The sequence below is a fragment of the Lotus japonicus genome, chromosome 5 (assembly GCF_012489685.1).
Source record: "Lotus japonicus ecotype B-129 chromosome 5, LjGifu_v1.2".
In the NCBI taxonomy this organism is placed as follows: domain Eukaryota; kingdom Viridiplantae; phylum Streptophyta; class Magnoliopsida; order Fabales; family Fabaceae; genus Lotus; species Lotus japonicus.
Window position 1 is genome coordinate 6,805,371 of NC_080045.1, and position 125,247 is coordinate 6,930,617.

The 125,247-nt window shown below is 35.5% G+C and overlaps 12 protein-coding genes across 16 annotated transcripts; 4 read left to right on the forward strand and 8 right to left on the reverse strand.

Moving 5' to 3' along the window:
- Window positions 1-241: 241 nt before the first annotated feature.
- Window positions 242-6,827, reverse strand: LOC130717754 (probable protein phosphatase 2C 72). Its single transcript, XM_057568110.1, has 5 exons — window positions 6,599-6,827; window positions 5,901-6,230; window positions 5,706-5,820; window positions 1,020-1,243; window positions 242-590 (listed from the first exon to the last, which is right to left on the reverse strand). The coding sequence occupies exons 1-5, from the start codon at window positions 6,776-6,778 to the stop codon at window positions 378-380; spliced, it is 1,062 nt and encodes a 353-aa protein (XP_057424093.1). The 5' UTR covers window positions 6,779-6,827; the 3' UTR covers window positions 242-377.
- Window positions 6,828-14,002: 7,175 nt separating this feature from the next.
- Window positions 14,003-18,817, reverse strand: LOC130720716 (uncharacterized). Its single transcript, XM_057571402.1, has 6 exons — window positions 18,449-18,817; window positions 18,094-18,368; window positions 17,831-17,920; window positions 17,665-17,736; window positions 17,370-17,489; window positions 14,003-15,306 (listed from the first exon to the last, which is right to left on the reverse strand). The coding sequence occupies exons 1-6, from the start codon at window positions 18,726-18,728 to the stop codon at window positions 14,224-14,226; spliced, it is 1,920 nt and encodes a 639-aa protein (XP_057427385.1). The 5' UTR covers window positions 18,729-18,817; the 3' UTR covers window positions 14,003-14,223.
- A 1,656-nt stretch (window positions 18,818-20,473) lies between these two features.
- On the forward strand, window positions 20,474-24,275 carry LOC130717614 (conserved oligomeric Golgi complex subunit 4). The gene is made up of 2 exons (XM_057567916.1): window positions 20,474-22,306; window positions 23,341-24,275. Exons 1-2 carry the CDS (start codon window positions 20,684-20,686, stop codon window positions 23,968-23,970), a joined length of 2,253 nt encoding a protein of 750 aa, XP_057423899.1. The 5' UTR covers window positions 20,474-20,683; the 3' UTR covers window positions 23,971-24,275.
- Window positions 24,276-25,343: 1,068 nt separating this feature from the next.
- LOC130720769 (uncharacterized) lies at window positions 25,344-29,219 on the forward strand. The gene is made up of 5 exons (XM_057571465.1): window positions 25,344-26,256; window positions 26,880-26,932; window positions 27,688-27,854; window positions 27,944-28,095; window positions 28,436-29,219. Exons 1-5 carry the CDS (start codon window positions 25,500-25,502, stop codon window positions 28,831-28,833), a joined length of 1,527 nt encoding a protein of 508 aa, XP_057427448.1. The 5' UTR covers window positions 25,344-25,499; the 3' UTR covers window positions 28,834-29,219.
- Window positions 29,220-32,544: 3,325 nt separating this feature from the next.
- On the forward strand, window positions 32,545-37,427 carry LOC130720175 (protein NDL2-like). Its single transcript, XM_057570796.1, has 11 exons — window positions 32,545-32,785; window positions 33,751-33,850; window positions 34,435-34,532; window positions 34,645-34,733; window positions 34,997-35,057; window positions 35,143-35,229; window positions 35,312-35,389; window positions 35,471-35,527; window positions 35,633-35,688; window positions 36,360-36,495; window positions 36,626-37,427. The coding sequence occupies exons 1-11, from the start codon at window positions 32,720-32,722 to the stop codon at window positions 36,845-36,847; spliced, it is 1,050 nt and encodes a 349-aa protein (XP_057426779.1). The 5' UTR covers window positions 32,545-32,719; the 3' UTR covers window positions 36,848-37,427.
- An 859-nt stretch (window positions 37,428-38,286) lies between these two features.
- On the reverse strand, window positions 38,287-39,568 carry LOC130718994 (putative F-box protein At3g25750). Its single transcript, XM_057569647.1, has one exon. It carries the CDS (start codon window positions 39,424-39,426, stop codon window positions 38,287-38,289), a length of 1,140 nt encoding a protein of 379 aa, XP_057425630.1. The 5' UTR covers window positions 39,427-39,568.
- Window positions 39,569-40,661: 1,093 nt separating this feature from the next.
- Window positions 40,662-46,121, reverse strand: LOC130721489 (homeobox protein ATH1-like). The gene is made up of 5 exons (XM_057572289.1): window positions 45,505-46,121; window positions 43,429-44,583; window positions 42,233-42,588; window positions 41,938-41,998; window positions 40,662-41,028 (listed from the first exon to the last, which is right to left on the reverse strand). The coding sequence occupies exons 2-5, from the start codon at window positions 44,473-44,475 to the stop codon at window positions 40,864-40,866; spliced, it is 1,629 nt and encodes a 542-aa protein (XP_057428272.1). The 5' UTR covers window positions 44,476-44,583; window positions 45,505-46,121; the 3' UTR covers window positions 40,662-40,863.
- Window positions 46,122-58,742: 12,621 nt separating this feature from the next.
- LOC130718995 (uncharacterized) lies at window positions 58,743-59,789 on the reverse strand. Its single transcript, XM_057569648.1, has one exon. It carries the CDS (start codon window positions 59,787-59,789, stop codon window positions 58,743-58,745), a length of 1,047 nt encoding a protein of 348 aa, XP_057425631.1.
- A 3,244-nt stretch (window positions 59,790-63,033) lies between these two features.
- On the reverse strand, window positions 63,034-64,054 carry LOC130721482 (abscisic acid receptor PYL2). The gene is made up of 2 exons (XM_057572284.1): window positions 63,319-64,054; window positions 63,034-63,239 (listed from the first exon to the last, which is right to left on the reverse strand). The coding sequence occupies exon 1, from the start codon at window positions 63,911-63,913 to the stop codon at window positions 63,353-63,355; it is 561 nt and encodes a 186-aa protein (XP_057428267.1). The 5' UTR covers window positions 63,914-64,054; the 3' UTR covers window positions 63,034-63,239; window positions 63,319-63,352.
- A 19,590-nt stretch (window positions 64,055-83,644) lies between these two features.
- LOC130717726 (K(+) efflux antiporter 6) lies at window positions 83,645-92,966 on the reverse strand. 4 transcript variants are annotated; one of them, XM_057568068.1, is made up of 20 exons: window positions 92,568-92,966; window positions 92,055-92,101; window positions 91,752-91,810; window positions 91,581-91,614; window positions 91,427-91,488; window positions 91,261-91,336; window positions 91,102-91,176; window positions 90,094-90,165; window positions 89,905-89,988; window positions 89,335-89,403; window positions 89,152-89,229; window positions 88,914-89,002; window positions 87,137-87,233; window positions 86,881-86,934; window positions 86,107-86,202; window positions 85,381-85,569; window positions 85,205-85,282; window positions 84,587-84,631; window positions 84,408-84,497; window positions 83,645-84,244 (listed from the first exon to the last, which is right to left on the reverse strand). In XM_057568068.1, the coding sequence occupies exons 1-20, from the start codon at window positions 92,800-92,802 to the stop codon at window positions 84,161-84,163; spliced, it is 1,713 nt and encodes a 570-aa protein (XP_057424051.1). In that variant the 5' UTR covers window positions 92,803-92,966; the 3' UTR covers window positions 83,645-84,160. The 4 variants fall into 4 exon arrangements, with proteins under 4 accessions (XP_057424051.1, XP_057424052.1, XP_057424050.1 ...); XM_057568069.1 differs by having other exon boundaries at window positions 92,055-92,098; window positions 92,568-92,965; XM_057568067.1 differs by having other exon boundaries at window positions 91,581-91,638; window positions 92,055-92,098; window positions 92,568-92,965.
- An 11,067-nt stretch (window positions 92,967-104,033) lies between these two features.
- LOC130718818 (rRNA 2'-O-methyltransferase fibrillarin 1-like) lies at window positions 104,034-106,740 on the forward strand. Its single transcript, XM_057569444.1, has 8 exons — window positions 104,034-104,084; window positions 104,615-104,643; window positions 104,813-104,937; window positions 105,021-105,116; window positions 105,222-105,299; window positions 105,397-105,573; window positions 105,760-105,828; window positions 106,282-106,740. Exons 2-8 carry the CDS (start codon window positions 104,625-104,627, stop codon window positions 106,495-106,497), a joined length of 780 nt encoding a protein of 259 aa, XP_057425427.1. The 5' UTR covers window positions 104,034-104,084; window positions 104,615-104,624; the 3' UTR covers window positions 106,498-106,740.
- A 5,081-nt stretch (window positions 106,741-111,821) lies between these two features.
- On the reverse strand, window positions 111,822-118,323 carry LOC130718545 (beta-glucosidase 12-like). Of its 2 annotated transcripts, none has more exons than XM_057569145.1 (13): window positions 118,108-118,323; window positions 117,315-117,384; window positions 115,982-116,040; window positions 115,757-115,832; window positions 115,568-115,645; window positions 115,387-115,474; window positions 114,189-114,444; window positions 113,731-113,846; window positions 113,177-113,388; window positions 113,046-113,077; window positions 112,683-112,785; window positions 112,441-112,549; window positions 111,822-112,359 (listed from the first exon to the last, which is right to left on the reverse strand). In XM_057569145.1, the coding sequence occupies exons 1-13, from the start codon at window positions 118,279-118,281 to the stop codon at window positions 112,188-112,190; spliced, it is 1,545 nt and encodes a 514-aa protein (XP_057425128.1). In that variant the 5' UTR covers window positions 118,282-118,323; the 3' UTR covers window positions 111,822-112,187. The 2 variants fall into 2 exon arrangements, with proteins under 2 accessions (XP_057425128.1, XP_057425129.1); XM_057569146.1 differs by having other exon boundaries at window positions 115,982-116,093; window positions 118,108-118,249.
- Window positions 118,324-125,247: the final 6,924 nt, after the last annotated feature.

The window sequence follows — 125,247 nt, forward strand, 5'->3', positions numbered from 1 at the left end:
GTGGATAGTTAGAATTACTTGAGGGGTAAATAAATATAGATATATTTTGTATGTCTCACACTTCGAATGAATTTCTCATAATGAAAAAGTAAAATTCTCACTTAAAATAAATGTAAATTCAATGCGTTTAAATATCCGATGAGTGCAACGTAAATAGAATTTTATCTTAATTCATAAGAAAAGTTTATTTATTTTTATGTCGAAGTGTGTGTTAACATATGTTTGCACCGGTGTCAACATATATCCCAATATGGCTAAGTTATTTGTATAAGTACTTTCATCCAAGGGAAAAAACTGCCCGAACATAATTGACATGGAAATGTAAATGTTTTTTTACTGTAAATGGTAAAACAAAGAGCCTATTTTGTCACTGGGCATTAACCTAACTTTTCACTTTTCATATGCCCAGAGTATTGTGGTTTCTTCTGCAGGAAGAGGCAAACCACTGTACAGTCATCTACCTTAGAGGAAGGATACTTCTTCTCCCATGCAGCAGTGGCTGCTTCCACAACTGCCTTTGCTGCTTCCTCTTCAGTGTCTACCATCCACACAATTGATGCAACCTCACTATTACTTAGCACATCCCACACCTACAAGCAGGAAAAACAAGTCTATAAAGAATGCTTGTGCCAAAATGATGCTTTGTACATGTTTATAAATCTTATTGGGCAAATGTTTCTGAAGTCAAAATTAATCATGGGGATAATAAGCCTTTATAACTAGCTTATTGGTGAATAATTAATTTCGAAGAAATAGAAGCGGATTCAAACATGTTAGAATTATTTCCACGATAGTAGGAACAATTTTTCTTTTTTTGAATCTTAACAAAACTAGGGTTCTAGGTTTTGGTATGTAATGTAACTGCAACGTAAATGAGTTTTAAGTTCCCACATGGGCATCGCGATTGCAATTGTCATTGTATCAACCCACATTTGTCCGCAATTCCACAACACAACCGCAACGACTATTCAAAACCCTGGTATAAACATAAGTGTTTGTTGTATGCAAATAACACTCACCCCATCACTTGCAAGAACAATGAATTGGTCCCTTGATGTTACATGGTGATACCAAATATCTGGGATGGCAATAACACCATGGTCTTTGAGCATGAAATCTCCAAAAGCTCGAGACATGGCTAGGCCAGGGAAGTTCTCATTAGGCAACCACACTCGCTGGATATGTGGTTCTTCTTTAAGAGCATACACACAACCGTTGCACCTCCTTATTCTTTCTGCTTCACCTGCATTCCAATTTAGACGCACAAAATTATTTCTTGTTCACAAATGATCTTCATGGTTTTAGTAATATCTCGAAAGGAAGTAGAAAGAAAAATGTTTAACTGCAATTTTGGTTCCAATCGTTTTATAAAGAGATAATTTTGGTCCTCGTAGTTTCAATTGCTCAAATTAAGATATTCAACTTTCCAATAGGGGTGAGCAAAATATCCGACCCGACCCAAACCCGGAAAACCCGACTTTTAAAAGCACTGATGGGTCGGGTCGGGTCGGTTTACGGGTATTAAAAACTGGACAGATGGTTCTATGCGGGTAATCACGGTCGGGTTCGGGTGGGTTCAATAAATCCGTCGGTACCCGACCCAACCCGATTAAAAATAAAAGATTTTTCCTTGTTACAAGCCCACAAATTGGTGAGGCCCAATGTTTATACGGTACATGTAGTGGCTTTGCAACCACAAGTTGAATGTCTGATTAATTGAACCCCAACCCTAGATATAAATTCAAAACTCACAATTTTCATTCATTCAGTGGCTGTAGTTGAACTTGAACCCTAGGAAAGAAACCAAAATGGCAAAACCCTAGAACTTGAACCCTGCACCGCCGCCCATTCCCTCATTTCCCTTGGTATTCCCCTCCATTCTTCACCCTCCTTAAGCTTGAACAGTGAAACGAAAGCTGTTTGAAGGAAGAAAAGGTAAGGTTTCAGATCCTCTAAGGTCTTGACCAGTTTCTGGTTTCATAAATCATTGAAATGAAAACTTGTTTTTTAGCTTCCCTTCCAATCTCTGTTACGTTGTCTTGTTCTATATTTTCTGTTTTCTTGATCTCTGTTCTTATTATCTTCTTTTTGTCTGATGCCATTAGGAGGCCAGGAGACCATATTGGAGCAACAACTTAATCTTCAAACTTTTTTTCACTTGTGAATCTCGTTTGGTAAGTTTCTAACCCCATTTTTATTTTTTAATTTTGTCTAAACCTTGCGAGCTTGCTAATTATATATCTGTTGCCCTGTCTTTGCACCTTTTCTGCAATGATTTACCTTTGTAGTTTTTTCCTCCTTGTCTGGCTTGGATAAATGGATAACTATCTTGTACATGTAAATGTTATGTTCCATTTCGTTAATGATATTGAAAAGTTAAAAAAAGAAAAGAAAAGTAAAGGTTTGTCATCTGCAAGAAATTTTTATTATAAAAAAGATGCAACCCAGATTAAAAATCAATGCTTTTTCTAACCAAATGTCAAAAGAGAGGTTGTAGTTGTTTGGAAAGGCCTTAGTAATTCAAAAATACCATGAACATGTCATCCTTTGATCGTATGAACTAGAGTGGCCCCATTGTTTCAATTTTCCAAAAGCTCTTTACATGAACAATGAAGAATATGTGATGGGCCACTTACCGAGGGAATTCTTTTGACTGCTGCAATTTTAAGTTATAGGAACTTTCTATCTCGTCCTTGTTATTAATAGAAATTAGTAAAAAGTTTTTGTCTAGCACTTGGTTTTAGTAAAAGTAAGTTTCCTTTTTGGTCTTGATCTCTAAGTTGGCTATAATTTTTTCCTTTATGCTTTATTCTTTATTTATCATTGGTTCTGTTTTGGAAAGACACTTGAAAGTTAATTAATACTGGCTGAAATTTACACTTAACATGCTTATTCATTCACTTGAAACTTGGGCTTCTGTTTTGACAATTCCATAGTCTTGATATCTAAGTTGGTTATGATTTTTTTTTCATTATGTTTTTTTCTTATTTATCATTGTTTCTATTTTGGATTGACTCTTGAAAGTTAAACTAGCTGAACTTCACACTTAACATGCTTATTCATTGACACAGTGATGGAGCAACCTAATCAACACTTGTCTTCGACACCATCTCCAATAGACACCCAAGCAGCTGGACCATCCAATGTAACTCAACCAGCAGGTGCTTCTATTGGTGGAAGTCAACCCACTCAAGGTGCTGAGACTGAGATTTCTATGGCTGATCCTGCTGTGCTTCCCCCACCCCCTGAAGTTCAAGGGGCTAATCCTAAGAAAAAGCGTAAGCCAAATGCTAGCGGTCCGCGTACAACAACTTCTATATGGAAGCACTTTACCAGATTACCTGAAAATGAAGTTCAAGACCCCACTGCTGCTTGCAACTACTGTGGTAAGAGGTATTTGTGTGATAGCAAGACTCATGGCACCACAAACTTGAACACCCACTTGAAAATTTGCACTGGTGGTAGAGTCTTGGACACTTACAGGAGCTCTCTAAACCCTGAAGTTGCAGAAGAACTGAATTGTACTCAAAACTGGATGAGACAATCTTCCAATCAGCCCAAAGAACTTGATGTTGTTGATGTATTTGACCAATCTGAAAAAGTTATAACAGGTAGAAGTTTCTTTTCATAACTGTGATTTTATTTATCTGTTTTCTTTCCTAATGGATGTGTTTTCTTTCCTTGTTCTGTAGAATTTCGAGGCTTGATAATTTCTGGAAGGGCTAGAAGATCTGCTGCTGGTGCTGGATCTTCTCAGTCACAGCCAATGTCTATTGGCTGAAGTTCAATGGTTTGCAATATTTTATGAATAAGTTTTCTTATTGCTGCCTCCTACAATTTATTTTTTAAATTGACTAATTTTTCAACTAAATGTTTATTTTATGGCTAATTTTCAGTTGAGAAAGACTTTTTTGGAGTCATTGTGTGCAATGACTCATATTTTGGTAAGTCAAGCTATTTCTTAGAATTATTGTTTCTTTCTTTTTAGTTTGGACAAATATCTTAATTTTTTTGTGATCTTCATTGTTGGCAGCTAGTATGTCGATAGCTTCTTGCAGTTGTCGAATTGTGTTGCAATGTGGATATATTTTGGCTGAGTTTGGGGCATTCTTTGGACTTATTTTGGCTTTCTCAAGATGGGCATGCTACTACTCTGTTCTGGTTGTCTTTGGTAATTTTATTGATATTGATTTTTACTCTATGTTTGGTGTTAGCTAGATTTGACTGAATTTGTGTTTTGATCAATTCATTTCTATTGCAGCCAAAATGTGGTGTTGATCACCATTGAAGGAATATTAATTGGAGCTCTACTATTGAAAAGTATGTGTATTTATGTATTTGTTATTGTTTGTGCTTCCGATTTTATTATTATGTTGTGAATATAACTGAGTTGTGCTTCAATCCCTCCCTTTGTAGAATTGTTGGCTAATGGAGAGTGCTCCTAAAAGATTTCCAGGGAATACAATTACTGGTTATTCCCTTGAAGCTCATATGCTAGTAGTGTACATGAATTAGGTAATATTAGTAACTCTTTGATTTTGTTTTTATTTTATTTTGTGCTGCATTACATTTCCAGCAAAGGAAAATGTTTAACTCTTGTAATTTAAATGCTAGATGTCACTTGAGGGCTGGAAGAGTTTGATAGAGTGCCCCAAGATTCATGCAAGTTTGATGGTGAAGATTGAAGAATGGTGAATGACTGCTTAAGAAGCAAAGCTTTAATGACATATGCATACTTTTCTACCTAGTTATTTAGGCTATGATTGGTCTGTAACTATAACATACTTATCTACTTTTTAGCAATTTAAGCTATGACTATGGGTCTGTAACTTGATTCACGCATGACCATTGATGTTGTGCTTATGCTTCCTATGCCTAATTTTTAATTAAGTTTACCTATGACTACTTTTTAATTAAGTTCAAAAATTTATTAGTTTGATCTCTAGTGACTCTAGTTTGGAATGTGCTGTATGAAATATTAATTTGGTGCAGGTTTTTATCAATGAGCCAGACTCATTGTTAGCAAAAATATGATTTTAGTCATGGGCTAAGGCCTTAGTTTACCAAAATTAGTACAGCCCAAGAAAAAATTAATTTTGGAGTTTTTATTAATTTTTTTTGCAAGTCTGTTTTACTAAAAAAAAAACCTTGATTTTTTTACCAGGTCCAAAAAAAAAACGTAGCCCATTATTTGGGCCCAACCCGACCAAACCCACCCGAAACTAGGTTGGACCCAACTTTACCCGAACCGACCAACCCGAAAGTAGCAGCGGTCGGTAGCGGGCCTAATAAATTATTGTTCGGTTTTTTTCGGGTGGGCTGAAATTGGCCCGAACCCGACCGAACCCGCCCGAAGCTCACCCCTACTTTCCAAATTGAACAAATATGGCTTAAATATTAACTTGTCATTCAATAACTAATGAAAAAGTTCAAGTAGATTATTATTTTTAGGTGAAGACAATTTGTCATTTTCCACATAAAAAATTGATATATGTTGTCTTTTTCCGTTAGTTAGTTATTAGTTAACACGTTAACATATGGACTAAAAGTTTGTTTAATTTTGATTTTTGAAAGTAGAATGACTTGATTGAGCAATTAAAACTATAGAGATCAAAATTACATTTTTCTGAAACTTTAATGACAAAAAATGTAACTAAACCAAAGAAAAAAAAAAGCTGCATACTAGTTTATAAGAAGAGACTTACTAGGTAATCCAGGTTTCAAATCAGTGGTCAATTGAATGGCTGTGAGTTTCTCATCATGGATTGTTCCCAAGACAGCTCTTGAGTCACCCAAATTAGCTATGATAAGACCTTCACCCTGTATATTGTTTTTGTTATAGATGTTCTCATAACAAAGATGAAAATGAATAATGAAATCTGAGTGTTTATTTTATTTACCTGTCTAATGACAACTACTGCAGTAGTTCCACTGCAAGAGCAGTCTAGATTCTCTTGTAGCTTAACCTGCTTGTCCATCACCATGAAAGCACTAACAATGGCTCTCTTCCACTTCTGAAAGTTCTTTGGAGCCAAGTCATCTTCCACTGTGTTAAAATTGCTTGGGGTGTTGTCATCACCATTTTCTATTTTATTAATCTCTACAGGAGCATTCCCTTGGCTCAGAATGAGTGAAGGCAAATGACTGTTTACCATTTTGCTCACTATGTGTCCATATCTTCCATGTCCATCATAAACGCCACAAAATGCTCCATCTTCCATCCCGTAACCCTTTTGAGGAACAGCAAGGAGAAAAGAAAAAAAAGTTAGGGGAGGGAGTTTCACTGCATGTTTGGATACCCGGATGAAAATCATGGTGGACAATAACAAAAGGTAAGAAAAGTTATTTTTGCCCATCATGATTTTGTCTGCACCGTGATTTTCTACTGTATATCTGAATATGTACTCCGTAATTTTATATGCTTTATTAATCTTAGGCACAGAAGAAAGACTCCAATTTATAATATATTTGGATCAACTTTTTATCAGAATCAATTTATGGAACCCAGAAGCTACCCACAGAAACTTATTGCTAAAACTGATTCTGACTTTAGAATCAATTGTATAAGAATTTCAAAACATGGTATAAACAAACAAACCTGGTAAAGTGAGGCAGCATCTTGGTTTAGTCCTTTTGTTCCCTGTTTAGAATAAACAGAGCAAAGTCTCTTATTCCCATTTAGGACCTTGTTTGATTCAAATATTGTCACATTCTCATCATGAACTTCTTCAGGGACCCCATGAATCTCTGAAGATGCAAGGGATATGCAGATACCCATTCTAGTTGTTCTGTAATTAATTTAATACAGTTTAGTGAGTCTATTCCTTAAGAATTTGAGGACCTAAATATATAGCAAGTCATGCATAATATTTAATGATATATATATAAGGTCCAGATGTGATTACAAGTGGGCGGTACCTGAAAGCTTAGTTGAACCCAATAATTTCATGTTTTTTAGTTGTTACTTATTCAACTAGGCTGTCCCAACACTCTCTTTAAGGGACATTAAGGGTGGAATTTTTCAAACCAATCCACTAAGGGGTATGACTTTCTATTATAAAACTATGGTTCAAAGTTATTATATTAATAACCTTTATCTTTTCAAAAAAGAAATTATTAACAACCTTTATTCATGAATAGTTATGTATATTAAATTAGAGTTATAGAGCATGGTGGAACATGGATTGCGTAACGTTTGCTTTTTGCCCAAACCTTGCTTCCTCTTGTCATTGTATACTCTCTGTCCTGTCCTGTTTTCACTTTTTGTAAATAATTGTAAGAGTTAACCTCAAACTTTTTTCACTATTGCATGTCTATTATGAAGAAGTAATAAAAGACAAATTAGTCCCGGATAATCTTGAAGCATACAGTTACATGGCTACCTAGTCAATGGTGGATTATGAGTTTTATTGGGTGTCTTTATACCTGATAGCAAGCTATCTTTATACCGGATAGCAAGCTAATGCTGATCTTCAACTCTATTGGAGTTGTTGTTTTCATGGTGGCGTATGTATTGATATATTACCTTTACTCTGAAATTGATGCACAGGTGCGTTATTATGTACTTAGCAATTTTGTTTTGTAATATTTTACTTCCTTAGTAAACTGAGGTTTAACTGTAATATAATTCCAGAAAAAAGAAATTGTACTGCATGAACTGCTTTCTTTGTTGGTTCCTGTGCTCTCATGGTTAATCAATCTGGTATTGGTTCTCAGCAGTGTATCGGTTTTCACAAATATATTGATGTATATGTGCCCACTTGCAATTTTGGTAAGTATGTAATAATTCATATTATTAACGAAGAGTTTTGTGAATCCAATATTAATGTGAATTTTTTTTTGCAGCCATAAGTTATTTTAACAAATAGAAACAATTCGTTCAATTTACTATTTTCCATTGCACTCACTTTAAATGCAATGACTTGGATAATATTTAGTGTCATCGATCATGTAGATATTTTTTATGGAGTAATACTTGTCCCGGAATTTTTTCTTGTAGTTAATCAGCGTATTAAATTGTCTTTAGCTTATTGGTATGTTATATTATTTAGATTGAGAACTCTAACTATAAAAGTATCCCAAAATAGCTCTCAATTTACCTAACATAACATACTAACTAAACACAATTTAATAGGATAACTAACTACCAAAAAAAAAAGTACAAGTATTAGCCCATGAAAATATCAACAGAATCGATGACACCGAATATTGTCCAAGTCATTGCATTTAAGGTCAGTGCTATTGAAAATAGTAAATTCAACGAATTGTTTCTATTCGTTGAAATCACTTCTGGCTAAAAAAAAAAATTCACATTAATATTGGATACACTGAACTCTTTGTTAATAATATGAATTATTACATACTTACCAAAACTGCAAGTGGGACATCAATATATTTGTGAAAACCGATAACTAAAACCAACCCCTTCAATGCAGATTGGTAAACCAGGAGAGCACACAACAGGAAACTAACAAAAAAAAAAAGTAGTTCAACTCAACAGGCAGTACAATATCTTTTTCTGAAATTATATTAGAGTTAAGTCTCAATTTACTATAAAGACGCCCAATAAAACTCCTAATCCATTGTTGACTTGGGTAGCATGTACTGTCTGCTCCAACAATATCCTAGACTAATTTGTCTTTTATTACTCATAATTTGCTTGCAACAGTGAAAAAAGTTTGAGGTTAACAATAACACTTACAATTATTAAAAAAAAGTGAAAACGGGATAGCACAGAGTATACAACAATGAAAGGAAGTGACAGAAGCAAGACTTAAAGCCGGTAGAATCATTATAGACAATAAATAGAGTTAATCTAAAATTGTGTTGGCTGACATTGGCGTTGTGAAGCAAGTGACAAGTCAATCATGAACTATATGAAGAAAGTGGAAGAAAATGAAAATGGATGATTAAAAAGAAAAAAATACTAAAAAATTCAAAACTTAAACAAGAAAAGAGCACATTAAATTAGAAGAAAAGCTGAATTGAGTGAGGTTTTCTTAAATAATAAGGAGAATGGTAGTTAACCCCTTTTAACTCGTGAAATTGTCCAAAATAGAGAAGAAAACATAAACTCAATTTTCACCAAAATGTTAGGAAATAACACAGTTGAGGAAGTAAAATAAACTAGAAGTGTAATCAACAACACAAGAATATAACGTGGAAACTCCAAAACCCGGAGAAATAACCATCACCGTTGTCAAAACCGACCATGACCCTAGTACACCCACACTCTCCAAAGTGAATATTTAAAAGAAAACACAAGTATAAACTTAAAGGGTTCTCAAACTTAAAAGAAAACACAAGTATAAACACATAGACTTTGGTGTGTTGAAACAAGGAGCTTGAGATCTATATATGTAGCATTGGACTCTCCCACCCCTCACTAATCTAAGCAATGTAAGACTTCTCCACTAGCTTTTCTTAATCTTTTTTTCTCCTTCATTAGCAATGTGAGACTTACATTGCAATTAACTCCAACACAAAATGAGGTCATTTTATGACACAATATGTGTAGTAGTACTTTTATTCTCCAAAATTCCCTCTTACTTGTGTCCATTTTCCTCTCTGATATTTTTTTTGGCTTAATTCCACTTTGAGCCCCTGATGTTTTCAAAATGTGCGATTGACACCCCCCGTGTTTAAAATGTGCGGTCAGGGCCCCTAACGTTACAGAAACGTTAACTTTGGACCCTTCCGTCCACTTCCATTAGTTGACCAAACGGAAATGCTGACGAGGCACCCTTTAATTAATAAAAAAATTCATTTTCTAATTAAAAATACATAATAATTAAATTTAATTAATCAAAAATAAAAGACTTAATTCCACTTTGAAACTTTTTCCATAATTCATATCATAATCTTTGTCCAGAACTCATTATCATCATTTTTTTCAGCATTCATCACATTCATCACATCATCATTTCCAGAATTATTTTTTTGTTTTCCAAATCATGAAGCTTTGAAACCACCATCTCCTGAAGCTTTGAAACCACCATCTCCTACTCCTTCATCTTCATCATAAAGCTTTTCCAGAATATAATTTTTCTCTTCCAATTTTTTTTTGAACATTATCAAAATCATCTGATTTTTTATAATTTGATTATTTTTAGTTTACATCAAGAAAGTTATGGCTTCAAAATACATTTATATCTGCATCTCTATCATCATAAATTTATATAATCCGCGTTGCAAAGGCCACATAGCTGCAAGTAATTACAAAAACTGAGATCTGTCATATGTGTCATCTTAGTTTCAACCCCTGGTATGACCTTTTCTTCATGTTGAGATGTCCCTGCTCTTGGCTTTCAATGGCCTCAGCACTCAAGAATGCATTATCTGCTTTCTTGGGTCTAAATCACTCTTCTAATATACCATTAAGATGAAGGAGATTTCAACTTCTATTCCAAAAACATTATCTATACTCAGTCCAAAGATAGATTGCCAGTTCGAATGTCTCGCTGCTGACGGCTAATCCTCCTACCCAGTCGAGACGGGGATGAGTTCCAGTTATCTGGTTTTCCACTGAATGCATATGATTCAAGTTTCGGCTGAAACCATTTTCTCTTCCAAATTAACACAGCAAATCAATACCCCAATCCAACCAGAACCACCACCCCCACCCCAATCCCGAACCCCATCGCTTCGATCTGTGAACCCAGATCCAGAGCCACCCACCCACACCCAGCAAACCCGACAATCCATAAGCCCTCACCCACACCCAGTGAACCAATTGACCAAAACAGGAGAAAGAGAGAAGATAGAGTGGGAAGGGAGAAGAAGATCAGAACCAAACCCAAGGTTTGACCCAAAAATTGCAGAACTCTTGCTCTTTCTCTCGCTCACTCTTGCTCTCACTCGATCTTCTTCATCCCTTTCTCCCTCGCTCTTGCTCTCGCTGCTTGGCTTTGATCTTCCTCGATCTTCTTCAGGGTCGTGATGGGGTTTGGTCGCATGGGGAGAGAATGGTGGCATCAATGAAAATATTGTTGAAGATGAAGATTGTGCATTTGTTGAAGAAGAAGAAGCAATTGATATGAAATTGGGAATGGGTCAGATTGGATTAGGGTTCTTCAAATTGGGGTTAAATTAAGGTTGAAAGGGATTTAGGGTTAATTTACCAAAATTAAAAAAATTTATCATTATGTTTTAATATTTTTTATTAGAAAATGAATTTTTTTATTAATTAAAGGGTCCCACGTCAGCATTTCCGTTTGGTCAACTAACGGAAGTGGACGGAAGGGCCCAAAGTTAATGTTTCTGTAACGTTAGGGTCCCTGACCGCACATTTTAAACGCGGGGGGTGTCAATCGCACATTTTAAAAACATCAGGGGCTCAAAGTGGAATTAAGCCTATTTTTTTTCTGGTTGAGGACAAGAGGGAGCTGCTGCAGTATTGTAAAATTTGTCTACAAACCTCAATTTTAAATCTTTATGTCATAGAAATTATTCTTAAGTACAAACGTTAATTTTACTCTTGTTAGAAGATCATGACTTATTTTCTCTTGTTTGAAGTATTTTTTTATCTTTTACCTTAGGAACTAGTGTTAATTTTTTCATATGATCTTATATATAGTCATTTTATTTATGATTTTAACATGTTTGTATAAGTTTGACCTTCTAGGATTTAGCCATTTAAGTATATTTAATTCAATTAGTGATTTTCATAATTATTGTGGTTTTATGAATCTTATTTATATATGAGATAAACTTTTACAAGTTCACAAATTAAGTTTATGAGCATTCCATGAATTTACATAAGTCCCAACCATGAAATTATTCTATCTGAAGAAATGAGTTGGTGAAAAAATGAAAGGCGAGAAAGTAGAAACCGAAACGAGCTGTAAAAATTCTATTTTGCTCATGATGTTAGTTCTCCATTTTTATTTTGCTCGTGATGTTAGTTCTCTATTTTAACTTGTATTGTTTTCATATTTGCTTAGCTGCTAGTATGGTGCACTTGATTGAGAGTATCTTGTTATCTTAATTATTTGTTACAAATCATATCAAGAACTAATTGTAGTTATTTTGTATAGTGTTCCAAATCAGATCCCAAGTAAACGAACCAATTGTACTTTTAAATCAATCTAAATTCCCAGAACAAATGAGAAGATGTTCATAGCACCCATAGGCTATGTGTGGCACATGAGAGAGCCAAATATAATGTAACTTTTAAGATATGTAACCAATGAACCATTATGAAGTTTCATATGCAAATAACTAGAAAAAAATTAATTTTTTTTAACAAGTAATGGAGAGTTCAGAAAAAAAAAAGATGAAATATAGCTACTTAAAATTTGAAGGAAACCAGAAATTTGGGTGTTCCTCCAATCGTGAACAGTAGCCAATTAACATATAGGCACCGTGCAAAAGGTAGAATGTTTTGAGGTGAACAAACACCCGTGTCTGACTTTTGTGCCAATCATCATTCACAAATCAAAACATCAAAAATAATAATAAACTTGAAATGAAAAAAATTTGACCAAGAGATTGTGTCTTGAAACAATTGGAATTTGATTTCAAGGGTCTTGAACTGGTGTTTTCATATTGGCTCCAAGCGGCAGTCAGGTGGCTATTGAAAATAAGCCCCTGCTGCTGACTCGATTATGGAGCCTTTAAAGATGAGTATGTATGGATCTGATGAAATAAAATTATGAACCAACTTGCACAGAAACAAATAAAGCAGAAAATGAAGAGAAAATAAAATGAATAAGCTTTGGTGATGTGTGACCAGATACACAGCCTCTGTTTCCGAGTGAGTGCCAAGGCCAGCTTGATAAGATGGTGTTATATATATTTGCAGGGGAGAGGGTAAACCCTAATGTTGTTTTGGTGAGCAAATTACGAAAACACCATTCTACTATTCCAAATGGATTTGGGCCTGCTGCTTTTTGGCCCATCACTAGACTATTTATTTACTGCCTTGCTTTCCTTTTTTTCTAAACAAAAAATTTAAATGGTGTGAAAAGGATTATATATATTTTTTACAGAATATAAAAAAAATTCATTTTACATTTCTCTTTTCTCTTATTTTTCATACTACTAGTTTTTTACTAAATAATAACAAAATTCCTTTTGTAGTTTCGAGGTTCTTTTTTTTAATTGAAAATTGTTAGATTGATATCACTATGCGATCAAATAGCATTTACATCAATTAGAAAACTCTATGTGAGTTGTGAGGAGTACAGCGCGACAATAACATAATGCTATAGCAAAATCAACCCGACAACGATAAAATGAAACATTACAACATAAAGTATGTTTACTCACAAAATCAACCCAACAACATAAATAGAACAGAAAGAACATACACATAAAAAAATTCACTTCCATTAGATTTGATGTCAAAACTAAACCTTTGATTGTTTTTTCTTCATATATCTTTTTTTTTGCCAAAACCTTTGATTGTTTTTCCTTCATATATCTATTCATTCGTTTTTTTCCATAGTGCCTAATTTTTAGGAATGTCATTGATAGTGCAAGTGGCTCAGCTCTACCGAACTTGAGTGTGATGGAAATCAAAATCCAGGAGAATAGACAAGGGCAAAATGTAGTGGAAAGCTAGATGAGCCAAGAACGAAAATAAGTGATGGCGAAGAGAAAAAGGGTGAAAGATGGTGTGTGGAAAAAGAAACTAAAAGAAAAATAAAAACAGCTTATGGCAAGCCTGAAAGACATTTTTAGACGCTAGAGGTGCATGCACTCGTTCTATTCATATGTAGAAAGCAGGTTTTGATTGAAAAAAGAAAAATAAGCTTATAGCGATATTTTCATACTCCAATTTTTTTGCAAAAGAGATAACTATGGACATTATCATAGAATGAAGTATATGACACTTGTTTTGTGTCAAACTTAAAAACCAGCTTTTCACTCTTCCTTCAAATAAAGTAGAATAAAAAGTATGCCTAACAAAAAATGCCTCCATGATAGTTGGTGATCAACAACCGTTTTGTATACTTTCATAGTTTGCTTCAATTGCGCACGAAAACAGGAGTCCGGTATCTTAAGTCTTAACATATAGTTTGCTTCAATTGCGCACAAAAACAGGAGTCAGGAATCTTAACACTTAAATTCAACACATCTCAGCATGCAAACCTACATAGTAACATAGACCCCGAAGAAGAGAAGAAAAAACAAATAAAAACGCTGCAAAGCCATAAAGATGTCACTAAATCAGAAAATACTGCAGAACAGTCCATTCAGCACCCATAACAGCCTACAAAATTAACTAGGGGGTGATGATTTAGCAACACTACCCTGCTGAACAGCCTGTGCAGGTGCCCCATCATTGCTTCCACGAGTATTCCCACCTTCACCTGCATTACCATCACCAGAATATGCTGAGGGCGGAGGATAACCAGCACCATAGGCACTGCTGCCGTATGTTGGAGGAGCCTGAGCATAACCAGATTGACCACCTGGAGCACCATATGGCGGGGCACCATACCCTGGTTGCACAGCACCACCATAAGGTGGATGGGAAGGTGGATACCCACCAGTTTGACCATAGCCTCCTGTTGTGTTAGGTGACTGTGATTGTCCGTATACCGGTGGAGTACCACTTGGCTTCTGAGCCTGAGGGGGTCCATATCCAGCTCCATAACCAGACTGTACTTGAGGTGGATTGCCATAAGCTGCTTGGGAGGTTGGGGGCACCCCATAGCCTGACTGAGGAGCACCTTGTGGTGGATAATTAGCAGCATTTGGGCTAGGCTGTTGGCTGCTACCATAACCTTGCTGAGGTTGGACAGGCGGAACTTGGGCTGAATCCCCCTGGGATCCGTAGTTTGCAGTGTTGGCATCTGGTGCTGGGTTGCTTCCATAGGAGGGGGCTGAGCTATAACCTTGCTGCTGATCATATGATGGTGGTTGACCATACCCTGAATGTGGTGGCGCTTGATATGCACCATAGCCATCTTGAGCATAGCCCTGTCCAGGTTGGCTATAACCAGAGGAAGGTGGTTGACTGTAATTGTAAGCAGTTCCATCAGCTGGAGGTGCAGGAGCACCAGGATTTTGCTGTTGCTGTTGACCATAGTAATCATACCCAGCATGAGTAGACTGCTGGGGAGGTGCAGTGGAGTGGTCCCAATTGGTGGGATATCCACCGGACTGAGAAGGGTAGCCTGCATATGGTTGTTGAGGCATGTTATACTGAGGTGATGGACCAGAGTACGCTCCAGGCTGCACATAGCCATAACCAGGTTGTTGAGTCGGAGCTGCAGGAGGAGCCCAGCTAGAAGGTGTCCGAGCTTGGTAACCTTGCTGAGAATAACCACCAGACATGGATGGATTCCTAAGGCGATTCTGCAAAAAGAAAGATTGTAACCACAAATGAAAACAAGTGAACTCACCCAAGATGTGACAGTACATACAGCAACAGTGGCACAAACAAAGACAAAACATACATCACTTAAAAGATCAACATATAAATAACACAAGATGAAGGGCATATTTTACATTATCAGATACCATATAGGATCAGAAAGGTATTTAAAGGCCCACATACCGTACTGGTTCGAGATATAACTGAGTTACTCCAGCAGAAGCACACCCTTTTCCTATTTGAAATGAATTGGTAGAAAAGGAAAGCACAAACCATACAAGCAGACAAGTATATGATCTTTTTATTGCCTCAGCTATATAGTATCTCAAAATATGGGGTGCTTTATTCTAAGTTATATATTATAAATCATTCACAGTAATTCAACAAGCTAATAATTGAGAATAACATTAACACCATAAGTAGGAGCAATCATAAATCCAAAATAACAAAACGTCGAGCCAGCTTGTCTTTGCTCTAAATAGAAAAATGTCCTCCCAACCTTCCCTCCACCCGATCTAATAGATAAACCTTAAAGAAACATTGGATACAACAATATATAACCAACAACTACATGAACAAAAAGGAAATCCAGGGGTGGAAAGAGATGATGATAAAGATTTACATTTAAAAAAAAAGATCAAACAACATATCATAATAGTTGTTAAACGACGACCAGACTGAAGAGGCCATAAATAACAGGCAAGGGGAAAAATTTAGAGCTTCAATGGACTAAGTCTCAGGTTATTATAATAAATGTAAGTCCAGCATAAGACACAAGAACAAGATACTACTGTTTGAATACTGACCTGAAACAAGGTAAGCAGCATTGTCTAAAAGGAGGTCAACATGATTATTTATATACAGGCCAGTTATGACAAGGTATAGGCATTAATATGAGACTTCCCTCGAATAAATATCAAAACTGAGATTTAGAACCATACCATTGCATGCGGATGGAACACCAACAAAGTGATTCGATGTTAGTGTCACTAATGGTCCGATACAAACTAAGCCCTACAATAGTCTCAATAACAAGATCAGTCATAGGATACAACAGATAATAAGACTATGTTCTGAACAGTCTAATATCCCAATGAGTATCCACTTTGACTAAAAAACAATGGCATAAATAAGGTAACTTTGATATCCCCAAGAACCTAAAGCACAGCACAAGTCTAGGAGCAAAACTTAACCCTAGTTAAAAACACTCTGACCATAAGATTGGTATCTTTGATAACAGATTAATCCATCAAATTGTAAAATTAAAATACTGATCATCCTCCACATGTCAATTTTATAAAAACGTAAATACAGAGATACTCACCACAGCCTACAGATGTATTTAAATGTTAAGTAGGAGACTACAGACACACACAATATAGACTTGGCAATTAAGAAATAGGAAGGCCCTGGGAGTTTAAGTTAATTCTCATAAACTTAAAGATTACCCAAAATACTGATCAATGCATGGTCATTACTATATCCAGGTTGTGTAAACTAGATGCAGCAGAGAAAGGATACCAAACTATGCATTCTTCTGCATCTGATAAGAATAGAATAACAAAAAACTCAAAATAGATACCACTTGTTAGAGACAACAGCATCTTCTTAACAACAAAATTGGTATGTTCAAAGACCTAAAACCATCTTAACCAAAGTGAAAATTATGTTTTTAAACCTGCAATCAATTAACAATAACAATTATCACAGAAAAAATTAGACCTGAATTCAATATCATAATTACAGGAATAGTCAGGTTTTGTTTTAATTTTTAAAATTGCAACAAACTAATAAATACTGGGCAATCATTAGAGAATGGTATACATCTATCAATCAGCAAGAGAACACATTAATCTCATATCATAGATTCATACAGTTCAATCAAACTCAACCACCTAGCATAACAATTACAGGCATACTATAGAAACTACAAAGTGTACTTGAAAATCAAACTTTTAAACCAAACTAAACTTGGCACATGGCAAGCAAATACTGCTATAACCAAGACCAAATCCAGCAAGAAAGAGAAGGGTACTGAACATACATCACCGTTGATGACTGAATTAACCAATTGTTTTGCAGACTCAATTTGTTCAGAGTTCCCTTCAATTTTTAATGTTCTTTCCGTGGATGTGTCACCCGGTGGAAGATGAAGAGGAATCACCTGACGAAATATACCACACATCAGAAAGAATAATAACACATGGATATTTCACATGTCAATTAGAAGCAACCATAAAAATACCGTAAATTCACAAGAGAAATAACAACAAAAAGAGTTTAGCATTCATTATTCAAAGCACAAAGTAATGAAGACAACAATATTTAAGAGGAAAAACCTGAATTCTTGCTCCAGTCGACTGTTGCATACTCTTAATTGTTTCTCCTCCTTTACCAATAACAAGGCCAACCTAGAGACACAAGGGACAAACCGTCCCACCGAAAACAGATAAGAAAAACGATCATACATAAATGTCTTCGTAAACAACAACTCCTTCTGCCCACCTTGTTATTCGGGACCTTCATCACAAACTCATCAGCCCCAGCTTGTCCAGGGATTCTTCTAGTAACAATGCCAGAACCTCCAGATTCAGCCTGCCAAGAAAACATCACCACATTGACATAGCAAAATCATTCATTCAAAAAATACATAACACTAACCCACTACATACTACAATATTACATAACACACAAAAATTAAACCCTAAATAGACACACGCATCAGTATTGAAAATCCAAATAATTCACTGGGTCGGTGTAGCGGGTACCTCGGTGAGAACTTCATTAATGAGCTTCTCAGCATGGGCAATAGCCTCAGGAGTACCCATAAGCTCAACAGCCCTAGTTGAAGAATTCGGATCAGCATCCATGTCGCGAGTGACTTGGATTTTGGCACCAGACTGCGTCTGAAGGTACTTGATGGTTTCTCCACTTTTCCCAATGATAACACCCACCCTCCCATTCGGTATATCAATCTTCTTGCTCCCACCTTGATGCCCGTACGAAGGTGCAAACGAAGGCGCAGAGTACTGACTCTTCACATCTGCAACCACAACCAAACAATTCAATATATAAAGAAACAGTGAAGGTGGAGAGTGAAGAAAGAAAGAGTGAAACCCTAACCGTAGGAATCGTAGGGGCTTGGAGCGGCGCCGTTGTTGTCGACCTTAGGGCGTTTGGCGTCGAGGGGAGGAGCACCGCCGAGGAGGCGAGCGGCGACTTCTTGGGCTTTCTGTTTGGCGAGTTCGAAGTCGGAGATGGCGGGGGGAGGGACGTTGTTGTAGGAGGTAGGCGGGTCGGGTCCGTCGGAGAAGCCGGTGGTACGGGGCTTGTCGTCGTACTTGCGCTTCAAGGAGGGTGGGGTGGTGTCGCTGGCGACGGAGTATTGAGACTCGTCGGCCATGGTGGGGAAATTGGGAGTGAGAGGAAGAGGAGGAGGAAACCCTAGGTTGGATTACAGACACTGGATGAAGCGATTAGCTGAGGCTGCGTCACGTGTCTTGAGGGGTTTATATACTGGAAAAATAATAATCGATGAGATAATTCGGCCCACCATAAAGGGTGTGTTTGATTGTGAAAGGAATATTAATATTAAAGAAAAGAAAATGAGAGATCATAGGAGAAAGGAAAAAAAATGTAGTGAAAAGTAAGATGATTTTTTGTCACTTTCAAAAAAAAAATGATTTTTTGTTTTTTTTTTCTGTTAAATTGTTATCTCAATTTTGACTTAGGTGTGATGAAAGTCAAAAGTCTTATCTTTTTTTTTTTGAAGCTAATCAAAAGTCTTATTAAGATCGCAATTCCTAAGTGATGAACGCTTGACCTAATGGTTCAAACGGTCACTTTTAATCACTACGAAGTTGGCCTGTCATAGGACCGCGACCTGACTTTTCAAAGGTTTGTCATAGCCTGAACCGTTTGTTAAAAAGGCAAGGCTTTTTAAAATGCTTGATAAACTAAAAAACTATAAGTCTAGACTGTCAAAAAAATTCGTTTAACTTTTCTATTCTGACATGCTTACATAATATTTTGTTACAACTCCGAATATATTTTCTTTTGTGTAAAAACATATACCTTCTCTCTTTGAAAAAATGCCTATTAGCTTGCTGACCTATTAGTCAACGACTTATTAGTCCACTACACTGCTGACTTCTTTAAGAGGATATTTTCGATTAAATTGGCTTGTAAGTGTCCTAATAGATTAGGTCTGACCGTCTAAAATATCAAGTCGTAAAATTTAGTCTATGACGGGTCATAAACCAAACTTGAGCCGCAGAACTAAGCCTCGTTTGGAAAAACAGCTTCATTAAGCACTTATGGTCATAAGCGCTTATGACATAAACACTTATTCATAAGCTATTTTTGAAAATTTATTGAAATAAATTAAAAATAAGCTGTATATAAGCATAAGCTGTTTTTCACAAGCTATCCTAAGTTGCTTATGGAAATAAGCTGAAAATAGCTTATAGCAGGTCATAGGCCCAGTTTGAAAGAGCTTATTTGAGCTTATCTGACAGCATAAGCTCTTATGTCAGTGTTTGGGAGAGCTTATGCAAACAGCTTATGGTTTGCCATAAGCTATTTTCAGCTTATTTTCATAAGCTACTCAGAATAGCTTATGAAAAACAGCTTATGCTTATATACAACTTATTTTTAATTTATTTCAATAAATTTTTAAAAATAGCTTATGAATAAGCGCTTATGATATAAGCGTTTATGACCATAAACACTTAATTAAGATGTTTTTCCAAACGGGGTCATAAGCTGTTTGCATAAGCCCTCTCAAACACTAGCATAAGAGTTTATGTTGTCAGATAAGTTTAAATAAGCTCTTCCAAACTGGACAAGACAGATTTGGGTCGCGCTCACGATACCCTATATTCCAAGCTAGTGTGAGGCCACTATCAACAACAACCAACTTTGTATGGAAAACCCTCCTTTAGGCTATGTTTGGTTGGAGGGAGAGGAAAGGAAAGGGAAGGAAAACACGGAAGTTCACTCCTCGATTTCCGTGTTTTCCTTCCCTTTCCTTTCCTCTCCCTCCAACCAAACATAGCTTTAATCTCAACCATCAAATCCTTTTAATCTCAACCATCAAATACATATCTCACACTATGTAAAGGAACTAAGGAAGTGTTATGGTACCACCACCCATGATATAAGCCATCTTGTCTTCTACTCTCATTTCACCTTTTTCTTCCACGACCAAACGGGGACTATTGTGTCCAAAGAGAGTTAAGACCCTTCGAACCTTATTTAATCTGGGCCGTTGGTTACTACACTAAAACATATCCTACGGCCCACACACTTTCCTCCCTCTTCATTTGCTCTCTCACTCTCGTGCCAGATCTCATCTGAATGCAGAGAAAAATGGGGTCCACTCCCCGCGGCAATGGATCGGAGGAAGATATCACCGGCAACGGCGGCGCCGTCACGTCGTCAATAGATTTCGGCAAAGCAGAGGCGGTGGAGTACGTGCGTTCATTAACTGACGTCGGAGCAATGACGCGCCTCCTCCACGAGTGCATTGCTCACCAGCGAGCCCTCGACACGCAACTCGATGACCTCCTCTCCCAGCGCGCCGACCTCGACCGCCACCTCGTCCAGCTCCAGCGCTCCTCCGACGTCCTCGATATCGTCAAATCCGACTCCGATCACATGCTCTCCAATGTCTCCTCCACCTCCGACCTCGCCGACAGCGTCAGCCGCAAGGTTCGCGAACTCGACCTCGCACAATCGCGCGTCAGGTCCACGCTCCACCGCATCGACGCCGTCGTTGAGCGCGGAAACTGCCTCGACGGCGTCCTGCGAGCCCTCGACGAGGAGGATTACGAGTCCGCTGCTAGATACGTCCAGACGTTTCTCCAGATCGACGCGCAGTTCAAGGATTCCGGCTCCGATCAGATTCAGCGTGAGCGGTTGATGACTGCGAAGAAGCAGCTCGAAGGGATCGTGCGGAAGAAGCTCTCCTCCGCCGTGGATCAGCGCGATCACAACGCGATTCTGAGGTTTGTTCGTCTTTACACGCCTTTAGGTTTGGAAGAAGAGGGTTTGCAGGTTTATGTTGGGTATTTGAAGAAGGTGATTGGGATGAGGTCTAGGATGGAGTTTGAGCAATTGGTTGAGTCCATGGAGCATAGTAATAGTAATGTGAATTTCGTTTCGTGTTTAACCTCTTTGTTTAAGGACATTGTGTTGGCGATTGAAGAGAATAGTGAGATTTTGAGTGGTCTTTGTGGTGAGGATGGGATTGTGTATGCGATTTGCGAACTTCAGGAGGAGTGTGACTCGCGGGGTTCTGTGATCTTGAACAAGTACATGGAGTATAGGAAGTTGTCTAAGTTGTCATCTGAGATAAACGCGCGCAACAACACCATGCTCGCTGTTGGAGGAGGAACTGAAGGGCCTGACCCGAGAGAGGTTGAGATGTATTTGGAAGAGATACTTCAGCTTATGCAGCTCGGTGAGGACTACACTGAGTTCATGGTTTCGAAGATTAGAGGGCTTGCTTCTGTTGATCCTGAGTTGCTTCCTCGCGCAACCAAGGCCTTCAGGAGTGGTAGCTTTAGCAAGGTTGTGCAGGATGTGACTGGGTTTTACGTCATTCTTGAGGGATTTTTCATGGTGGAGAATGTGAGGAAGGCTATAGGGATTGACGAGCTCGTGCCTGACAGCCTTACCACTTCTATGGTGGATGATGTGTTCTATGTCTTGCAGAGTTGCTTGCGAAGGGCAATATCTACTTCGAATATCAATTCTGTTGTGGCGGTTTTGGGTGGTGCTAGCAGTTTGTTGGGCAATGAGTATCAAGAAGCCTTGCAACAGAAAATAAGAGAGCCAAACCTTGGTGCAAAGTTGTTTTTTGGTGGTGTCGGTGTGCAGAAGACTGGGACAGAAATTGCAACTGCTTTAAATAATATGGATGTTAGCAGTGAATATGCTCTGAAGCTAAAACATGAAATTGAGGAACAATGTGCTGAGGTAAGTGCTATAATATCTTAATAATACCACCTTACAGTTATTATACTTGACAATTATATTCATTAGATAGGCACGTGTGGTTGGTACGTCATCATTGCCTTATCCATGCTGTGTTCAGTGTTCTACTACAGGTTGATTTGAAATTCCTTGGGTTAGCATTAACCATAAAACAATGATTTTTAATTTTTATCAAAAATCATGATGAAATCAATAGAGCAAACAATTTTGGTAATCAATTGTATAGAGTTTCTGTGTCATTTAATATCTATAGGATTTAGTTTGAATCTGTACTTTGTAGTAACATGTGTTGGAGTATGATAATAATCTTGTCATTCTAGCCCGTATGTCCAAAAGTAAAATTTGTTGTCTGATATGTACAGATAAGGCTTTGATAAATCTAGAAAGACAGCAGTATAGAACATAACACAATTTCAAGATTCACATTTTGGCAACTTCAAAATTACAGATCAAAGATGCACCCCCCCCCCCCCCCTAATGTGTGATAAATATGGTCGAATTTGTATCAATTCTTTTCTGATATTATATAAATCTGTACACGGTTGATGATGGAAATGCCCTCATAGTATGCTCTAGAAATGGTGTATATACTTACCTGTTTGGTATACCTAGAAATGTCCCCATATTATTTAAAGTGTCAATTTTGAAAAACATTGGTAGTGATAATTATAAAATAAGTAGTTCTACATGTACTTACAGAAAACAAAGAACTGTGTTTTTTCAGTACCAATAGAGAATAATCACTGATAATCTTGAAGTCTTGATGGGAAGGATTATTTTTATTAGACGGTGGACGTATCTTTAATGCTGCAAGTCTGCAATAGACTTACATTAGCAAGTGTGTAGGTGGAACAGACTTGCAATTTTTTTGAATTCTTAATTTACATTTACATAGCTTTCTGTCTTTATGAGTCATAAACTGTACCTCATACTCTTATTGATGGTAGTTTAGTTTGGCTATTTAATATGTTTCATTTTAAAATTGCAGCAATAGCTGACTGAATTTCTTTGTACAGGTGTTTCCTGCACCAGCTGATCGAGAAAAGGTCAAATCTTGTTTGTCTGAGATGGGAGATTGCAGCATTGCTTTCAAGCAGGCTTTGAATGCTGGAATAGAACAACTTGTGGCTACCATTACACCACGAATACGGCCAGTATTAGACAGTGTAGGAACAATCAGTTATGAGCTTTCAGAGGCTGAGTATGCCGATAATGAGGTGAATGACCCTTGGGTTCAGAGACTTCTCCATGCTGTGGAGACAAATGTGGCTTGGCTGCAGCCACTAATGACTGTTAACAATTATGATACTTTTGTTCATTTGATTATCGACTTCATTGTGAAGAGACTTGAAGTCATCATGATGCAGAAAAGATTTAGCCAGCTTGGCGGTCTTCAGCTTGACAGAGATGCTCGAGCTCTGGTGAGCCATTTCAGTATCATGACGCAGAGAACTGTTAGAGACAAGTTTGCACGTCTTACTCAAATGGCAACAATTCTAAATTTAGAAAAGGTGTCTGAGATTCTAGATTTCTGGGGTGAGAACTCAGGTCCTATGACCTGGAGATTAACTCCAGCAGAGGTCAGGCGCGTATTGGGTCTGCGAGTTGATTTTAAACCAGAAGCAATTTCTGCTCTGAAGTTGTAATATCAGCTGCATGGTCTTCACATTCTTTTGTTTTATTCTATTTTTTAGTTTTTATCTTATATGTATCACATCTTCATTCTTATTGTCATTAGTTTTAGTGTTTGGGGTTAACATAAAGTTGTATTATGCTATTTTTGTTATACTAGCTTCAAAAGCAAAAGAATTCAGTGTAATCAGATTTGCCACCAAGATAGTCATTGAAGATCTTTATATGCATGGACCATCTTGTGTGAAACAATCATTGAAGATCTTTCTTGAGACTTACAATACACATTTCAAATCAATGAAGATCATTGTTTAATGAAGTTCATCCATAGCCTTTTACCTCCAAATCCTACTGCCACGCATTTTGTTGAAGAATATACCAATGTTGCACCTGATATTTAGTAAATACAATGGCAGAAAAGCTCCTGCATTCTTTAGCGGATGACGACACCGATCTGCGAAAGCAGATAGGATGCATATCTTTGGTCGTCAACATATTCTCCTGGCTTGCTGCATTATCCAAAAGAGGCTTCATTCTAGTACCCCCAAGTGGGGATGTGTTTATTTTCACTTATTCAGTTTGCAGAAGCTTGTCTTTTATGTCTTCCCTTTTGTTTAATTTTACTCAATCTCTGAAATGATTTATGATTTATCATTCAAGCTTTTGTTTAGGGTTGAGAGCGTATGGGTCATGATGAGTCAATGACATAAGTGCCATGATGAGTCAATGACATAAGTGCTTCGTGAATAATGGAGAAGAAGAAACCACTATACACCTTTTGTTCTCTTATATATATTGATCAGGGTCAGACTTCTCAAGTTAAAAATCCCTAAATTTGATCCTTGAGCCGACGACTTAATTGTGTTCTCCTTTCTCAAAGCTGACATAACTTGTGTATTTGTTAAGTTGATCCAACCCAACTTGTTTACTTCAAGTCAAAAGTTTATCTTTTAAGGGATGAGAAGAGTGTAGGTTTTAAAATAAGATGAGAGAAAACTGTAATTTAAGTTTTTCTCATAGGAGAAGAGTGTGTGTTTCAAAATAAATGGGGAAACAAGTTTAATTTAAGCTTCTCCAAAGGGGTGAGAGAATAATTTACTCAAGTTTTTATTACAACTAACAATTAATTCACTTCTCCTACCAATACTGGTAAATATAATATAGAAAGATTATATAAATTTTTTAAAATTAATACATTAATCATATCATTAATATTTTCTTAACAAATGTAACTGTCTTACCTTACCTGTGCCTTATAAATAGGAAATTAGGAATAGATGAGAAGTATATATTAAAAAAAGTAAACACATTTTCAAAAGAAGTAGAAAAAATATCCAAATTCAAAAAACGTTGCCCGTTATAAGAAAAACTGGAAAAGTGCATATTCCCTCCCTTTTTCTTTTCTTTTCTGCTTCTTCATTCATTCACCACCACTCACAGAAAAACCTAGGGTTTCCCTTCCTCACTGAACCCATTCATACAACTTCCGGTGCTTCCTCCGCCACCATCTCCACGCACCACCACCGATTTCACAGTTCCCAAGATGAACCCAAACCCTTCACATCAACCTCCACCTTCTTCCACCTACCAGCCCATGCTCAAGGAATCGATCAACCGCTTCTTAGCCGAGTATCGTCGAGGCGCTACTGATTTCGGCGATTTCAGCTCCATCTTCTCCAGAATCCTCCACAGCACCCCTGACCCGCCGATTCAGCTTGTTTGGTTCTACTCCGCCCTGGAATTTCACACCAACAAGCTGGGACCTGCTGCAGATGAATCTTCTAGAAGAGTTTCCGTGGCTAAGGGTTTGTTCCAGTTGCTGGTTTCGTGTTCGGGGTGCTGCGGGTCCATGAAGAGGATCGGTGTTCTTGCGCCGTTGGTGTTCGAGCTGTGCCGGTTGGTTGTTCACCGCGAGAGGGAGGTGGAGGGGTTGGTGGAAGGGCTTGTTAGTTATTGCAGTATTTTGTGTGGGGACGTGGTTCATGGTGATGACGGGGTGGCGATTTTGGAGCCGGATTTTGTGGATTTGATGCCGGTGTGGATGGTTGATCGTGATGGTTCATGTGGGGTGGTTGGGGATTGCGTGAAGGGGTTTTTCCCTCTCGCGAGCGATGGGATTCGGAAGGGGATTGAGATGGGTTGTGATGTTGGGTCCTTGGCTGGGATTGTCATGTGTGAAGCTCTGTTGTTGAAAATGTGCTTCGCGTTTGATTCGGGGATGGCTAGAGAGGAGCTGGAGAAGAAGTTGCACGCTTCCGCGGTTCAGACCATAACAGGGTTTCGGAATTCTTACTTCCTAGGTAAGATCTTTGGTTGCTCATATGGAAAATTGATGCTTCTCTTATTAATCAGGACTTAGAAGTGTTTAATAAAAATTATCACCACTATATTCCAAAAAGAATGTTGTTTGAAGTATGCACATAGATTAAGAAATCTTTAATTATGGTATAATATTATGATATATTGACTAAAATATCCCATTAGTGTTACTCCTACTTAATTTATGTTAAGAGAAAAGGGGAAATAGAATTAATAAAAGAGAATGATGATAGGTGAAAAGATGACATGATAAGGGAGAGATATAATTATGGTAGTTACTTAAAATAATTACAAAATCATTAGATGAGGGTATGGCTGCAAAAAAAAAGTTAACAAGTTTTTAATTCCTATAACAACAAAAGTTTTAGAATAGAAGAGTTTCGGAATGGAGGGAGTAATGTTAAACTCTACTTTGGAGTCCATCCCCAAATTTCTATAACAACAAAAGTTTTAGATAACAGTGTGTTTTAATTTTCTTAGTTCAAGCTTTACCCTTATTTGTTTATTTCTCAGCTTGACATTGATCGAATGCTTGTGCTTTCTGGGGTGACCTCATTACAGTTTTCGTGTTTCTACTTCCTGATTGCTTATTGGTGCATATCAGATACCCTTTTCAGGATGATGTTGGAGCCAGTTTTGCCAGTGGTCTCCCTACTGGTCAGTACCGTGTCCTCTTTTATTTATTTTTCCTTAATTATGATTTGGAATTCGGGGCTTTTAGGCTAAATACCTTTTTTTACTGGAAAGCTATGTTTGTATCACAAAACTTTAGAGACAAAGCTTACATAATTTCAAGCTCTCTTAGTCCTCATAGCACGGTTTGGTAGAGGCCAGTCATGTCATGAGGTCACTGTCATCTGTAGAAAGGTTAATCAGGTCAGATTGCAATAAGATCCAACGGTACTTATTGTTGGCATGCAAAACATGTTTTATAGAATATAGATGGGGTAAGCTGTTGTATCATATGAAGTTCAATAAGTTAACAACTTAACGCTCAAGCTTTATTCTTTATAGGATAATAACTTAGGTAAGACCGGGAGTTCAAGTATTGATTGATTTGATTCTATTGAGCGATGTTGGAAAATTATGATTTTGTTTGGACTATTAACCTTTCTAGTAAAATTATACAGCTCACCAATTATTCATGAATAGTTTCTCAGTTGCAATTTTCAGTATATATTGTCTTTGAAAAGGGTTACTGCTTGGTTTGCTGCATTAATTAGTCATTTCCATATTCTTCATGACTTCACGGACATTGAGTCCAATACCGGGCAACCTTCATCTGTTGGTAATTTCACTTCTTTAGTTTTATAGAATGACTTATTAAGTTTCTCTTCAAGAAGTATTATGATGCATAGCTTATTTTTTCACTGTTATGTTTAACAACTAATTAACTGCTTGTTTTACTATAGGGTTCTGAAAATGAAGTTCTTCTAAAAGAAGTCTTGTACCGTTCTGTGATGATGATGGATTATTCATTCATTAATCCCCAAGCCAGAGTTTCACTGTATGCCAACAGCTTGAAAGATTTGGCTATAAATTGGTTGTTTGTTGCTGAATTAGCTGTACAGTCTGCTAGGTATGAGAAACGATTTTTGTAGCTGTGAGGGATGAAAGGGCTTTCTAGAATGTTTCAGCTGATAAATCTCAGAATCTGCTTGCTAACAGGGAAAAAGGTGATCAGGGGAAAGCTATTTCTTATGTAAGTGCCTTCTGTAGGTCCTGCATACCCATTCAATTGATCAACTGGGTTATTAGTCAAAGTGGCGTAGGCAGAAAGATCACCAGACCCAATGTTTCCACTCCCATAGCTCTCATAAGTGAGTGCCTCCAATTTCCTCTTCAAAGTTCTTTTTTTTTATACTTCGTACCCTGATGAGGCCATTGTAATACTTTAAATAAATTCAGTATGAGGCCTCCAATTTCCTCTTCAAAGTTCTTTTTTTTATACTTCGTACCCTGGTGAGGCCATTGTAATACTTTCAATAAATTCAGTAAGCTGTATTTCTTAATGTGGCTGCACCGAATTTCAAATGTTATTACTGTAATTGGGGATGGAATTCAGATTGCTGTTAACCTCATTTTGCTTATTCTCTTCCCTTTTGTTTTGTTTCCTCGTGCATCGTGCATCGATTAATTAGTGATTTATTTCATATTCAGAGTGGCTTCTAGTTGTTGAGGAGCAAGGATTGGCAGCATTTGGTGATGAAACCGCCAAGCATGGTGCAAAAGCTAACATTTTCACTTCAAGAACAAAGTGCCTGCTGCCAGTGATCAAACATAACTTTAACACTCTGGATAAAAATCTCTTTTCGAATTCTCTACATGGAGGCACGGAGGCAGGTAAAATTGATGGTGATATAGAGATGCATGATACCGCGGACACTGCGGTAAGTTTGTCTTCTGATGGTAGAATGAACACAGCAGCCAGCACTGATGGAACAAGGAAACGCAAAGAAGGGATCGAAGATGATACTAAAGCACAGCTAAAGTTCATGAGATGCCAGTTTCATGAGAATTCAGTGAGAGAAAACTCATTTATATTTGGGCAACAGTGATGCTTTGGATAATGGGAGCACTGCAGATATTTTTGGCTTCATGAAGCTTCAAAAGTAATGAAGCAATATGGTATATATGATTGAAACTGTATGAGGATGCTGGGCTAGCAATTTTTTATGTGATAGAGACTTTCAGCTAAAGGTGCATATGTGGAAATTTGTTCAACCCAGTTTTTAGTTTCATTTAGTTGGCATAATGGCATTATGTTCATTGAAGTCTCAAATTACCTATAACCATGTATCAGTTGACTTGGGCTAATGGCATAATTTCATTGTGTCTTGAAGCCAGTAGTACTAATACTCTGCTCCATCTTCCCTGCAATTTGTTAGTATTGCAATATGCATGTATGTGGAAATTTGTTCAACCCAGTTTTTAGTTTCATTTAGTTGGCATAATGCCATTATGTTAATTGAAGTCTCAAATTACCTATACCATGTACTTATTAGGCATCAGTTGACTTGGACTAATGGCATAATGCCATTATGTCTTGAAGCCAGTAGTACTAATACTCTGCTCCATCTTCCCTGTAATTTGTTAGTATTGCAATATGCAATTATGCATGTATTTGTGAAAACTAGATAACACTTCATCAGTATTTGTATGACATGCAAAAAAGTTAAACTTAAAAATATTTTTAAAGGTTAGTTTAATTGATGAAAAATCATTTAATATTAGCATTACTAAATGTTTAGTTTTTTAAAAAGAAATCTCTAAAGAACAACAAGTTGCATATTAAGTCTATGAAAACATATATAACTCAAAAAAATTAGAAAGTGACTGTATTTCTCTATAACTGCTAGTCAACCAAAATACTAGCTACCACACAATGAAGTCCTACAAAAAATTATATAACTCATTGGTAGATCATCAAGGCTCAAGAACCTACTATTCTGTAACTTATTAATATGAATGATAGAAAAAGAAAGTAGTAATGAGTGAGACATAATAGACAAAGTGAGCAGAGGGGTAAGCAGTTATCACATGATAGATTACTTTTATCAAACTAATTTGTTTTAGGTCACCATCCCTGAAAATTAAAATAAATCTCTCTCGATTAATAATTTCATATATAATTTCTTTTAATAACTTCTTGAAAAGTTAATTACAACTATCCAGACATCACTTTTAAACACACAACAAGTGATTCTTCCAACAGAGAAGCTCTAATAAATGCAAAGTGATTCTTTCAATAAAGAAGCTCTAGTAAATGCTTCTGTATCCAAACGAGATCTAAATCAATTGGTGATCCACATTTCATTGTAATGTTTGGACGTTTTGGTTAACATGGACTCCAATATGATGGGACCAGCTAAAAAAAAGAAAACAAGTTAAAATTCCCAATGTCGACGATGGACTACAATATAGTATTATATATAGCTTCTTGTATGAGGAAAGCCTTCTGGTGAGAGAGAAAGAAAAGAAAAAACGTGACAGCTACCAATTAATTTTACAAAATCACAAGCTGATTTAGGCCTTTTAGTTTCTTCCTGCATGCATACGGAATTGTTGCATAGTTGATACGTACAATGGTAATAAAATTGTAGGGGACAAAGGATGCCAATTTTAATTGAAAGTGATATTTCTGATTAATGCATTATATTACATATATGTAGTGGAGCCCATCTTCTCTTGTAAAGCCACACACCAAAAAAAAAAAAAGCCACACACGTCTCAAACTGTGTATGCATGGTTTGTTCAAAGCTGACTTTGGACCTTTACTTTACCATTTTTTTTTAACTAGATTGCTCTGAAAATACCTACCCGAATTTGTGGCGAAGGTCAAATGTTCTAAAGAGTGTGACTGATCTTATTATAGTAAAGAGTTACCGAACCCTAGTTAGGATGTGTGATGTGACGTCATGGAAGAAGTGCTTTGTTGGACTGCTCCTCCGTGAAAATGACTCATGCTTCTAGTATATGGAATCAAGTGGATATAGAGGTCGGTCCTTGTAAGACACTTTGACACTCAAGTCAGCAGAGATGAGAGATAAATAATGATTAGGGTTAGAAGATAGTGTATACATGAGTTGTGCACCCTTAACATATTTATACAATAACAAACATGGAGGGAGCCATGTGAAGATATGATGATACATATTAAGTACTATCCAATAATAGTAGATATTATCTTGATTAAGAATCTTTATTCTCATATGCCCAAGTATATCATTTTATTCTAGAACAATTATTAAGAATTGAACTTTCGACCAAACAAATCAAACAACTCGTTTTAGCCATTGTAATTGGTATTCATTGTTATTCACGTATCTTTATTATGCCAGTGTAAAGCTTATTTACCCTTGGCATTCAATTGTTATTTGTCACGTTAGAAACTAAATTTTAAATTTAATTAAAATAATAAATCATATAACTTTTTAATATTAAGTGTCATGAAACGAATGAATATTGGTATAAAGAAATTTTACATTTCTTTCTTACTATTTAATTTGTCCATATTATTTACTTTATATTTTGATTAGAAGAATCTAATCAGTCACTCAAGTCAAGTGTAAATTTCTTTGATAGGAGGATGATGAAGGTGAATGGTGATAAATGGGTTATGCTTCTGTCTAGGATGACTCTGCATTGTGGTGTGAACTCTCACCGGTTATACATACGAGGACACTATGACACGTGTCACTAAGGGTAGAAGATGAGGACGATGAAGGTGGGTGATGGTGATAAATGGGTTATGCTTTTGTCTAGGATGACTCTGCATCGTGGCGTGAACCCCCGCCGGTCATACCTATGAGGACACTGTGACACTTGTCACTAAGTGTAAAAGATGAGTGAAGAGACAAATGAGATGGGAACATACTTGGTAGATTTCTCTTGACTCTCCTTTAAATAGGAAAAGGTTGACGAAGCTAAGGTTGTGTTCAATGCTCGCCTCGCACTTCGCAATTGGCCCTTAGATCTTGTTGACATGTTGCTAAACGATGAAGACTGGTTTTGCTTGTGCCAAGGTTAAGGATGGTCAGGAGATGTTAATGTTACTCTCTGTGTTAAGTGTCGTGGTCGAGGATGCCAAAGACATGTCAATGTTGCCCTCTCTACCAAGGTGTGAAGGTCGATAATTCTCATCATACGTCAATGTCACCCTTCCTCCTATGTGAAGCTTAGCTTGCTATATGATTGACCCTCAAATCCTTTATACCTGTCCCAGTGTCAGAAGAATAAACAATGAGAATTGGCTTGATTTGTGGTCATCTTGTCCTTTTGGTTTTATCAACTTGGTGACCATTGGGTGTGGCTTAGAAGACAACCGTGATGTGTTAAACCGCTAAGATTTTCTATATGGTGATGGAGTACTTAACTCGTTCCATTAAGTCAGCTCGGGTTGTGTATCTCATGGATCATCGATACGTCATCCTTAGGCAAAATAATTTAGGATAGTCGAATCGAGGCTAACAGTTCGAAACGTACTGAAAAATGTCGACTTGCTATCGATACATCGTCAGATGATATGCTTATGTCGGTTTGACTTAAATGACTCAGACTATTTCAAAATAGGTCGTCTCGACACTCATAACTCAACATGTGCCGAGGCTTCCAATTGACCAAGGTGTTCGAGATGACATAATTCAAATTTGTTTTACAATTTACATACTTGGATTTTTTTTTAAATATTTTTCAAGTGAACAAAAAAGAAGAAAAAAAAAATTGTCGGCCTAGGCAAAAGTATGGTGAGTGGAAGCGGAGAGTGAGTTTCCAAGTGTGGATGCAGACCGCTCGTGATGAGACCCCAACAATTGCCACGCGATTTAAAATTGATACAAACAAACCCAGCGTCGGTGACTCGTTCTTCACTCGCTCGAGTTCATTCAACTCACTCTCTTCTTATAAATCCAACACTCACTGGCACTGCAACTTCACATTTCATTCATGGCTGATTCAACGTCAAGCGATTCTGTCTCGGTAGACATGGATTCCCTCTCTCCTTCACCCAAGGTATTCACATCATCACCTTCTATCAATCAATCACCAACTGTTTTCTCTTCAATTTTGCTTTCACATTTTAATCTTCTGAGCTTAATCTGCATTGTTTTGTTGGATCCTGAAATTGGGACTGTATGGCTGAATAATGTGAACTTGTAGCCAACTGGATTGACGTAGTGGTTCCGCACTTTTTCTTTTAAGCAAGTGGTCGAGGGTTCGATTTTCAACTTTTGTGAATAGAAAAAAAAGTAAAAAACTCATTCGCCAGTCTCTTACCGCTTAGTGCGTTGACAGTGAGGCGAGGATTAGTTTCACGACTATCGGTTGTGAGGATACCTTAGTTAAGATCGAAAAAAGAATAATGTGAATGAACTTGGGATTTTGAAAGTGGATTTAGTTAGTTACTATAGTTCACTTTTGGATATAGTTAATTAGTGTTTCTAAGTGCTTACAAGGTTTGAAGAGTCAGTGAAGTTTTTTAGGGGTTGTGTTTTTTAGGCTTTTTTTTCTGTGTAACTTTTTATCAGTGGCAGTATTCTGAGACCAGAGTAAAATAATGTTCTTTTGAAAAGGGATCTCTGATTCTCTTCACATGAATTGTACCTTGAAAGATTTGTACCTTCATGTTATGAATTGTTTCTTTACCATGTGACTTCCCTTTTGTGAATGTATGCGCCTGGTTATAGTTTCTTTTAGCCGAAGCGATTCCACTTTTTGTTGTTGTCACACATGCTAAATGCTCACTCATGAATAGCGGCTTGAACGTCAAAATGAAAAAAAATAATGATTCCTTCATGGAGATGCTTGAAAGGAGTTTCAGACATGATTTTCTTCATTGCCAATCATAAATCAAACATGCTGTTATTACTTATTACTTATCACTTATCACTTATCACTTAGCATAAGAAATTTATTGTCTTTTCTGGTTAACTTTACGTGCTGTTATGGATTAATATGCTATTGATATCTCTCTGCAGGAGCACATCATCAGAACACGTCATGGTTCTGTCTCTGTTGCAGTGTATGGAGACCAGGACAAACCAGCTCTTATCACTTATCCTGATCTGGCTTTAAATTGTAAGTTTAATGGATTTTAGAATTTGTATATATTCACTTGATTTCTTCTTGTTGATTTCATTAGAGAATTGCATTTTGTTTTGTCTTGTAATTGCAGTTTTTATAGTTATTCTAAGTTCTAACCATCATGGTGAAAATTTAATAATCTGGTTTTTGCTGGTATTAAATATGTATCACAATCGTCTTAAAACAAATTAAACATTTGATTTTTTATCTCCTCAAAACTGCAGTTCTGCTCCATATGGAGATATTTATTTTCTGAAAAGTCGAGGTTTGCTCTTTAAAGTTCTTTTGCAGAGAAAGTCAAATAAAAATTGGTGTAGCCTGACTTTTAACAACAATAAAATAACTCTTATCCCAGTAGTGAGTCGCTATATGGTTCACCCGACACCATTGCGCTCGATCAAAAACCAAATTTTGTGGAATATTGTTGACCATGAGGTTGCTTTTAACAATATCTTCCAATGTCATTTTTGGCCTCCCTCTACCCCTCTTCACAAACATTGATTTATTTCTTAACGTCGTTTATTTAATTGACATACTGACAATCTTTCCTTTTGTTTTCATGTATGTGGTTTCATCAGATGTCTCCTGCTTTCAGGGTTTATTATTTTGTCCTGAAGCATATTGCCTGCTGCTTCACAATTTTTGTATATATCACATTAGTCCACCTGGGCATGAGGTTTGTAGCTTTACATCTTAAAGCTGCACTACAGTGTTGCTTGATTCTTATCTCCACACTGTTAATTTATCTGGTTCCTTCTCATTTTTGCTTTCTTCAAGAGCTATTGCAGTTGGGAGCTGCTTCAATTGATCCAGAGTGTCCTATTCTTTCTGTAGATGACTTAGCTGATCAAATAGCTGAGGTTCTTAATATTTTTGGGTGAGTGTCTTCTAATTTAATCAGCAATTGCTTTCCATTTAGTGGCAAGAAAAAACATTGCTTGGAAGCAAATTCCATTTGGCTTAAAATATTGGCAGTTGTGTTTTAATTTACAAAATATTGGCAATTTTAAACTCCTTATAGAGAGTGGACATATATAAAGTGATTGGTTAATGATTTATGTAGCTCATTCTAGAAGATAATTCATCCTGTCCTTCATCTTGGAAAACTTAGTCTGACCCTGCTGCTCTTTTTGTTTGCAGTCTTAGTTCTGTCATGTGTATGGGAGTAACTGCTGGGGCTTATATTCTTACCTTATTTGCTGTAAGTTTTCATGTGTACTATCCCTTAAAAGGCTTTACGATAAAGATACTTAGTACTTACAGGGCTTTCTAATTCTTGACAACAGATGAAGTATAGACAACGTGTTCTTGGATTGATACTTGTTTCTCCTCTTTGTAAAGAACCATCGTGGTCTGAATGGCTGTATAGCAAGGTTCTTTTTTTCCATGCCTAAGAGATTGTATCTTGTAAAAAATATAAAAAACTTCTCTGAAGATTTCTTGTCATATTTGCAGGTCATGTCAAATTTATTATACTTTTATGGCATGTGTGGGGTGGTGAAGGAAATATTGCTGAAGCGATATTTTAGCAAGGTATATTTATATTTACCCTTCCAAAAGCATTCATTGTTCTACTTCCAGTGCTGAGTAATATAATTTCATTTGTTGTGATAGGAAATTCGAGGTGGTACTCATTTACCAGAATCAGATGTAGTTAAAGCATGCCGAAGGGTTAGTTAATATGTAGTTTTCATGTACGGATTGGGTTATAACTGGTAATTTGTTTTATGAAGCTGAAAACTACTTGTCTGAGTCAGTTTTAATGCTTTCTGGCAGTCATTGGATGAGAGGCAGAGTCAGAATGTGTGGCGGTTCCTTGAAGCTATTAATGGGTATTATTGCACTCTTCTGATATTGTGATTTTTTTTTGAATATTTTGAGGGCCAGGTGGGTTTTAGCAATGGTGATTTTAATTCTCTGTAAGATGTTTATCATTGCTAAAGGTTGTAACATCGCTCACGAATATATATATATATACATTCATGATTCGTCAACACCCGCACGACATCTACCTCACACCTAAAAAATTACATTTTGGAAACTAATTTCCTAAATACAAACTTTGAATTGCATTCCAAAATGTAAAATTTTACATGCGAGTTCTACCAGTTTCCGGAAATTAGTTTCCAAAATGTATTCACATTCTAGAAACTAGTTTTCGGATTGTAATTTTTTTAAAAGTTCCAGAGATTATTCCAGAATGTATTTTTTTTTATTCTGGAAATTTCCAGAATTATTATATAGCCAATTACATTCTGAAAACTAGTTTCGGGAATGTAACTTTTTAGGATGTTTGCTTGGTGTCCGCAGTGTGAGCAGGTGTCCACGGTCACTGTTGTTACTTGTTAATCATATGCTTGTACTCATGGCTCTGATAAATTATCTGTTTTGATGCACATATTGATAGTGCAACAGTTAAGTTCACAGATTCTTCTGGGACAGCAATGTTCTTGGTGCTTAGGTATACTTCATTTTCATTTAACTTTACATTGTTATCTTGCAGGAGACATGACATAAGTGAAGGCCTGAGAAAATTACATTGCCGTTCACTAATTTTTGTTGGGGATACTTCTCCATTTCACTCGGAGGCTCTCCATATCACTTCAAAGTTAGACAGAAGATTCAGTGCCCTAGTTGAGGTGTGTGCAATAGTTCAATTTCCTATTTAATTGTGTCACAAGAATGTTTATGTATTTTTTTGATAAGCATAAGAATGTGTATATATCACTGAAATGAGGTTAGGTTTAATAGATGTTGGGGAAACTGCAGGTTCAAGAATGTGGGTCAATGGTAACAGAGGAGCAACCCCATGCTATGTTAATACCAATAGAGTACTTTCTCATGGGATATGGCTTGTACAGGTCATCCAAGATGAGTGTCAGCCCTAGAAGCCCCTTGAGTCCGTCTTGCATTTCCCCTGAGCTTTATTCACCAGAGAGTATGGGTTTGAAATTGAAACCAATAAAGACAAGAATTTCTATGGAAATTTAGTAGTAGATGAATAAAGGGAATTTGCTGTTCCACCTTATCTTAGCATGTTTGGATCAGCTTCAAATTATTCCTGCAAGCTAAAAGTTACTCACTGAAGCTCCTCCTCAGAGTTTACTATGGGTTTAGAATCAAATGTAGAAAGATTTCCAAACACGCACCTGATGAATGGGGGATGGTAGATCATTGTAGATAAGAAAATAAGAAATCAACCAAAAGGGAAGAAACATCAAGAGTTTAGTAGACATGAAAAGATAGTCATTCTTTCACTTGTAATTATAGATTTTAGTCAATGAGTCTGAAGCCTGAAGTTGGTGAAGCTTCGGAACTTTTGTTTTTGTACTTTTTTTAAAAGGAAAGCTCTGATTATAATTGTAAAGCAAACACGGAGGGCATGAATCATAGCCGTGCTATCTCCTGCAGTGCTTGAAGTCAATGAGTCTGAAGCCTGAAGTTTGTGAAGCTTCGGAACTTTTGTTTTTGTGCTTTGTTATCATGATTATGGAAAAGTTTTAAGAAGAAAAAAAAAGATCATCTCCAAGAGAGCAGAAATAAAATGAAGATTGGGTAGTTCATTGGTAAAGATAGGCAGTGTTTTTACCTTTTATACTATTAGTTCACATTCCAGCATGCAGATAATTAATGTCATAAATATATTTTTTTTTGCAAGATAAATAAATACAATAACATAAGTCTTTCTGTTCTATTTGAAAAGATGGCTAAATGCGTTTTTGGTCCCTATAAATGTAGTGTTATTAAGTTTCGTCTCTCGATTGCAAAAACGTCCGTGCCTCGAGAGAAATACTCCACTTTAGTCTCGTTTCATATTGGGCTAAGATGCTAAGAGCACATGTGATTTGAACATTATACACATATTTTTACCACAAAATCATAAGGTAATGTGTGCGTGTATTTTTTCATTTATATATTGCTCAATCCTTATTTTTCTATCAAATATGTGAGATATTTTTATTGACACGTATAGTTATATACTCTAACATCACATGAAGCATTAGTTTGTACAGTGATATATAATTCATATCCCTCATGTGACTTTTACTGTAGTTTCAAATGCACATATTCAAATTAAATAAGTGAAAATCAAGAGCTAGCGCCTAGCAGAAGCTAAAAGGACATACATTGTGTTTCTACAACCCTTTCTGGCTGAAGCTTTAAATTCCAAATGTTAGTTCAAACAGTAAACAAGGAATTGCATATGGTGAAAGAAAGAGCACATGATAATGATGACTAACAAAAAATGGTTGCTAGAATCTTGAGAAGAGTTTTAACAGAGAATAAAAATATTTTTGTAAAGTAATATTCATTTAGCAAGCATAAAGGGTACAATCAATGGCATTGACAATACCAATACCAACATGATGAAACAAGAAAAATCAATAAATCAAAAATAGAAGACTCCAAAGTTGCATTGATCAATCCCATTAGAATTGGAATGGTGGTAGAATCCAAAACGTAGGTGACAAGGGATTGAAAGGGCAATGTTGAATAAATCTTCCCTCCTTTACCCTTAAATCAAATGGGTCATGAAGATAAGTACTTGGTAAGCCATCATCATAATCATTCGTGTAGTAAATTGAATCCTTTTGCAAACAATTAGAGAAGTAAGAAGATGACACAGCTGTTGAATCACAATCACCTACAAACAAAACATTATCTCCCAAATTCTCCAGTTTCAATGTTTGCAAAACCTCCCCATTTTGAGCATCTAGTTCCAACTTATATACGTCAAACCTCTCAATAACAATGTCCCTAACATCACTGTTGAGTTGAATATCCAAAATTCTTCTCACAATCCATAAGTCTCCTTCTAATGATTTCACAAGATAGCCTCGATCAGACACATGATTTGTTAGATGATAATTATCTTCATAGAAAATATTTGGAACTATCCTTTCTCTTCCAGAAGGGTCATCCAAATAATGGAGATTGAATGACACAATGTCATCCATTCTACATGCAACATATGCTAGACCTTTATAAAATGTAATATCTGTGTAGTAGCAGTCCAAATCATCATCATCATCCTCTACATGAGTCCAATTTTTTTGACCTGCTCTTATGATTGCAAAACAAGAATGATCATTGCGAATTGCAGCAACCATATAATCATTCGGGTCTGTTAAGGGGTCAACAGACAAAACAACCTTATTTACATTGTTTTCATAGAATTCCGCTAGAGGATTTAAGGGTGGCAGAACAATGGGAGCTACGTTCTTAAAAGGATTGATTAGAGTTATGTCATATTTACCATCTTCCATGAGTGCTAGCCAACCATGGCTAGAGCCACAAATCTTCTTATTGGAAATCAATGGCAATGGCAATGATAATGACGATGGCAGGTACACTTTATTACCTGGAATACCATATAAACTTCTTTTTGTGGGAATCATTAGCATGGGCAACACATTAGTTCTGAATTGCTGATTTTGATGGTTAAGCTTTGCAACTGAGCACCAATTCCTGCACACCACACTGAACGACACATGATTTATTCGTTCTTTCAACTTGTTTAGAATCAAATCAAGAGCGGCCGCTTCTAAATATGCCCAATCTCGCTTCATATTGGAGCGAGGTGAAGGAAGAAGTGAAAAAACAATGACTTTGGAGAGACTGTGCAAGTCTCTTATTTTGCAGCGCGTATTTAAATTAATCTTTTTTTTAGGTTTAACAACGCATGTGAGGTAACCTGTTTAATCGGGTGTGGTAAATGCCAACAGTTTCTTGAAGAAAAATTAGAGAAATTATATTTAATATGGTATTTAATAAATGTCATTATTTCGTCTAAAATTTCAAGAAAATTTGATTACTACATGATCAAATGCAATCTTTTTATTAGAATATTTAGTTACAAGAAATTAAAAAAAATCCATTATTTGAATTATAATCATTGATTCTCGTAAAATCACATTATACGTTCTTTTTATGAAGGTCTATCCTTTTATATTGTCACATTTGGCTTTTGTGTTTTTGGTAAACAGCTAAAAGAAAACCAAAAAGCAGGAACCACCAACTAACATCTCAGGAACTAAGTGTCGCAGTAGTCCTCAGTCAACGCCCCTGCCACAGACGCAGGAGGGTGATCCACCACCACTAGCCCTGCAGTGCCTCTCGCCCCGCCCTTCGCAAGGACGTCCACCACGGAATTCTCCTCACTAAGAATATGGTTCAGCACCACCTCCCAATCCTTCCGAAGAAGCCTCTGAATAAAGCTCAAGACAGATGCATGTCAATGAAACATCCCCTCTCGCTTCTGCAGCAACGAGAGAGCAAGCATGGAGTCTGTGTGAACACGCACGCGACAGCCACGCTCCCAGCAAAGATGTAAACCATGAAGAATGGCAACAAGCTCCGCCTTCACAATCTCTGCCGTACCAATATAGCCACAATTATGGTTGTTTCGTTGGTGAAGGAATCTTAACATCCTCGCACAACAATTGATCATAGTCCAGACAAACATTCACTACACAACTCTCGACCAACATATCCAATACGTAGAGAGAAGGAAACTCATTCACAATTATATCAAAACTTTAAGTATTTCTATCGTACAAATCTTCAAACTATATTGAAATAATTCATTTTAACTTCAAACTATATTGAACTTTTATCTTGGTTGGAAATTCTGCTTTACTTCTTCCATATTTCAAACAATCTAGCTTTTAACTCATTTGATTCAACATGATCAACTATAGATCTTTCAAAAGCAGCCCCCCAAACATGTCTCACTGGTCACTTCTAGTCTTAAATTTCCAGTCAATTCTCTATAACTAAACACACCAAAAAATACGTGTTACCCTTGTATGAAAAGCATACTTTTAAGAGCTGCAACTCCAATAATCATTGTATACCCATAGTATACCCAACAACTAAACAGGGCATTATGCACAATTCTTAGTTCAGCTTAGTCGTGTTTCTTACTTGATCCGATAATGATAATCATTAATCACAGATAAAAATAATGCTACATCAAATTGATATATATGTGACTTTCTTGACCTTCAATTGATGTTAAACATTTGATTATTCAAGCTTATCCTGCTTTTATGACTGGTCTCCTTTCCTTCTTCATTTCGACAAGCTTTCCTTCTACTCATTTCAGCATACATTTCCTCTATCATTGGTTTCCATAGCCGAACACGGGCATTTATAAACCAGTTCGATACCTAGTCCACCAACATGAAGATAGCTCAAAGCAATATCAATCAATCAAGAATAACAAGATGTTTAACAACTTTTTTTTCCCTAAAAATCTTCATAGCATATTGTTCATCTCCAAACTGATAAAAGGATCAATGTATGTACGTATAATCGCTTAAATAAGTTTGTGGTCACTCAATTTACATATACTGGCTTAAATAATTTTCACTAATTTTTACAGTTCTAATCCTTCCTTTTAAGGATAATTTTGATTTTGGTTCCCACAGTTAATATCTTGTTAACAAACACATGTAAATCTCCACTTCCACGTGCACTAGTCTATGCAATTCAACTTTAGGAACTTCGGATTAGGTGTAACTCTACCCTAAGAACTAGTTCAGGAGTTAGTATTGTTCTACCAATAATGTGAGACTTCTCAACACCCCCTCATGCCTAAGACTTGATATTGGGAGAGCAAAATTTGCAAGACTAAATACCTGCGGGTGACCAATGTTTGGGTAGCTGAATCTACGGATCCATGAGTCTATCATACCATCTTAGAATTCGAATTAAGTCTACCTCTACCACAAAAGCTTGCCCAAGGATGAGGATTGCTCTACTCCATACAAGAACTTATTTGGCCATATACCTAATCAATGTGTGACTTCTATCAACACTTTGTCTGGAAGTGTGAATTTTATTTATATAACTTGATTGCAAAATAGGTCATATAGAATTATTTTGAACATGAGACAATGGTGATACGACCTTTTGTTAGCTACATCATATTGAAATATTACCAAAACTGAAATTATCAGTAAAGGTAGACTAAAGCCATAAAATTTAAATAGTGGAGATTAAAAGTAAAACTAAATCTGAATATAAAATGAGGACTTATTAAAGCCATAAATATTTGAAATCAGAGTAATATGTACCTGACTCCTTGTCAACCCACTTTTTACAGCAAGCAAATGCTTCTCTGCTTCTTTGGGATACCTGAAATCCATCACATCAAATTTAAAAACATAAGCATATGAGGCTATCTCCATTCACAACTTCTATCATTGTCTTAAATTATGTGCATGTTTGGATTCAAGGAGGAAAACCATGGTGAAGCCAAAAATCAAGGTCGACAAAAGCGACTTCCCTTAGCTTTCGAGAATGTTCACTATGATTTTGGCCATTTCCACCGTGTATCCAATATATTGTACAAAGAGTGCAGAAACTCACGGATGAAGGAAATTCTGAAACATCCAAGCACGTAGAACTGAGACAGATCTTTCTGGCAAGCCCCTTTGGGGCCTCCATAACTGATCTTTTCTTTTCAACTGTTGGAGAGCCCATTGCTTCTGAACAAATGAAGTTTCCATAGACCATTCCTTCTCCTCTTCAGAGCATGACATGTTGAAATTGGACCCCATGGCAAGAATTTGAGTGCTAATCCTCTCTCTCAAGTCCTTGTATAGGAGAGAGATTGTTTGAAGAGCAAAATGTGCATGTATGTGTGGGTCCAGCTCAGTAGCAGCATGGAATGCAGATACAACGGTATGTACCTCATCCAAACACTGACTATATCTATTGTCCACCTGGGTAAAGAAACGGATTATTATCAGCATGTTAGGATTAAAACTTCAATGTAAGATAGCATGTTTGGACAATTTTTTTTTTCATCAGAATCTACTCACATAACTTCTCACCATAATTGATTTTCGTTTCATAATCAATAGAAGGATTTCCAAAAATACACTTAATTCAACATCTCCAACTCCAAATTTGATTTCTAGACTATCAATAATATCCCTCATAATTTGGTTTTAGTTCGGGCTCAATGGTGTAGCGTAATCCATAGCAGACCTTACTTAATAGAAAAGACTTTTGTTGTAGTTGTTGTTTCCTAAACAAGTAGTAGATTTTTTCCTGTCCATAAATTTTATTTGGAGAATTGAAACTGCAAAGTGAATAATATTAGGATGAAAACTATGAGTGAATAATATTAGGATATAAGCTTACATATATTTCATCGTGGATGTTTGGAAATACTTATATAGTTTATTCTAAAGTTAAAATCAATTCTGGCGAGAAATTAAGTGATTCCAAGAAAAGTCGATTCAAACATGCTATTGAATTAACTTCTCTTTTCTCAGAGTCAATTCTAGCATCCAAAAACTACTCACAAAAGCTTCAACCTGATATAGATTGTCTTCATAATCAATTATAAAGGGATTCCAAACATGCACAATTCAACTTCTCCAAATTTGTGATCTAGACTGTTGTGCTAAACATGTGCTAATAATTTTTTACATCTATAAATTTTATTTGAACTGAAAACTAGTAGAATATAGCACATTTCATCTCTAATTCTACCAGGATGATAATTAATAACTGATTTTACTAAAGCCAAATGAGTGTAAGAGGCAGCACTTCACCAGTTGTAGAAGCATCAGCAGTTGAGATTTGATTGATTCAGCAGCTTGTCCTTGCAATGGAGAATCTGCATTGTGATTTGTTGCTATCCTTCTCTTGGGTGTGAACGCTGAAGTTGATTTATTACCTCCTCTAACACCAGCAGCTGAATAATTTACCTCTTCTAAATTTTCAAATGAATATGTTGCAATCTGAACAAGTATCTCCTGAATTCCAGAAAGGTATCTTGATCCAAGAATTGCCGGTGAAAACTGAAATCTTCCATTAGAATCCATACTCATACTAACTTCCATACTGTTGCCTGATGATGTTCCATTCATACTATGAGTCAAGTCAGAGCACTGACCTGTGGTTGGAGACGATGAAGCAAGGCTTAATGATAGCTCATTACTACAATTAGACGAGTTATAAGCATGATTAGCCAAGTTTGCAACATTTGATGATGACCATCCATTCGGTTCTATGTTTCCTATGGATGAATAAGGCAGTAACCCAGTAAGATCAGCCTCTGAAGCTTTCAGAAACTTGTTAAAAATCCATCTACCATTACTGGGTGCTTCATCATAGCCACTACTACAAAAATTTGCAGACAAAGGGTTTGAGGAATCTTGCCAATTATTGAAAACCAATGGTCCTGATACCTCCAAAGATGCAGAATTTTCTAAGTTTTCTTGAAGACCAATTCTAGCAGGAACTGAAGCACAAGAAATTGGCCTTCCTCCAGCTAAATGATCCTCAAAGTCACTGTTACCAGTGGGATTTGAGGCATCTAGCATAAAAGTCATCCCTTGTGATGTAGCAAATGAATTGGAATTAGCAATAGTAACTGGATTTATGAAGCTACCATCTAATTGGGCATTACTTATATGTTCAGTTTGCTCTCCAGAAAGTATTGGAATCCCATTTATGATGTGGCTTTGGCTATTGAGGTCAAATGAACAGCAATAGATGAGTGGCTTTGGGATGAGGTGCTGTGTGATATTATCTTCAATGCAAGTAGAATTTTGGTCAGCCATGTCCAATGGATCACTAAACATAGCATTCTCCATTGATATAACAATTAGTAAACGTAACAAGAGGCTCTTGGTACTTCAATGGCCTCTAAGAACAGCACTCTTCAAGAATGGCATGATCACTCTGTTTGAATTCCTGGTAACCTGGACCAGTAGAATCTAGTTAACCCCTTTCTAAGAATAAGTATCTATATCTCTTAAAGAAAATAGACAAATCAAGACAGTTAACTGCTACAACCAAGGGAAAAAATAAGGCAGTGCATATTTGAGAATCATTCTACCATTGATTCTGAAACAAAAATCAATTCTAGGAACAAACTTATGTGAGTAGTTTCTTGACACAGAATTAATTGTGAGGAAATAGAATACAATCCAAAGATGCTAATAGTAGATAGTAATGTGACATGTAAATAAATTGAGCATCATTTCAAAGTTATGTAGACCACCATATGGGACATTACTTTAAACAACAGAAATCTTCCAAATATTTGATAACTTCTTAGCAGGATATGCAGTATCTCTCAAAGAACCAAGAATAACAAAAAGGAACAACGAAAAAGCAACATTGCCTGTTTCAAGTTCAAAAGATTATATGATCATCATCAAATTTGACATTGTCACAATAACCAAAAGTATAAGCACAATAGAAAAAATCACAGCTACTAATTTATTTGAAAACAAGAATAAGAAGAATCAGAACTCACTCATTCCGAGATTGTGCAAAGCATACTAAAAAACAAAGATTAACAATGAAAAAGTAGCATTCTTGTTTTAAGCTCCAATGTTTAAGCATTCTTGTTTTAACCAAAAGAAGGAAAAACTTATGTTCACACTTCAATCTCACATCCGCTTATGAGATAAAAAAGAAATGAAATAAATGATAACTGATATGATAAGAAAATAAGAGAGTTATAGGAAGAGAGAGTGAGAGGAAGCCGAAACTAGATAGAAAACAAATATGAGTAAAATGAATCAAAATGAAGAAGCACAATGGTAAAGATCATAGTCATAGCTACTAATTTGTTTGAAAACAAGAATAAGAAGCAAATCAAAATCAGAACTCACTAATTGCCATCTTGTGCAAAGCATGCTAAACAAGGGTATTGTCAAAAGCTTGCATTGACCCCCTTTTGCATGAACAGCAGGAATACTTTTAGTCAAGTATCCAATACCCAAAACTGATTAACTTCCATTTTTGCAGATCCCATCAAGATTCATTGTATAGCCTTCCTCTCTCAACTCCTAAACTCACACAAAACTCAACATTTAACTGTCTTCACTTGACACTTGTAAATAAAAAACCACCTTCTCAAGTAGTTAAACAGGGAAAATGAGTTACACTAAAAAGAAGGAACTAAGCTTAAGCAAAGCTATGCTATGCACCTACCAATGGCTATGCATGAGGAGTGTTGAGAGATAAATGAAAAAGTAGGCTTTAAATTGAGATAGATGAAGGTAGAAGAGCCACAACAGAGTAAAAACAAACAAAAAGAGAGAAAAGTGAGAGTAGTATTTGATGGTGCAGTGCAGTGCCACTCATTTCTGTTTCAGGCATTGCCGGGCCCATCAGTTTTTGCTTTCTCTCTGATCTCTTTTGTCCTCCTACTATCATCTGCATCACTGCAATCACTGCAACCAAAATATCTGGACTCTGCTCTGTTCAAACTTCTGTTCATGGCAGTCTGAGACTCAATGACATTTATCACAGAAAAAGTCCCTTGCTTTTTTAGCTATTTTGAAACAAGTTGCTATTGCTGAATAGAAACAAAAGAGTTTAATTCTTGAATTTCTGTGTTGTACTCAATCTGAATATACATTTAATTCGACAACATGAAATTTTATTTTTTTATTCATGCTAAATTTTACATGCAAAGTTGTAAAATCTTTTTATTTTTTATAAAAAAAGGTTTGTGTAAATTTAAATTCCGTTACCATTACAAACAAGAGGCGTATCCAGGATTTTCTTGTTGGGCGGCGAAATATAAGATTAAAAAAATCTTCATTGAATATTATATAAACTTTAAATTATAAAAGATTATTTAAATACAACTATTCGTTCTTTTATAGTACTAAATTTAGCTATTATTATATCAACATAAAATGTTTCACCCATTTCTTTTTCGATATATACAACTAATAAATTTATAAGAAGATCATCTTCAATTTTGTTACAAAACTAAAGTCTTAACAACTTTCATTGCATAAAAATATCGCTTTGTAGATGTTGTTGAAATAGGGAATGTCAAAAAAGACGTAGCAATCTATCAACAAGTGGAAATATTGTTGTTTTTCCAGTTTCAACTAACTTCTGATAATACTCGGATAAATTGGAATTTTTTCCTAAATTACGATCTCGGGAAACATCTAAATGATAATGTCTTAGTTGGAACGACAAAATTCTCTTTTCTAACTCGAAAAAATCATCTGCATAAAACTTCTCAACAAGCTTACATATTTTCTAATTACCAAATGATTTAAAATTTTCCTTAGGATCTAAAGCTGAACTAAGTATGAGAAGTTTCACTACCTCTACATTAAATCTTCCATTTAATTCATATAGTTGTAAATCAATTGTAGAATTAAATACATCTATCCTATAAGGATGTTCCATATCTCCACCTTATTTCTTATAACGACTATTACTCATAAAATAAGGGGTTTTCATGTCAGGAACTTTAACTTGATGAGTATCACAAAATGTTATAACATTTTCTATATAAAAATACCTATAGTAAGTGAACATTTCAAAATTCTTGGGGGGCGATGACCCTTGCCTGCCCCTACATAGATACGCCCCTGATTACAAACTATAGAAAGATTAGCAGGAACACACAACCTTTTAATGTGTAATAGTCCATCATGACCAATTGAACCAATAAGTTATGAGATTAATTTCTATGCACTGACGTCATTCAATTGTATCCTTTCATTTCCTATTTTACATAACATTAAATTTAAAATTAATTATGATCTAATAAAATGGAGGGATGTGATTGCATGATAGTGTAAAACTTATTTACATTGTCAGTGCATAGAAATTAATCACATAAATTATATGTGTTTAGATTCTCATTAAGCTCAACATAAATCAACTTTAAAATTAACGTGTTAAAATTATATTTATTTAATTCACATTTAATCATCATGACAAACTCTAATTTTTTTTGAAACATGTGAAATCATATTGATGTCAGCTCGACCGTTAAAACAAACATGCAATTAGTGAATAAGAATAACTCATAGATCATTAAATAGTATAGACATTTCATGACAACTTTTTTTACTTATATCAATTTGTATCTCTCTAAAGCTCTGCACCATTTAAGTGCACATTAATCTTTACTCATTAGGAAATTCTAACATCTGTATTGATATTATAAAATGTGTGAGATTGCAAATTGTGTTGGTATAAAGCCAAGCCAAACATACAATCAGAAGGAGTAAAGAAATGTCAAGCTTTCTCTTCAGAATGTAACTAGTAAAAGAACAAGGAAATTGACGTGTGAAGTAGATAGAGAGAGAAAGGAACACTGTGACTGTGATGGCTAATAAGATTATGTAGTTATAGGCTTTGTAGCTGTGTACTTTATTATTTATCTTGAGGGTAGCCAGACAGAGAGATTTAAAAGGATGATGTAAGCAACAAGGAAAAAATGACGAAGAATAGTTGTATGAAAGGTCCCACATCGATCCATCAGGATTTTGTTGCAGCAAATCGAGTGCACTCGATCATCAGGGCGTGCTTGCATGGCCAGTCTAACCCTATCGATCTATGGCTATGAGATAATCATGGCGGATAATTATGATAACTAGAACTAGAAGCTCCTCTTGTGTTCGTTGTGGAAAGTGAAAACAGTAGTAACAGTTACCTTGGATTTTGGTTTGTGTTCTAGATCATAGATTGCCATCTCTCATCATGTTGTTGTTAAGGAAAATGTTGGCTACAAACTCCCCCACCTCTTCATATCTTAAAATTTAAGAGGGAAGGAAAGTGAAACTTGTGATATGATAAGGTAAAAATAAATTATAAGAGAGGATGTGTGAATCTATCATAACTCATATTGTTAGTGTTCTTAGACCTTTGTTAAGTAAGGCAATAAATTGTGATATTCAACATACATAAGAGGAGTTTTTAACACTTTTTACGATATTTTCTCTTTAATTATTTAAAATTCATACATGATTCATTAAATTACATGATCCTCATTCTCAATTTAGTAAGATTTATATGAATTTTAATTAGTGGATTATGATTCTTTCAATTAAAAAAAACTTTACCATATCAAATGTCATCATTTCACTATCAATTTATGTGTTTAAGAATTAAAATAATATTAAATTAATAGTGAGATGATAGATGAGACTTGACAAAATTAATTTTTCTTACAATATACAATCTCGATTTGTAGACTACAAAATAATATTTGTACCTACTAATACCACTTTTTTAGTTTAATTGTTCTCACAATTTTAACCCAAATGGAAGGTCAAAAGCACTACACCGAAAAATATTTTACAGTGTTTATTTTTTGCATTTTTAAAATGCTTATAGAGTATTGTAGCATTGTAGCATGAGTCTTTTTAGTACTGTCCAACACTATTCTTAAAGTGTTGTAGAACAATAAATAATTATTCACACGTGGAAAGAAGTGGAGGAGGAAAAAGATGAGAAGAAAAGAAAAAGTAAGAGGGAAAAATATAAAATGTAATAGATGATAAGAGGAGAGATATAAAAATAAAAATAGGTGAAAATGAAGTGTATAAAAAATAAAGTGTGTATATATCATTATCGGTTGCAGAACATAAGACATCCTACGGTGTTTATTCTTATGAAGTGCATGTGGAAGTACAAAAATATACTACAACATATTTTTGGAAGAAGCGTGGTAGAATATAACATGCTAAAGTTAATTCAGTGAAAACATTTTAAAATAATTGTATGTATGTTTTTAAAGCGTTTCAATTAATAAGTGTTTAATAGAGATGTCGTATAAATTTTTTTGGCATGTGAGGTATGCCAAGAGTGTGCTCTTATTAATCAAATTCTTGATCTAGATGGTTAAAGAATCACTTTTTACTATTGTGATCGGCACTTACTCAGGTACCAATAACACCTTTTGACTTTATCTTTTTTCCACATATCATCATATATTACATTAGTTATCTATCCATCTTTTATTCTTCATCTTCAAAGACGGCAGAAAAAAACACCTTCAGATAGGCGAGACGCTAATGACATGTTTGGTAGACTAGCGAAGACTCACTCTTAAAAATGAGTCTCAATAAATCTCTAAAAAAAGGATTACCCACCAACTCAGATTTTACTCGATATAAAGTGATTCAAACCCTCTACTTATGACGAGGTGAAAAATAAACTCGAAACCTATAACCAATTTATCCATCTTTTCTAGCTTGATCTCTATATTTAAGTGTTTATGCTCTACACCATAATGGTGTATACCAAACATTGTTGAATTACATAGTACCACAGGCATATTTCTATATAAATAAATTTAATAACCTAATAATAACATTTATGATAAATTGTGAAGTTTTTAACAATATTGTGATGGGTAGGATGTGGCAGTTGGTTGATAATTCACTTGGAGTTGTTGATCAATGCATGATTTATGCACATTATTCGTGATGTGCTGAGGTTGATTAGGTTACCTTTGTGTATCATTTTGATGACTTACTTGAGTTCTAACCTCTTACACTTGTTTGAATTTTTAGTGGAATAGTGCTTAATTCTTCATTTTTACCTTCTATAACCTTTTGCACTATAATATGTTGAATCTAGAGGTATAATAGTCGGAGTGAGGGAAATAATATGTCATTGGAAAGCTAGAAGAGTATTTCACAAAGTTTATGTTGATCTTGCTCCACGGTTGAATCACTCTCAAACTTGTTCAAAATCTAGTTGCAAGTTTGTTGCCCTGAAACTTGTGAGTTGAACAGTCTGAACTAAAATAATCATATCTTGAGCTACATAACTCAAATTGGACACGGTTTGAAGCCATGCAAAGCTAACTTAAAGGGCTTAAACTTTCATGAAGATCATAAGAGAAGAATAGATTATTTAATGGATCCCGTAAAAGTCTGAAACTGACTAACGTTGTAGCACGCGCATTATTAGGCCAACTGAATATTGGATTGCTTACTTCTATTGGGCTCGGACCTGTGTGTTTAAGAAGGGCAGAAGATGCCTAATTTGGAGCTAGTTTTTCATATAAATATTAGTGTTTTAGTCTGGGGTAAACACTAACAGAAATCTCAACCTAGCTTTCAGAGGAAGCTCAAGGAAGAAGAAGAAGCTCAAATTGTATTGAATCTATTGAAAATGAATATTCATAATACAAAGTGTTTATGCTAAACTCTATTTATATAGTAAACTATTAACTAACAGTAGTTATAACTATCCTAACAAACTTTGACAGCTGGAATGAACTAACTACTAACTATTACAAATGAGTCCTTGCACTTTTGCTTCTATGCTATACTGGTCCTTGATCTCTAGTATTTTCACACCCTCCCACAAGCTGGAGGTCGAAAGATATCCACCATAGCAAGTTTGGCTACAAACCCTTGAAAAACCCGTGGCTGGAGTGCCTTCGTAAAAACATCTGCTACTTGCAGAGCTGTAGGAATAGGCTTGAGAACTTCAGCTTGTAATTTCTCTCGAACCACATGGCAATCAATGTCCAGATGCTTTGTTCTCTCATGAAAAACAGGATTGGCTGCAATGTGAAGGGCACTTTGATTATCACAAAATAAAATTGGTTTTTGATCACAAGTGATTTTGAGATCCTGCAGAAGATATAACAACTACTGAAGCTCACAGGTAGCATAAGCTAGTGCTCTATATTCTGCTTCACTAGAGGATCTATGTAACGCCCCAATTTCTCAACTGAGGAATCACATTAGTAACCTAACAAAGTCTAAGGACTATTCTGCAATCCCTAAAAATCCAAGGGTAATTTTTTTCTGAAAAACAACTAAACACTTCGGCTAAAAGGTTGGAACATGTCATAACTTTATTTCAATAACCTGTTTCCCGATATATAATAATAATAGCTTACAACACCATAAGTAAAGTTCAGAATAAACATGCGCACTTTAACAGTGGCGGAAGCAAGGCTTTAATAACAGAGTTCTCCTAAAGAAAGGGAGGCTCAAACATAAACCACAAGAAGAGAAGCAAAGCTGCTTCTCGCACCTCTACCCCACTGCTTACGACTCGATCTCCAACTCGAACAGCTAAGCTTCGGCGGAAGGATCTCCATCGCCTAATAGCGTTAAGCGCCCAAACAACAAGTAGCAAATAGAAAGGGTTAACTCCATGCAATTACCATGTATAAAAGAGAAAATCATGCTATTCAAATTTAATGACCTAGCATGGTAAATGAACTAGCAATTTAACTCAAATTAGGTGACAACTCATCCTATCGAATCATGAAATCAAATCACATATTTAACAGAATTAGACATATCAGCATATCAGTAAATTCAACGATATGATTTTAGAACAGATACCAACAAAACTTAACAACATAAACTTACTCATGAATCAATAACTTAACAGCATAGGTTAATTCAGATAACATTATCTTCAGCAATATAATATCAAATCAGATATCAACAATCTTCAACAATATAACAACAAATCCAGATATCAATAATCCGCAATAATGTAAATCAAACTAGATATCAACAACCTCAACAATATAGCATCAAATCAGATATCGACATCCTCAGCAATACAACATCAAATCAGATAGCAATAACCAACAATATGAGTCAATCAATAACGTCTCAAAAGATGGGACGATGATAGGACCACACCTCCTCATCGCCACTTAGCGTCTCACAAGACGGGACAATGATAGGCCACACCTCCTCATCGCCACTTAACGTCACAATGGACGGGACAATCATAGGACCACGCCTCTTGATCGCCACTCATAACGCCACGAAGGCCACACAGTACAATCCAACAACGCATATACACAAATATGTATCAACAATTTCAAATCCAATAATCAAGACAAAATAACTCTATGTTACTCTTAAGATCAACAAGCATACGTCAACTCAACTCAATGACAGAAACCAGTAAACGGCCGAAGCCTCTCAGAAAACGGAGACACACGTCTCAATAAATTTACTCGGCCGAAGCCTTCAGAAAACATTTAGCACAGCCTCAGAAACAGTCAATATAAGCAAGCATACAACATTGCAAGCATAATAATCATAATCATCTGCCAATCAATATAAACATCTTCATCTCAAACGCATGCAATGCGATAAAAGCAGGCAGGACTCAAAGACACGCTAAAACTGAGTTACCCTTACCTTCGTGAGTAGAAGTTGGGCACGGAAGTTGTGAACCTAGAACAAGGAAACACAATCATCAACACAAGCCCTACTAGAAGTAACACTATCTAATAACGCTAATCGAAACCGGAAAGAAAGCTTTTAAAGCTTCAGAGTTCCTCTTAAGGCACGAATTGACAACAGAACTTCGTTCGCTAAAACGAGCATAACTCGAGCTACAGAACTCGGAATGACACGAAACCAGCGCCAAAATTTCAACAATCGAAAGAGCTACGCAAAGGTTCAGGTCATAGAGACCCAAAAATTATTTTTGGACACGGTACCCTAAGCAATAGGTTTCGGCCACTATGTAAAATAGGGTTTCCGAACTTTTTCTTCGATCTAAATCGATTCCTAGGTATTCTTAGGCGATACCTAGGCCAGGGAAACTCTCAGAAAAATTATCGAATCGAAAACTGTCGCAGGGGTATTTTGGTCAATATTTTTAGCTCGGAAACTCAAAATCAGAATTTCGAAAAACAAATTAGATGGGGTCGATACCAACGACGATTATGACGACTAATCCTACTAACGCTAAGCTTAGTCGAGAGTTTTTGATTCAAAAAGCGGAACCTTTGTTAGAAATGGGTATTTTGAGCAAAATCGAAACTCGGCGGCCTTTCGGCGACATTCGACAAAATGTAATCCGCTAAACATGCTCAGGGGCACATAGAGAATAAGTTTAGACACTAAAATCAAGTTATTTGGACAGTTTTACCAAAAAGCTCAAAACTTGGAGCACAGAAAGACATAACAAAAAGCGACGGAATTTAAGATCAGAAGAAAGAAATAACATCAGTACCTTGAGGCCTACGCGTAGCAACGAACAGAGCAACGATCAGGCAAGAACCGGAAAAAACTCTTCCTCCTTTCTCCCTCAAGCTCACCCACGGCCAACAAAAAAAATGAAAAGGATGGTGTATTTTTTTTGAGTTTTTGAAGTCCTATTTATAGGAAATTGAAAACGTGAGAAAATGATTATTTCGCGATTTCGATTTTTCCTACTGATTCCAACGTATTTTAGACACGATATTCTTCCCGCTGAATCTTCTAATTCTTCAAAGAAATATCAGTATGATTTTTTGTTTTCGAGTCTTGTTTTTTAATGTTTACCGGCTTAAAATGCACTTTATGATTTTGACCTCGGATGCAGAAACTTCCTTCTGAAGAAAGATTTGGAACGTCGATTAGAGTGGGCGTAAGCGTGTGGAATCTTCATCTGAAGCTCCGAATAGAAAAAGTCTTCCTCGACCGTTCATTTTAGGGTTCTTGAACTATCAGGGTTTTAGTTTCGGCAAACTTCCGATGATTGGAATCGGACGTTCGTAGATCCTAGGGTTTCACCTTGAAACGCTTGTTATATAAGGATTAAGAGAAGTTCTAACATTTCTCTGAAGATTTTTGGAATTTATTCCTATAGTGTTCCAAGGGTGGAAGATTTTTGAAATTAATTCCTATAGTGTTCCAAGGGTGGAAGATCTTTGGAATTAATCTTTTCCTAAGGTTCTTGTCATAGGTTTAAGCGAATACTGCTTGCGTCATAAGTTCCGTCGATTCGAATCTTGTCCTTAACCTTCTCGTGAAATATCTTCTCCATACATTTATTCCATTTAATAAACGTTTATCCAGCTTCCTTACTTCACGTTTCGTCGAACTTATTCGTGAATCTGAAATTTCACTAATTTATTCTAAGCTTAAAAACTTGGGTCTTACAATCTAGATACAGTAGCTTGCTTCTTGGCTTTCCAAGAAATTAAAGACCTTCCAATGTAGAAACAATAGCTTGAGATAGATCTCCTTGTATCTGGACGGCCTGCCCAATCAGCATCTGAATACCCTTGAATATTAATAGTGGAATTTCTGGGAAACAATAATCTCAATCCTGGTGAAGCCTTCAATTATCTGAGAACCCTTTGTGCAGCTTTGAAATGCCCAGCCATAGGATTGTTCATGAATTGACTAATTTGTTGTGTGGCATGAGAAATATCAGGCCTGATAGTGGTGAGATATAAGAGCCTGCCCACTAGTCTTCTATAGGCAGCTGGATCTTCATATGGCTCTCCTTGATTCATAGCTAATCTAACAGAAGGGTCAAGTGGAGTAGTAACCGGCTTACTACCTAAATTTCCTGTTTCTTGAAGTAGATCAAGACAATACTTTCTCTGACAAAGAGAAATCCCAGAAGTGGAATGAGCAACTTCAAGACCAAGGAAATATTTCAGTACTCCTAAATCCTTGATTCCAAATGCCTGATGAAGAGAATCATTGACTGACTGAAATTCTCTCATGGCGTTACCAAACAGAATCACATCATCCACATATACTAATAAGCCTGTGAAATTTGTGTTTTGAAACTTGACAAAAAGAAAGTGATCTGATGCAGTTTGAGTAAAACCAAGACCTTGTAGATGAGAAGACAACTTTTCATACCATTTTCTGCTAGCTTGTTTAAGTCCATAAAAGGACTTTGTTGGTAAATCCGCAAGTGTACGAATCCACCCGGTTTTAATTATCGAACCACAGGGATTGTGAGTGACTAAATTCAGTTTAAGCTTTGAGTATGAATGTTTGTATTATTGAAACAAAGAAATGTCGAAGTAGTAATAAGGAAAATGAAAAATAAAGAGACAATTCAGAAAAATAACATGCTTTGGGTTCTTGTTCAACTAGTCAATTTAAGCACATCATTCTAAGCACATGAACTCATGGATCTCTCCTTGATGATATAGCCTAGTTACTCACTTATTGATTCCTCACATAAGCAATTCTCTCATACTAAAAGCTAAGCTCAATTCCTTGTGTACTTAGTCATTTATATGAGGTTTTAGATCATGCAATTTCAGGCCATCAAACCCCAACCCTTCCTCTATTCCTAGTAGCAAGTATAGAAGGGGTAATCCCAAATCAGTTCCCTAATCTATAACAAACTTCCGTTCTGATTATAGAATAGCAAAAAGCAAGCATGCATACAAACTTAGATTGATATTCAGAAAATGGGATTCAAGGAAAGAAGAAGAACATGTGGGAAAGAACTTAAGATTATAACTCAAATATAAAAAGTCTTACAAAGAAATCCAAAGCAAAAGAAGAGAGATTAGCCAAGCATGAGCCATGCTTGGCTAAGAACCTGAATTACAAGCTTGGAAGCCTTCTCTCACTCTCCTAGATGATCCTCTACCTCTGAATTTTACAAAGTATCAAAAAATTACAAAAGAAAATGACTAAAATCCTATTTATAGGCAAAATTCCCGAGTTTGGGCTGTTCTGGGCGCTCAGGCGCCAATTCAGAGCGCCTGAGCGCCAATTGCATGCCCAAAACATGCTTTCTGGAGCTAATTGGAGCCTAGGCGCCCATTCCCAGCGCCTAGGCGCTTAAGCTCGTCTGAAAAAGACTTTTTGACTTTTGAAACTCCTCTTTTCAATCCTCTTTAAGTTCTTCATCAATTCCACGCTTCTTGGCCTTCTTTCTCCTTCAGTTTCTGCTCTCCAAACCTAACCAACAAGTCAAGGAAGATTCTAGAAGCTCCAAGAGCTCATTAGCACAAGAGGTCCTTCATAAAACACAACAAAAGCATGCAAGTCCTAAACTTTACTTAAAATGCAAGAAAACTACCTATAAAACTACTAAATTACCAAAACAAAATAAAGACTAAAGAAAAGAATAAAAATGCATGAGAATGCATGAAACACTACATGAGACACAAGAAAAAGACTCAAAACCTACAAGGAAAAACCCTAAAAACATCATATAAACCCGGGTCGTCAGACTTCAACAATTTACAGACTTGATTTGGTTTTTCTGAGTAAACTCCAGCAGGTATGCTCATGTATACATCTTCATCAAGAGTGCCATGTAAGAAAGCATTGTCTACATCAAGTTGATGTAGGGGCCAATTTTGTGCAGCAGCCAAAGCCAAGATTACTCTCATTGTTGTTAACTTTGCCGCTGGAGAGAATGTATCAAAATAATCCAAACCTTCAATCTGATTGTACCCTTTTGCTACTAATCGAGCTTTGTATCTTGCTAGAGTACCATATGCATTCCTCTTTATTTTGTAAACCCATTTACTACCTATTGGCTTAATTCCAGCAGGTAAGTCTTCTAGTTGCCAGGTTTCATTCTTCTCTAGTGCTTTTATTTCTGTTTGCATAGCCTGCTGCCAATGTGAGTGTTTATTTGCCTCTGCAAAGCTAGTTGGTTCTTGATCTTCATAAATGTTGAAAGCATAAGAACTGTGTGCTGAGGACAGTTTGTCATGAGAGTAGCAGTGAGTAATGCTATGTGCAGTACTATTCCTTGTGGGCAAAGCATTGCACTGAATATTCTCCAGATAACTAGGTCTTTTAAGTGGTCTGGTGGACCTTCTTATTGTTGTGGTGGTGTCATCTGTTGATAGATCAAGAGATCTTGGATGATGTGGTGTTGAATCTGATACTTGTATATTGCCAGCTAATTCTCTTCTTTGGAGTCCAGTAGGATCACTAGGTGAGACACTTGGCAAAACTGTGACCTCATTGTCAGCAATTAGTTCATCTCTCTGATCTTCAATAGAATTAGATGCACCCTTGTCTTCATCTCTGAAAACTAATGGTGTCTCTGCATTATCAATTGTATCACCCTGTGATTGTAGATCCAGACAATTCCATGAGATCATTCCTGTACCTTTATAAGGTAAAATGTGCTCATGAAATACTACATCCCTGGAGAGAAAGACTTCATGAGATGTGAGATCCATTACCACATAGCCTTTGACACCTTGCTTGTAACCCAGAAAAATGCACCTCTTGGCTCTAGGATCTAATTTAGATCTGTTAGTAGCTAAAGTATTAGCAAAACAAAGAGAGCCAAAAACTTTTAGCATTTCCAGGTCTGCTCTCTCTTGATATAACAGTTCATAAGGTGACTTGTCTTTCAGTAATTTGCTTGGTATTCTGTTCATGAGAAAGACAGCATGAAGAACTGCATAACACCACATCATTTTAGGTAACTTGGATTGAAATAATAGTCCTCTGGCTATATTCAAGATATGCTGATGTTTCCTCTCAACCCTCCCATTATGCTGAGGGGTATAGACACAAGAAGTGTGATGAATGATACCATTAGCAGAATAGAAAAGAGGAAGTGAAAACTCTGGACCATTATCACTGCGGATTGTTTTAATAGCATGTCCAAACTGAGTCTTTATCAATGCTACAAAATTCTTAACATGTTGTTGGACTTCTCCTTTGTGCTTGAGCAACACAATCCAAACAAACCGACTATAATCATCCAAGACAGTAAGAAAGTACTTATGACCATGAACAGAAGCTTGAGCAAGAGGACCCCAAATGTCCATATGAACTAAATCAAAGCACTTCTGAGCATTATTAAGGCTAATAGGAAACATTTTCCTTTTCTGTTTTGCCAGATGGCATATATCACAAACAAGAGATTTACTAATACTAATAGAACTATGCATAGACTGTAAAACTAATACTCTATTATGAGATAAATGTCCTAACCTGAAGTGCCATAATGCACTAGGTGGAATGACATGGCTAATGCCATTTATTTCAGGATTTGAACTATGCTGAATAGAAAAGCAGGTACTAGAAGGGGTGGTAACTACTAGATGGTAAAGTTCACCAGCTTGTAAACTACCCAAACCAATCTTCCTCTTGGTTTCCACTTCCTGGACAAAACAATGAAATGCACCAAAAACAACATCAAGATTATGTCCTTTGGCTAGCTTGTGCACTGAAACTAAGTTATAATTAAATTCAGGCACAAACAAAACATGTGTTAACAAGATTGATTTTGTGATTCTGACTGTGTCTGCATGACTAGTTCTGATTGCAATACCGTTAGGAAACTTCACACTAATTGGCTTGATCTTAGTGAGTGTATTAAAACACATTTTGTTAAAGCATATATGGTCACTAACACCATATTATATAATCCAATCTCTACTATCATATTGTTGGTAACAAGATAAAGCAAGAGGATTACCATGCCCTGAAGTATCCCCTTCACAAGCTGCAGTTTTCACTACATGATTCACTGTTGCATTGTTACTCTCAGCTGATTTCTTGGATGTACTAACTTGCTGAATCATTGCTATGATTTTCTTGTACTGATCTGCAGTAAAAAGCTCCTCATTATCCCTCTGTGAACAATCATCATCCTCAGGATCTTCAGTATCATAACTCCTTGCAGTATTATTGACCTGACTAGTACCATTTGAACCATATCTGTTGTTGAAAGTTGTTGGATAACCATGCAATCTATGGCACACATCTACTGTATGTCCTGATTTCTTGCAGTGAGTGCAAAACTTTCCTGTGTTTCTGTAGGAAGAACCACCAGATTGTCCTCTTCCATATGGTTGTTTCTTCCCTTCTGCTGCAGCATTCACTCTAGCTAGTGAATCCCCTTTCTCCTCTATGTCAGTTTGCCTCTCATGCTGTGTAGCTAAAGACACAACTTTAGCTAATGGTGGCAAAGGATGGCTCATCAAAATCTGCGATTTTACTACTCCAAAACTATCATTCAACCCTAAAAGGAACCTGATAGCATTATCCTGTTCTCTAAACAGTTTCACACTCTCAATTGCATCACATCTACAAGGAACAGTGCATTTGCATTGTGGAATTGAGCGATAATGATCCAATTCCTCTAAGAGTATCTTCAATTCATTATAGTACTCATTCACAGACTTTGAATTTTGTTTCAAATTACTGATTTCATTATGCAGTTCAGCAATCCTAACAAGATCTCCTTGCGAAAACCGATCTCTCAAATCTCTCCAAGCATCACAAGCATTTTCAACAAAAACAATGCTATTTGCTATAGAAGTTGTTACCGAATTGAGAATCCATGAGTGGATTAGGCTGTTGCAGCGATCCCAGGCATCAAAATTTGCATCTGTAGCAGTAGGAACTGGAATTTCACCGCTAACGAAACGAAACTTGTTCTTTGAAACCAACGCGCGCTTCATCGACCTCGCCCAAGCGTTGTAGTTCTTGCCATTCAACGGTGGATTCACCCTTGTTGCAGAAGGATTATCGCTCGAATGGATGTAGTACGGTGATGTTGGATTCTGCGTTGGATCAAGCACCACATGAGGAACAACGTTTTGATTCTGATTCTGACGATTCACAATTGTTGCAGATTGCAGAAGCTTTGTGATGATTATGCTCTTGATACGATAATAGAAATCTCAACCTAGCTTTCAGAGAAAGCTCAAGGAAGAAGAAGAAGCTGAAATTGTATTGAATCTATTGAAAATGAATATTCAGAATACAAAGTGTTTATGCTAAACTCTATTTATATAGTAAACTCTTAACTAACAGTAGTTATAACTATCCTAACAAACTTTGACAGTTGGAATGAACTAACTACTAACTATTACAAATGAGTCCTTGCACTTTTGCTTCTATGCTATACTGGTCCTTGATCTTTAGTATTTTCACAAACACTTTATGCTTTGCACCTTTTGTCTGTAATCCTTATTTCGTAGTTTCAATTGCTATTTTATTTTATTTCGTAATTTCAAATTGCACAAAAGCTAAAATCAGGAATGAAAAATGCAATTAAGCATGTACGATTGAACATTTGGATCCCAAATTAGTGCGTTGTAACCACCTGTCCTTTTAAAACATTGGGTTGCAATTTTGCGTAGAGCAGTTCACTTCAATCTTGCATGTATAGGAAGTCCATGGGACCAAAGGAAAACAACAGCCCATACAAACAACGCAAGCCATTTTCAAAGTTGCTAATATATTTTTGAACTGGACTACTGACCTTTTGACTAACAAAAAAGGAACTGGACTAGGACACCATGCTTGAACCAGTATTGGAATTGACCCCAAAAACAAAATTAGTTGTTAGTATACAATTCAAAATATGATATCTTTAGAAATTATTTCATTTTTACCAAAAAATAAAAGAAACTATTTCATATATTTATTTTAAAGATTATTATTGATAAAAAAATAATTATGACACTTTCAACAACAAAACTATACAGGAGTTAAAAAAAACAACAAAACTAGATAGGCTTTGTCTTTTTTATCAATGCTTATTAAGTTGTCTTTCATTAAAAAATTGAAAACATATAATGATTGATTAAAAAAATCAATGATTAACATTTTAGAACTCCATGATTTATGATATATATATATATATATATATAAATAATCATTGATTTTTTAATTAATAGTTATAACTTCACCTTTAACATCTAAAAATTAAGCAGTCAATAAAAGAAACTTTAACTATGACACAAGAAGATTGAGATGATGGTCGTGTCAGCTGAAAAAATCATCTTATGAACTATTTAATCAACATATATGTTTGAAATAATAATATAAAATTATTTATTTATAAATTTTAAAATAATTAATTTATCATTATATAATATGAATAATAATGGGCTCCCGTAATAGTTTACTTTATTCTTTTATAGACAAATGTTAATAGTTAAGGGTTTGAACTCACCCTGACTATTCACCTACAAATCCTTTCATTTCCCTTCATACATATGCTAATCGTACAAGTCGTTATGAATTTTTTTTTTGAACTCTACAAGTCGTTATGATTAGTACTACCTCCTCTATTTTTCATTAACTGTCCGAAAAGAGAAGAAACACAATATTAAAGAATACAATTAATTTTCCTAATTTTTGGAATTTGTTTGTCTTTTTAGTTTTTATCTTTAATTTATAATGTATTATATCTTTTCACATTTATTATTCCTACGAGAGATTACTTGTAAAAACATAAACTAATGCTCTTTTAAAATTCTTAGTGGATGGATGGATAAATAGAAAAAAAATACTTGAAAGTTGACACTTAAATAAATAAAAGATGAATTATATTGTGAAATTATTTTAGTGCATAACTCAAATGATAAATGCTATGAGACATATATATGAGTTAGGTGAGGGAGGTCCATGAATCATACCATTTACCTTTCTAATAGATTTATCTTTTACGTGCTATGTTCACAAGCATGCAGCGAGACCTCTTAAATAATCATAAAAGATTTTCACAACTCATGCACTGGGATTTGTGAAATTGTGGATAAAATAACCGGCAAAATCTGTGGAATTGAAACCACACAATGAGAAAGCAGAAAATAAAAGTTAGAAACTGTATCATTATGTTGGCCAATTAAAAAAAGCCGAATCTATTTACTACTGCTTTTTTATACATATATATGTTGCGTAGCGCCGCCTTAGAAAAAGAAAATTATCTTGGAAGAAAGAAAATGGTCACGCTCTCTCGCTCACTGTTGTGTATGTGTGGTGACGGTGTGCTCTCTTCTTTTCTTTTCTACTCATAATTAATGATAATGCTGCTAGCTTTCACACTCGATCACATGTTCCTCAAGGTAATGGTCACGAGATTTTCACGTTTCTTTGTCCTTTAATTTGAGTTTGGGTTTGACATTCAAGCCGCACCAAAAGGAGGATCATGCACTTTCAACTCAACTACCATCCACCACCCCCTTTAATTGCCTGTTTCAACTTGATTTTTCATGCCAAGATTAATTAAATTACAAGATCAAAAGCTCAGTATTATGGCAAACTATGTAGAGAGTTCACTAATTGATTGTTTGTTGGTTTAAGTTATATATGTTTGATTTCCCGGCCCATTAATAAGTTTTAGGTTTAATTCCACCATAATATAGATATTTTCCACTAAAAAAGGATAGTCTTCCATTAGAATAAGTACAAAAACAAAAAAACTACATATATATATATATATATATATATATATATATATAAGCCCGTTTAAATAAGTTAGAAGTTAGCCCGTCAAAAATAAAAAGCAGGTTGCAAGCTAAGTAGACAGATAATCATGTCAATTGTCAAATATTGCCTCAACTTGCACTTTGTGACGACCATTTTTCATCATAGCTCATTTTTCTCTCTAACTACCTTCATTTTTGAATCATATCTTTCATATTTTTCTCTAACCGATACCTCTAACCAACAATTTCCCTGGAAATAAAAATTAAAGAAAATGTATCCACTTGTATGCCTGCGAACGCATTACTGACATACATTATTGTTTCTTTACTTCATCACCCCTCAAAGACATCAACAATTTTTTTACCAAAGACGAGAACGCTTCCACAAAGCCTAATGATCATCATGACCATAATTGGTCTATATATGAAATATAATTAATCCGAATATATATAAACAAGTCAAATTTCAACTAACTAAAGATAGTAATGATAAAATAATTAACTATATATATATATTATTATCATCATTCTATGACGAATATTGAGAAAGAAAGAAGAAACAATGTAGATCAATTGCAAATGGAACTAACCATGCATTAATTAACTAACTAAATACCATACCATCCATGAACTCAAACTCAACTGTCTCTAAATAACAAATCTGAGTCCACACAATAATCAGATTAGTACCTGGATTTAAATTCTTTGTAGTCAGGAAACACCTAAATTCATACGGTCAAAATTTAAACACGTCTAAATTTAAGATTACCTGACTGCATGAATCCAAATCCCCAAAACATTCATTATTGTCCTTGCATTGACGTTGCCGCCATCGCCACCACCCCTAGTTTCTGAAGGTTGAGCTTCACCACCGTGTCAACAAACATCTTAGTGTCTTCCGCCGTGTTCCCATCCGGTATGTCCACTATATAAGACTCCAACACCAACGTGTAAACCTTCCCCTCACTTGAACAAAACTCATTCACCGACGTCACAGAACGGTAGTTTTGGAGCCGGTGCTCGCCGCCGACGACCCTGAAGCTGAGCACGTGCTTGTCATCATCGAGAATCTCGAGCCTCTCGGTGCTGGTTGACGCCGGGAGGCCCGAGACGACGGTGACTTCTCTAATGCTACCGACGCCACCGTCACCTTGCATGTTGCAGCCTTTGATGAAGTGCTTGTACTTCTGAGGATTCTCGAAGCTTCTCACGAATGGCCACACCCTGTTTGCTGGAGCATCGATTCGGTAGGTTATGATGGAGGTGCAGGCGTTTGGTGTAGGCTCGAAGATGTGGTATTTTTTTATGATTGGTTCGACTTCTGTGAATTCTTCTGGAGTTAGACCCTGCACTTCTGGGGACATTTTGTGAATCTGTGTGTGTGTGTTTTGCACTAAAGAGATTGGGTTGGTTTGTTGTGCAAGGATACAGAAGAAAAAGAGGAAGAAAATGGTGGAGGCAAGAGGGTGTTGTGGAAGGAGAAATAGCTGAAATGAAGGAGGTGCACACCATATAATTATTTATATATGTGAAGATCAATGGTGGACAAAACAAATCATATGAAAAAAACAACACATGACGATTTGTACGGTCATATAGATAAAATATGATGAGAAAAAATAATGATAAATAAATATATATTGTGAGGTATCATTATTGTTTTCATATTAGTGATAGTAGGACTTCCTCTTGTAAAAAAATATTAGGGATGATATATTAAATATAAATTATATTTTTCATTATATTTTTTTCTTCGTATTATATATATTACAAATTTTAGATATATAAACCACCAGCCATACTATTAATAATTTTTTATACCTTTTTTTTTTTATCTCTATCTTCTTATCACATTATAAATTATATTTATCACGTATTTCTGTTCTCTGTACTAACTAGCATACGCCAAGTATTTATAATAGTTGGGTGCTCGCCAAACATTTTGTACACCACATTATATTTATAATAATTATCTTTTAATTTTTTTCACATTTTCATTTAGTGTGGAAATTAGATTTATACAAACATTTATTAACTACAAGGTATGTTGTGGTGTGGTTATTCATCTCGCCCTTTACCAATTTAATCTAAGGTTCAACGTCTATTAAAATAATGCACATTTTGTAATTAACCATTTACCTTGATAGTCATAGTAAAATTATTAGTCACATTACTATTAACAAAAAAATTAAAAAAATTTGACAACATTTTCGAAATTGGATGCAGCGGTTGTGATGGAAAGGTTGAGTTTCATATTTAACAAAGAGTATTACGTCATGAGTGATAAGGAATCAGGACCATATGTTAATCCAAGTTGTGTAGTCCCCGCAGGATCTTTTGATATTTGCTTACCACTTAAGTAAAGGAGAATTTAAGGGTAGATCTTAACTTTAGCTTAATGGGGAAAGGTGTTTGTCTCTAATTAATTAATTAATTAGCACAATTTTTTTTTTCTTTCTAATTGTGTATCCTTTCATGTGTTGTATGGGCACTTTGTCTTGAATTCATGCGGTTGAGCTTTTGAAGCTTCTTTTTCTGTTTGTTTAACCAATTTTTTGGGGCTCTCTTATTCTTGAAACATTTGCATAACGACAAGCCAATATGTAACCAATTGTGCGTCATGTTGACCTTTTTCCATTTATTCTTTTCCCTCTCACATTTCTTTCCGTAGAAGTGATATTTGATATGTCAAATATTTTGGATCACTTTATTTTATAATAATAATACGTTTTGTCATTTTACTATACACATAGTCACATACTGTCATGCGTGCCAATGCCTTTATCCAAGCTAACACCTATACAGGACCATAGTTTAGTTGTTATGAACATACTTACATACCAATTTCTTCAAAAAAAATTATGTATTATATTTATTATCACCGCTAATACAAGGGTTATGAGCTAAAAGTCGTATATTAGTTTGAGATATTATGTAGATAGCTGTTATAAGGGTAGAAACAACCGCAACCTTGAGTTAGTTTTTGTGTTGATGTTAAGCTTCCTAAATTTTAATAAGGTATTAGAGTCTATTATAAACTCATTTGCTTGTAGAGTCCTTCCATATTTAGGTTACCTCGTAGATATCTAGTAATGCAAATCTCACCTTCAAACAGGGGTGTATCTAGGGAGGGGCTGGTAAGGGCTATCGCCACCCAAGAATTTTGAAATCTTCACTAACTATAGGTATTTTTTCGAGCTAGAAAAAAATAATTTGCCGTTCCAACCGGACGTACATTATCATTCAGATATTTCTCGATATCCTCCTAATTTAGGAAAAAATTTCACTTCATTCAAGTTTTACCAGAAGTTAGTTGAAACTGGAAAAACAACAATATTTCCACTTAACTTGTTGATAGATTGATACGCCTTGTTTGACACTTTCTGTTTCAACATCATCTACAACGATATTTTTCTGTAATAAAAGTTGCATGTTAAGACTCGGTTTCGCAATTAAATTAAAGATGGTCTTCTTATAAATTTATTAGTTGTATATATCGAGAGAGAAATTGCTGAAAAAATATATGTTGATACAATAATAGATAAATTTAGTACTATGAAACAATGAAGAGTTGCATTTAAATAATTTATTATTATTCAAAGTTTATATAATAGTCAATGAAGATTTTTTTAGTCTTATATTTCGCCCCCCAATAAGAAATTTTTTGATACGCCCCTACCTCCAAATGTCCAATTATGAGTATGAGAATGTGTGTTACAAGTCTCACATGAATTCGTCATATAACATAAATAGAAATATATTCACTCTCAACTCTTGAGCTAACTTTTAAGTTGATTTAGTTATATTGATAGTGTTCTGTACTAGGGCAAGCTTACGTAAAAGAATGACAGAAAGTAAACCCTAGCAGAGCACTAAAATAGCAAAACTACCATAAAAGGAATATTCTCATTAATGCTAAAAAAGTTGGTTTCGTACAAGTGGATGACCTCCCCTTTTATAGAGGGGGTGGTCATGATATGGATCTTTCCTATATTTGGGCCTGACAATCAGGGCCCAAATCCCTGTACATATAAGACAAATCCAAAGGAATCTTCCAGCTGGCTTGTGGGTCCATCATCTAAGGGAGGGCAATGAAGCTCGTTGTGTCGCACTTCCCGCCATGGCTATCTTCAATGGTTTATTGTTTATTTTGGGCGGGACATAATCTTCTTTATGTCCCGCCCAGTCCACATGCCCCCAAGACATGAGACTCGAGTAATGAGTCGAAATGTCTTCATCATGTTACCTAGTAGTTCGCCTCTATTGTTTATTCGTTCATCGCCATTTTACTTTCGTTGTTACATCGCCATTTTCACGCTTCGCCACCTTTGTTGCCGTTTCAAAGATATGTCGCCATTAGTTATAACCGTCAATCACGTCTTTTCAACTGACGCACGTATCCTTGTTTTCCGGGATTTCGTCATCATTTGTTATAAATGCAATTTTCAGTTGTGCGTCTCGAGGAGTAATGTCTTTTCGCTTCCTACCTTTTCGAATTTCAAATCCCACAATCCCACGATCTTCCCCCACTCATTCTCTCTCCTCCTTTCTCTCTATAAAAACCCTTTTTCACTTTTCATTTTTCACTTTCTTAAAACTTTTGTTCTGAAAACCTTTTCACCGCAGCTTTCATTCTCTTCTTTGAACTCCGGTGAACCTTTTCTTCCTCCGGCCGTCGTCATTGCGCGGTGCTCCCCTATCGCCGACATTCTCCTTTCTCAAATCCACAGTTCTTCCCCTGGTTAGTTTTTCTCTTTCCTGAGATTCTTCGTTTACTTCTTTTTTCTCTGACTCTGTTCATCTTCTTTCTTCTTTTGACTCTGTTCATCTTCTTTTTACTTTTAGTTTGTTCATCTTCTTTCTTCTTTTTATGAAACTGCTTCGCATGTCTTTACCAAACGCTAGCCTTTCTTCCCTAGAACTTTCTTCACCCTCCACGGAGGAGGAAGTTGTCGCCCCCTCTATAATTGAAATTCACTCCTCGCCTTCTACCCATGATGATTCCGGTCCCGCCGGCTCTGTAGACTCAATTCTCTCCTCTAATGGAGATTTGTCTTCACCTGAATGGCGCTCTGACGTGCATTTAGTTGAAGATAAATGTCTGTTGCGTTCTATCTGGAGCAGCGTTGGGAGCATTAATTCGCTTCGAATATCTGCTCAAGGGTTCACGAAGATAAATCCCGCCACCTCGAATAATGAAGATCATCTGTTAAATGTCCTCCCATGTGGCGAAGATGATTGTGTTCTGTTGCGTAAAGAACCAGCCGATGAATCGCCCGATTTCTTCTTTGTTTATGGCTATTTCTTCTTAGACTTGAACATCAAACTTCCTTTCTCGCCGTTTATATGTCACGTTCTTTCTTTTCTGAATGTGGCGCCTTGCCAACTCCAGCCCAACGCCTGGGGTTTTCTCCGCTGCTTTGAAATTCTTTGTGAACACTTGAGTTTCACTCCAACCTATCCTTTGTTCTTCCTTTTCTATAAATCAGTCACCACTAAACCTACTTCTGTGAAATGGGTTCCACTTTTAGCCCGTAAGAACATGAGTCGGTTTACCGCCCTTAAAAGCCATTACAAAGTATGGCAGAAAAAATACTTTAAAGTTATGGAGTCGCCCGAAATAAAGAACTTGTTCCGAGATTCCGACAATAACCCCCTCTTCCCTTTTTACTGGACAAAGAACCCTCGCCGAAAGATATCCGTTTCATACGACGCCTTGGATGAATCTGAACAAGGCGTCGCCGATTACCTCCGCACACTACCTGTAATTTCCGGTCACGACTTGATTGAGGCGTCAAAATCCGGCACTTTAAATCAATTTTTTAGTAAGTTCATAATCTTTGCACGTAACTTGTTTTTCTTTTTGTTCATGTATCTCGTCTAATTGGTGTTTTCCATACAGCTACGATGGGAAAAAGCAAGGTTGACGCGAACCCAATCAAGATGAAGGAGTACCTCGCCCAGTCTGCTGCGGCGGCAAAGAAGAGGGCCGCCGAAACTGAGCAAAAGAAGAAGAATGAAGGTACTTCGGGTTCTGACAACGTCAGGGACCCTAAACGTCAAAAAACTTCAAGTGCTGCTGGTGGTAGGCCTCTCCACCAATCGACTCTCGATCCAAGAAGTCATCCGGCTGAGAAAAAGAAGGGACATGACAATGTCCCGCCCCCTCAACAAGATTCAAGCGCGCTAATCAACCGCCCACCAACTCCATTTAACCAAGCTGGCCCTAGCTCAGCCATTGGTGGCGAGGCTCCTCCCTCCTTGCTGAACTTGTCGGATCCTCACTTCAATGGGCTGGAATTCATGACCCGTACTTTTGACAACCGGATTCACAAGGACGTTTCCGGTCAAGGCCCCCCCAACATTGCTTCCGTGGCGATCCATCACGCGCTTTCTGCTGCCAGTACTGTGGCGGGGATGGCTCAGTGCGTGAAGGAGTTGATATCGGCCAAGAACCGTTTTGAGAAGAAGGCAGCTGATTACAAGACAACCTATGAGCGGGCTAAAACTGATGCTGAGACTGCCAACAAAAAGCTGAAATCTGCTGAGGAGAAGTGTGCTAAGTTAACTGAAGACTTGGCTGCTTCGGACCTGCTTCTTCAAAAGACCAAGTCTCTTAAAGAAGCCATAAATGACAAGCACACTGCCATTCAAGCCAAATATCAAAAGTTGGAAAAGAAATATGATCGCCTGAATGCTTCCATCATAGGGCGTGCTTCTCTCCAATATGCTCAAGGCTTTCTGGCGGCCAAAGAGCAGATCAGTGTGGTTGAGCCGGGCTTTGATCTTTCCCGCATTGGGTGGCTGAAGGAGATCAAGGATGGTCAAGTAGTTGGTGATGATGACATTAGCCTCGACCTCCTTCTCCAATTCGATGATGAGAGTGAGCCTGAAGAAGATGGCGAGGATGGGAACGAGCAGCACAGGAATGAGGATCAAGAGAAGGAAGATCCTCAAGCTGGGACAAGCCAGGGCAACAACGCCAACAACGAGAACCTGGCTTGAATTTGTTTTTATTTTATGAAGTTGAAATTTTTCTTTGGGCATTGCCCTGTCTTTTATTTTCATTCCAAATCATGTATGGGCGTCGCCCCCTTTTGTAACACCCCACTTTTCGTTATTAGGTTATTTATTATTTTATCTTAATTATTATTATGCTATATGGTAATTTGATGAATTATGTGATTATAATTTAAATCTCATGTGATATAGAATAAGATTTAGATAAATAAGTTTGTTAGGTTTTTGTGTGAGTAATTGAGAGTGGGGCCCATTAGTATGCCTATTTAAGGGATATGAGTGAATTAGAAAGAGAGAAATCAGAATTTGAGAATTGGAGAAGTTAGCAGAGGAGAAGAAAAGAAGCGTGAAAGAGAGAAGGGGAGAAAAGAGAAGAAAAAACCAAGAATTTGATCTTCAAGAGGTAAGGGTTTGAATTTATCTTGTATAATTGTAGAATAACAGAGGTTGAGTTTAACATGAAGGAACCCTCATCTTTTTTGAAAATTCAGAACTGAGAGACTGTGTTGAGTGTTAACATGTGGTGAGAAAAATTGATTTTGAGCGAAATTGAGGTTCCGGGGAAAATTGGGTTCTGTTATGTTTTGCCCGCAGATACCCTAACAGTCTGTGTTGTAGAGAGCATAACTCTCTCTACAGAATTCCAAATTGAGTGAAACCAATTTTGTATGAAAGCTAACTCATAGGGCTATGTTGGGTAATATTTTCATAATTTTTCGATTGCTGGTTCAATACCAGAATCATTTGCAAGTTTATTCTGTTTCTGCCCGCAGACACCCTAGCAGTCTGTGTTGCAGAGAGCATAACTCTCTCTAAAGAATTCCGAATTGAGTGAAACTAATTTTGTATGAAAGCTAACTCATAGGGTTATATTGGGTAATATTTTCATAATTTTTGGATTGCTGGTTCAATACCAGAATTATCTGCAAGTTCACTCTGTTTTGCTCGCAGACACCCTAGCAGCCTGTGTTATAGAGAGCATAACTCTCTCTACAGAATTCCGAATTGAGTGAAACCAATTTTGTATGAAAGCTAACTCATAGGGCTATATTGGGTAATATTATCATAATTTTTAGATTGCTGGTTCAATACCAGAATTATCTGCAAGTTCACTCTGTTTCTGCTCGCAGAAACCCTAACAGCCTGTGCTGTAGAGACCATAACTCTCTCTACAGAATTCCAAATTGGGTGAAACCAATTTTATATGAAAGCTAACGTATAAGGCTATGTTTGGTAAAATTTTCATAATTTTTGGACTGCTCATTTAGTACCAGGATTATATGCAAGTTTGCTATGTTTCTGCTTATTTCTGAGATTGATTCTGAAACTGATTCTAGTAATTGATATGAGACATTTGATGATTTTGTGTTGCTATTTTGTCAGTGGAATAGTGAATGATTTGATAATTGTATTGAAGTGTTATTTTGTGCAATTTTGGTGTGATTTCCGTTATGGAATTTGGTGAGAAAATATGTTATATATTTGGGGCTGGAGTGGTCTCAAATTGCATGTTTTAATTTATGAGTTTTTGCACGAAATACACTTCATTTAGTCAAGAGGCAACGTGTCGGTTTTCATCGGAAAACTGAGGTTTGTCCCAGAACTGGCGTGGTTCTGGAAGTCTGGAGTGGACTTCATTGGTGGTTAACTGTCTGGAGTGGACGCGGTGATACCGCTAAGGTTAACAATTGGTACCACATGCATACATTAGAGTCTCACACACTAAGTTTCACGTTTTCAGTGGTTTTATGTGTTTGGTGATTTGTTGGTGAATTGTTTTGCTGTTGTGGTAAAGTCGAATTATTATTTTTCTTTAAGCTTATAATTTTTCGAAACATTAATAAGAATTGTGAAACTGTCTTGAGAGAAAATATTATAATCACTCAGATTTTAAAGTAAAGGTGAAGAGTTTATAAAGCAGGATCTGAATTGTTTACTTGCTCTTTGTTATGTTATATTTTATACAATGTAAGTTCTTACCCTTCTGTTGGAATGATGTTCTATGCGACATCGCTCAGGTACAGGAGGTAGAGATGTGGCTCATGAGGAGTAGCTTCGGAGAGTCTTAGCTTATGTTATTATTATTATTATTATAAAATAAGTGTCTTGCTCTGTAATGTAACACTGGTTAGATATTTTACGTTACTTTTACATTTATGTTGAGAGGATTTTATAATCTCTTCTTATGGAAGTTGTTGAATAATTTTCTAAATGATGGCGATGTCGTACTGTTGACGGCCCAAGTGCTTATGAAATTCAGTTCTGAGTATGATGAATTTTATTGGAATATCATGGAAGATAAACCTATTTAAATAAGTGATTTTATGCATCTTAGGATTATCTGACTGGTTTAGAAATTTCATTGGCAGGAATAATTCATTCTTTGAAAAGCATATGAACTTATAAATTTTCAAACACAATCAGTGTTAATTTTAATGAGTTTTCGTGAAGAAGTGTAATACTCCCTTGATATGTTTTTAAACTCTGATAAACGTTTTTAAATAAAACAATGGGAAAAAGGGGGTGTTACACCTTTTCCCTACTTTAAATGGATATCATTTTAAGTTCATTCGTTGTTTTAGTTGTTTCCAACTTTCGTTGTTACTTTGGTTTACATACCTTAGCCGATTTTTCGACGAGGCTTGGTTTCTAGTGGCCACTAGAATTGCCAAGGCTTTTAACTTTTGAGGGCGATACTTATTCCGAAAGGTTTACTCGCGGTATTGCATACCTTGATACGATTTGCATTGCATGAACTCGTAATATAAATTAAAAAATATATGCAATTCTGTTGAAATGATCTTTTCATTAATTTTCTTTCGTATGGGAACAATTGTCCCTTCATTACAAATGTCGCCTCATTAAAAACCTTTCCAAAGAAAGGGAAAAAGAGTGCGACTTCATTTACATTGGTTGTTTCTATTAACTAAAATACTGCTTTAGATGAGAGGCGTTCCATGTTCGTGGAACCTTTTGACCATTTAGTTGTTCCAACTTATAAGCTCCTCCTCCAACATCGCCAATAATCCTGTAAGGCCCGCCCCAGTTGGGTGAAAGTTTGTTGTGTTTATCGGGTATTGTATTTTTTCGGAGCACTAAGTCTCCTACCCTCATTTTTCTTGGCACTACTTTCGTTGAGAATTTTCTTGCCACCTTCACTTTTCCCGCCTCATTTCTTATGTGAGCCTCTCGTTGTTCCTCGGGCAGCATGATTAGATTTGCTATTAAGTTTTCTCCGTTGTCATTCTCATTAAACCGAGCCACTCGCCAACTTTGGTTTTCAATTTCCACAGGGAGCATGGCGTCAGTCCCATAAGTTAAACGATACGGGGTTTCCTTTGTGCTTGACTGTTCAGTGGTGTTGTATGCCCAAAGAACGCCTGGTAGTTCCTCCGCCCAAAGCCCTTTTGCTTCATCCAGTTTCTTCTTTAAACCTTTCAGGATAACCTTGTTAGCCGATTCAGCCTGCCCATTGGTCTGTGAATGTTCTACAGAGGCAAATCGCATCTCGATTCCCATTTCTGTACAAAATTCTCGGGTAACACTACTTGTGAATTGTGTTCCGTTATCCATTACTAATGCCATGGGGACCCCAAATCTACAAACAATCCTTCGCCACAAGAAGCTCCTGACCTTGGCGGCCGTGATAGTTGCCACTGCCTCAGCTTCTATCCACTTAGTGAAGTAATCAACCGCCACGATGATGTACTTCATTTGTGCCTTCGCCACAGGGAATGGTCCTAAGATATCAGTCCCCCACATGGCGAACGGCCAAGGCGCCATCATGGTTGTAAATTCTTCTGGTGGAGCCTTGTGTAGGTCAGAAAAGACTTGACATTTTTCACATTTCTTAACATACTCCAAACAATCCTTCTTCATCGTTGACCAATAGAATCCTGCTCTTATCACCTTAACTGCCAAGGATCGCCCGCCGATATGACTAGAACACACACCTTCGTGGACTTCCGCCATTATTCCGAGGGCGTCCTTGATATCGACACATTTGAGCATAGGAGACATGATTCCTCGCCGATACAACTCACCATCCACCAGTGTGTAGAAACTGGCTTCCCTGCGTTTTGTTCTCGTGTTCAAATCATCCTCCTTTGGTGGATTCTCTAAGAAGGTCTTAATCGATTCCATCCAAGATAGCTCGCCCTCACTGACTGACTTTACAGCTTTCAACTTTATTTCTACCAAATCAATGCTCGGGCGAGGCAGGGTTTCCTGAATGACTGTCTGGTAGTTGCCCAATCTCCCTGTGCTTGCCAATTTTGCCAACACATCAGCCCTCTCATTTTGTCCCCTCGGGACATGTTCGATTTTGATTTCTTTGACCTCCATCATCAATCTGCGCACCACTTCTAAATATTTGGACAGTTGCGGATCCTTCACTTGGTATTCACCTTTCACTTGTTTAACCACTAACTACGAATCTCCTTTGATAAATAACTTCTGGACTCCCAACTCAATGGCCAGCCTTAAGCCGGCAATCAGAGCCTCGTACTCAGATTGATTATTGCTCGCCTTGAACTCGAACTTGAGAGACTGTTCAATGATCATTTTATCTGGACTTTCAATTGTTATTCCCGCCCCACTTCCAGTGTTATTAGAGGATCCATCCACAGACAGGACCCATTCTCCTTGAGTCTTTTCTCCTTCAGTGGGTGTTAATTCCGCCACGAAGTCAATTAAACTCTGGATTGTGACTTGGCCCCTTGGCTCATATTGTATGTCATATTCTGATAACTCAACTGACCAGCTAACCAATCGCCCTGATAAATCAGGCTTCTGAAGTACTTGCCTTAAGGGAACATCAGTTTTAACTTTGACTTGGAAACTTTGGAAGTAAGGTCTGAGGCGCCTTGCAGTTTTCAGAATTGCCAAAGCCGCCTTTTCAATTTTTTGGTACCGCAATTCTGCCCCCTGTAAAGTATGGCTCACGAAATATATAACTTTCTGCTTTTTTCCTTCTTCCTGGAGCAACACCGTACTTACCGCCTTGTCAGTAACCGCTAAATAGAGCACTAATGGAACGCCTGGTGTTGGCTTGGAGAGTACTGGTAATGTGGCCAATGTTTCTTTCAATTTGGTAAAAGCTTGTTCGCATTCCTCTGTCCACTGAAACTTTGAATTCTTTTTTAAACATGTGAAGAACGGGGCCGCTTTGTCACCCGCCATTGGCAAGAAACGTGACAAGGCGGCCATTCGCCCTGTCAAACGTTGTACCTCCTTTACACTTGTTGGGCTTTTCATCTCCAAGATCGCCCTTCCCTTATCAGGGTTCACTTCTATTCCTCTTGATGTTAACATAAATCCCAAGAACTTTCCTCCCTGGATCCCAAAAGAACACTTCTCAGGATTCAACTTCATTTGATATGTTCTTAACTGAGTAAACGCTTCTTTGAGATCACCCCCATGATCACTAGCCCTGGCGGACTTTACGATCATGTCGTCCACATACACCTCCATATTCCTGCCTACTTGTTTTGAAAAAATTTTATCCATAAGCCGTTGGTACGTAGCTCCTGCATTCTTCAAACCAAAAGGCATTGTCTTGTAACAATAGTTCGCCTGATTGGTCATAAATGCTGTACTTTCTTCATCCGAGGGGTGCATCATAATCTGATTATAGCCCGAATAAGCGTCCATGAGACTTAAAAGTTCATTCCCTGAAGCTCCATCCACAAGCTTATCAACATTGGGAAGTGGGTACGAATCTTTGGGACACATTTTGTTCAGGCTTGTGTAGTCCGTGCATATTCGCCATTTCCCATTGGCCTTCTTGACCATTACAACATTGGCGAGCCACGTTGGGTACTGTACCTCACGGATGAAGCGGGCCTTGACCAATTTTTCAGTCTCTAATTGTACAGCCTTGTTCTTTTCTTCACTCATTCTTCGCCTTGGTTGGATGACTGGAGTCGCCCCTGGTCGTATGGCTAGTTTGTGAGTGATCACCTTGGGATCAATCCCTGGTACATCATTGATGGTCCATGCGAAGAGATCTAGATTATCACCCAGAAGGGTGATTAGTCTTTCCTCTTGTTCTGCTGTCAAACTACTGCCAATCTTTAGAAGCTTGTCCTTGACTTGCACCTGCTTGGTTTCTTCCAGAGGTTGTGGGCGAAAATCGTCAGCATCGTCTCTTGGGTCCAAGCTAAATCCTTCTTGTGGGAAGATTTCTGTAATTCGATGGCTCTCCTTGGCGGCCTTTCGCCCATAGAGCGCCACGCTTCTCAAATAGCATTCCCTTGCTGCATTCTGGTCTACACGCAATATCCCGACCTTCCCGTTGCAGGCGGGATATTTAACAGTTAAATGAGCAGTTGAGATGACCGCGCAGACCTTGTTGAGGGTGTCTCGCCCCAAGAGTACATTGTAATTGGCTCTACACGCCAATACTAAGTACTTTACTTGAAATTTCTTGACAAACTCTCCTTCTCCAAAGGCAGTCGGAATTTCGACGTATCCCCGCACACTGACACGGTCCCCTGTGAATCCCACCAAAGTTCCCTTGTATGGTTTCAAATCTGATTCCTTTAATCCCAGGCGATCAAAGGCGTCTCCGTAGATGATATCCGCCGAAGATCCCTGGTCTAAGAATACTTTCTTTGTCACATAATTGTTAACCCTGATTGTCACCACAATTGGATCGTTGTCATGAGGAATTACATGCGCGAAATCCTGAGGGGTAAATATAATAGGGGAATGATTCACCCAACACTCGCCTTCGTTCGACTCCTGTACTGAGTGTACTGCCGCCACGTAGCGTTTTCTAGCCTTACTTGAAATTGCACCCCCGCCAAATCCTCCTGCAATAGATGAGCATTCCCCAACAGGATCGCCCAACTCTTCAACTATCTCTTTACCTTTGCCTTTGTCTCCTTGAGTGATCTTAGCTACCTCCGGCGCTGCTGTGTCTTTAACAAAGTTTGCCAAATGGCCAGCTTTAATCAAGCGATCAATTTCCCGCCTTAAATTCCAACAATTATCTGTCGTATGCCCCAACGCCTTGTGGTACTCGCACCACCTATTGGTGTCCACGTTAGCTGGCGGCCGCCGTGGTGGTGGTGGATACTGCACAACGTTGGTCTGCCCAACTGCCCTTAAAATGGTACTTAAGGGTGCATTCAACTTAGTAAGTGGAACTGGTGTGGGCGAAGCACCCTGCTGACCAGTTATGGCTGCAGTGGGACCTTGTGAATTTCTGTGCCATGTATTTTGAAAACCAGGTTTAGAGTTTTGGTATGGTCCCGGTCTTGGTACACGGGGGGTTTGCGCTACCCTGGTTTCCTTCCCCGCCTTGGATTTTTCCTGTGAAACACCGCCAGTCTGAGACTGTTTGCGTCCTTCCTCTCTTTCTTGTTTCTTCTGATCATCTTGCTCGATCAATATGAACTCTTGAACACGAGCGCGAAGATCCATCATATCCTTCGCCGGTCGCCTTGTTAAGTCTCTATTCAAATCTCCCGCCCGAAGGCCATTTTTGAATGACGCCAAGCAGACATCCGGATTTTCCTCCTCCAATTGCACCGCCATCTTGCTGAAGCGTGCCATGTAGGTTTTTAATTTCTCACCTGGTTGCTGATGTATACTGATAAGATCAAACATTGTTGCCTTTGTGGTTTTATTGGCGGAGAATTGAGTCAGAAATTTCGTGGACAGATTAGTGAAATTATCAATGGAGAAGGGCGGTTGTCGAATGAACCACTGCATCGCCATGCCTTTGAACGTGGAGGGCAATAATCGGCATTTTACCGCATCCGTCGCCCCGCCGATCACCATTTTGGTATTGAAATATCTAAGGTGCTCCATAGGATCAGATTCGCCCGAAAAGGCGTCTAATGCCATGGTTTGCAGGTGCTTTGGGATGTCCACCCTAGTGATGGCTGGAACAAAAGGTTGAAATTCAACTACATCCTCCGCCTCCAGGCGTTGTTCTTGCTTAAAATCCTGCCGCTGAGTAAGATACTCAACTTGGGCTTGTAACTGCTCGTTTTGGGACTGCACCTTCTGCAAGGTATCTAACATTTGTTGCAAAGCCGCAGGCGTGATACCTGTCACTGCCTCTTGCGCTCTCCGTGGAGCAGTGGTTTTAAGATCTTCCAAATTCACGTAGTTAGGCGGCGTTGAACGCCGCCGCACACCTGGATCTGATTTAGCGATCAGATCTGAAGGTCTTCCCGGAGCTGCATTCACCAATGACGCTGGCGACGGTGCCACTGAGTGGACCCCCTCCGAGGAAGCTTCCTGCTCTTGCTCGTCCAGTACGGGACGGTTGGTGTTCCGTCCGCCGCCGCGACCGCCGTGTCGACCACCACCGCGCCGGCGATGATCGCGTCGACCCACGCCGCATGAACGAGTCTCCATGGCTCGTAATTCCTCCTTCTGTCACCGGAAGAGTTAAGTCAGAGCCACAGACGGCGCCAATGTTCTGTACTAGGGCAAGCTTACGTAAAAGAATGACAGAAAGTAAACCCTAGCAGAGCACTAAAATAGCAAAACTACCATAAAAGGAATATTCTCATTAATGCTGAAAAAGTTGGTTTCGTACAAGTGGATGACCTCCCCTTTTATAGAGGGGGTGGTCCTGATATGGATCTTTCCTATATTTGGGCCTGACAATCAGGGCCCAAATCCCTGTACATATAAGACAAATCCAAAGGAATCTTCCAGCTGGCCTGTGGGTCCATCATCTAAGGGAGGGCAATGAAGCTCGTTGTGTCGCACTTCCCGCCATGGCTATCTTCAATGGTTTATTGTTTATTTTGGGCGGGACATAATCTTCTTTATGTCCCGCCCAGTCCAGATAGGTAGGCGATATGTTAGAGTTTCTGTAAGTAACCAAATGTCTCAAAAGCATGCTCTGAGACGTGATAGTAACTCGAGTTCAAGTGTTCAACTCACGTGAACTTCTATATTCATATAAAAAAAAAACCTAACCTGTACATGTAGTGGTAGATTTAATAGATTCTTAGTTGGCATCAATTATTTATCCATTTGTTTTTTAATATAATGTCTATTGGGTTCTGTGAAGCATAACTTTTGAGAAAGGAAATAGATTGTGATTTTGAAGGAAGAATAAGAGTAAGAAAGGATAAGGAAATGAACGAAAAAGGAGAAGAATAAGGGGTAAGACCGTAATGAAGAGTAGAAGTAGCTAGTCGCAATCGTTGAAAAGAGGAAAGGTGAAGATTCACGATTCATGTGACAAGTCTAACAAACTCTGCTTCGCGTGATCTAAACTTCACTTTGTGTTATGTTTTGAAAATAGAGTAATGGGCTCGCTCCCATCTAATCAAACTAATTCAATTTCTTGCACCATTACTTATTCAATCATTTGCTGAATTTTTTAAATTAAATTTGCTTTCCGGATAAAATAATAATAGTAAGGTCGATCAATAGACTAATCAAATCCTCATGCATTGTTTTCTAACATGTTGTATAGTAGGATTTAGTTCTTTGTGGTTTGGGTTGTTTTTCTTTCGTCATGTTTGTTTCAGTGGTGTTGTTAGGGTTATTTTAGTTAGATTTGAGTTTTTATGTCTTATTGGTTAGGTTTTTTGCTTAGGGAATTTCAAAGGCACATTTAGGGGATGCTATACTCTTTTTCCTTCTCTAGGGTTTTTCCCTTTGGATTTTCCTATGAAGGTTTTAACGAGGCACGTGTCCTAGGTGTGGCCTTTAGGGTAGTTTTGTTTGGTTGGGTTTGTTGGTTATGTCATACTCGTGAGATGGTTATTCTCATGAAATGTTATTCAATATCTTTTGCTTTAAAAAAAAGATAATATAAAGTATGATAATATTATATCTTGTCGGTAATGATAGAGGATGGTTGCGGTAATTGAGGTGGTGGGTAGGGTGTACTGGTGGTGGTGCTGATAGCAGTAGTGGAAGAGGTGGTGGTGACGGCGGCTTTAATGGTGACGGTGGCAATAGTGGCGGAGTGGTGCGCCTAGTGGCGGCAATGACGATGGTGGGAGTGGTGGTTCAGGTGGCGGCAATGGTGGTGGTGATTGCGGCAACGGTGGTGGTAGTGGTGGTGGGCATGATGGCGACAATGGCAGTGATAATAGTGGTGGAGGGTGGTGGTGAAGGCGGTTGCGACGATTGTGATGGCAATGCTGGAGGGTGGTGGTGATGAATTAAATCTTTTCAAAATGCTAATACGTCACAACTTATCACGTTTTATCTCACCTCGGTCTGTATATTAAATTAAATAATTTATCATTATAATGTATAAAAGTGAATTAATTGATAAACATATATAATATAATTCACACCAAACAATAAATAAACTTATGTGTTGGTTAAAGTTATACTATCAAATCCAATATATTAACATAACATATGTTTAGCTCACTCTAGCCATTGCAATAGCAATTATGGCCGCATCAATTGCATTCTCAAGTTTTTGCAACTTTGCATCATCATCATATTTATTGGGCTGTTTGGGACTTCTCTTCTACACAAAGTCAGAGAAATAGGAATTGAAGTGGCTAGAGAAAGAGCTTCAAAGCAAGAGAATCTATCACTGCAAACTGGGATTTCTATCATTACACACATAAATGGTGGCATGCAGCATCTCTCACTTGTAATTTCAAATCAATTTGATGCAAGCTTGGACAGGTAGGAGATAGAAAATATTGATTCTTTTTCTAATCTATGGGCTCTACTAGTTTGGAAGCATTTGCTGAAAAAAAAAGAAAAAAAGAAAATTTATATATAGGCAATAATTAAGGTGCGGAACTAATTAATCAATGTGCAGTGCCTTGTCATGTAGCTTTGTCTAATTGTCTTGAAAAGAGACGAGGGAGTGCTCAGAAATCCAAGAAAAGTTAACCATATTATACAGAGCTTTCCAATTTAAAGTGGAAACTGACAACAGGTAATGTTGTGAGCAAAAGCCTCATTGGACTGAGTTGTGTTTTTATTCTCTTCCTCTATATATTCTCCAAATTATTTTTTGTCATATTCTGCAAATTATATGAGGCTCTAAAGTCGGCACGAGCACTTCAATTCTTTTATTTTAAAAAAGAATCTCATGAACTTCTTGAAGACTTATTTTTATAGACTTTCCTTAATCTGAAAAAAATGGAAATCATATAATTAAGAGAAATATATTAAAAATCTTATCGGTGAATCGGTAAAGGGACTGATTTATAATTCAATGTTTCAATCATAGGTACATATTGAATAATTTATTAATATAGAATGTGAATAAACAAATTCAAATTAAATTAATATTAAATTAGTCTTTTATATGTTTTATAACATAAAAAGGAATAATAAAAAGATATACTATGTACATGGGTTTATTTGATATTAACTTTGTATATATATATAATTGTGAAAGAAATCTTTTAGGTTACGTAATATATGGTGTCGATAACCTAATATTTTAATATACTCGTTTTGGACACGGAGAGAGTCGACTCTAGATATTCCTGCAAATCTTGACAAAAGAAGCTAGCCAATGCTGAACGAGGAAAGCAACCTTTCAACGTTCCCGATTTGGCACTAGAGGAATTCCTGCATTGCTAAGTAAAGAAAAAAAAAATGGATGCTGCAGTGCAGTTCTCCTTGAAGTTATAAATGCCAACCTTTGCTTCCTCCAATCAAAGCTGGACCAAGCCTTGTCTCCACATGGATATATCTGTGATCACCTCCTTCGAGTTACCACTTATATCACCAACATTATTCATCTGCTGTAGTGGTCCTTTAGATTCTAGAACATTGTTTTAGAATTAAGAATTATAAAGTGTCAATTATTGTCACCATATATTATGGAAAGATGCACAATAATCATAAATATTTTATGCAACACTACAACGTGATGTCCTATTCTATTTATAGTTGGACTCACGTATTTTATTTCCATGCATTGGAAAAGATGTATTGACAACAAAATAATACCCAGATCTTCTACTGACAGTAAATTTTTTTGGTAAGCTTTCTAGCTACTAACAGTAATATTATTTAATGGTCATAATTTTTTTTTGTTGCTTTAAGTAATATAATGGACTAAAAAGGTGTGCTCAAATGACTTATCCATGAGAGTTGTTATCATGAATCATTTGCTATTAATAAATTTCATCTTTTGTTGTAAAAAAAAAGTAATATAATGGATGAAATGTTGTACTAGCTGATTTGACGGAAAAAGAAGTTCTTAGAGCAACTCCAACGCTGGTTTATTAACCAGGTTGGAGGTGCTAAGAAACCGTTTCTTATTTTTTGCAGCATTGGAGTTGATCTAAGTGGCAGTTTTGGGTTCTTAACTACAGTGCAGAGTTCCTTGTGCAAGGAACTCTGCTTTTTGGTTTCTTAGCCTTAAACAAATGATATTTTCTCTCACATGCTCAACAGATTTCAGAGGGAAAATTAACAGATGAAGGAAGATGGAAAATTCACAACCTTAACAACATGAACAGAACACCAAAATAACAACTTTATTACAGAACATGGATTTTACAGAATAGAACACCAGGGTTTTTTTACAAAAAAAAAAAAACAAGAAAAAAACATAATCTTGATCTTGACTGAGAAGCTCCGATCTGCAAAGAGATGAGAGAGTTTCAATAGAAGGCTAATTGAACAGACGAAAATCAACAGAAAAAAAAATTACAACACAAACTCACCTCAGATCGCTTTGCATGTGAGGAAAGGAAACTCCTCTGCGAGATTGAAGGCCTTGAAAGCATGAAACAGGGCCGGTGGTGGCCGGATCGTGGCCTGAGGGTGGCAGGTTGGGGGTTTTAGGCCTGGAGAAGAAGAAGAGAGGGGCGGAGGTGGTGGCCCTGTTGGTCACACAAGTGCAGAAAAGAAAATGATTTGAGAAGAAAAGGAAGAAGGTGATGGCGGCAGAGAGGTGGAGAGAGGACGAGACGGTTGTTAATGTGGCCGGAGAAGAAGAGGGATGGAACGCAGGGAGGAAGAAGAAGAAGAGGGAGGAAGGAGATGTGCGGCTAGGGTTATGGAGAGTGAGAGATGAAAAGTTGTTTTTATAGTGGGAGACCGGCTGAGCCGGTTTTTAGCCCGTTAGTGACCGGTCCAGACCGGTTTAGACCGGCTGGAACCGGTTTTCTGCCCGTTTGGTGGTATTTTGACTGGTTTTACCGGTTTTCTGACTGTTTTGGCATCAGTTTTTCAATTAAATTATTTTTAAGTTGAAGTATTTATTTAGTATTAAATTTTAAATCTAAATTGGGTGAAAATAAATATTATAAATTTATGTTGTATGGTGGGACACGGGTGGGACCCTTCAAATAGTAATTTAAGAAACCATGGGTTGGAGAAAAATCTACTTCAGTTTCTTAGGAGTTTCTTAAGTCTGATGTGGCAGTACGGACCCACAGGAATAATGCTGAATAGTGTGTTAAGAAACCAAATAAGAATTTTGGGGTTGGAGTTGCTCTTACCCACCCTAAACTTGAATCTTTTACAAATGTGCGCCCTAAATTTTTGTTTTGCCCCAATTAATTCTTAAAATTTTACTGTATGTTATTGTTGAAACTTGAAATAGACCTTCCTGTTCATGGTTAGTGAAAATTTAAGAATCAATTACAATAATGTATGAAAGCTAAAAATGTTTATTCTCAACAAAGTTCAAGATAGCTGCTATATCTTTTCTTAGAAAAAATTAAAGATCTATGATTACAACCAGTAAGTCACTTAACTAAAATAAGTTGACAAGAGGTCTGTTTAAACAACTGCTAAAGTTTAAGGATTAAGTGAAATGAAATAAAAGTTCAATGTGTCAATTTACGGAAGACAAAAAAGTTCTGTGGTTATATACTCTTAATTCCCCATTTAGAGGCGATACCTAATGCAAGTTACTGAGATGATAAGAATAGCACAAACAAATTAGTTGATGAATCAACACAATAGAATGCATCTGTTTTCCTCTCAACGTGCTTATTTTGGGTATCTACTTTGTAATGCTTTGTTTAGAAAATGCGCACATATCCCGCGTGCGAACACTTATTTAAAGATGTACGAAAGAAATGGTAAACATCATAGTAGCAGCTCTCTCAGCATGCTCCTATAACCCTTACAGATATGAAGACGTGATATCAATTATAATTTACACTTACATACATACATATCAACTGCTGTGTCCAAAACACATTACAAATTGCCTTAGATACACAAAGCCAAGCCACACAATTGATGGCACAGATGCTAGAAAGAAAACTTTTGATACAAACTACACTTGCAGAAATAAGGACAATGGCTTTTCAGAATACACAGAACAAACCATATCATACACTTCAGAGCATTCCCAGCCAAAAAGAAGAAGAAAAAAATAATGTAAAATGGAGTTGTGGAATGAATATCTTCCACATAGCTTTTTGCTTTCATTTTTTCTATCCTTGCTCTCCCCTGTTCTTTCCATTAATGGGGTTTCAGAGTAGTTTCCTTTGTTAGTATTTGGTCAATTCCGAATGCAAATACCCACCACGGAATGGGTTTGAATGATTCAATAAAAAATTGCAGTAGTTAGATCAAATTCTTCGAACACCACCTTCGAAAACCCTGTCAAAACTTATAGTCGTGCAAAAATGGAAATCCTTTTGGCAGTGCAGTGATTACGAATCATGAGATTCTTGGTCCATCAAAATTATCCGCAGCTTACCGCTCTCTGAGCGGAGGTTATCTACCTTATATGCAATCTACGCCGAGACAACAAAGACAAGTGTTCTTCTTCAGTGTAATGAAACACAAGATTAACGCAAAGGAAATCAAATATGTACATACTGACTCAGTCTTCAGACAAATAGAAGTCAAACAATTAACCAGAAAATTGACTTTATGACAGGTCAATGAGGAGATTACCTCCACCGAGCTGTCAGGAGAGAACCATCTCAATAGCACACCAAGATGCACTACAGCAGGAATTAGCTTGAAAAGTATAGGAGTTGTCACCTGCAGTTATGAGCTAAGAAATTACTAAATGGATTCTTCATGTAATGGTCATACTAGTATATCACTAAGTTTAAATCATTGATTCATACCAGACTAAGAGCTGTGGTCCCAAGAAGCAGAAGATAGAGTTTACCCTGAAATTAATCAAACATAAGAGATTCAGAATCCACAGGCTGGTAAAAATTCAACTTTCTATCTGTATCACCAAGTAGGGCAGGAATCTGACGTGAGTTAAACTCAGCTAGGCCTAGTTCAAGCTTGGCTTCATAAAAAATTGAACCTATTTTCTTGGTCTGCCTTCCGCTCACTGGCCACTCAAGTTTACTGAGCCAATTATGAGCCTTGTATTATTAAATATTATACACTAGATGAGTTAAGTACAAATTGTAACTTAATACTCAGTTAAAAGATAACTATCATACGAAAGACATAAATTAAAGATAGAAATAATTGCTATTATTGTCTAACAAGTATCTATAAATTGATATATCAAGCCAGCGAGCTAAAAGCTTGTTAACCAAAAATTTCAACTCATTAAGTTGCGAACTAACGAGCTACAAAAGGCTTACACTGAGATTCTAGTCAAATCACCAAGTCTGAGTTTAACAGGTATAGAAATATCATTGTTGTGTTTACACAACAAGAACATTCAGCAGAGTCTTCATTAGAAACTTTTAAGCAATTCAATACGTTATTTAGTCACAAACCTCAACTAGATGAAAATTAGAAGCACGGCTTAGAAGCACAAAAGCAAATTCTCCAATCTGTGCCATTGACATTCCAACCTATACATGCATGAATTCAGGTACCTTAATCACTGAGAGAGAAAGTGAGAGAGGGGGTGGGGGGGCTTATAACCTTCAAATTATGAAACCAAGCTTACAAGTACTGAAGTCTTGTTATTGTATCCAAATCCTTTCACCACAGAAGCAATTATGATAGTTTTTATAACTACCACCAATATAACAGATGCTACCAAAATATCAACATGGTTCCAGAGAAAATGAACATGAATCAGCATTCCAATGCTCGCTAGAAAAAGAGCAGCAAAAAAATTGCAAATAGGTTCAACCTGCAAAGAAAGTGAACAAGAATTGTTAAATTTCTTCTTCTAACTTATCCTACCACTGAGCATTCCAGTTATTCACTTAAGAGTCTCAGGTCATGAAATAATCAGCCAAATTGTCAAGTTCAATAACAACTCTGACCATATTGCACAGAAGGAAGTTCTACAAATGTGCCCTTAATAATGTTTGGTTAATAGAGGAAAAATGTAGGTGGCACATATAAAGAATACCAACAAGATGACCACCAGTGTGCATGGATATCATCAAAATTTCTACAGCACATGCTAAATTAAAAAAATATATATAGATATGTCATCCAAATTGTAAACTAAGATAAAAGAGGCAATGTGCATCATTGTGACTCATCACCTAGTGCTCCTCGTGGATAATAATACAAATATACCATTTATAATACCAATATTCAAAATCAACATGTACTTATTTGAATACACGATGTTACACCAATGCATGTCATCAGTCAATTGATATTTCTGTCTGTGTTCACACCACATGCATTTGCCACATATGAAATTTAGTCTTACTTGCTCTAGAGTATGGTGAGCATGATCAGTGGTTGCAATCATCACTCCAGCAGCAAAGGAACCTAGCTCTAGACTCAGTCCCAGCTTATCACTACTCTGAAAATATAAAGGCAATCAGATACCAAAAGTTAGTGTTTGACAAGTAACACTTTGGTAATTGAGCAACAGGACATGCATATATATTATTTGAAGACAATTTAAGATACTTAGATGCATAACTCATGCCAATATAGAAGTACCAAAGACCTTTGAACATGACAACACACATGCATACATTCATGCGCAAGTTTCTGCAGAGACACAAGAATCCATTTTGCCTTTGGCACAACATATCATTTTCTAGAGAAGCTTTAATTACAATCTAATCGTGATTCCCACCCAAGGCAGGAGGCCTTCTCAAAAGAAGATAATCCTTTCCTCTCTTTTGGGCATTCTAATGACCCATTTCATAAGTTTCATACTGAAAATTATTTTTATATATTTATGGATTCCTTGTAGCTGATCTGATTCCTCAGAACCATCATAAATCCTAGTCTAGTTGTGATGGAATCATGTAGCTACGATGTTCAGAGCAAATATGTTTTGACAAATTTAAATGATTTGAAGAATGTGTTGGTTTAGAGCTGATCATTATACCCTGTGAAAATAAGGTAAGGTAAAGCAAATAAACACAAGTACTTGAATATGTTTTCTTCTTGAAACAAATGAAAAGCAAATACTTTCAAACAGAAAAACAGAAATTCAGGCATGTGAAAAGTTAGGAATAGAACAGACCCAGGCTACAAGCAAGCAGAATGCAACTGACGCCAATTGATAGAGCTCATTGGTCTGCACAAACAAGGTTATCATTGAATTGAGAGACTAAGACACTCAACAAAAATGTACAGCCATAAGATGGAAACCAAATTATAAATTTCCAATTCAATTCCACCACCCCTGCAATTGTTGTTAAGAAGAAAAGAAGCCACCCCTACTATGGGTGAGGTAAGAAATTTTATCATTGAAGTGGGATAATAATAATCATATGAACCTGTGATGATAGGCTTATCATCAGTTTAAGAAACCACGGAAGGCAGGTGCGAGATAATATTGACAGAACAGAAAGGAATGCAATCAGTGTCACCAACCTGGATTATGAAAGGAGTATCATGCTATGTTAGATAAAAACTCTATGGTATAAGCTAAGTGTTAGAAATATCGTGTAAAACCATACATACGTCTTCACACAAGAACTTAAGCTTTTGGGTGAAGATGTGTGGATGATTTTACAGTATATTTCTAACACGATGTCATGAATCCACAAAGCATCGTTAGGTAAAGACACATGACTGGTTTTACATTATATTTCTAACAATCTTTATGTATTACTATGATAACCAGTATCACTGACCACTGAACAATTTGAAAGTCCTTACATAGTATGATAATAGCTAGTGTTACTAAGTACTAACCACATCCCTTGATAAGCATTCGGTGACCTAGCTTTGCTTATTAGCAGATTTTCAATAAAGTTCAATTTTGAATTGGTTCCACTCTGACGCACTGAATGGTGATTTATTTTAAAAAAATTCAGCTCATCACAGAGCTGACATATTCAAATGCACCCGTTACCCATTTTACATTTAATGGGATATTTTACTTAGTGCTAGAAAATAGAAATATAATGCAAAATCATTTTTGTGTCTTCAAATGAAAACTTAAGCTTTTGGAATGATTGGTTCATTTTCTTTACCCAACAGCTTATCAGCTTATGCAATATCATGAAACAACCAGGGTGAAGAAACCACACATATAGTTTCACATAATATTTCTATACTTATAGTTTCACATAATATTTCTATACATAAGTCCTTTACTACTTAAAAAAAATGGCAACCTAAGTATCTATTTTCTAACTTTAGATGATTGATTTATTGGATGTAACTTTATTGTTTGACTGCTGCAGCAATTCTAGGGATGACAAGACTGTACGCATCTAAGGATATTGTCAAGTCAGGGCGGGACTCATAGTACCTATCTCACAAATACCTATACAATGATATAAAATATTTTATGCTATGTAGATTATGATTTTTTTTATCACTTTGGGATGATGTAATTTTTTTTTCTTCATTATTTCGTGATATATTTTATAGAAATGAAGCCATAATGACAAAAGTTAATACAATACATATAAAATTTATATTGATTATTATAATATATAAATAACTTGATAAATATATTATTAAACTTGATATAGTATTTGTAATATAGTTTTAATTTAGTCAAAATTTTAAACGAATAAATAAATTTATATTATATGATGGTAATGTTTATAATGCTACATTATATTAATGGTGTTATATTTTTCTTACGATTTTTGAATTCATAAATATTTGTGGATATTCATGGATACCACTAATAAAAATGGGGGCGTGCTGCCCTCACCCGTCACGCACAACACCCACCCTATTGCCATTCCTACATGTGTTCCTTTATTAATTTTGAGAACATCTATTTTGGTTGCACTTTGATATTTATTTCACCTTTCATCCTTTAATCTTCATGTTTATCTAGATTTACCACTTCTACCTTTTTGTCTTTGATTTTGATTGTGAAACACAAATATGGATATTATGCATACTTTTAAACATATAATTTACGCATAACTTTTATGAAAAACAGAAATCTTCTCTTGAGACAAAAAATGCATGACTTCGTCTTAATTTTTCTCAGGGCAAGTGAGAATGAGAAGAATAAGCTACAAAAAATGGTCGTGTAAAAGAAATATCAGTATAAACAAAAAGCTCCCGAGGTTCTACACTTACAACTTTGCCATTGATAAAACTCCTTGAAAAACACCTGAGGTGCCACCTAGAACTGGAAGCAGTGCAAAAAGCAATCCAACAGTACAATCCTTCAAGGAAAATTAAATTCACAAGATTTAAACAAGTATTTGAGAAAGAACTTGTTGTACATATCAGCAAATAGCGAATAAAGAAAAATATAGGTCATAACAAAGCAGGGAAAAAATCACTCTCAAGCAAGCAACTACTGACTAAGTACCTGCAAAATAAGGGTCCCAATCGTGACCTGTCCATGAAGGGCATTAGTAGTGTTCTTTTCCATCAAAAACTTCAATACCTGAACCCAAAACAAAAACAAAATAATGATTATGGGCCTGAAAGTTCATGAGACTGGTCTGCACTTTACAAATGGGATGAAATCAGATTGGTAATGTTGTTTTACCACTGCTGTTGATGAAATAGAAAGGAAAGCACCAACAAAAACCCCTTCTGAAGCTTTACCACCACATAACTGCAAATAGTTTCCAATCATAGCTGCAGCATTCAGAATATGGTCCACTAGTTTTTTTTTTTTTGATAATCAAATTATTTAGGAGATAACAGATCAAGAAAAAGAAACTAAATGAACACATAGTTTCTCCCATTTTGATTAAATTACTAATGTACATTACGTTACTACCATTTAACATTTGAATTTAAGAAATACGAGTATTGAGTACATATATTTAACAAGCAGTCTAAATTGGAAATTAGTAGGATGAATCTTAGCATTTGGTCTGGAAAATCTGTATTTCTTTGTCTTCACAAATGACAAGAGAGCCAAATTATGCAATAAATAGATGAGATAGCAGCCAAGTTAGATTAATCTCATATAGCATGAATGTCCACAAAGGGCAACTACATGATCGAAAGGTTGCTTGTTCGCAATTTAAGTTCCACATTAAGCTAAATGAAATAAGAATAAAACAAAAAAAACTCAAAAATAGAACGAATCACAAGTACAAAAACATACCGATACAGTAACTCCACACATGCACATAAATAGAAAAATCTGAAGTAGGCCTCCAAGAACAGCAACATATCGAACAACTCGAAGCTGTAATCGTATAAGTACAGAGTGGGGTAATCAAGTTAATCAAAGCTAAGTGCAACATAAACATAATAAAAAGAAAAATGAGAAGAAAACAGAAAACAAGCCAACCTTTGTCATAGTGAACTCCAGGCCCAATGCAAACAGAAGAAATATTACACCAAATTGAGCCACTGTTTCAACCTACATATTTGAACAAATTGCTGGGATAAATAAACCTACATTCTCTCAAATCCCAACAGGCCTAACAATGTTAGGATAAGTTAAATTTGAATGGGATAGTCACTCCCATCAAGACATTGCAGAATGACACTCCACCTCATTTTAGCATAGGTAACGTGTGCCTATGCCCTAACCATTTTTCAAGCGCAAAGTATACATGAGGAGGTGCAATAGGAGATTAGAGACATATAATCATTCTTATGTTAGGTCTTTATCTTAGAGCTTAAGTTTTTGGTATTAGTGAAATATTTGTTAGCACTCCTAAACATCAGGAATTGTTGTTGTTTTCTGATTTCTCATTATTTTCTTTTGAACAAGTAGTTTCCTAATTTAACGAGGACCTTCCTATTCTGATATATATATTGTATATGCCTTATGGCTATCCTGTACGAAATATAATTAGTAGCCACATGCTTTTTATAGGACAAAACCCCCTACAAGAATCTCCTGTAGAACCTAAGGATTCTTATGAATTGGCATCAAAGCTGCCATCTCGGATGCCCCCCTACGAGCAAGATCAGCCAATGGTTTTGGACAAGGCTGCAGATAATCAACTGGACATCATCGAAGTTAAGCTTGATAATAAAATAGAAGAGTTAACGATGCTAACATCTTGATCAATTTGTGATTCACTGATTCAAACAGGAAGTGGGTGATGCAAGCTCTAATCAGAAAAGGCAATCCTTGGAACAGGGTTTCATACTTGTGTATATATATTTTTTCCTACATAATCTTTGATAAAACTACTACTTATGCCTTTTCGCAAGTATAAAAAAAATTACAAAAATAAAATCCAACTGAGTGAACTTTAAAAGTAGACTTAAAAAAGGAAAGAAAGTTTTCTTTTGGATAAAAGAAGAAATATTGTCACAGCAATTGATTTCTGTTTTCAGATACCTGCACCATTTCGCTGATGAAGTTAAAACCACCAGGTCCAATTATGGAGCCAGCTAGAAGATATCCAGTAATGACCTGCCAAATTATACTTTTAGGTGATGCTACAAAAGATTTAACAAAAATTATCGAGAATGAAGCTTAGAACAAGAATGTTCAGACCGGTTGTCCAGCAAAAGCAAATGAAACACCGCCACAAGTTGCCGAAACAATAGCAACTACCAGGTCTGAAATCAACCTACATGGCAATAATGACAGAAGTTCCCCTTAGTTATATAATCCATCTTATGCTGAAAACAAAAGCATGCAAAATAAGTTTACCCTTTACCGTAAGTCTAGCTGCAGCACCGGATACTTGGATTTGAAGTTAGAAATGATAAAGACATTGTCCTGAAAGAAAATGCACAATTTATATAGTTGGAATTTGAAAAGTTGAACTGAATATCAGCTAAAAGAACCAACCTAGCATCGAGCCGTCTCACCTTTCGATCTATCAACATTGGGGTTTCCTCACCTCTATTAAATGCATGGTGAAATGAACTGTAAGTTAAGAGAAAAATGCTAGATTGTAAATGATACAAAAAAAATATTTGTGTTAAATGCACCATATTAGACAACCAATTCAAATATTAGGCAAAACTCGAAATTATTACTGCTCATCTTTTGTGTCATTCTTGTTTTGCTTGACTCTGGCCACAGTTTCCAGAACAGCCTAATCCAAGAACAAAGCAAGAAGACTAAATCAGCATACTAAACACTCAGAACTATGTAATACAATTCTGGAACAAAACCAGAGTGACCACTAAGTAAAAGCTTGATCCTCGAAACTCAGTGAGGTGAAACCTTACATTATTACAAAAATGCAATTCAATTGTGCCGATAAATTTACTTTCTCTGATTAAACCAAACTAGTATGCCATCATTTTAAATATGAAGGGTTAAAGTAGCAAACCAACCTGTTGTTCTGCTACACTATTGTTGAAGCTTCCCGCATCAGCTGCTGCTGGTAAGAAAGTCAAACGAAGTACAAGCTAAACGTTAAAAGTAGGTTTTCGAATTTTCATTTCGATATCCTATTTTCGAAAACCAAGAGCATGCATTTTGAGAAAACACTTCATGTTTTACATTTTCAAATAATTTCCAGTACAAATCTTCAAAGTAAAATAAAAATGCAGCATTTCTATAAACAGAAAATTAAAACAGAACATTTTAAAATCAAATAGGCTCCATAAGATGCAATGCAACACAATGATTGTTTGTTGTAGTAACATATGAATCTCCCATTCAATTTGGCAATGTTTACAGATCACGAATCGGGATCGATAAATTCCAACTAGTTCAATCAAACCACAACAACACGCATCATTCACAATCACCACAAATAGAAACCACAATTCAATTAGCTAATTGCAATGAAGGAAGCAAGAAATGCAAAATTGAATTCGAGAGCAGAAGAATCAAAGACGCACCTTCGTTCTGGTCGTTCTCGGTGAACTCGTGCTCGAGAGCTCGATCAATCATGTCGGCGAAGCTGCTGGGTCTAGAGAGCGAGACATTGGACTCGGTGGCGTTGGCGAGTTCAACCCGATCGAACTCGGTGGGTCTGATAGCGAGCGAGGAAGAAGGTAGCAACAGCAGCAGCAGAAGAAGAAGAGAGTGGAAGAGAAGGAGCACAACAGGCACCGACACTGTTCCTCTCAACATTGCCACGGCGGCGCAGCAAGCAGTGGTGGTTCGGACGGCGGTAACCGTTCGCCGGCGTTAAGTAACGGTGGCGTTAGGGAGAGAGAGAGAGAGTGAGGCAGTTGAGGAGTGAGAAGAAGGAGGACCAGGGAAGACAGGTGGTGGTGATGGGTCAAGTTGTGGTCGTTCATTCATTATTATTATTTTTGATTATTTGTTTATTATTTTATTGTGGATTTCATTTCTTGTAGTTTTGATGACGGTGGTGCCTTTGTCTTCACTTCCTTTGCACTTTCTTTCAAGTAACATACATCCATCATTTTTATTTTATGCTTTTCTAAATAAATAAAAAATTGTTTAAATAGAAGTTAGTTCGTCTTCCGAATGATTATTCAAGTGGTAAGAGCTATAGAACATATAGGTTGAGTGGAGAGATCCAGAGATCGATCATTAGAAAATGTAATTTATTTTTTCGGTGTACAAAAAAAAATAGAAGTTAGTCTGCTTATATCAATTTAGATATGGATTTTTATGTATTCGTAAATTTAGGTTTGTTTGTTTGGTTGTGAATATAATTAGAGAAGAGAGAAGATGAATAGAGACAAATGGTAAAAAATAGAGTAAATTTTATAAGTTATTTGGTACGATAGAGAAAGAAGCAGTTATTAAATTTGAACTGGTTATCGACTCGATTAATATACTGGATTAATAGGTCACTAGTTGGACTAGTGGATCAATGGTTGTACCAATTGGCTCGATATATATATTAAAATATTCTAAAAGGATGAACTAAGCTAATATTTTTAAACAAATTCATACTCCAAATTTAAAATAAAAATACATAATACCATAAAATCTATGATTTAAAAACCATTAAACTTCCACAGATTTTGCCCATAACTAGTGTTTTCTTACCCGCGCGTTGCACGAGGAATATGTCTATCGTATTTGATACATCAATTAATACCTTGATTATTAAAAATATATTAAACAACGGATGAAATAAGTTAGAAATCCTAAGCAAAGTGGACATAAAGATTTCTCTTCTAAGCCTCATCCAGATCAACAGGAACTCGTTTCACATTCTTTGTGAATATGAAGACAATAACACAAAGCATAGACATAAGGAATTGCCAACATATTAAACAATAGATGAAATAGAAGAGTCTGAAATGCTAAGCAAAGTGGTCAAAAAGTCTTAAATTGTAACCCTTGTTGCATAGATTGAAATTTGTGCAATTGATTAACTAATAAAAAGATTGGTTAACAAAATCTCAAATATTGCAAAACATATAAGGGGATGATTTAATAACTAAAGAGACTTTATAGCATAACTTGGGTGCAAGAAGATATATGTAGCCTATCTTCCCACTTTATATAAAACTATTATTTGATACAAATAGAAAAATAACTAAAGAATAAAAAAATTGAAAGTAAGTCTCTATTCAAGTGAAGAACTTAATATATATTACAAAATATTTCTCTTCTACGGACAATTCCCTTCTCAAAGCAAAAACTCCCTAAACTCTATATTAAAGCCTCATCTACCTCCAACAATGACAAACATATGGATTATTATTCTGGACTAAACTGGCTTGGAAACAAATTGAGAAATTTACAATAGACTGAAAAATTGATCAAGGTCCCGTTTGGAAAAACAGCTTAATTAAGCACTTATGGTCATAAGCGCTTATGACATAAGCGCTTATTCATAAGCTATTTTTAAAAAATTATTGAAATAAATTAAAAATAAGTTGTATATAAGCATAAGCTGTTTTTCATAAGCTATCCTCAGTAGCTTATGAAAATAAGCTTAAAATAACTTATGGCAGGTCATAAGCTGTTTGCATAAGCCCTCACAAACACTGACATAAGAGCTTATGCTGTCAGATAAGCTCAAATAAACTCTTCCAAACTGGGCCCAAGTTGCCAAAATATATAATATAATGGGATTATGATAACATTGAAATGCTAATATAAATAGCATAGCAAAGTTTGAGTAGGTAAGAGTCTTAATCTTTCTATCCGTCTTTCCAAAGTCCTTTCCCTCTTTTCAAAAAAACTATTATCTATACAAATATAAACATAGCAAAATGAAAAAAATAATGAAACTTGTAAGACTCTACTCAAGTGAGAAGCTTAAAATACATTACACAATATTCCTCTTCTAATAACGGACAACTTCCTTGTTGAAGCAATCACTCCCCCTCCTCTGGATTCTCTCTAAACTCTATATTAACATCACCATTTTTCTCCTCAAATTAATGTTTATCCTCTGAATAATCTAACTACTATTCAGTAAAAACTTTGAAGAAAACAACAACACATCCATTAAATTGGCTTAGATCTCCAAATCACAATCTTGGCGGATTTTTTTAATTAGTAGAGTATGACCTACATCACCAAACTTCATTTTCTATAACCAATAAATATGTGTGTATGTCCATGACCTGTTTTTTGGCACCGTTTCCACATGTTAATGGATTCCCACCCATTTGATTGTTTATTTATGTCTATCATATGATATTAATCTAATGTGTCACAAAGGTTGCGCGTATTCAATAGTCAAAGTGATGCTATGCAAAACATAGATTGATAGGAAGTTGGTCCTAATCTGAATGGCTATAGGGGAATAGAATAGAATATTGGCTCATGCTTCAATAAACAAAATGTATGTAATGAAAATCTTGTCGACCAAAAATTGTAAGTTTGTAAAACCAACCGATTGAAATTTGTGGATCATACATAAGGGAGCTCAATCATTCTTTACATGAAATAATGAAATAATAACACTGAAATTATAGGTACTCACTGTGTAAATGCTCAAAGAGTGTTCCGTTAGGGGGAGAAGTGCTGTGAAACACCACATTCAATAACTGTTCATGCTTTATCATGAATTTATACTGACCTTTTATGTCATTCAATGGCCACCCGTGTACTCCTTCCATACATCTTTCACAAATATCTGAAAAATCAAAAGCTCCCCTAATCAGCACACAAAAAAACCCATCAAGCAAAAACAAACATAGGGAAAAAGCTTTGCAAATAGGTCCAAGAAGAAAATGAAAAAAAAAACATATATGACAAAGAGAAAACTAAACACCAGACCCTAAAAATGCAAAAATTCAAAGAAGAACACAATCTTGGTTTTGTTGCTGGTTGTTTTGCATGTTTATTTGTTTAAAAATCGGTTTCAAGATTTGTTACGGAAATAAATGTTAGGTGAAGAAAAAGTTTATTTTTAGAGTATTAATTAAATTTTATGGTATTTTTATTTAATTTTCGGATTTTTATTTAATTCAGAATTTTATGAGTTTTTATTGTGATTTGGTAGATTTTGATAGTTTATATTAATTAATTTGATATGGTATTTTTATTAATTTTTTATTTAATCTAGGTAAATCTTAGATAATTAGGGCAATACGATAAAAAATCGGTACTAATTAAAGATAGATAAAAACTATCAAAATCTAACAAATAACAATAAAAACAAAAAATATATGCTTTTTTTCACCGATTTTTTTTTCTTTTTTTTTTAAATGTTTATAATATCAAATGAGAATTAATCTGTGAGTGACACCTCATCAAATTGGCCTAAGAATTAATCTGGGAGTTACACCTCATCAAATTACCCTGATGGAAGTTCTTCTTTTCTAATATAATGATATTGATTGAGGAGGAGATGACTGATGCAGTATCTTAGATAATTAGGAAAAATATTTTAAATTTTAATGGATTATAATCTCAACATTACATTTTTTCTTTCTATATTGTGGATCATGAGAAAGAATAAAAGGAGAAATCACAGGATTCTTGTAAATATGTAGTAAATTAGGCGTGAGACTTTTCCTAATTTAAAGAGATAGTAAAAACGGTTACAAAATTTTTTTTGGAAATAAATTTAGTAAGGAGTAATCTAGGTAAATCTTAGATAATTAGGGCAAATCTTTTAAAATTCGGTTTCAAGATAAAATAACACAACATAAGATAATCTATCAAGTGGAATGGCACATGAACCATGCTAAACTTATTGAAATTAGAAATAAAGTTAAAAATATAATAAAAAATGGAACAATAAAATTAAAATTGATAGTCAATGGTTAAATACCAATTTGCTATTTAACTTTTGTTTGAGTAGTTTTTTGGTACCTATTTTAATATTCAGATTATATATCTCATAAGCACAATCAATTTACTTTTTATGGCCTTAGTATGATTGACATACCTTAACTGATAAAAATATCTATAAAAATGTCAATATAAGGATGAAAGATTAAGATTCTCAAGAAATTCTGAGTTGAATAAACTGAAATGACAAATTGAAATATAGAAATCATGATAATGACATAATTTAATTGACCTACAGTAGATAGGCTTAGTTTCATGATTCCAACGTGTATGTACTCAATTAAGTAGCATAATAATAATTTTATTGGACATTAAAAAAAATTAACGGTGTTGTTTCAAATAAAATTACTAAATGCTATGTAACACCATTAAGTGTATTAAAAAATTGAAACTGATGTCAATTAATAGGTAGGGGTTGTGCACAAGTATGAATGTGCAAATGATTTGATTAAATTAAAACGTAGGAGAGTTAGCAAAGTGATGGAATCTCAAAGGGATTTTGGTGAAGCTTACAATTGAATAATAAACGTACATAAATTAATATTTTTTAATGGTTTTAGACATATGCTTTAAGTACTAACTTGCCATTACCTCTTTTTTTTTATAGGCAAATATTAGTGGTTAGTTGTTAGTAATTACAAATGTTCCTTCTCAGGGTTCGAATCCTAGACATCCATCTCCACTACCTCTATTATGAGAGTAACTTTTTAACTTCTCTATTTATGCTCATCCTCGTGTCTCTTTGTTTTGTTTTAACTAAAGACTATTAATGTGTAGGGGTTGTCCACAAGTATTAATGTGCAAATGATTTGATTAAATGAAAACGTAGGGCGTTAGCAAAGTGATGAAATCCCAAGGGAATTTTAGGGAAGCTTACAATTGAATAATGAAGGTACATAAATTAATATATTTTAATATATTTTTAGAAATATTCTTACTAACTTGCCACTACCTCTCTCTTATGAGAGTAACTTTTTAAATTCTCTATTTCTACCTACCCATGTGTCTCTTTATTTTTGTTTTAACTAAAGATTGTGTAACACCATTAAGTATATTAAAAAAAAAAAACCGATGTCAATTAATACGTAGGGGTTGTGCATAAGTATTGATGTGCAAATGATTTGATTAAATTAAAACATAAGGGAGTTAGCAAAGTGATGGAATACAAAGTGGTTTTTAGTGATTTTTTTTCTTAAAATAGTGAAACTTACAATTGAATAATAAAGGTACTTAAATTAATAAATTAATATTTTTTAATATCATTTTAGAAATGTTCTTCAAGTACTAAGTTGCCACTAACTCTATTATGAGAGTGACTTTTTAATTTCTCTATTTCTGCCCACCCATGTGTCTTTTCTACTTTATATATAGTCATTGTTAGAAAATCAACATTTGGCATCTCAGATTTATAAACCATTTCATAAACTATGTACACTATTTTTAAGCATAGGAGATGGAAATGCAGGTAAGCAGATAGAAGATGAAACAATCATGGACATCCCTTAGAAATTTTTGGTCTCACATTCAGGTGATCCAATGGCTTCTATTGTCAAGTCTACTTATCTATCTTTCCTTCAAAACTACAAAGATCCAATTTTTTCAACATCGTGCTATTTTAGCTCCTACTAATGAGATTGTTGATAGTTTGAACGAATACATGATATCATTGTTTCTTGGAAAAGAGAAAACTTATTTGAGTGTTGATAACACATGTTTATCATGCAACAATTATGAGATCCCAGATTATATCCACACACCGGAGTTTTTAAACACAATAAACTCTTCGGGTTTGCCCATGCACACTCTTTTGTCATGAGAATAAATAAAAGTCAAGGACAGTCTTTAAAAAGGGTGAGGTTATATTTTCCAAAACTGGTGTTTTCACATGGCCAGTTATATGTAGCATTCTCTAGAGTCATTCATCGTAAAAGATTAAGAATTCTCATTTGCGATGGTGATGACATCAATTCTCATAGTACTTCAAATGTAGTTTACAAAGAGATATTTCGCAAGGTCATATGAAGAACATATTTTTACAAAAAATGTGAAATACTACACACTCAGTTTTATTCTCAATGAAATAATGTCAATTGCAAAAAAATAACACATATTCTTAGCACATACATGTTACTTCAACTCCCCGTGATAGACTATTCAATGGATATAAAAATAATATTAATCTAGCATTTAAAACAACAAGCACAAAAGATAAAAACAAAATAACAACTCAAAAAAACAAAAAACAAAAAACAAACATTTGATAAAATGAAAAAAGAAAATTTAATAATTTATAGTCTAAGATATATTACTTTCAAGAAAATAGTCTAAAATAAATTTATATCTTTTAATCAACAAAATATATTTTAAAAAAGACATATTTAAACCAAAAAAACACACAACAACTAAAAGTGAATATCCCCGTGCATTGCACGGGTTAAAAGTACTAGTTCAGTTATAAATGGAGAGGAGAAATTTCTGCACCAAAAATTTATTACCAAAACAAATCTATGTTGGCTAATTTAAAAATTTTAAATATGAGAAACTTTTTCATAAAATATTAAAATCTTTTTTTTAACTTTAGAGATTTCTTTATGTATATGTAACGTGAGATTTTATTGTATATAAAGAGTATCATTATATTTTTTAAACAATCATTATATTCTAAACTAATTGATTGATATTATGTTAAATTTCAAATAAAATCAAATGGGATACCAACCGAATGCATTCAGTTACAAATGGAGAGGAGAAATTTCTGCACCTAAAATTTATTACCAAAACAAATCTATGTTGGCTAATTTGAAATCTATGCAAAATTATTTTTGTCGGTTTAAGGTTCGTAAATTTTGTACAAAGTCTGATATATTGCTATTTTATGACTTCAAATAAACAAAATGATGTCATATTTTATGATTTATCTTTCACAACCCTAATTTGTGCTACTATCACATTCTTTTTTTCCCATGATTAATATGTGTTTATCATATGCTTTATTATAATTGTTCTTACATTCTTAGAATCTTAATTTTTTTTTATAACTAGTGTTTTTTACCCGCGCGTTGCACGGGAAATATGACTATTGTATTTGATACATTAATTAATACTTTGATTATTAAAATATATTAAACAACGAATGAAATAGAAAAGTCAGAATTGATGAGTAAAGTGGACATAAAGACTTATCTTCTAAGCCCGATTGAGACCAAGAGGAACTCGTTTCACATTCTTCGTAAATATGAAGACGATAACACAAATCATAGATATAAGGAATTATCAACATATTAATCTTAAAAAAAATTAATGTGATAGTAGCACAAATTAGAATTGTGTAAGATATATCATGAAGTATAACATTATTATGTTTATTCCAACTAAGTAGGGATGACAATGGGTAGGTACTATAGTATCATCTCCATACCCGCGTTTTTAAAAATTACATGTACTCGTCTCCATACTCACGTGGGTAGCAACTCGAAGCTCCCCACCTTTAGACAATTCAATGTCATTACAGGAAGCTATCAATCTTTGCCAAAATCTAAATCTATGGATGACAATGAGTCTCAAAATCATAGGGTACCCACAAAAAATACCCACTATGGGTATGGTAAAAAACCGCTAAATGGGTACGAGGTTGAGTATAGATAATTACCCGCAAAAAATAGTGGGTATGAGTGCGGGTATGGGCACTATAGTACCCAACTGGCCCATATCCGCACACTATGTTATTATTATTATTATTATTATTATTATTATTATTATTATTATTATTATTATTATTATTTGGGAATATATTAAAAAATTAAATTAAGCTATAGCTTTCAAACTCACTCTTTTTAAAAAAAAAGTTTGGGATATATTAATTAATACTCTAAAAATAAATTAAGATAAAATCAAGAAATAAACCACCTAAATCCTAATCAAATCTAAAATTTAAAAATGTATTTTTTTACTCTAAAAATAAATCAAAAATAAATTAAGATAAAATCAAGAAATATACAATATAAATCCTAATCAAATCTAAAATTTTAAAATGTATTTTTTTATGAGAATTAATCTGAGAATGACACGTGTTATTTTTTTTTTCCAATTAGTGAATATTCTGCACCCTAGAAGATTTTCTTTTCCTCAATCCTTTTGCTTTTGATTAAGAAGAGAAAAGCAGGAATCCTTAAAGCATATGACATCTTACAATTAGTTGAAGAACAAAATCAATTCATGAAGAAGATTGAAACAGAAACCCAAAATGAAGTCTTGAAGAATAAAATACCCTCCTTCACCAATTTGAAAGGACTGTGGTGAAAGAATTGTATTTAGTGTATTTGTGAATCTTGGGGTGGAACCCTTGTGAAACAAAAAATCAAATGCACATTTCAGTCAAGAGAAACAAAAAATGGTGTATTGCCCCATATGTGCGCACCCCAACAAATTATCTATATATGTGAGAAAAAAACAAAATAATTCTCCCACCCAAAATAATTGTGGTTACTTCACCAATAAACTTATACTAACAATCAATTTAAATTGAACTTAAGGAAATATATAGAGCAAAGTAAGATAAGTCACCCAATTGGCATACTAAAACATGAGTACATGCAAAACTAATGAGTTTGAGGAAAACATGAACCAACCTTAAGAATGGGCTAAACATACTCATGAAGATTAAATGTGAGCTATTCATATGCTTTCATCAATTTGACTGACATGTGCATCATTAAAAAAAATAGTAAGTTGTGCATCATTCACATACAGTGCAAATAGTATGCTTATACACACAGCTCAAACATGAAGAATAAAAACGGGTAAAATTTGAGAAATGAATATAAATTCAGGCTATCATAAGTTTCGTAAATTTCTATAAATTATACCAAAATCTGGTTTAGAATGGTTTCACACGCATGGATTTCTACAAACTATACTAAAATCTGGTTTAAAAAAATACAAAAGGGGAAGAAGAACAATAGAAAAAACATTACATCGGAATCAAAACATTACGACTTCAACAATGATTCGTCAAAGGGTCTATGCAAAAATTTGTAAACTTTTGGATCAAAACACACAAAATATGTGAAATTTAAGAATCCAGGATTGAATTACGAACAAAGGATAAACTGAAATGACACAAACCATCAATCACAACATGATAAACTCTTCTTCACGTAACATCATCTTACGACATACCTCTGTCCTGATCGCGACATGTGGCAGAGGTAGAAATAACAGCTATAAAATCTATGCGTGTCCATGGTAGCTTTGTGGACCCTCAGCACCAAATCAACTCCCTTTTCTTAGAATTAGCATTAAATAAATAATAAGATAAATTAAGATAAAATCAAGAAATAAACAACGTAAATCATAATCAAATCTAAACTTTAAAAATGTACTAAATAAAGATAGATAAAAACTACCAAAATCTAGCAAATCACAATAAAAAACTCATAAAATCCTAAATTAAATAAAAATATGAAAATTAAATAAAAATACCATAAAAATTCATTTATACTCTAAAAGTAACTCAAAAATAAAATAAAAAATTTCATGAAATTAAAATTAAAAATAAACAATAAATAAGGATAGATAAAAACTATCAAAATCTAGCAAATCACAATAAAAACTCATAAAATCCTGCATTAATTAAAAATCCGAAAATTCAATAAAAATTAATTATTATACTCTATAAATAAATGTAAAATAAAATAAAATATTTCTTGGAAGTAAAATTAAATAAATAATAATATAAAATTAATAAATAAACAACCTAAATCCTAATCAAATCTAAAATTTAAAAAGGTACTAAATAAAGATTGATAAAAATACCAAGTCTGGCAAATCACAATAAAAACTCATTAAATCCTGAATTAATTAAAAATCCGAAAATTTAAGAAAAATTAATTAATTAATTAATATACTCTAAAAGTAAATCTAAAATAAAATATAGTATTTCCTGGATTTAAAATAAAATAAATAATAAGATAAATTAAAATAAAATTAAGAAATAAACAACCTAAATCCCAATCAAATATAATATTAAAAAAGGTATTAAATAAAGTTGCATAAAAACTAACAAAATCTAGCAAATCACAATAAAAACTCATAAAATCCTGAATTAATAAAAAATTCGAAAATTCAATAAAAATTAATCAATATATTCTAAAAATAAATTTAAAATAAATTAAAAGACCAAATCTTATCTTTTAAAATAATATCAATCAATTATTTTAGAATACATAAAATTAAAACATATATCAATTGAAAATTATATCTTCTAAAATAATATCAATTAATTAGGTTAGAATATATAAAATTAAAACATATATCAATTTAAAATTATATACTCTAACAAATTGACATGTGGAATAATTTTTATGAGAATTAATCTGCTGCTGACACGTCACTAAGAATTAATCTGGTGCTGACACGTCACTTTGGAAGTTCTTCTTTTCTAATATATATTGATGATATTGATGATATTGATATTGATTTAAAATATGATCGATATATCGCATACAATAAACATATTCCCCGTGCATTGCAAGGGTAAAAAAAATACTAGTTAATTTAAGATAAAAATAAACAACCTAAATCCTAATTAATTTGTACTCTAAAAATAACTCTAAAATAAAATAAAATATTTCCTGAAATTAACATTAAATAAATAATAATATAAATTAAGATAAAATAAAGAAATAAACAACCTAAATCCTAATCAAATCTAAAATTTAAAAAGGTAATAAATAAAGATAAATAAAAACTACAAAAATCTAGAAAATCACAATAAAAACTCATAAAATCATGAATTAATTAAAAAATCCGAAAATTCAATAAAAATACCATAAAAATTAATTAATACTATAAAAATAAAAATAAAGATAAAATCATGAAATAAACAACCTAAATCCTAATCAAATCTAAAATTTAAAAAGGCACTACATAAATATAGATAAAAACTACTAAAATCTAGCAAATCACAATAAAAACTCATAAAATCCGAAGATTATCAAAATCTAGCAAATCACAATAAAAACTCATAAAATCTTGATTTAATTAAAAAAAGGCTTAAATAAGATGACTGTGGGCTATAAAAAAGAAGTGATCCAAAATTAAATATTTTGAATCTTGGCTTCTTCCTCAACACAGCGCAGCCTCTTTCCTGGTTCAAGCAGCAGCTCGTTTGGAAGGTGCTCGACGATTTTCCTCACTGACATGTTTTTATTTTTCACTTTCTTTTTATCCTTGCACTTGTACAGACCAGACCAGGTTCCTCTTCTGTCGGTGATGATGGGGTTGTTTTTTTGAGGGGCGATGAGGTTGTTAAGATAAACCAAGTTCTGGGCTTTTGGGATTAGTAGGAAGAAGATATGAGGTGTGGAAGATGGAGAATTGGGTTCTTGGAATGAGCAGGAAGGGGTTAGGGAGATCTGGGTTCTGTGGTATTTTCCGGCGACCAAAAGATAGAGGGGAGCATTGGACGGCGCGGGATCAGGCCCCATTGGTGGGGAGAGAGTTAGAGAGAAGGGAGTTTCAAAGGGTTCCTTTTTATTTATTATTTTCAATTTTTTACAGCATCTATAAAAACTAATTTCCCCTCTTACCTGAATGTACCCTATAACAGGCCTAAGATTACTTTTTATAATAATAAGATAAGATTTTTACGTGTTTGATATGATATAAAATACTAATTAGGGTTCTATTCTTTGTATTGTTGTAGACCTTCAAAGATGTCTCTTCTTCCTACAGGTAACATAATAATTTTAGCCCTGAAAATCTACTTATTTCGTTCATTGAGAATGTACTGATATGCTCCATGCAAAGGAATCATATGTAATGTAATTTAGTACTAGTAGCTTTTGAACAAAATTGGCCGGTGAGTGATCTTTGCCGTGTTTTGTTGAATTTGTGCGTGCAGGTCATCAGTTTGCGATTGTGCCTCACAGATTTGAAGGGCTTTTCAGTGCTGAGGGTGTATCGGATGTCTTTCTTACTAAGAATCTGCTTCCTGGTCAAGCTGTTTACAATAGGGTTGTTGTGCAGGTTGTTATTTCTCTCTCTATTTTAAGTATCTGTTGTTATTCTGAATACAAAACTTAAGCACGCATGCATGAAAATAATTGCAGAATGAGGATGGTACACAAGTTGAGTATAAGATTTGGAACTCTTTTTCCTCCAAGTTGGCTGCTGCCATATTTGCCCACTCAGATAACATTCATATTGTAAGAAATTTCCTTTCCTTGTCTTGTACTATTTGCTTTGCCTTGTCACTGTGCTTCAATTACAGTATCTTGACATCTATGTGTTTTTGTGTATAATAATTAAAGAAACCTGGATCCAAAGTCCTTTACCTAGGAACTGCTTGTGGCGCAACTATTTCTCTTTTGTCTGACATTGTTGGTCCAGTAAGTACTAGTTCAATTTTGTATAATCTTTTTACTTATATGGTGTCATGGTGTTAATGGCTGATCCCAATATGGTGTTTTATTTTATTTTATATAGTCAGGATTGGTCTATGCAGTTGGATGTTCCAATGTAAGTGGTCCTGACTTGGTCAACATGGCTGCGATGCTTACTAATGTTATACCCATTATTGAAGATCCTAGATATCCAGCAAAGTACGTCACATTGGTTGGAATGGTAGATGTGATATATTCTGACATTGCTCAACCTGATCAGGTGTGTTTTATGTTTATAACTGATGTATCTAGAATCAGTAGCTATGCATAATATTATAGTAACATGTTTATATAAACTTTGCCATGATTACAAATGACCTTTTATTAGGATGTGCCATAATGCTTGCTTCATCAGTTTTTTTTTTCCTACTGATTTTGCTATTTTCATGAGTTTTGACCATTGCAGACAAAAATTTTAGGGTTGAATGCTTCACATTATCTCAAAACAGGAGGTCATTTTGTTCTCTCATTCAAGGTTTGTAACATGTACGTTATTATATTTTTTAAGAATTTTATTCAGTTTTATGCGACTCTGTCACACTAGGCAGTTTTAAATCAATTAATCCCGATTTTAAAACACTGCTGCATAATTTTCTTTATTTTTTCCTTTTTATCACATCATATATCGCATTGATCATTTCCCTCTCTTCTCTTCCTTGCTCTAAAGTTTAATTGGGTCTAAACTCTAAACACCCCACTTGGGTGTCTACCGACCAAACATATTTCTTAGTTAATATGAATTTTTAAATGGAATTTGTACTCCCAATGTTTTAATATAGAACTGTTTAAACAGGTAAATTTTTGCTTTCAGTTTAAATTCATTATTTGGTTTTTTAGGTTGATAAATGGTTAGGTCAGAGGTGTAAAGTGATGGGTTATAACTGTTGATCCAGTAAATAATGCTCATTCAATTTATTTTTTATGTTAGACTAACTGCATAGACTCAACACAAGATCCTGAATCAGTCACTCGTAGTGAAGTCCGTAAGCTGAAGAAAGAACAATTTAACCCAAGGGAGCAGACCACCCTTCTATCTGAGGCGGACCATTATGTTTTGATTGGTGGATACAAAATGACCAGCCTGAAAGTGCGTATGTTAGATGCCCAATTGCAAGATATGAGTCTTCGCACATTGGAAGTATGAGAGATTCTAATGCAGGGTTTTATAAGGCCTTAAGCTCTCCATCTACAACAACTAGCTTTTGTGGTGTACTTCCCGTAATTATTGAATATGCTATTTTCTTTTTGTCGTATTTTAAAATTATGGCTTGTTAATGTTACCTATGTGGATATGTTTTATTTTGTCTATGTTTGCTTGGGATAATGCCTAGAGGAAATTATTATTATTGTTATTATTATTATTATTATTAGCTTTTTTGTGAAGATGTCATGAGTAAATAAACATCTCAGGATTTGCATATAATTGCATTCTTAACTGATTGAGATGAAATCAACAACATTGTTTGCATATTTTTCCGCGGTCTCATCTATGTATTCATTACAAATCTGTTATGATGATTCATTTCAGGTTAGATTTCTTGATAGCTGACAAACCTCTTGGTAATTTTATTATGGCTTGAAATTTTGTTGCATATAATGTAGTGTTAACAGAGTATAACTAGATGGGACACTGCATATCGGATGCTACAATCCACGTATAATTCAAAGCATTTGACTAGAATAGTATTGAAACAAACTTTATCATTTTGTTAATACTAAAATTTTGAAATTACTTGGATTAGGGAAAACCCTTTTATTGACGTGAGAGTGAACTTAAAGGGTTATTTTGATCGCTAAACCGTAAGGCGAAACCAATGAATACAAGTCATGCCGTTAAATTAAAGGCTCATTGGAGAGAATTTGTTTGGAGAGAATTTGTTTGACAACATTAAAGGTGAGAGTAAAAGATCAAAATACAAGCACGCTATTGTAAAGATGATTAAAAATATGGTACTCAATGCCAACTTGAAATTGCATCCAGATTGGGTCCGAAATTGCATCCAGATTGGGTCCGGATCCTCTCCAGTGAAATTCTCTCAATTTTTCTCAATGGGACATTTGTGGCGGTTTAAAACCACCACAAAATTTTTCCAGCTGCCATAAAATACTGCTGAAAAAAATTGACAGACTTTGTGGCAGCTGACAACATTTTGTGGCGGTCTAAAACCGCCACAAATGTCCACTGGAGAAAACTTGAGAGAATTTCACTGGAGAGGATCCCAGCCCCCGATCCAGATTCTACCTGTTGTTATCCCTATTTGGAACATGTTTTTTTTTATAGGTCAATGTTAGTTGTTAATTGTTAGTAAATTAGTTCATTCACCAGGATTCGAACCCTGCAAATCCCTTCATTTCCTTAGCTCACCATGTGAGCTACCCTTCCCCCTACCCCCTATTTGGAACATGTAACACTAGGGTCACGCTATAACATTCACAACATTCAATACTAAACTGCTTGTAATGGAAATTGCCACAAAAGCACTTATCAGAAATTAAATTCCGAAAAGCATTTTGAAAAAGAAAAATTCTGGAATTTTAAAAATGTATTATTAAAAATTCATTCCAAAATTATTTTTGGTAGGTATTTTTGTAGCTTTAAAAACACGATTGACGGTTTTAGACCGTAAAGAACTTAAATTTTGGTAGGTACTTTTGTAACTTTACACATTATTGACGGTTTAGACATTAAAATCACAAATGTTAATCGAATGTAGACACTGTAACACATGTTTAGAAATAAGACGATGGGAAGTGGTTACGGAGGTCCTGCACCTCAAGTGAGTCTCTCTTTTCGTCCAAAACACAAGTTGGGATTGGATTGATTCTAGATCCTACCCCTCAAAGATCGGGATCCTATAACAATGAGATCCTACATGGGATTCGGATCATAAAGCCCCAAAAGAATTGTAAAATCGTAAGATTCTAAGATCCAGATCCGGATATGTGTGTGTGTTATTTTCTTTGTGTGTGTCTAGTTAATATAATGTGTGTATGTCTCTTAATATGTGTTCAAATCTTAGACATAAAAAACCAAAAAATATGCTTTTTGTTTATCATAAAAAATCTCAAAAAATACAAAAAAGTCTTCTTTCAAAATCACAAAAAATCAATATCATTTAAAAATCACTTTTCAATCAATTTAAATCTGTTAGAACTACGTAGCCTTGATGTCTCCTCACAGAGAATACGTAGGCCGGGATTTAAACCCCGACAGACAGTTTAAAATTAAAAACCTTAGGGTTCTATGTAAACAATCATTTTCTCTCATTTGTAAATACTAAATCATAGGATATCAAAAATTTAAATCTTCTTTTTGGGGTGAAATTAATATCTTTAAAGTTATTTAATTTTGCGCAATCAATCAAAGGTAACCGTTTTACGGACGTCGTGGGGTGCTAATACCTTCTCCATACGTAAATGACTCTCGGGTTCAGAACTCTGACGCAGACCAATTTTCTTTTATTTCAAGGGCTCCATTTTCCCTTAATAAATTGGTGGCGACTCTTCTGATTTAAAAACCTTTTTATGCGTCGTCCCACCACTACCCCGGTTGCGACAGAACCCAACCGGAAATTAAAAGGGAACAAGGGAAACCAAAAGATAAAGCCCCAAAAACCAACTAAAACCCCAAACCAAGCAAAACCCAAATACCGACATAAAGAACCTATAAACTAACAGGCCAACTTTCCTTCAGCTCCTCAGCCAGTCCACGAATGGCCTCTTCGTCACTGCCAGGGAAAACCATACCTGCATATTTTCCCAAAAACCAAGCCTTCGTAGCCCGAGCGAAGTAGGGACCACAAGGAGATGGGGGACTAGCCGGAGTGGGAGAATTCGAGATTTCCTCAGAATTGGATTTTTCAGACGACCTCTAGGCCTACGAAGAGCACCCGTGGAGGCTTGCTTCCCCGCTAGATTCTTCTTTGGGCGCTCGCGGCGCTAGGGCCTCGGAGGTGAAAACTCCAACTCGAGAACCCCATGACTAGAATCCTCCTCCACCCCAAGAGATGAATAATTATCAACGCTCTCCCCATCAACAACGCACCCAACCAGGTCCCCCCGCATGCCAGAAGTGACATAGTCGTGGCCTTCATGAGAAGAAAATACGCGACCCCACAGCTCACAATCTAAACCAGAAGACAATTCCACTGAGGACGAGGACGATGGACCAAGAAGAAGCAAAGGTGAGTGCAGGCACGACGATGCCACCACCTCCGACGAAGAAACTGCGCATAGGGAGGAGGAGTAAATTCGCAAAAGAGAGGCAATACACCCGAGAAGTTGTTGCAGCACTAATGCATTAAACCATGCCCTTTGTACAAATAAGTGCTCATGAATATCGATTAATTAGAAATAATGAGAATGTCATATTCAATCTTCTTGTGAAACGAGTCTTAATAAATTTAATTGCAGAAAAAGATCGCTCTTTAAATGTTTTTGAAATAGAACGTGTTAAAACAAGACGTATCTATCTATCAACAAGTGAAAATATTGCTGCTTTTCCAGTTTCAACTAACCTCTGGTAAAAGTCAGATAAACTAGACATTTTTCCTTAATTAAGACCTTGGTAAACATTTTAGTGATAATGTCTAAGTTGAAATGGCAAATTCCTTTTTTCCAACTCGAAAAAATCATCTGCATAAAATTTCTCAACAAACTTACAGATTTTCTCATTATCAAATGATTTAAATTTTCCTTTGGATCTAAAACTGAACTAAGTACAAGAAGTTCTACTATGTTTGCATGAAATTTTCTATTTAATTCAGATAGCGACAAATCAATTGCAGAATAAAATACACATATTCTATAATGATGTTTCATATCTCATCGTGTTTCCTATGACAACCCTTGTCGACAAAAAGGGATTTCATCTAAGAAACTTCAACTTGGTGAGCATCGCAAAATGTTATAACACACTACAATGACTGCTTTCAACCATTGTCTTTCAATTTTCGAAGAATAAATTAAGTTGTTGACATAAGATTCAAAGCATTAACTATATCTTGAGAACTTCGATATAAGGCTCATCAAAGGTATCACTGATTCACAATATTTATTTCATCACATTTAACATAAAAATAAATTCAAAACTCACCAATTTACCTGAAGTTGCTCTCATATCTCTTCGCCGAGAAGAATTAGATGCATTCTCATTTTTATTTTCAAGAGGCATAACCGTCCAACCAAACAAGCTTATCAAACTTGTTATTAACTTAAAATGAGAACTCCATCTAATTTCACCGGGACGCTGCAAAGGGCAAATTTGTGATAATTGAGAGATGCGACTAAAATTCTACAACAACAACATAACTTTGGGGGGATCAGACTAGGACCACGAAAAAACTGCATCAAAAGACCTTTAGTTGGTAAAAAATTTCAAAATTCTTGGAGTCGTGGCCCCTGCCAACCCCTCCCTAGGTACGCCCCTACTAACTCTACCTCTCTTACTTATTGACCAAATTTCAGTCAAAGTTTTTTGTGACATATAGTTACACTACAATGACAAAGAATTGTCGACGACAAACATAAATGGTGGAAATCCAATCCAAGAATGTAATAGTAGTAAATATTTTTGAAATATGTCCAAAATTCAATGCCCACTAGACCTATCAAGCCCCAAAGCAGTCCATTAAGACACACATGATAACCTATTGGCTCGTTTTTCACAACATACACAAAATCCTGAGGAAGAATACCACAATGGTATAACAACAAGGTAGTAGGTAATGCCATATGAAAGTCCGTCAAAGGAAAACACGCACCCTCTCAAGGACTTGTAAATGTCACACTCACTTCCAACTCACATGGTAAGATTGGAGCTTAACGAATAACCAACTACTCATAACCGCTCATCACCCTAAACGGTCATCGATCAAGAGACGGCTCCCACGCAATAGCATCATAAACCTCTAGATGAATAGTGAGATGGATAGAAAGTTCCAAAAATTCTTGCAGTAAAGGAGTATAGAGGCCCACAGTGTGCACACGGCTCGCCACCAATACATCTCTAACTCTGAGATCTCTATCAATAAGGAACATCATCACATAAACGACCTAACCTACTCCAACATAGTACCCGAACGACTCTGATCCACACCCAATGTGGAAGGCTCTTCCAACATATAATTAATTAAATTTATAAATATACATGTGTGAAATAAATATTAATTAAAAGTTACATGTGGCGTACCACATCCAACCTGACTAGACACATAACAAGGTCATTGGAGCCTTGGCTCATATGAGAACTAAGACCATGTTACTTCTCATGGTGTGGAAGACAAAATTAAATCTCACTCCTTTTATAGGAACCAAATCCATATTTTTTTTATTTAAAAGGTACATACAAACAAATGCACATAAATGTATGGCAAAATAGCTATTATTAAAAGAATATAATTTCCTTTGACTTTGATAATGAAGGACGATCCCTCCATATAGCCAAAAAATAAAAGACGAAGGATCATATAATTTTTTAGATAACAGAAACTTTTATTGATTAGAAACATAACAGATACAAAGAGAAATAGAACATTGGAGTAAAAGAGTTCAATCCCCCAAGTTACAAGGAACAAAAAGGTACAAAAGGCAACATAACAACAACCCACTAAAACAACCCAACAAGACGAAAGCAGGACCTGAGCAGTACCACAGTCCACACCGCTGCAGTTGGAACAAGCAGATGGATACAACAAAAAACAAAATACGATCACAACAACCCACCCACATCAGCACCAGAAGCGGATTCAGTCGAAGGATCATATAATTATTGAAAGCTTAACTTGAATGATGTACTTCATTGCATAATTTGTAGAACAATTAGTCATCCAAAGTCTAATATCTTTTGAGAAAGTTCGTGAACCATTTTGCGGATAGCTTTTTGTACCTCTTCAATCCATTTTCGTAATCCACAAAATTCATTCCAAATCGCACTGTATAACCTGAAGACCATTCATAATTGTCCAACAATGACCATGCGAAATATCCTTTGACGTTTGATCCATTCCTTTAAAATTCACCAAAATGAAAGTATTAAATTAGGTATAGAAAATCATTTTTCAAAAAATACATGTAAACAATAACTCACCTTATTGCAGATTGAAGATAAAAGAGATGTCGAAAATAATAGTCAATTCTGAAAGTGTCTATAAGAGCTTCCTCTAGTGACAGTGTTGGATTATTGAACTCACTCATACCTACCATTCAAGTGCAATATGCAAAATATAAATTCTTTCGTACATGATAATTGTTAATATATATTAAAAAAACTCAAGGTAAACATTCGATTATATATTGTGTGATTATAAATGAGAAGTTTGATGGATTTACCATTTTCAGTAATATAAATCAGAGGGTTGTTGTAATTTTTCTTGATATAGAGCAACAATTGTTGAAGTCCTTTTGGATAAATATATAACCAATCCGAAGCAGCCTACAAACATGATTAGAAACATTAGTTATTGCTATAGTCAAACAAATTTCAAAAATGTTACATAGACATATAGATTTTTCCGAACATCCGATGGACATGCGCTTAGCAGTGGTCTGAACCGCTACAAATTTAGTGGCTTAAATCACATTAAAAAGTATATCCATTGGGTGTTAAAAAAAATCGTACATCTATGGATCATTACCCAACAAATTTTAACATGGACATTATACAACTACACATTGATATGGTCATATACATACCCTTGGACCTATGGGATTCCCGTTACGCTCATCTACCATAAAAGAAACAAGAGATTTTGCTATTAATTATCAAATTAACTTATATATATGGAGTAATAATTTAAAGAATTGATTGATAAAGATGTGCTCACGTGTAAGATAGGCAAGAGAGTCTGTGATAGAATTGGGCTGGCTTACAGAAGATGCGTTGGTAGCATAATAAGTGGTGTAATAATTTAGTCCAATAAAATCAAATGAACCATTAATTAGCCTAGCTTGCTTCAAAGAAAACTCTGGCAATCTGTTTCCAACTAGGGAACGCATACTCTGTGGATATTTTCCTGTTGTCAGTGGATTCAAATGCCTGCAATCATTGTTTACAAATGAAAATTGACTCGATGAATCATGAAAAATAAGTCGGTTGATCACAAGTTAAAATACTTTCTTTACACATTACTTTTAGCACATAATTAACAAACCTATTGTCATGGAAATTACTTGACTTTAGGTGTATTTTAAGTGAGCTAGATTAAGCTTCCAATGGGTTTCTAGTTCTAAGGGATTGTCGGGAGTGGTTTTAATTTGATGTGCACTAAGTAGTGCAACATAATCTATGTTGTCATTTATTCTTATGTTGGTATTGTAATGAATTGAAGCGTCCTTGTACTTCTAATAATATATTATTTGAGAGCGTTGCAGCACATACCATCCAAGCATGAAGTCAATTGCTCGTCCAGCAGCGTCATGATCATATTTGTTATCTAAAAGTGGTTCGAACCAATAAGTCACCAATGTTATTCCTATGATACCCTTTTGAGATGCCTGCATAGAGAGTTTAAACTTGGTAGTAAGTTAGCTAACAATACCAACGATGTACGTTATGAGAATGACTTTTTTATATGAGAATGATAAAAATAAATCATGACTTTTAGATCTAATCATGAATGATCACAGATTAAAAGTTATTAATGTTCATGTGACACTTAAAAATGTCACGTCACATGCATGACTTCATGTGCTAATCTTCATAATTAGATCTAACAGTCATAATTTATTCATATCATTCTCACATTAAGTATACTATATATTATCATGTCATACATCCCCAACAACACATATAGTAGTAAGTATATTTAGTCATTAATTCACAATAGTGTAATGAACCTGATATTTCTTCTTGTACACATGGAAAACTTCTGCATGAGCAAGAAGTTGGTTGTGTGAAACTAAATATGGCTCTGTTCCTGAATCACCACCGGTGCAATTTCGATTCAACCATTTAGAACATCGACCTGGTGCAAATTCCCCAACTGCATAGCCATTGCTAGTGTAAACCCATGGTTCATTCAAAGTAATCCAATGTTTCACTCTATCTCCAAATTCTTTGAAACAAAGCTCCGCATAATCTCTAAAATCTTTTCTGAAAAATCAACCATGACATGTTAAATATAAATTTATTTATATACATACCTTCAATTTAGGTGCATATATAATTTATTATAGAGAGAACATAATTTGACCTTGAAAATAAATTTGTGTGAGATATGAAAAATAATATATACATCACCCTTCTAGTATATGACTGAAACTGATGGGTTAAACGTCATTTTATTCTTGCCTCATCAGCGGCCGTGAGATCTATCTACACATTATGTTGGCCAGTAGAAAAGATTATCAAGAGACATACACCACATCTTTACCCAAAACATTAAGACATTGAATTTGTGGATCTTATTATCTCTTATATACTCTTCAACATCTTCACTTCCATCCATTGTGAAACTTCAAACTCACACTCAACATTTATATTATTGAAAAACTAAATTGATGTTATATATTCATGATTAAGGAACTATACTCTTATTCATAAAAGACTAAATTATCTGAACGAAAATAATTAAAAATATTTATTTTATGACTTTGCCTACTCTGGACTAAGAAAAATATGCTTCACAAGTTAAAATAACTTTTTGTAAATTAATATTAGCACATAAGGAGCTAATTGTAAATAACATGTACTACATATATTAGTAGTAAAAATAAGATTCACCAATAAACTAATTTTTAACTTGGTCACACAATAGAATTGCGCTAATATTTTTTTTTTGTGTTTTTTTTACTAATTTACAAAAAGGGACGGGGCTAAGGCCTAACTTGGGCGGAAAATGAATTCGAAAGATTGGTGTAATCCGGTGACTAGTGAATGTTGACCATTAAAGAGATAAAATAAAAAATAGATATGTCATAAATTTGGCATGTGATATAATGTGATCGGAAAAGATATTGAAAAAATAATGTTCTGATGTGTATGTTTTATTTGTGATACACGTATCATTACCGACATAAATTTTGTAACACTTACACAACGTGAGGACTTAAGAAACCACCATACTCATCTTCCAAAGCTTGGGGCATATCCCAATGAAAAAGTGTCACATATGGTTGTAGACCTGCAGTAATAACGTCCAATTAATTATGTTAAATTGTTATCGATTTGTTTGAGGGAAAATAATAAAATGCCAATTTTGAATTTCAATTTTGACCATTAGCTAGCAGCTCGTTGATGAGATTGTTGTAATATTTAATTCCTTCTTGGTTGATACCTCCCCTGAGCTTTCCTTCTGTTAATAGTTTAAGATTAAGAAAATGTTAATCCGAATATCCATCTAATTAAGCAAAATTAACAAATAGGATTTGAAAGTCAATATTCGATATTTAATTAATTAACTCACTTGGAAGGATTCTAGACCAAGAAATAGAAAATCTGTATGCATCCATATTCATAGACTTCATAATCCCAACATCTTCCTGTAATAATATACAAGTATTTAAGGCTATCATTTTATAATCATTTCGTGGGATATGTTGATTATTATTGGCCTTTTTACTGTAGTTTGTCGCATGTGGAGGATACTTTAGTTGAATATTTATTGTCGTCATTCGAAATTTAACCATACCTTGTAGCGGTGATATTCATCTACTGCGACATCTCCGTTGCTTCTGTCTACTATGCGCTCTGCATATTGCACATTAATTATTAATCTCCGTTGCTTCTGTCTACTATGCGCTCTACATATTGCACATTAATTATTAATTAGTTTATGTAAAGAAAATGATTGAATATTACTACCAAAAGTCGTAAACTACCTTTACACCTTATTTTTTAAAGTAGAAAGTAGGGGTGTTAATGCGGAAGAAATTCAAACAAAAATATATTTGTAAAAATAACGAATCACTGTCTCAGTGAACTCGGAAAGAAAAAAATGATACCTTTTTAAGTGTTTTATTTTTCAAAAGTAAAATTTTATAGAATATGTAAGATAATCACCTATTTTTTATTTTAAGATAGTACTATATATGTTCTTTATTAACGATCTATTTTGAACAATTGTTTTTTGTCCTTATATATCACCCCTTGACAGCCGTGAAATCCATTGTCATACAATTCCCATTTCTCACCACACCATGATTTGCATTCCGTAAAGAAACCATCCAAGATTATTGGTTTATATAATCTGGCCATAAGCATTGCCAATTCATTTGCTTCTGGCCAGAATTTATAAAGTATAACCAGAATTTTTAAAGCCGTTTACAGTTAGGAAAGGATACAGGTTTATTTTGCAACCAAATAAAGGATTCAGTTTTTGTTTTTTTAATTTTTTATTCAAATATCTTATGTGTCAAAATATTCTGATTTCAAAAGATTTACATGGTTGCATATCAACTAAACTCATAAACTAATAATTATTAAATTATTTCTTTTATTTAATGTGTTTTATCATTAGATTACGTTTGCAACCAATATTTTTTTTAAAGCAAAAATTTATATTAGATGAATGGTCGATAATACAAACGACACTCAACAAAATGAGTATAGTCTCCTCAATAATACATAAGAAAGCCTCAAAATCATATTGCTATGGTGAACCCAAAAGTAAAACTTTTGAAACACATCGCCTGATAAACACCTAGATAAACTCCAAGTAACATTGAATCAAGCACCAAACGATGAAAACGGGCAGGAGCAACTTTGTTAGGAAAAAATAAGAATAAAACTTATATCACTTGTTCTATATATTCATTCCATCAAGATCTTCAGTCATATAGCAACATATATATATATCTAATTTTTTATAATTCAACCCCTCATAACCCAGAAAAAAGTTCAAATATAAGCCACTCATTATTTACAGTTAAATTTTAAGTATGCGTGTTCACGCTTATATATAGTCTTTAATTTACTCATATTACTTCTTACTCACACTTGAATTTCTTGAAATAGATATATACCTGAATAGTTGTGGGCGTAGGTGTCCCATATACTTGGTTTTCTACCATATTTATTTGCCGCACCTTCATACTGCAAACACATATCATGAGCACACAAAATTAATTACTTAATGAATGTGATTTTGATTGGAAAATCTTAAATACCAAAGTGGTCGGTATAAACAAGAGAAAACAAATTGTATCATTATTAGCTCTCTGAATGCACATGAAGAGATACAGTCTCGTTTCATTCTTCATGGGGAGGGGAGCGCATAATTATATGGCGGTGATTTAATTTGTACTATGCGCCCAACGCTAATTCAAACATGATATTTTTGGATGTTTAAATCATTATTTCCAAATCAATACTGTAGTTTTTTTTTGAAAGAATACATAAAATTGGTATTTAATTTCTAGTCCAGCTAGTCTCAGCATTCAAGTATTGTACAATGAAGGAACTTCATATGCATTTTCAATCTCTGAACGATCTACACCATGGATTGTAACCCAAACCAAGTACATGCCATGAGTTATTTAGTTGATGTGTTAATCCATAGAATGTCATTAGTCCAGGAGGTAATGTCCATGAGCACAAATCTTCACATTCAAAGTTAATGTGTTGTATTAGTACCGACTTCGAAACAAAAATTAAATAGAACTTTTTTCATGAATTAATGAGACAAATATTGTGTTTTCTTATTAACTCAATCTATTGAAGGATAGCTTAGGAGTCCTTAGTTTTCTTTGCCTTGTGTTGTTTGTTTGTTAATTTTCCGAAGCAAAAAAAAAAAACCTAGTATTTAAAGACCCATACCTGATATGCTGAGGATGCTGTCCCGAAAATGAAGCCTTTCGGAAAACTGCTGCGATTAAGTGAAGCAACATCAACAATGGGAGAAACTTCTTGTGCAAAAGTAAACGAAGGTAATGTGCAAACAAGAAGAATCAAGAGGGGAAGTAGGAAAACTAAGAACGTGTTGAGTGCCATATCAAGTGAATGTGATGAAGAAGAGTGAGTATTTGTGTGAGAATGTGGGCCTTTTTATAAGCGAAACTTGGTTAGATTAAGTCCAGTTAAATACAGATTACCATGGACTAACTGAAGATATAAACAAATTAACATTGAAAATAATCTCTCCAGCATCCCAAGGAAAAGAAGGCGTACGTAAACCAAGACAAAGTATCCACCAAATCGTTGATAGTAACGCCTAGAGGGACAGATCTACGTACTATATGTTTCAGTAGCATAAACACTTATATTGGATACATGTTTGGTGAAGGCTCTGGAGGTTTATCTTTGCTGACAGATTTGGAATGGAATTGGAACGTTGGGATTTGGCCTTTGGTTATCTTGATTTGTTTCTAATTCTTCTTGGTGGGTCATTTGGATTTTAGAATTTTGTACTCTTTTTCTTTTATTAGGCTTTTTAAGGGAGTTTTACCTAGTAAAATTTTAATGAGACAATTTTCTAAAGTTTTTCCTCCAAATATGGTTCTTGTGGTATTGTAATTTTTATTTCGCCTAATTTTTCTTTATATCATCTTGTATTAGGTTGAAGTATCATTCTACTTTATTTCAATATATAATTCTTACCAATAAAAAAATTTAAAAAGTTAAAGACGTAGTCTTATAGGTTTGGCTCGTCTCCAGGGTTACCTATATAATTCTTACCTATATAATTCTTTGTGTTCTTGATGTTTTAGTGTTAGGGCTTTTTTTGGTTTGTTTTAGGTTTGGCTCGTCTCCATGGTTTTTATCTGTTTTCTTTTTTTGTTTTATAGTTGACTTACTTGGGAGAATCTTGTTCCCATGATCTTTTCTCTCATTTAATAGATTGCTTGTTCTGTTTTCAAAAAACATAAAGACGTACGTAGTCTTATTTCTAATCCACTCGTTATTGGCACTTGGCAGATACGATTTTTAACACCTTAATTAAAGTGATGATGATGTTTTTTTGTGTGTGTTGGAGTTGAGCTAAGTATAGAATTAATGTATTTTAACATAAAAACATTTAAAATGCAAGCTTGACAGTTGACACATTTCATAATGATGTTTTTTTTTAACGTACATTTGATAATGATGCTACGTACACATTGTTGCTATATGTGACTGGACTCACTTTTATTATTTTGAAAATATGTGCGAGTTAAATGGTGAATATTTTTCTTTAATTAAATAGGCCCCTCATACTATACAAGTTTGATATATTAAGACCTTAATTAATTCTTTTATTTCATTTTCACTAATTTTTTTTATTTATCTCTTTCTTCTTTTTTCATTATATCTAGCATCTCTTAACGCTACTTTCTATTTATTCATTCTTTTTGGTTGTTAAAAAATAAAACTTCTATTCTTTATAGTTCATTATATGATTCTGAATCTATGTTGTCTAAAATCTGAATAGAGGGAATTCGATAAATTTTGGGATACATTTTTTGGAGGAAATCGTATCATTATTTTGGGAAGGATCAACTTCGAATTATCTAAAATATTGATTGGGATCATACTAGAATTTACAATAAAAGTGGGCCAAAAATGTAAAAAATATTGACCTGCTGAAAACCTACACTAGCAGGTAAAATTAGGTTTGTGCAACCTTACACAAAGAAATCCTTTTGTACAGTAAATGAACCCTAAAATAAAAATATAATTTTAATTTGCAGGAAATCAATTGAATGTTTGTGTAAACAAAATTTACACGAACAATCGTCAACACAATTCTTAGAAAAATGTGTAGAAGGTACTCATACTTGTGGCTGGAAAATGTCCAATAATGTTAAAATTCAAGTCTTGACCTTTTGGATGGACTCGCCCAAGGATGGTCAAAGGCACTCACGCCCGAGGCGGGGAGAATAAACCTCATGGAATAGAGTGTAGATATTTTAAATGACCGTCGTAGGGCGGTCATCATATATCATGTAAGGAAGTTGGGTCGGAAATAGTAAGGCTTAGCTAGCCCAATTAGCCTAGGAATTAGGGTTTTCCTATACTATCCCTATAAAAGTGAACTTTTGTATTAATCTAAATGACTTTTTGACATTTATCTAAAAACGGCTAAGTTATTACCTCACCATTTATCTGCTAGGTTTGGAGCCTCATTTTGAGTGTTCATCATGAACACTTTCTTTTCTTCAACTCGATGATTTGTATTGATTGGTATATATTAATTAAAATGTTCAATAATTCGTAGTCTTATATTCAATTAAATCTGGACCATCGGCTGCAAGGCTGACAAGAAGATCCACAAGTGGCTCTCCCCACCATGATTCCTTGAACAATCACGATACAGAAAACATGGAGCTAGTAAGATAAAATGACCCTCGAAGGAAAACTTCCTAGCCAAAGACAAACAATCATGTATTATATAATTAATACTACGAATTAAGCCATTTATATGCGCCCACCAGCATGGTCCAAACTCCAATCTGCAACTACATTTAAGCCTGTGTCCTTTCAACACTAGTACGCTCGTTGCTGGGGAGGGTGTAGCCATGGTGACTATACCAATAATTCGAATTTGTTCTTTTGATTTGTGAAGGCTTTGATGTTGTTCGGTTTCCATGTGTTGATTCTGCACTGTCCTAACTTGGGGGGATGGATTGCTTTCCTCTGTATTTCGTCTTTTGTATTCTTGGAATTGGATTTTTTTCTTCTCTATTTTCCATGCTTTTCATGTTTTTTTCCCTCTCTTTTTCTATTGTATTTTGGGTTGAAACATCCCTTATGCTACCCGTTAATACAATTTCTTTGCTGATAAAAGAAAAGCATAATGTGAGGCAGCAGCCTGAAACCTACCCCTTTCATTTCTTATCACGAATATTTTGTTTTTGTTTTATTTTATTTTTGTTTCGTAGCGAGCTAGTACAAATAGTCCTGATTATGGCACGTGAATTAGTTGATCATGATTGTACACAGTCTCTTGAAATAATTGAAGAAGGAAGGGTAATTAGTGCTTGGCTTGAAGCTTGCCTCATTGTGAATTGTGTGGTCTTAGTCTCCTACTACAGCACCCACCCAACGCAGTCATGCAGAGACAAAGAAACCCAACATATGGTCCAAATATATGATGCAACTTCATTCCTTAATTATCATCACGATACTCAAGGGTGGAGGAGACCATTATGTGGAGATTGGTGCAACTGTGCCAATCTTGTTGCTACATATCACGTCGACTATTGGGACCTCTGACAATCTGAGATGATAATTTTGACATGTGCGAGTTCTTTATTATGATATCAAGCACCACAACCCACCTTAATAATGATATATTCACGTCTCATTTTTTCTTCAGTTCATTTCCACGTACGTATCGGATCTTTTTTAATTATCTTTTTTGATTCATGATTGTGTGGATCTACCTCACACCACCCACCCACCTGGCATTGTTGCTACACTATGAAGTACGAATTCTAACACGGACACGACACAGTACCCTGACATGACCAAAATACAAAAAGCATGACATGGGGACACCAGGGGCAATTCTAGCGTCCGACTAGCTTGGGCACTTGCCTAGGCTCCGCGGCAAAAAAAAAATTGATTTGAGATGCAGGGAAGAAGTGATTATTTTAGTGGTTCAGTCTGGGCAAAACTACACCAAACAGCCACAAAGCCAAACAAAATGGGAAAAAAGTGATTATTTTGGTGGTTCAGTCTGGACACTTTTCAAGTTCCTTCTTAAATTTGCACACAATTTCTTTCTTGACCATTCCAGAACCAGAACTGCATTATGGTATTTGTTTTTGATTCTGCAGAAATCAATGAAGAAATGGAAAACAGAGCGCTAGAGCGCTCCTGAGAGTTCAAAAGAAGAAGCTCACGAAGCGCAACGGGGAAATCTGTCACTGAAAAAGATATTGAACTATAGGTGTAGATAATGGTGGCGAGGTGGGGGGAGGGAGGGAGGAAGCGGAGGATGGAGGAGCAACGATTGTATCAATTTGATTTCATGGAGGAGTAGCGATTGCAGAGGCTTACTACCGTACCACAACACATTTATCATCTAGTATTGAAAATGATAATATTAAAATATAGGTTGTTGAAGCTTCTAGATTTATAGTATAGCTAATCCTATAAAGAATTATATGTTCTAAATAATTATAAATTCAATTTAGTGGTTGTTATTTAATATTTATCATACATTTATATATAATAGTAAATTCTTAATTTTTTTGAAATGAAATTCTGATTTAATTAATTTAACCAATATTGTAAATTCAATTTTTAGTCCATGTATTTTAAATATCATTCATATAATAACATTAATTTCATGAAATTATTTTAATGAAAAATCATATTAATATTGAGTTAAAAAAATAATTGATGCAAACCTTTGTATACTAATTATCATATATATACCAATTTTGGTTCTTAGAGCATCTCCAACGCTGGTTTCTTTGACCAGGTGAAGATGCTAAGAAACCGTTTCTTATTTTTTGCAGCATTGGAACATGCCTAGTTGACACTTTTGAGATCTTAGCAACAGTGCACAAGGAACTCTGTTTTTTGGTTTCTTAGATTAAAAAATAATATTTTCTCTCACTTGTTTCTAGGGATGGCAATGGGTCTAGGACCCATAGGGTACCCGCAAAAAATACCCACTATGGGTAGGGTAAAAACCCGCTAGATGGGTATGGGGTTGGGTGTGGGTACCGCAAAAAGTAGCGGGTATGGGTATTATAGTACCCAACCCGCCCCATACCCGCACACACATATTATTATTATTATTATTTGGTAATATATAACAAATTAACTTAAGCAATAACTTTTAAACTTACTCTTTTTAAAAAAAGTAGGTGAGTATTTAAGGTATTAATAATGATCACTAATTTACTCTCACTTATTTTTAAAATTTGTAAGTTATTAACCTACAACTTAGGGCTATATTATAAATCTAAATTATAAATTTAAAACTATATCTTTTTCGTTTATTCCTTCTAAAAAAATATGTTTAGTTGAATGATTTTATTTGTTAAGTATTTGAATAATATTTTGTATTTTTATTAGTGTTTTTTATTTAAAATTGTAGTTGTATTTTTGTTTACTATTAACAAAAATAGTGAAAAATATATTTTCGTTAGCTAAATTGCAGGTAATGGGCACGAGTATGGGCAAATAGGTACCCAGAGGGTACGGGGACGGGCATTCAAGTTGCTACCCACGCGGGTATGTGGACGGGTACGGGTAATTTTTGAAAACACGGGTATAGGAATGGGTACTATAGTACCCTACCCAAACCCTACCCATTGCCATCCCTACTTGCTTCAACAGATTGCTTCAGATTTCAGAGGAAAAGAAACAGAATGAACATCAACACACACAACATGAACACAAACCACAATTCCTGAAATTTTATTCAACAATAAAATAAGAAAATAATTACAAAACTATAATGAAATGTTCAGAAGATGAATTTTTTAACATAGAAAAAAGAAAAACCAAAAAACACAGAAGCTGAAAGGGTGTGATCCGATCGTTTTTGCTCCGATCTTGACTGTGTGAAATAACAAGAGCTCCGATCCGGTCGTTTTTGCTCCGATCTGAAAAGGAAATGAGAGAAATTCAATAGAAGAGTAATGGAACTGACGAAAATCAACAAAACCAACAAAATCAACAATAACTCACCTCAAATCGGCTTGCATGCATGAAAGAGGGGCGGTGGAGGCTGCGTCGTGGCCGGAGCGTGGCGTGGCCGGAAGAGGCAGTGAGTGAGTGAGCGAGAGAGGAGGAAGAGAGCGATTTGAGGTTGCGGTGAGGTGGGTTTCGACGGCGGTGAGGTGGGTTTTGGTTGCGGTGAGTTGGGTTTTGGTGGCGATGAGGTTGCAGACAGAAGGAGGAGCTGGAGGAAGACAGAAGAAGAGAAGAGGGGAGGAAGAAAGGGAGAGAAGAGGAGGCGTGAAGGGAGAAGAGGAAAGGAAGAAGAAGAAGAGGGTGCGGCTAGGGTTATGGAGAGTGAGGAGGAAAAGAAGGTTTATATAGTGGGTGACCTGCTTAGCAGGTCAGCCCACCGTTATTGATCGGTTATAGCCGGTTTCTGCCCGTTTGGGGGTGGTTTAACCGGTTAGACACGTTTTTGTTTTAAATTTAATTGTTTTAAATATTTAGTAAAATTAAATTTAAATTAAATTCGTATATATTAATTAAATTATTTTTAAGTTAAAATATTGATATAGTATTAAATTTTAAATCTAAATTGGGTGAAAATAAATATCATTAATTTATGTTGTATGGTGGGACACGGGTGAGACCCTTCAAATAGTAATTTAAGAAAGCATGGGTTGGAGCAAAATCTGCTTAAATTCCTTAGGAGTTCCTTAAGTCTGATGTGGCAGTACGGGCCCACCAGAATAGTGCCGAATAGTGTGTTAAGAAACCAAATAAGGAATTGTGGGTTGGAGTTGCTCTTACACACCTAAAATAAAAAAAATTAGTTGAAATTATCCCAACGAAATTCTCAAGAATATGAGAGAACCCTTTCATTTCTTATCCAGAGTATTTTGTTTTTTTTTTCGTAGCGAGCTAGTACAAAATAGTCCTGATTATGGCACGTGAATTAACTGATCATGATTGTACACAGTCTCTTGAAATAATTATTGAAGAATGAAGGGTAAGTGCTTGGCTTGAAGCTATCCTCATTGTGAATTGTGTGGTCTTAGGCTCCTACTACAGCACCCACCCAACGCAGAGACAAAGACACCCACTTTTGTTTTTCTCAGCCAAAGAAAAATATTATTACTAGTGTTCTGGGGACCCTGACCGGGGACGGACAGGGGACCTAGGACAGGGCTGGACCCACCAAAAGTCCCAGATCAGGGACCGTTTGGGGGAGGCCAAGAGTCCCCTACTCCCGAGCCCCACCACTAAGGGTGAGGACAAGAAACCCGGGGCCCACTACATAAGGGTTGACCTAGGCCAACTACCCTAGGGGTAGGTTGGCTGGTGCAGATCCGTAGG

What these genes read in the sequence shown, in the direction of transcription:
- LOC130721489 (XM_057572289.1), bottom strand. Translation starts at nt 44,475, where the DNA reads ATGGAGAATGCTATGTTTAGTGATCCATTGGACATGGCTGACCAAAAT. An exon ending in TGCTGATGCTTCTACAACTG is followed by an intron (nt 42,589 to 43,428) that starts GTGAAGTGCTGC and finishes TTCTTTACCCAG; the next exon opens with GTGGACAATAGATATAGTCA. An exon ending in TTTCAGAATTTCCTTCATCC is followed by an intron (nt 41,999 to 42,232) that starts GTGAGTTTCTGC and finishes GATGGATTTCAG; the next exon opens with GTATCCCAAAGAAGCAGAGA.
- LOC130718994 (XM_057569647.1), bottom strand. Translation starts at nt 39,426, where the DNA reads ATGAAGCGAGATTGGGCATATTTAGAAGCGGCCGCTCTTGATTTGATT.
- LOC130720716 (XM_057571402.1), bottom strand. Translation starts at nt 18,728, where the DNA reads ATGGCCGACGAGTCTCAATACTCCGTCGCCAGCGACACCACCCCACCC. An exon ending in AAGCCCCTACGATTCCTACG is followed by an intron (nt 18,369 to 18,448) that starts GTTAGGGTTTCA and finishes TTGTGGTTGCAG; the next exon opens with ATGTGAAGAGTCAGTACTCT. An exon ending in ATTCAGTCATCAACGGTGAT is followed by an intron (nt 15,307 to 17,369) that starts GTATGTTCAGTA and finishes TTCTTTTTGCAG; the next exon opens with AATCGCCTTAGGAATCCATC.
- LOC130721482 (XM_057572284.1), bottom strand. Translation starts at nt 63,913, where the DNA reads ATGTCCCCAGAAGTGCAGGGTCTAACTCCAGAAGAATTCACAGAAGTC.
- LOC130720769 (XM_057571465.1), top strand. Translation starts at nt 25,500, where the DNA reads ATGAACCCAAACCCTTCACATCAACCTCCACCTTCTTCCACCTACCAG. An exon ending in TTAGCTGTACAGTCTGCTAG is followed by an intron (nt 27,855 to 27,943) that starts GTATGAGAAACG and finishes GCTTGCTAACAG; the next exon opens with GGAAAAAGGTGATCAGGGGA. An exon ending in CACTCCCATAGCTCTCATAA is followed by an intron (nt 28,096 to 28,435) that starts GTGAGTGCCTCC and finishes TTTCATATTCAG; the next exon opens with AGTGGCTTCTAGTTGTTGAG.
- LOC130717614 (XM_057567916.1), top strand. Translation starts at nt 20,684, where the DNA reads ATGCAGAGAAAAATGGGGTCCACTCCCCGCGGCAATGGATCGGAGGAA. An exon ending in TTGAGGAACAATGTGCTGAG is followed by an intron (nt 22,307 to 23,340) that starts GTAAGTGCTATA and finishes TTCTTTGTACAG; the next exon opens with GTGTTTCCTGCACCAGCTGA.
- LOC130717754 (XM_057568110.1), bottom strand. Translation starts at nt 6,778, where the DNA reads ATGGGTATCTGCATATCCCTTGCATCTTCAGAGATTCATGGGGTCCCT. An exon ending in CAGTAGTTGTCATTAGACAG is followed by an intron (nt 5,821 to 5,900) that starts GTAAATAAAATA and finishes AACAATATACAG; the next exon opens with GGTGAAGGTCTTATCATAGC. An exon ending in TTGTTCTTGCAAGTGATGGG is followed by an intron (nt 591 to 1,019) that starts GTGAGTGTTATT and finishes TCCTGCTTGTAG; the next exon opens with GTGTGGGATGTGCTAAGTAA.
- LOC130718818 (XM_057569444.1), top strand. An exon ending in ACTCAGATAACATTCATATT is followed by an intron (nt 105,117 to 105,221) that starts GTAAGAAATTTC and finishes TAATAATTAAAG; the next exon opens with AAACCTGGATCCAAAGTCCT. An exon ending in ACATTGCTCAACCTGATCAG is followed by an intron (nt 105,574 to 105,759) that starts GTGTGTTTTATG and finishes TGACCATTGCAG; the next exon opens with ACAAAAATTTTAGGGTTGAA.
- LOC130718995 (XM_057569648.1), bottom strand. Translation starts at nt 59,789, where the DNA reads ATGAAGCGCGCGTTGGTTTCAAAGAACAAGTTTCGTTTCGTTAGCGGT.
- LOC130718545 (XM_057569145.1), bottom strand. Translation starts at nt 118,281, where the DNA reads ATGGCACTCAACACGTTCTTAGTTTTCCTACTTCCCCTCTTGATTCTT. An exon ending in CAACGAGCTGCTAGCTAATG is followed by an intron (nt 115,475 to 115,567) that starts GTCAAAATTGAA and finishes TTATTACTGCAG; the next exon opens with GTCTACAACCATATGTGACA. An exon ending in ATTGACTTCATGCTTGGATG is followed by an intron (nt 113,389 to 113,730) that starts GTATGTGCTGCA and finishes CAATGATTGCAG; the next exon opens with GCATTTGAATCCACTGACAA.
- LOC130717726 (XM_057568066.1), bottom strand. Translation starts at nt 92,802, where the DNA reads ATGTTGAGAGGAACAGTGTCGGTGCCTGTTGTGCTCCTTCTCTTCCAC. An exon ending in AATGACACAAAAGATGAGCA is followed by an intron (nt 91,639 to 91,751) that starts GTAATAATTTCG and finishes CTTAACTTACAG; the next exon opens with TTCATTTCACCATGCATTTA. An exon ending in GTTTTATCAATGGCAAAGTT is followed by an intron (nt 87,234 to 88,913) that starts GTAAGTGTAGAA and finishes TTCATAATCCAG; the next exon opens with GTTGGTGACACTGATTGCAT.
- LOC130720175 (XM_057570796.1), top strand. Translation starts at nt 32,720, where the DNA reads ATGGCTGATTCAACGTCAAGCGATTCTGTCTCGGTAGACATGGATTCC. An exon ending in GAGGTTCTTAATATTTTTGG is followed by an intron (nt 34,734 to 34,996) that starts GTGAGTGTCTTC and finishes TTTTGTTTGCAG; the next exon opens with TCTTAGTTCTGTCATGTGTA. An exon ending in CTGAATGGCTGTATAGCAAG is followed by an intron (nt 35,230 to 35,311) that starts GTTCTTTTTTTC and finishes TCATATTTGCAG; the next exon opens with GTCATGTCAAATTTATTATA.